Source organism: Chiloscyllium plagiosum, unplaced genomic scaffold (genome assembly GCF_037043375.1).
Source record: "Chiloscyllium plagiosum isolate Xiang-an unplaced genomic scaffold, Cpla_swu_hap1 HiC_scaffold_8, whole genome shotgun sequence".
NCBI classification, from domain to species: Eukaryota; Metazoa; Chordata; class Chondrichthyes; order Orectolobiformes; family Hemiscylliidae; genus Chiloscyllium; species Chiloscyllium plagiosum.
In genome coordinates, this window is record NW_028270146.1 from 48,312,694 (window position 1) to 48,456,872 (window position 144,179).

The following is a 144,179-nucleotide window of genomic DNA, read 5'->3' on the forward strand; positions in this document are numbered from 1 at the left end:
GAGGGGAAAAATTTAAAAGGGATCTAATTGTCAACTTGTTCACACAGAAGGTGGTGCGTGTATGGAATGAACTGTCGGAGGAAGTGGTGGAGGCTGGTATAATTACAGCATTTAAAAGGCATCTGGATAGGCACATAAAAACGGATGGTTCAGAGGGATATGGGCTATGGGCTGGCAAATGGGACTAGATTAGGTTAGGATATCTGGTTGGCATGGACAAGTTGGACTGAAGAGTCTGTTTCCATGCTGCACATCTCTATGACTCTACTTAATTGAAATTATTCAAGAAATTAAGAAGAATAGGTAAAATGAATTGGGAGAAAACATTTGTTCATTGAGAGACCATGACTAGGGGGCATAGTTTACAAATTAGAGTCAGACATTTGATAGCTGCAATTAGGAAACAACTATCCAAACAAGAGGTAATTGAAAACTTGAGTTTAACCTTTTATTTCTGCTTAAACCAGATGAGACTCAAGTTTCTTTGTTTAAAAAAGTTTATTCATATTTGCATGGGAGATCTAAATATCCAAAAATGACTTAGAGCTCATATCTCTATTGATAGAACAAAGATTTTACACATAACAAGTTGCCAATCAAATATCCCTACACATAATAATTTCCAAAAGGATACACATTTACTCACCCTAACTCCACCAATCATATTTGAATAGTTCACATTTCAAGTTATTATACATAACTATAATCATCCAATCACATTAAAACTAATACACATGACAATATTATTCAATCATACTCAAACTTCAACGGGGGCAGTGATGACTTAATGGTATCATTACTGTACTATTAATCTAGAGACCCAGGTAATGCTCTGGGGATCTGGGTTCAAATCCCACCATAGCACATGGTAGAATATGAATTCAATAAGAAAACTCTGGAATTAACAGTCTAATGAATATTGTACATGTACCATTGTACATTGTTGGGGAAAAAACCCATCTGGTTTGCTAATGTCCTTTAGGGGCGTAAATCTGCCATCCTTACCTCACCTGGCCTATATGTGACTCCAGACCATGGCAATGTGTTTGACTCTTAACAATTAGGGATGGGTAATAAATACTAGCCAGCCAGCGTTGCCCACATCTCATGAATGAATTTTTAAAATGCTATTATTACCCAGTCATATCATTTCATGGCCACATCTCCAACTGTTAGTAAATACTCTGTAATTATAGAAGACCTATATTATTTATTATTCCACCGACCAGTCCCTCCTGTTGCCTATACTGTCTATTTTTCCCTTTCGGTAATGTATAGGAACATAGGATTTCAGAGGAGGAGTAGGCCCTTTATTCCTTCAAGCCTATTTGGCTTTTTCAATAAAATTATGGCCAATCTAATTGCAGTCTCAACTCTTTCCTGTTTGCCTGCCCACCCACCTTAATCCTAGGCTACTTTGTCTATCAGCAATCTATACAGAAATAAGATAGAAATTTGGAACACTCTTTAGCAAATGGCAATTGATGCTAGACCAGTTGTTAACATTAAAATTGTGATTGAAAGCCAGTATTAGTAAGGGATAAATAGCAAGGGCAATATATACAATTCAATCACAGATCAGCCATTTAGTTTAATTTAATCTAATTTAATGGCAGAACATGCTTGAATGGTTAAATGGTCTCCTGTCCCTTTGTACCAAATGGAAAATATGCACATAAAAAACAAATATTGATATTTAGCATGAAGTACATTTTTAACTGAAGACTAATAGTTCTACACGTTCTTACAGTTACCGATTCACAGGAAATGTTATAATTTACCAAATATGAATCAATATCACATCAATGAATTGCAATTAAAATTTTCGTGAAGGCTTCAGAGCTCTGACAAATATGTCATATTTACTGGATCTGATCATTGCCTGTAAAATCACAACATTGTTAAGCTTTCTCCCCTAGTCATTGCGCCTTCTGGTAAAGACATTTTGTTGCTGTCCCTTGATTCAAGCGATTTTTAACGTGGATATGTCTTTTTGCAGCAACTATACTTTTATCAAAATACACTTCATGCTCTCATGACTTGAAAATGTCCAAAGGGTCACAACCTGTGATAGCTAGTTCAATAATCAAATATTCTCACAGAAACTTGACGTCAATCATGACGGACATTTGAAAAGATAGAAAGGTGATGAATTAGTGTCTAAAGTATAAACTGAAATATTTGCACTTTCTGGTGTAAATGTCATCATTCAGTTAACAACGTAAGGGTCAATCCAACTGACAAGTAAATGTGCAGCTCATTCAAAACTGCTGTCAATCAATACTTATTATTCTCACTGGTTCTCTGATTATGCTATACAGCAAAACATACAACAATGATTCTTCCTCCATCGGAATTTAGAGACACTTATTCCTTGAAATAATTGATTGTCTGATGAAATGTCATTGTTTAATTTCATCATGTCATTTGCTTGTTTGAGGATGCTCCGTCTTTCTTTTCTGGTCATCATTCCTCTAATATCCAGAATAGCATTGATGTGTTCCTTCCTTTAAAATATAAATTATAGTATTTTACAACTAATGCAACAGTCACTGGTCCTGATTGCCTTAATTCTGTTAGTCTGAAGTTGCCAAACCTTTGCCTGTCCTATGTTATTTTTGCAGATTCATTGCCTATTCATCTTGTCTTTTCCTTGAAAATATTCTTATTTGATCCTGCACCAACAACCCTTCCGATGCTTAATATCTCCCCATTATATTTTTAATGATCTTATGAAAGTTAAAGAAGTTGTTTTTAACCATTAACTTATAATTTCAATATTTAATTACCGGTATCATTTTGGTACTGTCTTTCTGGCTTGAATCTTTACTGAGTCGGGATAACTTAGGAGCCTTTTAAACATGGAGGATAGGTCCCAACTCCTGACCACATTCCTAAAGTTTCCAATCTGTAGAAGTGCCTTAAAATGTGTGGACTGGCTCATATTATGAGTTTGCACCTAGTATTCCTGACCTGGTTGGCACCAAAGTGGGGACAGGCATGTCCTAGTCTTATGCAACTTTTATAGAGTTAGACCAGGTTTCAAAAAACTCACGGTTCACAAAGGGTCAGAAGCTTAAACCATAGTCTGAGGGGACCTTTTGAAAGATATGTTTAAACATTCTCCTCAGAACTCCATCCATTCCCATGGCCCCTCATATCTTCTGACAAATTATGGCACTTCTATATCCGTTCACCCATGATATATTTCATATAAGCAATTAAGCCTACAGTGACAATAGGATGACATGTTGTAAAAGGAGATTTTGAAGAAAGTTGGAAATAATGATAAACTTAAAGTCATTTTTTTGTTTCTTCCCATTTTCTTAAAAATACCTTTTACAATATACCAAAAGAAGTATCAACTATCCCGACTCTTTAAATATCAATAGTGGGAATTGTAAGCACTTAAAACTGCCTAATCTTGTATAAATAAATATTGTGCAATTGACAGAACAGACCAGAGAACCAGAGCTGACAATCAAAAAAAAGTTTTCATTGGTGCTCCGGTAATTCAATTCACTAATGGATTTTTGGGCTCTCAGTCAAGTATGCATTAAGGATTGGAATTTATTGTTTTAACGATTCTATCAAATGTTACCTTATCTTGAAAAATGCTGTACTGATAACATTTGTAATATGTAAGAACTTGGATACAGTCAATCAACTTGTGCTGAGATATACTATGTGTGTCCCAATAAACTATTATTTTGCATTTACTTCTTGCAGACCTGAACATTTCTCAGCACTGCTCCCATGTCATGGATAAATCTCAAAACTGAACACAGTTTAGCTCAGTTGGCTGGATGGTTGGTTTGCGAAGCAGAGCAATGCCAACAGTGTGGGTTCAATTCCCATCACTGTCTAAGACTACCATGAAGGAGTGTCCTTCTCAACTTCTCCCCTCACCTGAAGTATGGTGGTCCTCAGGTTAAATCACCACCAGTCATCTCTCTCTAATGAGCGAACAACCCTTTAGTCTGGTAAGACTATGGCAACCCAACAACTTTCAATTTAATTACAAATGTTTGAAAATTGTGTTTATAAATTGCCAACTCTTTTTGAATCTGTCAACATTTTCAAGTTGGCAGCTTAAGATCTCCTCAGAAAAGAATGCTGATAAACATTGAGTTTCACATGATCACCTACCTTACATCAGGGTAGTTACAAACAAGTGCAGCAACTTCTGTCTTCAATGCATTAATATCATTGATTTGAATGATTTCAGCCACATCTAGGATAGGTTGGTTTAGGCAAGTGGCACTAGACTGCTGAAAATATTAAAAACAAACAAATATTTTTCATTACCACGATGTTGACAACTCGATGAATATGAAGTTGTTTAAGGATTTACAAAATCAAATGTTTCTAAATGAAAATATGAGGTCCTAACAATAAGTTAACAATACACTTAAGCTATATTAAGCAACACATATACGTATTAACTTTGACTTTGTAGGCAAATTGTTATCCCTGAAAATCATTAAGTGCTATATTTTGGATCTATTCAACACCCAATTTATGACCCTATCAAAGCTTATTGTGCAGTAGAAAACCTCTACAATTGCTACCATGGTTGAAGTTTAAGCATAAGGAGGATACCTACATTACTTCCCTATGTCACAAATCCAATAAATCCAGTGGAGCTGGCTCGTTGATGGGGGCAAGCTGAATCCCTAGCTTGTTCCTATATTTACCTGTTAATAAGTCCATATCTGTCCATAAGTCCACATGGCCATATCTGTGGCCAATCTTGTACAGAGTTTTTAGCGAAGACCTGAGGTGAAGTAACTGGAATACTAAGTGTCTCTGCATCTGATCTCACCCATTTTCTTTTAATAGATATTTATATTAGAAATTTAACATTTTTACAAGTTTACAAAAATAAACAAAACTCTCAGATATAAACATTGATATACAATTAGCTCAAATATACAATAGCCAAAATTTGACAAAAAAAAAACAAAACAACAAAAAAAAAACCGAAAAGAAAAAAAAACAAACAAACAAAACTCAACTATCTACTAATCTAACCTACAACTAACCAGGGTGTATATTTAAGTCTCTTACATGCTCGGGATGTGTTAGCATCAGATATAATAAAACCCGTATTCGTGCGGGATTCCTCCCCCGAGGGGCCGCGGACCAGCCAGGTTTGTAATCTCAATTAAATAAAAGCCCTTGTTAGGATAGCCGAAATATCTGTATTTATATAATTCAAAAAGGGCTGCCATATTTTATAAAATAATTCGGTCTTTCAGTGCACCATGTTTGTAAGGAAGTCAAGGGGAATACATTCCATAATTAGTCTGTGCCAATTTGAAAGTCCAGGGGGGCCCTCCGCCGCCCAGTTCACCAAAATATTTTTCCTTGCACAGAAAGAAAGAATAGAAAATAGTCTCTTCCCGTACGTGTCCAGGGAGGGAAAGTTCGAAAAGCCCAAGAGGAGAGATACGGGGTCCACTTTTATTTCCGTTCCTAAAATTTCTGTCAGGGTACTTGCTACTTTAGTCCAATATCTACGGATCTTATGACAGGTCCATAAGCAATGTACAAGAGTGCCCACCTCTATTTTGCATTTAGGACACATTGGAGATGCTCCTGCCTTAGATTTTGCCAATCGAACCGGTGCTATATGGGCCCTATGAAGTATCTTCAGCTGGATAGCCTGAGTTCTGTTACAAATAGTAATTCTTCTAGCATTTTCCCAGATATCATTCCACGTTTCTGTGGAGATTTCTAGTCCCAGATCCTGATCCCATGTTTTAAGCAGATTATCCATATCTCCCGATACTTCATCATGTAGTAAATGATAAATATTACTGACGGAAGATACCCCCACTGGTCGTAGGACACTACATTCTCTATCGGATTTATAAAGACTATCTAATAACGTAGTCTTCTTCTGTATATAATCTCGAATTTGGAAATATCGAAAGAGGTCTCCATTGGGTAATCCGAATTTCTGACGCAGCTGTCCGAAAGACATCAGGACCCCATCTTTAAATAAATCCCCGAGACATGAGATACCCCTGGATCTCCAGAGTTTAAAAGTGGCATCTGTAAACCCCGGTTGGAATCCCCATGCTCCCACTATCGGTGCATAGGGGGATGTTTTATGTGAATTACCCTCATTTTGCCGCATTATATTCCAAGCCTTGATTGTATTTAGTATTATAGGGTTTTTACAGTGATCTGTAATGATTTTCCTCTTGTCTGAGAATAAAAGGTTAATAAGTGGGTATTTTACTTGAGAAGCCTCGATGTCCAACCAGATTGATTGTGGATCAGACAAGACCCAATCAGCTATGTAACTTAATAGGGAACTTAATTGATATTTCCTAAAATCTGGGAAGTCCAATCCACCACTTGCCTGTGGAAGCTGTAGCTTCTTCAGCTTAATGAGGGGCCGCCTATAATTCCAGATAAAGGAACTCAGCCAGCCGTATAATTTACATAAAGCCGTCCTCGGCAGCATCACCGGAAGCATTCTCATAGGATATAGGAGACGGGGCAGGATATTCATTTTGATTAATGCTATTCTACCCAACCAGGAAATTGGCAGGTCTCCCCATCGCTGGAGGTCCTGCCTTATCCTTTCCAATAAATACACAAAATTAGCCTTATACAACTGACCAAATACTGGAGTAATAAAAATGCCTAAATATAAGAAACCCTCCAGGGACCAGCGAAAGGGAAAAAGGGAACCGTCCGCTAAGCGGGGTATCACAGCAAGGCCACCCATTGGCATAGCCTCCGATTTTGAAAAATTAATTTTATAGCCTGAGAATGCACTAAATGTATTAATAACTTGGATTAAGCGAGGTATGGACATCAAAGGGTTACTGAGGAATAGAAGAACATCATCTGCATAAAGGGTAATTTTATGTTTACCTGTACCAATCCTTGGGGCCACTATATTAGGATCAGCTCGTATAGCTTCTGCTAGTGGTTCAATTATTAGCGTGAATAACAATGGCGAGAGGGGACATCCCTGACGGCAGCCCCTACCCACACTGAAGCTATCCGAGCCTAATCCATTGGTAACCACAACTGCTTTGGGATCACTATACAATGTTGAGATCCATTTGGTAAACACCTGTCCAACACCAAACCTCTCCAATGTGTAAAACAAATATGACCATTCGACCCTATCAAATGCCTTTTCCGCGTCTAATGAAACCACTACTCCTGGTATCTTTCCCTGATGACAAGCTTGAATCATATTCAGAGCCCTTCTAACATTATTGGATGATCTACGGCCCTTAATAAACCCCGTCTGATCCTCCTTTATAATATGTGGCAGTATCCTTTCTAGTCTCAGTGCTAACGTTTTAGAGAGGATTTTAAAATCTACATTTAGCAAGGATATTGGTCTGTATGATGTACAATCTTCTGGGTCCTTTCCTTTTTTAAGGATAAGAGAGATATTTGCCTCTTTCAGCCAAGGCGGGAGACAGCCCTGACTATATGCATAGTTATACATGTCCATAAGTGGACCAGCCAGTATTTCTGTAAATTCTTTATAGAATTCAGCTTGAAAGCCATCTGGGCCCGGCGCCTTACCATTTTGAAGGTGCCTAATTGCATCAACTATATCTTGGGGTGTAAGAGGAGCATTTAGGACCGATACTTGTTCCGGAGTTAGGTCTGGAAAAGTCAAATTTTTAAAAAATGACTGCATCCTCTTCGTCCTATCTTCACAATCCTGTGATTTATATAACTCAGAATAGAATTCTCTAAAGGTCGCATTAATCTTTTTATGATCATGAGTCAAAATACCCGTACTTTCCTTGATAGACATAATAGTCTGAGGGGCCTTTTTTTTCTTTGCAAGAAATGCTAAGTATCTACCCGGTTTGTCGCCATATTCATATAACCTTTGCTTTGCAAATAATATTTCCCTCTTAGCCGTTTGAGTAAGTGTAGTGTTTAGAGCTGTCCTAAGAGCTGTAATCCTTTGCAATTTAATAATAGAAGGTCTATCAGTGTATGCTGTTTCAGCCGCTTTTAAGCGGGCTTCAAGCAGACGCTGTTGTTCTCCCTTTAATTTCTTCTGGGTCGCTGACTAGGAGATGATCAAGCCTCGTGTGTAAGCTTTGATGGTCTCCCACATCATTGACGGGTTGCTAGCTGTACCTGAATTAATTTCTAAAAAAGTTTTAAATTCTTGAGAGAAGTACTTTACAAATTTACTATCTTTCATTAAGAAGGGGTCCATACGCCAATGCCGAGGGGATGTCCCACTGTTCCTCGCCTTAGTTTCCATATATACAGCAGCGTGGTCAGAAATTGCTATATTACCTATTTTACAGGATGATATGGAATTTAAAAAAATCGAGGGGGCAAAAAACATATCAATTCTGGTATGACATTTATGTGGATTAGAGTAGAAAGAAAAATCTCTACCCTGTGGATGAAGACATCTCCATACATCTACCAATCCTAATTCTTTGTTCAGATCCATCAATTGTCTAGATCTGGGAGATACTCCTGCAGTACTCTTGGGAATCCTGTCTATTTCCGGATCCATAATACAATTAAAGTCTCCCCCTATAATTATATGACGGGCATCAAAAGCCATCAATTTTGAAAAGGCTTCCGTTATAAATTTAAAGGGGTGTGCCGGGGGGCAGTACAAATTTAAAATCCCATATTCCTCTCCATTTATGAGGGCTTTAATCAAGATATATCGTCCAGATTCGTCTTTTATCTGCTTTAGGATTTTGAAAGGGAAATTCTTCCGAATAAGAATAACAACTCCCCTGCTTTTTGAGCTAAAAGAAGAAAAAAAGGCCTGATCAAATCCGCCCTGTCGTAATTTCAAGTGTTCTTTATCTGACAGGTGTGTCTCCTGTAGGAGAGCTATATCAACTCTTTCCTTCTTAAGATTTGATAATATTTTCTTCCTTTTGAGTGGCGAATTACTCCCCTTGACATTCCAGGTGCACCACTTAACCGACTGATCAACCATAATCCTCTGGGCCAGTCCGAGACCCCTCGGGAGGGGGAACCCTATCCAGAACATCCCGAGCATGGAACATGTAAAATTTACAAAAATAAAGCCTCTTTAATACACCCACAACAATACAGTAAAAAACTATTTCTAAATAAAAAAAATATAAAACGTATCTAAGTGGAGACTTTCCCCCTTGTTCCCAGGGGGCGTCACTTCCTCTCCAAAAGTCCCTCATATCCTCTCCCAACCAATGCCCCACCCTTGACCCAGGCACTCCTCAATAAAATGAGGAGAATTCAAATATAATACAAAGCTAGAGTTAACAGTGAGCACCCTACCCGCACCCATACCAACACCTGGGTATATTTGGTAATGTTAATACCATATATAAACATATAACTATAAAATTACCACTTCAACAAATAATAATTAAATATGATAATACAAAATAACGAAGGGAAAACAACCCCGCTCCTAAAGACAGAGGTAAAATCGAATAAGGTAACCACCTCCCCCCACCAACATTAACCAAATCCCCCAGCTTATATATATATACATATATATACATACACATACACACACATATATATATATATATATACATACATACATACACATACACACACATATACATACATCCCTCATATATACATAAAATAATAACAGAAAACAACTCCAAGGGGGGGGGAGAAAATCAAATCCCTCTCCCCACCCCCCATGATAATATTAAGCAGTAAGGTAAGAAAAAAAAAGGGAGGGGATATAAACCAAAGCGGGGGGGGGGGGAAAGGCAGACCAACATCCATTATGTCCTACAGTTTATCTAAGAGAGTCCAAGAATTCCTTAGCCTTTTCTGGTGATCCAAAGTTATATACGGATCCTTCATGGTTAAAGCGTAACATCGCTGGGTAGCGTAAGGAGTACTGAACATTTAAGTCCCTTAAACGCTTCTTCACCTCGTCGAATGCCTTCCTCTTTCGAACTAGAGCCGGGGAAAAGTCCTGAAATAGCATGATCTTGGATTCTTTGTAGATCATAGCTTGGGGGTCTTTTCCGAGATTTCTAGAGGCTTCTAGGAGTATCTGCCTCTCCCTATAGCTCTGCAGCCGGAACAGGACCGGGCGTGGGCGCTGGTTCGAGCCGGGCCCGCGTATTGCTACCCGGTAGGCCCATTCCACCCTTACCTGGCCTGATCCAGCTTGCAGATTTAAAAGTTGTGGCAGCCACTGCTCCAGGAATGCTGTAAGCTGGCCTTCCTCTTCCCGTTCGGGAAGGCCCAGCAAACGAATATTTTTTCGGCGAGCTCGATTATCGAGGTCGTCAATATGATTTTCCAAGGTCCGGACTCGCTGCTCGAGAGTCCGGACCTGATCCACGGCCGATTGAGCGGTTGTCTCGGAGGTCGCAGCCTTTAGCTCCGCCCCTCCGACTCGGCGTTGAATTTCTTCAATCTCACGGTCGTGCTTCTGCAGCGCGGCCGAGAGCGACTCCCAACGGTTTCTGGATTCGACAATAAAAGCATCGATCTTCGAGTCAAGCTTGGAAAGCATTTCTGCAAGGCTTGTTACTGTTGTAAGTCCCCCGGTGTGGCTGTGGACGCCTCTGCTGCAGCTGGAGAGTGTGGGGGAGGGGTTCCTGCATGCTGAGAGCTGCGGGCTCCCTTCCCTTTAGTCATTTTAACTTAGGATTAAGTTGTTTAAATGTAATATTACACAACTAATTGAATTACAAAACTATTATAAATGATTTGGTGAGCTTGGTAGGGGGTAGGTGACCCACTGTGCCCAAGTCTTGGGAGGAGCACTATAGACTCAGTCTTACTGGGTCGCCGCCATCTTGGATCCCCCTCACCCATTTTTAAATCAGTATTTGTGTTTAGAAAGGGCAGAGGCCCTGTCGATGACAATCCATATCAGCTCAAAATCAGCAATAAACTAGGGCCAGCATTTATGTCAGTGTAATCTTGTTGAAGTTACTTCAAGAGGGTACATGAATTCTCAAGACCATGATTTATTTTAAAAAAATTAGTGTGATCTTAAATACATTGGTTTCTCCTGTTTACTTTTTATTTCTCATTGTACATAACTCTCATTTCCGAGCAGTTTGAATGGAATATGGTATTGTTCTTAGTTTGCATGGAACATCACATTTCTTTAAGACTTTGAAAAATCACATCTCCAGGCACCGAACATCTTAGGAAGAAAATGTGCGCATTCTGTACCTTAATCAGCGCTAATTTGGAAAGCCACAAATTTGTGCCAGAGTATAGTTGGAAATAAAGTATTGCTGCAGTAAATTCCTGATAGGCTTTCTGGATAGGAGGGGAAGGGGGAAAAATAAAATCACAGGGCAATTCAATTCAAACCATTTTTAATATTCTGAGTAACTTGTTAGGCCATAGAGCAACTTGCATTTTCACAGTTTAATAAGGTAATAGTGGATGATAACTAGGGGCACTTAAAAGAAAATGACAAGGAAAACCACTTCAAATCAGAGGGAAAGCCAAGTAACTTATGGAAAGAGCTAACCTTTATGAAATAAGCAAGTTCAGGTATGGCCTACTCCTGCTCCTATATTTCTGCTTATATTCTTAAATAATGAATAGGATAGTTAAAAAATGAATAGGATAGTTAGTGAAACCTTCTTACCAGATTTGCAAAGACCTGTTGCAGCTGTTTGGAGTCCTGAATAATTTTTCTAGATATCTGACTCCGGTTATTTGATGTACATCTCAGAGAACTGTTAATAATGACTCTTAAGTATTCCTGAATAATTACAGATTGTGCCCTCGCTACCAAAGCCTGCAAAGAAAATTCAAAATACAACTTCATTTTCCAAAAAAATGAATTTTGAATGATATGTGCCATATGTGTACAAATTAAAGCTTACATTACCTTGTAGAAGCCTGTTGTGCTCATATCAGAAAATTGAGCAAAATAGTCTATTATTGAAGAACTTGCTTTATTTAAGTTATTTGAATCCAAATCCTTTTTCAAATGGTTTGAAAAGCAAATCTTAAAAACAAAACAAAAAATAGTTACACTGGGGACAATAAACCTCATCAATATTCAGTACACCCTCTCCATAAAATAATGTACCTGCCTAAGACATTTATATTTAGTTCTCACATCCACAATGGGACGAGCATTTGGGTATTGTTTACATGCTGATGACATTTCAACTATCTTAGGACTGACTTTCCAATAGCTAATGTCATTTTACAGCAGAACAAAACAGAAATACGGAGAAAAAAACCCAATTCATAACCTTGCCACACAGCGCAGACCTAAGGGTGGGAATGGATGAAGTAGAAGGCATCTTTAATCCCAGATCCTTTTTTTTCCTCTCCATTTACTCATTTGCTCGTGGTCTGAGACATTTCAAGCATAAAATTATTTCAACAGCATTTTGACACATAAGCAATATTTGAAAGGGTACCAGTGGTTAACATTCAAACATATCTTCTGTTGCTCTTTCACTTCTACGAATGTCATCAAAGAGCCAGTGACAGGTCTGAAGTAGCTCCCATGAAGCCAAAATTGCACCTGAATCATTTAATCCACCAATTGTATTCAGCTACCATTAAAAATGTGCCGGATAAGATTCAAAAGGGAGCACCAGGTGAATCTTAAAGTGCATGCATGCAAGCTTGATGGTCATGGCAGGAGGAGAAGTAGGAACTTGCTGGACATTGACCAGTGTGAATCCTTCCCTAACTACATAGCCCAATGGATTTCCACCTCTTCACACTGCCATACAACAGAAGTCTGCTATCAATAATTTATGTAGTGTTGGACTCTGGCTCAATCTACCAATTTAAAGTTACTTTCTCCTATGTGTGAGCCAAGTCCTGCGTGTTCTTTTAAATGAAGCAATAGGAGAAGATATTCGGTCTCACACTCTTAATTTATTTTACACAGTAAGTGAACAAAGCATTCAGAGCTCTGGGTCTAAACCTCTTTGTCCCTGACAAACTACAAAAGTGTGCCAGTTCAAAAAGAAAGACCTCGTTTTGTCCCTGCCCCAGTCTTTTATACCATAAAAAACGTCATATAAACACTGAGGTAGAATTATCTTCTGATTGGGTGTTGCTCTGACTCCATTCCCCGCCTCCTCGCATTCCTAGATGTCCGACCCCACGTGACCTTCTTTTGCCTGCGAAACGGAGCATCACGTGACCTCCTCGACCCATCTCCGAGGCGCGAAACGGAACATCACGTGACCGACCGCCCTCTTCCGGGGGCGCGAAACGGGACGTCACGTGACCGCCCCCTGCTTGTGTTACAGAGTCACCACAGGGTTTTGAGTGCTGAATCCATCCAGAGTCACAGCCAGCCTTCCGTTTTTAAAGTAAGGAATATATTTACAGTAGCCATTTGAGTTTAAGCAGAGTATCCAACATGGTCTGTCAGCAATTGTAATCTCCAAGCCACATTTATATAGCCTTCTTAGTTAAGAAGATTGTTTCAACTAAGTGAAGGAATCTGATGAATAAAATTGTGACGCAGGGGTTCAATGCCTTAATACCTACCTGAAAGTGTGGACCCAAAAGCTCAGCGGATACAGAACAATCCTCAACAGCACAAGTGTAGCTGCACCAGTCATTGTGACATAGCTGAATGAACGTAGAAGGCCATCTCACTCAAAAGTGTTGCCCACTAATAACCAACACTGAGTTATCTCATTTACTGTTGGTGCGGAGGAGCCAGTATTGAAGGAGCAGCACTCTGAAAGCTAGTGCTTTCAAATAACCTGGTGTTGTGTGATTTTTGGCTTAATTTACTGTTGTCACTGGGAATGCAGCACCAGATTCACTCTTTAAATGTATTACAATTAACGCCCTGATTTTCTTTTGCAGATAATTTGTTCAAATGCACAGTAACCTGAAGGGGCACTCTTGTGTGTGGTCTCCGCAGGAACCTTTGGGTTGCTGTAATGCCGTCTGGACACTCAGCAATGACTACCACTGAAAAATGCACTTAATATAGAAAACTGTTACAAGGTGCTTCACAGTCGCTTAATCGAAAAAGTAAACGCTAAGTTAAAATACAGATAAGTAGGAGGGATGGCCAAATTAGTACAGATTTATCGGAATGTTCTTCAAGTGGGAGTGGGAGATGGAGAGCCAGAGGAATTTATGGAGGGAATTCCAGAGCATTGGACTTAAAATGCTGAAGATATTGTCCACAATAAAAGGGGCAAACAACAAGGGAGCACAAGACTGGTGAGAGAGGAATGGAGTGTTTGGCACCAGGCAACAGTAGGATATAGAGCTGAGCAAGGTTTTATGGATAAGAAGGAGCAAGTTCATGAGGAATGAAAACATTCAGATGAGAAATATATATATCAAGGCACAGTGAACTGGAACATTAGTCGGTAACGAAAAATACAAACTGATGTTATTGAAAGTAGACAGTGGCAATATTCCGACCCATTTGTTCAGTATGTCTGTCTGTTCATAAAGAACTTATCTCAAAACCTAATGGATGGGTTTCAACAAAAGGTTAGACACACATAGGTAATGCTCAACAAAGAACATATTAGACTTTGGTGATGATATGGATCTGGATCCAGATCTTGGACAATTTTTTTTTAAAATGGTCCATTAACATTAGGAAAAAGGACAAACTTACTTCAAACAATTATTTAGTTTGTTCATGGGATTTGTCACTGACTAGGTCAGCATTTATTGTCCTATTCTAATTGCCCTGGAGAAGGTGAGCTATCTTCCTTGAACCACTGCAGGGCCACTCAACTGTCATTAGGAAGGGAGTTCCAGGATTTTGACCCAATGACAGTGAAGGAGCATGATATAGTTCCAAGTCAAGATGCTGTGTGGTTTGGAGGAGAACATGTAGGTAGTGCTGTTCCCATGTGTCTGCTGTCCTCGTTCTTCTAGACGACAGACATCACATGTTTGGAAGGTGCTGACAAAGGAAGCTTGCTACGTTACTGCAGTGTACTGTCAGTGGTGAAGGGAATGAATGTTCAAGGTGGCGGATGGGTGCAATAAAAAAGGATGCTTTGTCCTGGATGGTTGACCCTCGTGTGTGTTGTTGGAGCTGTACACATCTAGGCAGTATTTCATCATACTCCTACTTGTGACTTATAGATAATGTATAGGCATTGAGGAGATAGGAGGAGACTTACGCGCTGCAGGATTCTGAGCTTCTGACCTGCTCTTGTAGCCACAGTATTCATATAGCTGTTCTAGTTCAGTTTCTAATCATGGTAACTCCCATGGTAGTGAGTTATTAGATGATAGTAATGCTATTGAATGTAAGTGGATGACAATTATATTCCCTCTTTTGGAAATTGTCATTGCCTGACACTTGTGTGGTGCAAAAGGGAGTTGGCTGAATGTTGTCCAGGTCTTGCTACATATGGACATACATTGCTTTAGTATCTGAAGAGTTGCAAAATTTGTTAAACATTATGAAACAATCACTGAATGTCTTCAGTTCTGGCATTCTGATGGAGGGAAGGACATTTATGAAGCACCTGAAGACCCATTTTCCTTTGAGTCATGTATGTTTCCATCCAGAGGAGGCTTTTGTCCAATTCCCATTGACTCTAGTTTTGTTCTGCCTTCTTGTTGATGCGATACTCAGTCATATTCGACCCTGCTGTCAAGAGCAGTCAACCTCCCATCACCTTGGGAATTCAACTTTTACTTGTGTTTGATCCAAAGCTGCAAGGAGGTCAGGTACTGACTGGTTATGGCAGAACCCAAACTGAGTATCAGTGAGCATGTTATTCCTTTGCAAGTTCCAATGAATAACACTGTCAATGGACCATTCAGCCACTTTGCCAATGATTGAGAACGGATCATTAGGGCTATAATTGGTCAGGCTGAGTTTTGCATATAGAATATACCTTTAGATGAAAGTTTTGTAGCTGCACTGGAACAACTTGGCTAAGGACATGGCTAGGAGGAGAAAGTGAGGTCTGCAGATGCTGGAGATCAGAGCTGAAAATGTGTTGCTGGAACAGTGCAGCAGGTCAGGCAGCATCCAGGGAACAGGAGAATCGACGTTTCGGGCACATGGCTAGGTCTGGAGGACAAGTCTTCAATAATATTGTCAGAGTGTTGTGGGCCCGTGGCCATTGTGGTATCCAGTGTCTTCAGCTGTTTATTGACATGACATGGAGTTAATCAAATTGGCTCAAAATTAGTATCTGCAAATGTTGAGGATCTCAGGAGAATAACAAAATGAATCATCTGTTCAGCCCGTCATGGCTGAGGATAGATGAAAATGTTTCAGCCTTCTTTGCACAAATGTGCTAGAATCCCCCATTGTTAAAGATGGGAATAATTATCGAGCCTCTTCTTCCTCTTGTTGGTCATTTTATTGTTCACTACCATTCATAATTGGTCATGGCCAGACTGGAGAACTTACACCTGATCCGTTAATTGTTGGATCACTTACACTATTGTATACTGCTTTCACAGCTTGGTCAGCAAGTTGACCTAAGTTATGGGTTGATAGTTAGTTTATTTAGAAAGTTGTTGATTATTTTAGAATGTTATGAATTGTCTCAACTGCTGTGGTGCAGCTGTCAAAATATGAGCATCATTTTCAGAGCAGATTGTTGGATGACAATTGTCCTGAAGCTTCCTTAGAGATGGAAACTCCTAACAGATTATTTTTTAGTTTTGTAGTTGCAAACCTCAAGGAAGAACTGTGTAATTGTAATAATGTTAACATAGCATGGCCAAGTTATTCTGAGTGCCCTATTCAAGTATAATTGTTGACAGGGGTTATTATCAAGGAGAAGCACCTCGCTAAAAATAGATTGCTCACATGCACCTATCAAGCAATACATTGAGATTGCTTGATTACCCTTTGAGCCACAGAGTTCCTTATGGTTGATGCAAAGTTAAGTATGAAGAAATGTTTTTTTAAACACACATTGCAGTGTTTTACATGAAGTAAGTGTATTCGATGAAGCCATTTCCATGGTGTGGTTAGCTTGGTCTTCAGGCAGTATGCAGAATATAATGTCCTGCATCTCTCTGGAACTAATTGCTGCTATGATGGGGCCAGACAAGCAACCAATCAACACCTGAGGTGCCCCCACAAATACGCTCCACAGTATTTGTCAACTTGGGATAAATGGTAGTGTCAGGTGATCTGCTTCATTGTATTGTAAATCTAAATCAAATAACTTTCCTTTATATGTTTTTTCATTCTTGCTATCCATTGTTTAGGGATTAGTCATATCTTTCATGTGACCTATTTAGGTATTGTTTTCTGCTGCTCCGGCATTGTCATGTTCACCTCCTTTTGCATTTAAAATGTGGAATATTTTCATGTGGAAGTATATGTATTGCAATTCCCAAAACATTTTCTTGTTGAAAGGCACTGAACTGTCACTTGATCTGGTACCCCAAAAGTGGAAGTCATTATTGCAGAGACTGCTTTACCGACCCTTTTTTCAGATTCTTTCTAACAATACTTTGTTATTGTCCACTTCTCTCTTTTATCTGAATTGCTTCTCGAGATGTGAGCACCCCTGCTAAGGTCAGAACCTGTTTACCTTTAAATGCCTTTAAGAATGTTGGAAACAATGTAACAATGCAAAAAATTCTACATTCTGACCAAAATATAAGCAAAAGGTTTTGAAAATCCAAACAATGAACCTCATTAAAATGCTTGAGTCCCTTTAAATACTCCTTTAACATAACGCTTGCTATTATCATCTTTTGGGAGTGGCACTAGATGATTTTGTTTTGAGATTTTTAGGATTTGAAAGGAATTAATAAAGGAAACAAGAAATCTTTTATGCTGTTGAGAGTGCCTTCAACAATGGGACATAACATTAAATAACAGTGGTCAATCACAACTCTAATTAGGAAACACTTCTTCACAAGAAGTGTGGAACATTTCTCCCCCCATAAAATGTAGCAGTGGAACTTCTTTTTAAGCTACATTCAACCGACTGTGGCATCAAGAAAAACCATAGCAAAACTGGAATCAAACGGTATCAGGGGGCAAACTCTCCAGTGGCTGACATGTAGGAAGATTGTTGTGGTTGTTAGAGGTCAGTCATCTCAGCTGCAAGACATCTCTGCAGGAGTTCCTTTGGGTAATGTCCTCAACCCAACCATCTTCAGTTGCTTCACCAATGACCTTCCTTCACCATAAGGTCAGAAGTGAGGATGTTCACCAATGATTGCATAATGTTCACCATTCGTAACTCCTCAGAAGCAATCCATGTTCAAATGCAACAAGATCTGGACAATATCCAGGCTTGGGCTAACAAGTGGCAAGTAACGTTTGTGCCACATAAATGTCAGGTCATGACCATCACAATTAAGAGCTAATATAACCACCACCCCATGGTATTTAACAGTGTTACCATCACTGAATCCTCCATTATCAACATGCTGGAGGTTATCATTCAGCAGAAACTCAACTAGACTCATCACATAAACACAGTGGCGACAACAGCAGGTCAGAGGCTAAGAATACTGTGGAGAGCAACTCACCTCCTGACTCCCCAAAGTTTGCCCACCATCTACAATGCACAAATCAGGAATGTGATGGAATACTCCCCACTTGCCTGGATGAGTGGAGCCCCAACAACACTCAAGAAACCTGACACTGTCCAGGACAAAGCAGTCTGCACAACTGGCACTATACCCACAAGCATCCACTCCCTCCATCACTGATGCTGAGTAGCAGCAATGTGAACTATCTACAATATACACTGCAGAAATTCACCAAAGATACTCAGACAGCACCATCCAAACCCTCGACCACTTCCATCTAAAAGAAAAAGAGCAGCAGATATATGAGAACACCACCACTTTCAAGTTCTCCTCCAATCCACTCATCATCCTGACTTGGAAATGTATTGTCATTTCTTCACTGTCACTGGGTCAAAATCCTGGAATTCCCTCCCTAATGGCATTGTAGGTCAACCCACAGCAGATGGACTGCAGCAATTCAAGAAGATAGCTCACCACCACCTGCTTAAGGGCAACTACGAATGGGCAAGAAATGCTGGCCAGCCAGCCATCAACGCCTACACCCTACAAAATGAATCAATTTTAAAAATACCTCCTTATCAATTTTAAAACCCTTTCAGTGACTGAGATTCCTCCTCTATCTCAATGGCCAGGGCAGCATCTCCTTCATTAGTTTAAACAGATGCAAAGTATTAATTTAACACCACAACCATGCCTCCTGCCTCTCTGCAGGTGTGAAATTCCTTTTTAGTCACTCCTCCTTTTGGCATTCTTTTACTCTATAAGGTACCTCTACAATACTTTGGGATTCCATTTATGTTAACTTTTATTATAAACCCACCCTGTTCTTCTAATTTGCTTTTTAATCTCCCTTTTAAACCTTCTTCATAACACTTATTCAGCTTGGCTCACAATTGCAATTTCTATATAACGCCTTTCATAAAACAATTTTTTCTTATTATCTTAATTTCTATCACCTTTTTCATCTACAGAACACTGACCTTTTGTCTTAAAGTCAATGTAAGGGAATATATCTCAAACATACCAACACATCTCTTCTTTGAAGGCCATCTCTTTTTCAGTTATAATTTTTCTTCAGTTCCAATCTAACCTGTTCGTGCTCCATTGAAATCAGCTCTCCTCAAATTAACTATTCTTACTTTGGATGGTCTTTTGTCCTTTCTACTGTTATTCTAAGTATTACGATAACTATTCCCTAAATACTCTGGCATTGACACAGTCTCTGCTTGTCCCACCCCCAATCCTAAGAACCAGGTCCATTAGTGCCTCCTTTTTCATTCAACCTGACAAGTATTCAGTAGAATATTCTACTGAATATAATCTAAGAATGCATGCCCCTCGCGGTTCCTTATATTATCCTAGTCAATATGGGTTAATTAAATTTCCTCATTATTTCTGATTCTATCTAATGATGTTTACACCTCTCTAAGTTCCTTGCAGTTTTATTCCTCTAGTTCGTGATCTATAAATGATACCAAGCAATATAATTGTAGCCTTTTAGCTCTTTAACGCGAGCCAAATCGATTCTGTCCTTGAACTCTCTAGAATATGACTTTTCTGTTGAATCTTTCCTTAACCAACATAACCAACCCTCCTAATTTTTTCCTTTTTCTATCTCATCGGAACAGTTATAATTGGGAATAATTAACACCCAGTCCTGGCTTTCCTTGAGCAATGTCTCTGTTATAGTTATCATAACGTCATAATCCCGCATTGGTTGGTGATCTGCACATCTCATTGGCTGTGCTCCGTGCATTCAAATGCAGTGCAATGCTGATATACAGTCTACTCATTTCTTTCTTCAGTTCTGCAACTCTACTTATTGACATACTTTTTTCTATTCTAACATTATCGATCTCTCTCAATGTTTTGTGCAGCCTGGTATTACTTCTAACATACTCCCTTGGTTCCCATACTGCTTCCAAGCTGGCTTAGAGCTCCGCAACAACAGTCTCTAAAAACCTGAAAATAACTCAGTCCCAGCTCCGTTAAGGTGCACCCTGTCTAACTTATACAGTTGCTTCCCCAGAGCCAGAGTCACATTCCTCCAAGGACTTCATCAGTATCAAAACAGGACCTCAGGCGACTCTTGCTTCACCTACCTGGCTCTCTTTGCCTCACTATCACCTATTCCCTATTCGCCTACATGCCCCTATGCTGCAGTGTGACTACCTGTCTGAGCATGTATCCCTTTAGTTCTCTTCCATGTAGATACATTACTGAGACTCCAGGCACAGTTCAAGCTCTAAATCCACAGCCAATAAAACCTTCTGCAAAAGTACGCACCTAGGTCATGTCATGCAGTCTTCCCACTTGCTTAGGATAGATTAGATATGGCAAGGCATCTCAGCCAAGCCTTAAATCTTACTTTTGTGCTATTTACTAAGAACTTACTTTTCTTGAACTAGGTTGTTTTGTAAAATTACATTTTCAAAATTTTCCAAGTTTGTGAGACAGTCCCAAACAGCAGCAGCAGCTTATAAAGGAATTTCTCCTTCGTTCTAAATCACTAAACTTCCAATTCAGCAAGTTTAGCTTTTGGAATAAACTGTACATAGAGTGCTTCGTTCCCCCTTTGCATTGAATTCCCACTTTGAATCTATTTCCTCAAGTACTCACTGTGCCTCACGTCACTCCTTTACATATGAAAGAATTTACACATGTAAGAACTGAAACCAACATGTTCATTCTAAAAGATGAGAGACTTAACAAACAATCCAGATCTTTTTCAATATATAATTTCAGTTACATCACACTATAAACTTTTGTTATAAATTCTATGTCCTACGATCTTATATTCCACAACCATCTGATGAAGGAGCAGTGCTCCGAAAGCTAGTGCTTCCAAATAAATCTGTTGGACGATAACCTGGTATTGTGTGATTTTTATCTCATGTCACTCCAGCATAGTCTGAACATGCACCCTTACTGACCAGGTAGCTTTTTTTAAAAAACTCTTACACGGAGATGCTGCAAAGTCACCTGACCACTCAGCTTAGTTTCCTGCTTCAGTGATTAACACCAATTCATCAATCATTTTAAATTTAAGACTAATGGGTTTCGAGTTTAGGCTTTCCAAGGGTATAGAATGATGTGGTGCCAAGGCAAGGGAGAGGAGTTCAAATAGGGATTAGCTTTGATCTCAGTGAATTTCAAAACAAGCTTAAAAGGAGTGAATAGATTGCTCCTGCAGGGACAAAGAATGAGAAACCAGAATATAAATCTTGTATCTTTTAACAAAATCTTAATGCTTGGACATAAGTATATCCATGACATTTTCTTGATTATGAAACTTTATTGCTGGTACAGCACAGCAGGTCAGGCAGCATCCAGGGAACAGGAGATTCGACGTTTCGGGCACAGGCCCTTCTTCAGGATTCCTGAAGAAGGGCCTGTGCCCGAAACGTCGAATCTCCTGTTCCCTGGATGCTGCCTGACCTGCTGTGCTGTACCAGCAATAAAGTTTCAACTTTGATCTCCAGCATCTGCAGACCTCACTTTCTCCCCATTTTCTTGATTATATCAAATACTAAACAAATGGACATTAAATACAGAAATACTACAACTGTAATGCAATTTTTTAAATGCTTTTTCAGGTTGACAGGATTGTTTTGAGTTCCAAGGTTTCCAAGTTTCTGACTCAACACTCCTCTTACTGTAACTGCTGTAGGATTAACTGTAGTGGAGGGCATTGCTCACTGTTTTTGTTCAAGTGAAATGATCTCACTTTCATTCAGTATATGAGTCAGCTTCATCCAAATATACACTTCAGTGATTTACACTTTAAATTCAATGACTGAAAAATCTGTTTTTGTACCTCTGATTCTCACATAGCCAGTGGTGATTAACTTGAAACTGCCAGATTTTTAGGTCAAAGAGATGTGCTATTTGACTTGGAGATTATATTGCTTATTAGCATATAGGCAATTTTTTAAATGCTTTTTTTCAGGTTGACAGGACTGTTTTGAGTTCCAAGGTTTCCAAGTTTCTGACTCAACACTCCTTTTACTGTAACTGCTGTAGGATTAACTGTAATGGAGGGCATTGCTCACTGTATTTGTTCAAGTGAAATGATCTCACTTTCATTCAGTATGTGAGTCAGCTTCATCCAAATATACACTTCAGTGATTTACACTTTAAATTCAATGACTGAAAAATCTGTTTTTGTACCTCTAATTCTCACATAACCAGTGGTGATTAACTTGAAACTGCCAGATTTTTAGGTCAAAGAGATGTGCTATTTGACTTGGAGATTATATTGCTTATTAGCATATAGGCTCTTCCGTGAATACTTACAGGCCTTGCATTCTCTGCCTTGCATTGCTCTTTTGCACTGAGACTGAGGTAGGGAGTTTATCACTATGCAAGCACTGAAGAGTAAAGGGGTGGAATGTCTCTGCATGGCAATGTCACACCTCCAGCACATGCCAATAGTTTATGAGGCAAACACAATGCATGTGCTTCAACCAAAATGACATGCCTGAAAGTCAAAAGGAGTCCTTCGTAAGGTGAAAGGAGACATTGGTCAGTTGGGGTATCACCACATTCAGTTAAAAGACTCAGCTGATTCTAGTCAAGGACGTTGGTGATATTCAGTCAGGTACTTGATTGGGCCAATGTCTGGGGACCTACGTCCTTCGAATCCAGGGATTGAGCCACAGTCAGTCCAGTAGATCAACTGCAACCACTCTGGGGGTCACCAATGCATCAGGTGGGGAGCTGTGGAGATATCAGCCGGGGAGTAAGCCGTATTCAGTTCAGGGTGTCATCAAAATCAGACGGCTTATGGCCCATGATTAATTCTGGGGATTAAATGACCTCATTCCTGATGAAGGGCTTTTGCCTGAAATGTCAATTTCCCTGCACCTTGGATGCTGGCTGACCTGCTGTCCTTTTCCAGCACCACCCTAATCTTGACTCATTTATTTAAAGCACCATTCATGACCAGCAGCAGTAGCAGAGAAAGAACAGCAGCACCAACAAATTGGGCCTAATGTTTGAGGTTTGATGTTGGTGAACAAGTACAATTTCTGTCAAACTCATTTTTGAAGCAAATTGTTAACATAACATTAGGGGATTTGCATAGTAGGAGCAATAAATAAGACCACTGCTTTTGGAGCAGCTGGAGAGAGTCTTTCTTCTTACCTTCAAGAATATAAATCAAATACACAAAGAGATTTCCTGGGTAATGACACTAGCCTTACAAAATCAAACTTGAAACTTTACTACTGTTTAAATCTCAGTCATGACTCAAATGGCAGCACTTTCATCTGAGTCAAATGATTGTGGAATGCAGCCCGCACCAGGAACTTCACAACAGAACAATACAAACTCCACCTTATGAAGTGCAACGTTTGTTAGAGCCTTCATTGAATTTTCATTCTTCTTAATTTATACTTTTATCAATTTTGGTTTTGAACTGTAAACTGGGAACTGTGAGCTAAAGATGATTTTTGGACTGTGGATAGTAGCTTGTGTTAAAAGGAAAACAGACAAAACAAATTTTTCTTTATTTGAGAGACCAGCCTGAAGTTAATTGCAGGTTGGTTCCTGATAATAAGGTTCTGCTGACACTTTGTCACCAGTGAAGAGCATTATGTTTAAACAGATAACAGAAGCTGGCTATTAACAAGGTCAGTACCTAAGATTTGGATCCAGCAAGTCTGGAAAAGACCTTATATTCAAGCAGATGGCAGATGTTGAATGGTAACTGGGACCTCGTACAGGAGGTGCTCAGCCGGTCAGGCAGCACCCAGAGTTTGAATTGGGTTTTCAACAAGCGTTCTTTGTTAAAAAGGAATCTGGCTGTTGAGGCTACAGTTTGAAGGTATGTATTACTGCTTTTATCTGAGTGCTGAAAAGGTGATCCTGATTGACATCTTCAGAAAATCAACAAAAGTCCATGAAAACCATTTAAGTAATCAAGCCAGTTTTATTATTTCCTTTTATTTGTCTCTTAACTATGTTTGTTTGTCTGTCTGTCTTGTGTGAAACAAACATTCTTGCGTTTAAAGCATGGACAAATTAGTTTAGTTTATTGTTTATTTTTTGCTGTACTAAAGTTGCCGTATTGCTAATTTTGGGGGTCAGTTAGCTCAGTTGGCTGGACAGTTGGGTTGTGATACAGAGCGGCGCCAGTGATGTGGATGCAATTCCAGCTGAAGTTACCATGAAGAACATTCCTACTCAGCATCTCCCTTTGCCCGAGATGCGGTAACCTTCAGGTTAAATCACCCCCCCCCCATACTCCACATGTCTTTCTCTAATGGAACAGAAACCCTATGATGTGGAAACACTATAGTGATTTTACCTTTGATATTGTTAATAAATTGCTAAGGTCTTTTTTTTTTTAAATACAAACCAGGATCTGGAATTCGCAGAATCTGGGATAGGTTATTCAAAAGGTCTGCTTAAGAACACTGGGTCAACTTTGAGGGTCTATGAGGTTTTAATTTTATGGTGTTATAAATACAGAGTTGAGTTGGTTTAGCTGTCTGTGTGTCAAAAAGTGTGGCACTGAAAAAGCACAGCAGGTCGGGCAGCATCCGAGGAGCAGGACATTTGACGTTTCGGGTATAAGCCTTTCATCAGGAATGTGGAGGGGGAAAGGGGATGAGCGATAAATAGAGGGGTGGGGATGGGGATGGGGCTGGGGGAAGGTAGCTGGGAAGGCAATAAGTGGATGCAGGTTGGGGGGTAATTGTGATAGGTTGGTGGGGAGGGTGGAGCAGATAGGTGGGAAGGAAGGTGGACAGATAGGACAGTGCAAGAGGGCTGTGCCAAGTTGAAAGGTTGGATCTGGGATGAGGTGAGGGAAGGGGAGATTTGGAAACTGGTGAAGTCTAATGTTGATGCCGTGTGGTTGAAGGGTCCCAAGGTGGAAGATGAGGTGTTCTTCGTCCAGTTGTCAGATGACTTGGACTTGGCAGTGGCGGTGGCCCAGGACTTCATGTCCTTGGGGGAGTGGGGGACAGAGTTGAAGTGGTCGGCCACAGGATGGTGGAGTTGTTTGTGTCTGTCTCTGTGGCCTAACACATCAATGGCATCTGACTCTATCACCTCCAGTTAAAAATTACTGGACAGTGGTGATATATATTCAAGCTTCTCCAATGGTTCTATTTTAGCTAACCCCATAACTAAAAGTAACTAAAGTAACTCACCCCCCCATATCATTTAAGTGTAAAAATTCACCACCAAATCAGACCATGCCACTGATCTAACTATCAAAATACTTCATTCTTCTAGCACTGTGAAATAAAAGGACAATTCATAGAACACCTCCATAATTTTATATACTCAAAGTTTATTAATGTGTTGTCTAGTAAGGAAGGGAGGATTTGTCGCTATAATTGAATATATTTTACTAAAGAGTTATATAGAATTTGTATGAAAAGCATTTTACACAGGTGACTGTGTGTGGAGCTGGCCAAAGCTCCCATGTCTGTGTGGGTTTCCACTGGGTGCTCCGCTTCCTCCCACAGCCCAAGGATGTGCAAGGTAGGTGGATTGGCCATGCTAAGTCACCCATAATGTCAGGGACGTGCAGGCTAGGTGGATTAACCATTGTTAATGTGTGGTTATGGGAATAGGGTGAGGGAGTAGATCTGGGTGGGATGATCTTTGGAGGGTCAGTGCAGACCCGATGGGCCGAATGGCCTCTTTCCACACTGTACGGATTCTATAAGACTGTAGAATATTATGGATTTTATTAAAATGTACAATAAACTATATTTGTGTTTACAATCTAAATAATTTGTATATCCACAAAAAAATGTAGAACATTTTTCCAAAACTAATAAATTTGGCAGTGTTACACAGGGTAATTAAGCTCTAATGTAGTCTTTGTGAAAAGTAGTATATGCTTCTATATGCTGAGTGGGCAGAGTAGGGGATGGTAACAGGAAATTGAATCAGTGAACTTAATAATTCACTAGCCATTATAAAGTCCAATATTCTTATCCTTATTTTGAATAATACTTTAGTTTTTTTTCTTACTAATAAAATATGCGGCAGTTTAAAAATGAAAAAGAGAGTTGGTTGATGCAGGGGACTTCCACTGAAATCCATGTCCAGGAGTTGAGTGAGATATAACTCAACAACCAGGTGCTCCGGTTTCCTCCCACAATCCAAAAACGTGAAGGTTAGGTGAATTGGCTATGCTAAATTGCCCGTAGTGTTAAGTGAAGGGGTAAATGTAGGGGAATGGGTCTGGGTGGGTTGCGCTTTGGCCGGTCGGTGTGGACTTGTTGGGACGAAGGGCCTGTTTCCACACTAAGTAATCTAAAAAAAAAACCCATCACTGACGGAAGTGAGTAATTGCAATTTGACAAGTAGTGTTGGGGGTGGGTGGTAGTGCAGTTGGATATTACCACGCATTTTTGCCACCAAAGAATTAAGTTACAGACATACTGAAATATTGTTAAACTGTCCAAGATTTCCTCCTAGTGGTTTGATGCAAAATTGGCTGACATCAAAACATAGTCAATAATGGATTAGAGGTAATCAGATCTATTATAATCAGAAACAACTAATGTAACCACTATTATTTTAAAAATCCATTATTTCAAAGGTATACCTATAAAATCAATCTGACAATGTTAAAAAATATTTGTACCATACCTTGACATGGTAGAACATTTTTTCTATTAGCTCATCACATTCCTTGGTTCGCACTTTCCTAAGTACAGCCAAACATTTTCTAAAATCATCAGTATCATTGTGTGATAGTTCTGTCAGAAAACATCTGAAGTGAATGCAACTTTGTACAATCTCCATTCTTTCTCTGCAGGATAAATCTTTGGACTTCTTGATATGTTCTTGATAACTTCAAGGACAAAAAAAAACAAGAATATAGCATTTTATTCTAAGAATATGAACATTAAAAGCACCATTATTCAAACAAAATATTGTTTGAGTGATAAATATGTTCCAAAATTTCTCATTATACTTGAAGAATCATGCCCTTGTGTGCATGAATTTCTGCTGTCATTGGCAGGAAGAACTCCATAATATTATTTTCCAAACATTTGAGAATGAGTTGTTGGTAAGAAGCAGACGATTTGATGTGATAATGGAATATTTCTTACTGTAGAGTTAAATTGGAACTTAAAACTAATGGAAATTATTGAAAATTAAATTGAAATTCAGCATAGTAATAGTTTTGTACAATTGTACATTTCAGGAAAATAAAATAAATTTAGCCTTGCAAAAGTTCTTTTGTGAGTTTTAGAGATTGTTTTAAACTTTATTTTTGTCCCAAGTTGTTTTCCAGTTCCCTCTGCCTGCAATGTTTTTGCCTGCTCTTGTTGATCTGTTTATCTGTAAACAATATATCTCAAAAACTAATGGATAGATTTCAACAAAATCTTTGCACACAGATAGAAGAAGAACTGATTTGTTTTTTTTTGGTGAAACAGCAAATCCAGATCCTTGAATTTTTGAAAGTAATCATTATCATTCAGCAATAGAACAAATTTACTGTTATTTAGAATGCTATGGATTGTTTTATTTATAATTGTTGAGACTATCGCTTTTTTAAAATTTCTCTTTTTTTTGGTTTGGAATTGAGAGTTGAGGTTACGTGTTGAACTTCAAACACCTGCTTATTTTAAAGGAGAAGCACACAAACGCAGGTGTTTGCTGTTGGGAACAAGCTTTGAAGATAATGCAAATTATTTTTCTAAGGATGCTGCAGGCAAATTGGCACTAAGCTGCTGCTTTGCTCAGGGATGGCAGTTGGATGGATGTTGAATTCAGTGCTAACCATCCAACAGCATAGAATGCTGGTTTTAAAAAAGGCTCTAATTGTGTTTTTTGCAGGAGATGGAGTGATTTTGGAAAGCTTCCACATTAGTTGCATTGTTTTGCTCTCTATTGTTTGTCTTCAGTTATCACATTGTTGAATGTTCTGAGAAAAGAATCCCAGTCTGTAAGAATGAAATATTTCTAGGAGTCTGTTGAAACTGTTTGTACTAACCAGTGACTTTTGAATTTGAGCAAGATAACCTTCTATATGCTGAGAATAATTCAAAGACCAAGGATTTTGAGAAGCCTGGTATTCATTATATGAAACTATTTAGTTAAACTGAAAAATTACAATTTTTAAAAAATATATCCCTTAACTGGATCTGTCTGTCTGTCTGCCTATATGCAAGTTGGTGTTATGATCAAACAAGATTGGGTTTATATTATAGATATTAAGTTGTAACCTTGGTGTACAAGATGTGTTAGTCTGGGTTAGGAACAATTGGCTAATGTTGAGGATGATTTAATGTCTTTATTTCACTTTATTTTACGAATTCAGTGATAGTGGGGCTGATTTAGTTTGACTGGCTGTTTCTGTTATAACACAATGTTATTGATTGGTTTAGAATATTGTGGATTGCCTCAGTTGCTATGATGTAATTTGTCACAGCTATCAAAATGTGAGCAGAGTTGTCACAGCAAGTTGCAGGATGTGGATTGACCTGAAGCCTCCTCACTCAGATGGAATCTCTTTAATAAAAATAATTTTTTGTCTTCAGTTTTGTCAAGAAAGACCTGAATTATCATAACAACATTGAGTTAGCACAGTGTGAGAGAGGCATGTGTTTGGCTGATTGTCTTCCTCATATTATTTGATGAATTAAGTGTGACAAAACCAAATTTAAAAAGGATAGTGGGCAGAAATTTACAGGGGTGTGGACTTGTAGGCAAGTCAACTGATATACACTCTAAGTTTATTTTCTTCTGTACAAACCCCCAAGTTCAGTCTGTGGCAGGGATCTCTGAATTTGGAAGTCAATGCTGGAAACCATGTGGGCACACTGATTGGCATATGTAGATGCTCAGTGTGGCTGCACGGCCAGACTAATTAGTGCAGAACAGAATGCTTATTCCAACCAGATAATACTGGAGTCAGTTGAGCTTTTAACAAGCATAACTGACCCTTAATTATTTAGATATGGACAGATTTTGGCAGGTGTCCATCCTCCCTATTAGGGAGTAAACTCAATTTTGGATGAGAAAAGAGTGGGCTGGTAACTGTCCTAGTTAAGTGTCTTTCCCCCAGCTACTGAAATCCCACTACACAGGGGCATGTAATATCCATACTATGGTTTCAGACAGAGCAATGATCTTACCTCAGTAAGAAATCAAGCAGTTGAGCAGCACAAACACTTTTAATTCTCAATGCTATTGCTTCACTGATGTGTTCAGCTTTTTTTATGAAATAGTTCATGTCCTGTGTGTGCAACAAAAAGGGTTTATAAAACCAAAAACCTTTGAGCAAATCTTTTTAATAACTAAACAAAGTTTTTCCTGGCATATTGATGAATACAGTGAATAAAAGTAATTGAAAGGTAAATAAAATTGGATGGCTATGTTAACAACAAAAGAAAATGTATTAATATCTCCCTGGATACAACATTTCCCTCTCTGGAGGTCACAATGGAGATGGCCAGAAAGGAAAATAATTGGCTGAGCTAGCCCTGGAGAAAAAACTCCTCTCCTTCTTGCTGTCTTAACAAATAAGTGCATGACAGGGCCATAATGCCTTTCTGATTGCCAGCTATTAAGGCTATCACACAATCAAGTAATGTCCATTTAAGGGCCTCAACTTGCCACCTCGTTAGTGGGTGAGAAAGGTAATTTATTTCTCAACTGGGAAATCATGGTGACCTGCCTGCCAAATTGAGGTGGACTACCTCTAACTGTCTAATCTGGAGGCAATCAGAGGCATGAATGTCTCTCAGAAAGCCACATGTCCTTATCTGACTCCTCCTGACCATGTTCCTTTCCTGCACCCTACTTTATGACAAGGAGATAAAAATGACAACTTCTTGCTGCTGATTTCTCCCAGGAAGTATGCCTTGACCAGTGAACATCATGTTGCTGATTGACCAACAGCTTCTGGAGATTCGTGTTGAGGCCTTTGATAGGGTGAGAAACTGACCCTTACTCAGCTGTGAGCTTTTAATGGGCTGACTGGCAGGCAATACTGTGACTTACCTCACACATAAGGCTGGCATGTTAGTCACCATTTAATACTTTTCTATGAATTAGACAAATGTTTTAACTGTCCTACATACTTGGGTAACTCATCTCTGTTCACTGCAAAGTGTTCATTAAAATATTACTTGCCAAATGGATTTAGTAACAATTCATGAATGTTTCCATTTATGAAAATATAGGAGTAGAATTCAGATAGAGAGTTAGCAAATACACTGAAATTTAGGCAGAAGCCAAATCCATCACATTCCAATTCTGTTGATTAGGGGATACAATTCTGTCAATGGTGAAACACCACACTTTTACCCACACCCTTACAGCAATTTGAAGTGTATCCAGAGTGGCAGGAAATCTGCCACATATACTTTCAATGTGGCTAGTGGGACCTATTCTGCAGAAAGTATGCACAAAAGTCAAAGTTTTAGACCACATAAAAGAATAAAATGAAAATGCAGAATAAAATGCAGTCGAATTGGTGTCCTTTTGACTCAAGGCACACCAACATTGGACAAAAAGTACCTTCCACCTTCACTTCAATTGTCTTGTTGAAACCTTTCAGATTGGGAGGGTGCTTTTTGATACCACATTAAGGACTTTGAATCTGATAAGCCACTGCTTATCCTTTAGGATTTGGAATGAAGTTAAACAGGTCAACATTAAGCAATGAACAAGAGTTTTACTCCACCAGTTTTCCTCATGGTTCAATGAATGTGTCACAATTTCTACCGTATAATTCTTACCTTTCATGAACTATATATTTTAGTGGAGATCCTGTATTTCCATACCATTAGGGCTGTTTTTAATCTCTTTGCCCAGCAGAAACATACAATCTGAGTTAAAATGCTAGTCAGAGGTAGTGTGCTACATTCCCACTCCAATCAACATTAACAACTTTTCATTGAAAGTTTAACGAGAATTTGGGTACTGAAGACTTAAGTTTTGCGTACATGAATATGCACAATTACATATTCATATCAGTGCAAAGTTAATCACTCATCTTTTAATGCAGACTTAGCATATCATTTATGCTAAAAAAAAGACCAGCATTTACTACCCTTAGTTACTGAGGAGGTGTAGTGAATTCTTCTCAAACCACAGAAAGCAGTTTGATATAACCAGTTGGCTGGTTAGGCTACTTCAGAGGGCAGGTAAGAGGCAACCTATGTTTCAGTCTAATCAAATTGTGTGATTTTTAACTATTTTAATATAGATATTCAATGTAAATCAGTGGAAATGGATGTTGAACATTAGGATTTTATGCTTGAACCAGATAATGTTTACATTACAAATCCAGTTAGAATTAACATGATTCGAGCACTTATGAAAATGTACAAAATATAGAATAACATTTCTTGGTAGACACAATTATTGTATATAATTGAATAAATACCTACCTGTTTGATTTTAGCTGGCAGCTGTGACCATGTCACGTCTTCCATTTTAAGACTTCTTGATAGCCTTACATTGATTTCTGACTGAAAATAAATGAGTCATTCTTTCAGCCAGGCTAAAAAAGGATAGTTCCGAAATTTAAATAGTCTATACATTTAAGTTTCAAAATTAATACAGCAAACTTCAGGAAGCACATTTCATCTAGTATTCATACTTGGTGACAAAACATAGTGGTAAAAATTATAAAATAACTAAAGAAAATGAGTTGCTTCTTTGTGGATTCAGAGAAATTTCTCCAACACATGTATCAAGATGAAAGAGCATCCTGTTGAGATGATTGTTTACAGCAAAATGCCCAAGCAGGATTTCCACCACAGCCTAGTCTACAGCATTAGAGTGGTTCATGGCTCACTCATTATTCAACTCCAATCCCATATTGAAATTTCCAGGATTAACTTTGCTCAATGTATCCTCAGTCATATTTCTATTTACGTATGCAAACACTCATTACTGGATAAGAAGAGGGAAAGAGAATAGAATGTCTTCAGCTGCTTAATGGCCTAAGTGTCATTGCCAAAGTTTTCAAATTAGTAATTAGAGGCCTAACATAGCTGCAGTTATAACATTTACTTCAATCCTACTTCTACTAATAAAATGACAATTGTGTCAAAAATCTCTATTTCTCCAAGTTCTGTTACTGAATCATGCTACATAGCTGTTGACTGCTGTCTTATTACCAGCAGTGCTGAACTAATAATGACAGAAACTGCTGCCAATTGATCATTAAAGTACCTTCAGAAGAATGGGAAATTATTGCCTCTTGTATTAATTGTTGTCTTAGCCAATAGTTAATTGGATAAAAAACAAACTAATTGCAGGCCTTAAAGGAACGGATCTATTATTGCACAACTTCCACTCAAAGCCTAAGCATTAATAAATCCATTCATTTATAGTGACCAGTGTCACAGGGATCCTCAAAGTTGAAGACATTCTTATTTCTTCCCTTTACTCTGTTTCCTAATTAATTGAAAATCCCTTTTCTATGCTGGTTTGCGAGTTATAAAAAGCTTAATGAGTTCAGAGTGCAAACATTCCATTTCCAAATTTTCAAACTATGTTTAAGATGTGTGGTGTTGCAGGTTTATTAACTATATCTTTTAAGAACATAAGGACATCAGAAATAGGAGCAGGAGTAGGCAATCCAGCCCCTGATTTAGTCTCAGCTTCAACTCCACTGTCCTTACCGCTCACCATATCTTTTTACCAGTTACTAATTAAAAATCTGTCCAGCTCCTCTTTAACGTTATCCAGTTTCCTGGCATGCACCAAATTCTGGGGTAGGGAATTCCCCAGATTCATGATCATTTGAACAAAAGGATTTTTCCTTATCTCTATTTTAAATCTGCCACTGCTTCGCCTAAAACTATGATCTCTTGTTCTTGGTTGTCCGACCAGGAGAAACATATGTTGTATGTCTTTTATTGGTCTGTTTTTAAAAAGGGAAATATTTTCTGATGCAGTGCATAAGGTTCAACAACATTTAAATGTAAGGATTTACTTAATTGTTAATGCAAGAGCATCATTTCTAGGTTCTTAATACAGAAGAATTATATGACTTATTTCTAAAATAATTCAAGTAGCTTCATGCACTCTGATACCACTTTCGACTGTTAGTGTTGATCACATGTCAAAAAGAAAAAACAAATGGATACAGTGTGAACTTTTTAAATCATGAATAATGAATATTTGGCTCATAATGCTTTCAAACTATAAGGGGGATACACTCATTTAAATGTGGAAAATAAATATGGCAATTCCACACAGCAGAGAGTGCTAAGATAATACATTCTGCATTGAGAAGAATAGTTATTATACAGTGATGTCTCCAACTAGATTTCTTTCTTTTGGCTTTACCTGTACTGTGCTGATCAACTTCTCTGAAGCACTATACACACATCTGGCATCTAAAAAGGGATCTAACATTGATGCTTTCAGAGTTATATCTTTAATTTCAGGATGGCCCATGAATTCTTCACTGAAAGACAAAAATGTATAGGTGGCATTATGCATAAATAAGGGCTTTTCCTCATTCCATACCTTCAAGAAAAATTTTTGAAATATTTTCACTTGTTATTTTGGGGAGGATTTCTCACTGTTCTCAAGTCCCAAGTTACTCATCATTTCCTGACTGGGAATAGGAGCAGACAATCTGTCCCTACAACTGTTCTAGAAAGTTCACTAATGCAGTTTTTGTGGTGTCAAATTGAATGAAAACTCAACCTACTAAATTACAATTATACACCTTGCATCTAAAGTTGTTTTCTTCTATTCCCTATAATGCTCATCATTGAACTGTTACATTTTGGTTGATAAGGTTCCTGTGATACTGCTTCTTGGCATATATTGCTAAGCTAACAATGATGGAGATACCGGTGTTGGACTGGGATGGACAAAGTTTAAAAAACTACACAACACCAGGTTATAATCCAACAGTGCTTCCAAATAAACCTATTACAGTATAACCTGGTGTTGTGTATTTTTTAACTATGCTAAAGATGTTATAAGTGTTGTTGGTGGTGTGTTCAGTTGGAAAGGATAAAGAAAATAAAAGGAAGATTTAAACCAGAGCACCCAGAGGAAACCCATGCAGACACAGGGACAATATGCAAACTCCACGCAGATGGAATTGTAGCTCTTCACAAAATATTTGCCACATTTGGTCTTCTATATCTCTATTTATTCTTCACTTTCTATGTTAATTATGACTCGAGTATATACCGTATACACTCGAGTAATAGTTGAATTTTTTTTGACTGCCTTTTAAGGTTAAATTTATAGGGTCAGCTATTACATGGATATTTTTGAGGGGCTGAAATTCATGCCCATCAAAATTCATACCGCACTGTTGGAATATTGCGTGCAATTCTGGTCTCCTTCCTATCGCAAAGATGTTGTGAAACTTGAAAGGGTTCAGAAAAGATCTATGAGGATGTTGCCACGATTGGAGGATTTGAGCTACAGGCTAGAGCTGTTTTCCCTGGAGCGTCGGAGTTTGAGGGGTGACCTTATAGAGGTTTACAAAATTATGAGGGGTATGGATAGGATAAATAGACAAAGTCTTTTCCCTGGGGTCGGGGAATCCAGAACTAGAGGGCATAGGTTTAGGGTGAGAGGGGCAACAGTTTCACACAAAGCGTGGTACATGCTTGGAATGAGCTGCCAGAGGAAGTGGGGAGGCTGGTACAATTGCAACATTTAAGAGGCATTTGGATGGGTATATGAATAGGAAGGGTTTGGAGAGATGGGGGCCGGGTACTGGCAGATGGGAATAGATTGGGTTGGGATATCTGGTCGGCATGGACAGGTTGGACCGAAGGGTCTGTTTTCATGCTGTACATCTCTATAACTGTCTATTCAGAAAGGAGTGTGGATGCATGAAATTCATTAACTGCTTTACTTCTTACACATTCCACAAACCTGCTGAGCCAAAAAGGAAAAAAATGTCTATAAAAACAATAAAACTGGGAAGTGAACATACCAGTTTTCAGGTACACAAGCTGAAAACACCGAGTCAGACCACTGTTATTTCCAAGTTTTATAATTTTTTGCTTCAGTGAAGCATTCAATTAAATGCAAGAAACCAAGCCAATGTTCCAGATTGCAACCCAAAACGTTGAAATATGGTGAAGGGAAAAGACTTAGTGTTGCTCAGGCACGACCCGTATATATCAGCTGATCCTTAATAGTTTCTCATCAGAAAATCAGAAATCGCTTTCTTTATATGGGCTACATAAAAGGAAGAGAACGTCAATCACTCCAAATATTTCTGTAGATGTGGTAATCTCGGGGTCAAATGGCTGAAATGCTTGCCCTCAATAATATTCATTGATATTGATTGTCGTTCTACCTTGTCGTTTAGTCCTCTGATACTTAATAAAGTAACTATAAATCAATTTGAGAATTAATTATGTGATCCAGCAGCAATTTGTGCTCATAATGAGCAAGTTTCAGACAATGCTATATTGGTATAATCCTGAATCTTTGGCCAAATGATCCAAATGTAGTCTCCTGCTGCAAGAAAAGTATCAGACAGACAATTAAATCTTAGCTTTGTTGATAATTTCTGCCCAAAATAGTACTGTGATTGGCAATGTTTGCAGATCTAGTTAGCTGTGTACCAATAGAGAAAAGCTACTAATTAACAGATTTATGCTAAACATATTTTAATGTCAGTTCTTGCTCCTATAGCCATAGGGTACAAGCTGATCGCTAGTGTAGAAAGTTCATCAAAAGTAAATAAGAATACGAATATCAATGTTATATTCTTTAAATTTTTAGTTTGAACAAGACTCTAAAGCTCATGAAAGGGGAGGCTTACCTTTTATATTTATGAGTGATCCAGGATAAAACATTGAATAAATCTTCGATGTCCAGGTCTGCTTGGAAAACTTGATTTAGGTGATGAAAAATACATGCATGGTAAGCTTTTGCAAATATTTTAAAGATCTCATTTTGGTTCGAAAAAGACAATATATTGGTTAACACAATCTTCTGCAGCTTTGTTACATATTTCTCGACATCATTTTCGGCACCATTTTTCAGGAATAGCGGAATTTGATTTTGCACAAACAATTCCACTATTTCAGTAAACTGTTGTTTCCATTCCTTTGTTCTTTCAGATTCTAAGCTGTCTGTTTCCAGTTCCTCTTTCAACTGAGCCACCCTGTTATCTTCCAGCTCAACTACACGATACACCAATAATATAAATTCCTGCTGCTCTGGTGGCAATGTCTCACGAAATGATGAAATATTGCTTTTCAATTCTTTCAAAAGACTGTCCACATCCAATATAGTGTGCTGTTTTGGATTTGTTTGCATGTTATTTACTATAGGTTTCTTCAGCGAACTGTATCTGTCTTTGTGCTGATCAAGCCAAGAATTCACTTCCTTGAACCTTCGATCTTGCATTAATTTTTGTACTTCTATAACTTAGGAAAGAAAGTTAAATAAAATCAAACAGGTTATTTTCAGAAGATGTAACAAATACAGTCTGATTCAATTATTTAGAGATCTAGTACTCCTATCTTTAATTCTATTTGACAACTAGATTCAGTAAATATTAATAACATTTGGAACAATGAAATTCAATTTAAAAAAAAACTGCCAATTTTCTTTCCTACACTTCTAAAGACATTTACTTAGGGCTGCCAGACACACTTCCACCCTCCTATTTATCTCTCAGCCCCCTGCTCACCCCCACCCCCATCACATTCCTGATGAAGGGCTTATGCCCGAAACATCAACTCTCCCGCTCTTTGGATGCTGTTTGACCTGCTGTGCTTTTCCAGCGACACACTTTGATTGTGACTCTCCTGCCTCTGTAGTCCTCACTTTCTCCTAGATGTCTTGTTTTGTCAGGAGCAACTTTTTTTTCCACAATGCGTTCTGGTGATCAAATAGCTTTCTCCAGATTGCTCAAATGAATGGATTTTCACTGACTGAATCCCCTTTACCAATTCCCTTTGCAACCGCATCACCTCCCTCACTTTATGCAATTACATTAAAACAATCTCATTATATAATTGCACCCTACAATTATAACACCTAAAATGAGCAAAACGTAATGTAAGCAGAAACAATTATGCCAGTTTACTCTCATGTTTTCCACTCTTTGAACTATTACATGTAAATTATAATGTCAGCACATGACCTCCCACCTCCAACCGTCCCTCCTCCTTTTGCCATTAGTTGTGCTACATAATCAATTCTCAAGGCTTTTCAATGTGCATCAGTTTGGTTTTTGAACATCTGGTCATCCTATATTTACTCTGACAGTGAGAAGATCCCAAAGGTATCTATAATAAACTCTACACCACTTAAGTAGCCATTATTCAAAAATGGGCCTGGGCAACATACCTTAGATGCTATTTAGCATGCTATTTGTCACACCTGAATAAGGTCCACTTTCTGCTGAACATCATGGGTGACAATCAGGAGCAGAATTCTTGACGTTTCTCCCCTTTCCATCACAATTCAAGATTGCTAACAGCCAATTTTCAATCAATCAGATTTAGAGTAGCTAACTCAGATCAGACAATGGGTGAAAAATTCTCCTTCCTTGGTGCATCATGAGCAACAACGAGTAATGCAGAAAAATATGATGAGAACAAAAACAAGATTTCTGTGACAACTAATGTTTTTTCTAATTTTTTCCCCACTTAAGCCTTAAATAACAATTCAGAATATTGAGCAGCAATTACCTTATTTCCAAATATTTACATCTCATTAAAGCCACAACTCCCCTTATCTCTACACCACTTCTAATTGTCCTCTCCCCAACAATAAAATACATGGTGCAAATTGCTGATGTGTAAATCAGAACAGGTAAATAAATGGCAGCTGCAGCTCACCAAAATGGGTGGCACAGTGGTTAGCACTGCTGCCTCACAGCGCCAGTGACCCGGGATCGATTCCAGCCTTGAGTGACTGCATGGAGTTTGCACATTCTCCCTGTGTCTGTGTGGGTTTCTTCCAGGTGCTCTGGTTTCCTCCCACAGTCCAAAGATGTGCAATTCAGGTGAAATGGCCAAGCTAAATTGCCCCATAGTGATAGGTGCATTAGTGGGGAGTAGGGGAATGGGTCTGGGTGGGTTACTCTTCAGAGGGTCAGTGTGGACTTGTTGGGCCGAAGGGCCTGTTTCTGCACTGTAGGGAATCTAATCTAACCTAAAAGCTTGTCCTACCCATCATGCAAAACTTTCTTCCCACAATTCCTCTGCATGTTCCTTGGCCACCATCCTCCTCAGCCCTTGGACCAAATTAAGCAACCCTTCAACCCTTAAGAGCTCAGACACCTATAACTTGCATGTTAATGCCAGCTCACTTTATAAAGGACACACATGCAAATTCATGCATTTTCAGAGTGTACTGAGGTCAGCCAGGTGGATTTCATTGAATATGAGTTCTCGGATTGGGGCAGTTAATCTTCGAAGACTGTACTCAGTATGTGGAAACAATTAATATTTTCTGGGCAAATGACATTGGGGCAGATGAAAGGAAATGTGTAATTCTTCTGACAACTTGTGAACCCACAGCTGTTTGGGTTATTAGGAGTCTAACTTTCCCTAAGGCAGAAGATGAGGCATTCTCCCTCCAGGTGCGGGTGGTGAGGGAGCAGTGGTGGAGAAGGCCCAGGACCTGCATGTCCTCGGCAGAGTGGGAGGGGGAGTTGAAATGTTGGGCCATGGGGCAGTGGGGTTGATTGGTGCAGCTGTCCCGGAGATATTCCCTGAAGCGTTCTGTGAGGAGGCGTCCAGTCTCCCCAATGTAGAGGAGACCACAGCGGGAGCAACGGATACAATAAATGATATTGGTGGATGGGGCGAAACTTTAATGGATGTGGAAGGCTCCTTTGGGGCCTTGGATGGAGGTGAGGGAGGAGGCACAGGTTTTGCAATTCCTGCGGTGGCAGGACAAGAGGGTGGGTTGTTGGGGGGGCTTGGACCTGATCAGGTAGTCACCAATGATACGAAGTTAGGTGGACAGGCAGGTAGTACTGAGGAAGTGGGGAGGCTACAGAAGGATCTCGACAGGTTGGGAGAGTGGTCCAGGAAATGGCTGATGGAATTTAACGTGAGCAAGTGCGAGGTCTTGCACTTTGGCAAAAAGAATAAAAGCATAGACTACTTTCTAAATGGTGAGAAAATTAATAAAGCCAAAGCACAAAGGGATCTGGGAGTGCTAGTCGAGGATTCTCTAAAGGTAAACATGCAGGTTGAGTCCGTGATTAAGAAAGCGAATGCAATGTTGTCTCTTATCTGAAGAGGGTTGGAATATAAAAGCAGAGATGTACTACTAAGACTTTATAAAGCTCTGGTTAGGCCCCATTTGGAGTACTGTGTCCAGTTTTGGTCCCCACACCTCAGGAAGGACATACTGGCACTGGAACGTGTCCAGCGGAGATTCACACGGATGATCCCTGGAATGACAGGTCTAACATATGAGGAACGGCTGAGGATACTGGGATTGTATTCTTTGGAGTTTAGAAGATTAAGGGGAGACTTAATAGAGGCGTACAAAATAATACATGGCTTGGAAAAGGTGGATGCTAGGAAATTGTTTCAGTTAAACGAGGAGACTAGGACCCGTGGACACAGCCTTAGAATTAGAGGGGGTCATTTCAGAACAGAAATGCGGAGACATTTCTTCAGCCAGAGAGTGGTGGGCCTGTGGAATTCATTGCCACGGAGTGCAGTGGAAGCCAGGACGCTAAATGTCTTCAAGGCCGAGATTGATAGATTCTTGTTGTCTAGAGGAATTAAGGGCTACGGGGAGAACGCTGGTAAGTGGAGCTGAAATGCGCATCAGCCATGATTGAATGGCGGAGTGGACTCGATGGGCCGAATGGCCTTACTTCCACTCCTATGTCTTATGGTCTTATCGTCTTATGGTCTTATGGTCACGGAGGGAACAGTCTTTGCGGAAAATGGAAAGGGGTGGGGAGGGAAATATATCTCTGGTGGTGGGGTCTGTTTGGAGGTGGCGGAAATGTCCACCTATTGTACTCTTTGCTACCTTCTCCTCAGCTCCCCCCCCCACCCCCCCATTTATCTCTCCACCCTGGAGGATCCCTGCCTCTATTCCTGATGAAGGGCTTTTGCCCGAAACGTCGATTTTCCTGCTCCTTGGATGCTGCCTGACCTGATTTGGACACAAATATCTGGTCCTGGCAAAACTGAAACAGCTGGTGATGATGCAGGAAACCAAAGGGCCATCGCAACCAGAAGTGAAACCTTTTTGGACCCGGGGAGACCAGATCCCAATTGCAGATGGCATATTATTGCAGGGAGCAAGAGTGAGTGTCTTGAGCAAAGGTCACTAACAGATAATGGCTGAACTCCTCCAGGGTCTTTCAGAGCTTTCCAAAATGAAGAGGTGTTTGAGAAGTTATGTCTGGTGGCCAGAAATGGATTCAGACACAGCTGTGTAGGTGGGGCAGTGCCCAGAGTTCCAACAAGGAGAAAAATTACAACTGCAACACTCTCTCAATCATGCAAGTGGCCAGGTAAACCCTGGACTCAGAAAGGTCTATGCAGTTCTCTTCATGGGCTCAATGTTCATACTCATTGTGAATGTCCACTCAAAGTGGCTGGACTTGCATAGAATTAATTCATCAAACACTGAGATGACAACAGAAAAACTGCACACGTCTTTTGCAATACATGGACTCTTAGAAGTGTTGGTAACAGATAATAAGCCACTGCTTATCAGCATGGAATTTAGATATTTCCTAAAGTTGAATGTTATTCAACATGCAAGGACAGCTCTATAGCATCCATTACCCAATGGCCTGGCAGAAAGAGCAGTCCAAACTTTGAAAGCAAGTTTAAAGAAATAGCCTACAGCTTCATAAGATAACAAATTGTTCCTGTACTTATTTGATTATAGGATCCCTATATGCAACTATAGAGGTAGTTTCAGCAGAGTTGTTCATAGGGAGAAGACTCCCCACACCCAGGTTAAATCTGATCTTCCTGGACCTGGGTGATGGTGGTGGAGTGGGCAGGATGGAACTGCATCAGGAATGCCAATGTCAGGCACAAGACTCCATTAAGCGAGAGAGACAGTTTACTTCAGGGAAAAAAAGTTGTTGTAGGAACTACTCGAATGGCCCTGCATGGGTAAGTGTCATGGTCAATGCAAAGTCAGGTCCAGTAATGTTTTAAAGTTAAGGTAGGTGCGATGGTCCTAAACAAGTGTGTAGACCATATGAAAGCTGCAAACCCACAAACAGTGCAGGAGAAAAACGTGTCTGGTTCCTTGACAGCCTTTAACTGTTCCAGAACCTGTGGAGTCCCCCTCTCTGTCAAGCGTTTAAAGATACTTTGGAACCTGAAATAGATACAGTGGATCTCACCATCCCATTGTAGCCTGAAGAGAACACATTCTTTCAAGATGCTCTGAGAACAAGAGGCGAGCTACTGTGCATTTACACGCTGCACATATTAGGGTTGGACGAACCTGTCCAGATGCTAAAATGCTCTGGGAGAAGACACACACACACACAAAAAAAAAGCCTATATCCTCAGACTCAAAGGGGGAGAGATTTAGTGATTGTAACAAGGTCAGCCAGGTGTACCTCATAGATGACAGATAAATACAGGAGTGTCAGACATCCTGCTCACTCAGAGCTGGCTCTGAGGGAGCTAGATCAGTGACAAGGGCTCCCCATGTGTAAAGAAAGGGTGACTTGGTGACAGGCTACTGGCCTCTGTGTAATTATTTCATACAGGATGTATCTTTATGGCTTTTAGGTTGCTATTTTAGCAATGAGAGACTTTGTGGCAAATTTCAGAATGATAAGGTGCAATATTACCAGTTAGTCTGACTCTCACCAATTACTAGTGAGGACCTCATCTCGATGTCCTGGATTTGTCCAGGATGTGGCATTTTGGTCTTTATGTTGAGAAGGGCCTCACGGGTCATCTCATAGAAATTTGGGAAAATTCTAACACTGCAACATATGCTTGCAGCTTACATAACAGGTACACTGCATGTGATTCAAGAAGTTGAGGTCATGTTGAAACTGTCCACTGTGGGATGAAGGAAGACTACAGTCAGTCAGGGGGACTGCCACAATTGGTCAAGGGGTTTGCCTGATTCCAGTCCAGGGGCTTGGTCCTACCAAGGTCCAAGGATCCTTGTTCTTGCAGAGGATTGGACCACAGTCAGTGCTGCAGGTCAAGTATAAGCAGTCCAGGGAATACATTAGGTCAATCAGGGTTTCGCAAAGACATCAATCTGTAAGGGGTGTGGTTGCAATGAGACAAAGAAAGAGATTGAATATGATGGAGGTGGATGCCACAGACTAACTGCAGAATATGTGATTGCTAAGATAGCAACCTAAAAGTCATGAGATACATCCTATGTGAAATAACTCCACAGGCGCCAAAGCCCATCACCAAGCCACCCTATTCTTACACATGGAGAGTCCTTGACACTGATCCAGCTCATCCATAGCCAGCACTCAGTGAGCATGAGGTCTGACATGCCTGTTTTTATTAGCGATGAGGTAGGAGAGATGGTGAGGCGTTCCTAGTGAGTTCATAGGAAGTCTAAAGGGTAGGGATGGTTAGCTTGCGGTGGGCAAGAGCCATTGAGCGGACATGATGCATGTAATGGAGTTATAGCCCATAAGTCTTGATGAGGGAGGGGTGCAGTGGCAGAGTAAGAGTGAGTGGTGACTCTGAGTGTGAGGTAGCAGAGGAAAGATGGTGATATTTACCTTTGCACTGCACAGCAGTTTGTTGACCTTCTTGCACTATTGCTGGGTATCCCACTTTACTTGAGGCCAAGTTGTAACCTGTATCCAGGCTGGCTTCATCTAGTGGCATGGCCTCCGGTTGCAGAAAGCTGGAAAAAGATTGCCCTCTTCACCACCACCCTGTCCACCACCACCATCAGGTCCCTATCCATGAAGCAGGAAGCGAGTTTTCCTTTTGTCGATATCATGTCATGAAGGTAGAGTTTCGAGTACCACAGGTGTGCAGTAGCTCCTAGTTTGCAGTGTCTGAAGTGTCTGCAGTCCCTATCCATGAAGCAGCAAGTGAGTTTTCCTTTTGTCGATATGATGTCATGAAGGTAGAGTTTCAAGTATCACAGTGTGCAGTAGCTCCTAGTTTGCAGTGTTTGAAGTGGGCTTTAAATATGGACCAGGTGTGTGAAGGCCAGAAGGCCCTGGCAGTGGTGAGTATTCCTGCCTGTGATTCCCCGTTAAGGCAATCAAGAACGTGGTTGTATAAGTAATGAAGTGAAGAGTGGAAAACTGCATGAGAAATGTCAATGCACGCTATGGCAGGCCACGTGGAATAAATCACACTAGACAAAACACTAACTGAAAATGGGAACATTTCACCATGAATTGAACCAGCTAACGTTTAGCAGTCTGGATGACTTGACAAAATGCAATGGCCCTGAAACTTAACAAGTCACCAATCCTGGCACTAACACCAAAATCACACCAGGAGGAGCTGCTGCTCACCTTAACAGACTGATGTGAGACTCTTACTAAAAATTGACAATTGTCCACATTGTATAATGTGAATGATACAATTTCCATTGCATTGTATTGTACCTCAACCTGACCCACATAAGGCCTGCAGTGGGTATGGTCAGTGGTAGGGGCAGAGTCCCAGGTCAGGTAGAACTTTGCAATTTGGTCTGCTGAATGAATATAGTCATAGAAGTGAAGTCCACTTCATTCTAGACTAAGATTGCTTTAAAAAAAAAAACAAATGGCACATCTAGTATCCTTCAGACAGAATGCCAGTTACCTCCTTCAGGTACAACTTACCATTTAGTGATTCCTCTATTGCAGTTACGCACCCAAATATGGTCTAGAAGTGTACATGCCCATGGCTATTTTTAAATCAGGTGATTGGTAGGATCAATAGCAGAGATAACCAGCAGATGGGAGTCTAGCATTTACACTAGGACTAAAGAACCAATGCACTGGCTGGCATAACAAAATATCTTTGACTCTATGCTTGGCCTCCACGCCCACCCAAACTGTCTCAAATTTTAACCCAGAGAGTCTAATTTCTCATTGCATTGTAAAAGACTTGAAAGAAAATGTGCTTGGGCAAACTCAATTCACAATGCGATAGGTTTTGTCTTAGTTGGCCATGGCCAAACAGCCTGCTAGCCATTAAGTTCAAACTCCAAACTGAAAAATATTGCTTAAAGAATCAATGGCTGTGCAAATAGTAAAAATACCTAGCAAGTTTTCCAACCTTCAGTGAAGAAAGAACTATAACTGAAAAGCGAAAAACAGAAGCCCTTTAGTGTATGCATGGGTAGATTAGTGCAGGCAGAATCGTGACATACAAATTAGGAAATTTCTCTATATCAATTTATCAATACAGCAGACTTGCATTACAACTCCTGGATAAGGAGTGGAAAACGTCAGTCAACATTCTAATTCCTGTCAGCAAACCAATGGCCTCTCAATCAGAGTATCTGCATGAGAACTGCAATAACTGTTATTATCAAATATCACAGTATTCCCCATCCTACTTCATACATGAAGTATTGTCACTTGATTGAACACCCAACGACAGCTTTGATGAACCCGGATTTCAGTACGAGTATTATGAGTGAAGATGTATTTGGAGAAACTCCCATCTTCCCACTTGGTTTATTGTGGGAAAAGAATAATAGTGAGTGTTTTTGTACAGTTTGCTTTCATTATGAGTACCGTTCCTATCCGCAGCACTTGAAAGATATTAAGACTGTTTGTTTGGTATGAATAATCTCAAAAAATGAAACAAAAGAATACTTTCAGAAAAGCCTAGCACAATTTATAAAAATGACAAAAAATCTTTAAAAATTTCAGAATAGAACAATACTAAACATATTTACCTTTACAATCATCAGGTCCATCAGAAAAATAAAGCTTGTCTTCTTTCTCATGTGAACATTTTTGCAATTTTTCAGCTTTCTCTGATTTAAATTCATCAGCATTTTCCCTAGTGATTAAACGATCTTCTTCAGAACTACTGATCTTGCTTCCCCATTTAGATTTCCACATTTTCCTCCTATATTAAAAAGGAATTTATCATAATTATCATTATTCTAAACTGTTCATGATAGTCCTCTGATTTGAGAGCAAAATCATTCTTAATCCAAATGCATCAAAACATATATGTTAGTGCTTCTTTTTGCATGATTTACAATCAGATTTCAACATCAAATTCAAATTTTGTACAGGTAAAAGGATAATTTGAGTAAATCACAATTATAATTTTATAATCTAGTAAATTGTCCATTATTCAAAAACTATGTGTGCACAATTAGAGATCTAATTGATATAAGATCCCACATGCATCAATAGTTCTCAAAATTACAATGTGTGATATTTTCCTAAAAGTATTGATTTTTATTGCAAAGAAAGTAACTGTACATTTCACAATCGTTTGACAAGGTACATCACAAAAAGGTTGTATATTGGCATTTTGGCAAAACAGAATTAGCTAATGGCAGGAAACAGCAAGCTCTTTTTCAGGTTGGCAATCTGTTCCTAGTGGATAATTGTTGAGACTGCAACTGTTTACAATATACATTATGACTTGGAGGAAGGAAGTGAATGTACTGTAGCTAAATGTGTAGATGACACAAATTGGTGGAAAGACAGGTTGTGATAGGGATACAAATAACAGAGATAGTGATAGATTAAGTAAATTGCCAAATGGGGTATGTGAAATTATTCATTTTGGAATGAAGAACAAAAGAGCTACATGCTATTCAACTAGAGAATAACTTTAGAATGCTGCAACACAAAGCGACTTCAGGGTAACTGCAGAGATTAGAGTCGAGAGTGTTGTGCTGGAAAAGCACAGCAGGTCAGGCAGCAGAGGAGCAGGAAAATCAGTGTTTCGGGCAAAAGCCCTTCATCATGAATGAAGCTGGGAGCCTTGGGGGTGGATGGATAAATCTCTCCACCACTGAGGCTCCCAGCCTCATTCCTGATAATGGACTTTTACCCAAAACATCGTTTTTCCAGCTCCTCGGATGCTGCCTGACCTACTGTGCTTTTCCAGCACCACACTCAATTAAAGCAGGCCCTTATTCAAATGGGTTTGGAGCATATGAGTGGGGAAGTCTTAGTGTGACTTACAAGGTGCTACTGAGTCCACGTCTTGAGAATTATGGGCAGTTTTGGTCGCCTTATTTAAAGGAAAGATATCATTTCATTGGAGACCGTTCAGAAATTCCCTCCTATGGAGAGATTGTCTGGAGCAAAGACTAAACAGGTTGGGACTCTACTCACTGGAGTTTAGAAAAATGGGAGGTGATCTTGTTGAAACATATAGTATGCTTAAGGGGCTTGACAGGGTAAATGCTGACAGGATGTTTCCCTCGTGGGAGAATCTAGGACCCAGAGGGCATAGTCTCAGAATAAAAGGGTGCCAATTTAAGACAGATGAAGAGGAATTTCTTCTCTCAGATGCTTGAGAGTCTTTGGAATTCACCACAGAGAGGTGTCTGTGGATAGAGTCCTTGTGTATATTTAAGGCTGAGATAAATAAATTCTTGGGGAATCAAGGGTTACAGGGAAAAGGCAGAAAAGTGGATGTGAGGACTGTTGGATCAGCCATGATCCTAATGGTGGAGCTGGCTCAAGGCAGTAAACGGTCAACTCCTGTTCCTATTTCTTATGGTCTAATCAAATCAATTATAAGTACCAATGAAACTAAGGTAATTACACCTGGCTGGGTCTGCTGCTGAAAAATGAGTTGACCCAAGTGGACCTGTGAAGGTACGACTGATCATATCACAAAGTTTAGATTAGAAAAGAAGGGCATGGATCTCAAATATAACTTCTAAATTAGAAGATAGTTAACTTCCATTGGAATGGTTTCATAAACACTTATTGGGTAAACAGCCTTTTCTTTTTTGCATCTCCGTCTAAATCTCTTGTTTAAAACCTTAAATCTCCGTAATCTAATCTTTGTACCACTAGCTAATGTGAACATATTTGTTTTTGACTACCTTGTAGGCTCCTGCTGATTCACATTTATGCATTTGTCTTTATGGATAACTTTCATTAATTGGGAATTAAACTGGCAAATTATCTAGCTTGGAAAACGTTGAGTCCAGAAATGAAAATACAAGAATGAGCTGCATTTCAAACAGCTGCTTTGGTGGAGCAGCAGAGAGAAAAATTGATCTGAAAGAAACTGTTTACTCTCTTTGTTGTTCTCAGTCTCTCTTGCAGAACCAAAGCTCATTAGTCAACCAAATCAAAGAAATATCTGATCATGTGGATCTTAAAGATATCTACAGTATTCACAGTTGCTGCTGACCAAGGATATCCCTAAACAACCATCATTTCAGATGAGGTATAGCTATGTACTAAAAGTAAATAAGACCTTAGTTGCAGCTAACCAAAAAGAGATTATAAAAAGCAGAGCAAAGTCAACTCTCCTCACCTGGTCAGAAAATATTAAAGAAACTTGTTAGTGTTACAAGGATAGAGCACAGCTTTGATTGGATTTTACTGGAGTATTTTAGAGACTGACTGACTGAAAAGCAGGCGGTGGCAAGATATCCGATTAGTCAATTATTGTGGTTCTGTTCGCCAAGCTGGGAATTTGTGTTGCAGACGTTTTGTCCCATCTAGGTGACATCCTCCGAGCTTGGGAGCCTGCTGTGAAGCGCTTCTGTGATGTTTGCTCCAGCATCTGAGGATGTCACCTAGACAGGTGACGAAACGTCTGCAACACAAATTCCCAGCTTGGCGAACAGAACCACAACAACGAGCACCCGAACTATAAATCTTCTCACAAACTTTGAATTAGTCAATTAAATGGCGTATTATCAGCCATCTCTCCCAGTGGCCTCCCTCAGGATTCCAGTGTGGTTGGGTATGGTCAGGTGTGAGGCATACTCCTTTATCACTGCTCATGAGCCAAAGAGTCCTTCCCTGTCAAAGTGGATAAAGCCCTACAGGAAGGTATACCCACATTAATCCTCCGTACTTCAAACTAGGATTTTTTTTTAATTGCAGAAATAAATAAATGCAGGCAAATTATTTAACAATATTCCCTTCCAATAATTATCAAGAACTAGTCACCCACAGAAATGGAACTAGTGACCTCAGTTTGTTTTTTCTTCCTCCCTACAGGGGAGCATTTTACTCAGAGTCACAACATTCAGAGTTATTGTGAAACTGGATAGATAATTACAGATTTGAACTTATTTCAGATCACTGGGTTTAAAAGCACAATGTGCCACTATTCTAACTAAGCATCATATTATTTTTAAAAATGATCAAATAAAAAGTATACCTACCAAACATATATTTTGGAATGTTGAATATATTATAGAAAATATCGCGAATCCAAATGAAGAGTGATATACCCTAATTGCCAGAAGCATAAGTTATGATTTGTTTGTTTTGTTTTTGAAAATATCTGTTAAAATCTGTTAATATATCGCTTAATACAAGCAGTTTGACAATATAGAGATAATTTGCCAAATACTGCTTGACTGATATTACAAGCTGCAGTACGGTGGTAATTTTTATTCATTTCGAAGCAGCAGGGTTTGTGTTAAGGTCTCCCAGCTGTGCTGTAAGATTTGCTGCTCGCGAAACACATTCTTCAAATGTTTGGATGGAAAATGGCTGATGGGGGCTGTTCAAATAATCTGCAGTATCAGTTCAGTGTCAGCACTGTATGTTCCAGAAATGGAATATAGTTTATTCAAAGCTTTGCTCCCCTCCCCTTTCACATTGTGTGCCTAACATTCCATCTATTTCTCTGCAGTAAAACAATTCAAATTATGCATGAACAATAGAGGTTCATTCTTTCTGCAAGTAAACACATAGTGGCAGATTATTCTTTTACTTTAAAAAGACAATATAAGAGCAGCCTAATACTAACATATACTTCCCAGTGAATTACAGAGCTGTGTGTCTGTTAGTTGAGTCTGTAACATTTATGATGAGAGAGTCAGAGTCATACAGCATGGAAAGACCCTCCAGTTCAACGTATCCAGGCCAACTAAATTAGTCCCATTTGCCTGCGGTCGGCTCATATCCCTCTAAACTTCTCCTATTCATGGAGAAAGTGAGGACTGCAGATGCTGGAGATCAGAGCTGAAAATGTGTTGCTGGAAAAGCACAGCAGGTCAGGCAGCATCCAAGGAGCAGTAGAATCGACGTATCAGCCTGAAGAAGGGCTTATGCCCGAAACGTCGATTCTTCTTTTCCTATTCGTGTACCTGTCCAAATGTCTTAAATGTTGTAACTGTACCTGCAGCCACCACTTCCTCTGGCAGTTCCTTCTATAAATGAACCACGCAATGTGTGAAAAGGTTGCCCCTCTGGTCCCTTTTAAATCTTTCTCCTCTCACCTTGAAATTGAACTCCCCTATCCTAGGGAAAAGAACTTTACTATTCACATTATCTATGCACCTCATGATTTCATAAACTCCATGAGGTCATTCCTCAGCCTCCAACGCTCCAGGGAAAAAAGTACCAGCCTTTCCTTATAACCTTAAACCCTCCAGTCCCAATAGCATCCTTGTAAATCTTTTCTGCACCCTCTCCAATTTAATAATATCTGTCCTATAACAGGGTGACCAGAACTGTACACAGTATTCCAAAAATGGCCTCACCAATGTCCCTGCTCATATACTCAATGGTCTAAGCAATGAAGGCAAGCCAAACACCTTCTTTACCACCCTGTCTACCTACGAGGCAACTTTCAAAAAACTATATACCTGAACATCTAGATCTGTCTGTTCAACAACACTCCCAGGGCCCTATCATTGGGGCGGCATGGCGGCTCAGTGGTTAGCACTGCTTCCTCACAGCGCCAGGGATCCAGGTTCGATTCCAGCCTTGGGTGACTGTGGAGTTTGCACATTCTCCCTGTGTCTGCGTGGGTTTCCTCCAGGTGCTCTGGCTTCCTCCCACAGTCCAAAGATGTGCAGATCAGGTGAATTAGCCATTCGAAATTGCCCATAGTGTCAGGTGCATTAGTCAGATGGAAATGGGTCTGGGTGGGTTACTCTTCGGAGGGTCAGTGTGGACTTGTTGGGCCGAAGGACCTGTTTCCACACTGTAGGGAATCGAATCTAATCTAAATCATTAACTGTGTAAGTCATGCCCTTGTTTGTCTTGCATTTATCTAAATTAAGCTCCATTTCATAAAAATGATTTGAGGAAATGGAGTATTCTACTGAAACGAATAGGGTGTAGGAAGGGAAGATCTTTCACAATGTTCATTCCATATCACATTTGATTAGGTTTGATTACATTACAGCGTGGAAACAGGCCCTTCGGCCCAACAAGTCCACACCGACCCGCCGAAGCACAACCCACCCATGCCCCTACATTTACCCCTTACCTAACACTACGGGCAATTTAGCACGGCCAATTCACCTGACCTGCACATCTTTGGACTGTGGGAGGAAACCGGAGCACCTGGAGGAAACCCATGCAGACACTGGGAGAACGTGCAAACTCCACACAGTCAGTTGCCTGAGGCGGGAATTGAACCCGGGTCTCAGGCGCTGTGAGGCAGCAGTGCTAACCAATGTGCCACCGTGCCGCCCAGCTTCTTTATAGCTGAAGATGATTTTTAAGTACTAATTTATTTTCCGCCCAATGTTGCCATTTTCTTCTTTCCCTTCATATTCCAAGTAAATAAATCATCGACTTGCAGAGTAGACATGAAATATTTTCCTTTGCCTCTGCCAACTGCCACTTGCAATAATATCCATGATGCCAGGGAGTACATAAAAACATGTCCCACACTTCGGTTCAACGTCTCACAGGATAGTATAGGAGTCTCAAACACTAGTCCCTGAATTTAATGTAATTGTATAAAGAGAAAGATTTGTTAAACATGAGATAATTTGATTTTGAAAGAACAACACTGGGTACATTCACAGTGTAAAATTTGTTGTTACACTTCTAGTTGGGAATATGAGTTCAATAAAGAAGGGAATACCTTAATTGATGAACAGATTATTTGGAAAGAAAGGAGAAAACCTGAAGAAAGATTTGTTCCTCTTTACATTATTCTGTTCTGCCTCATCAAAAAAAACAAAAAAATTAATACCAGTTGGGGGTAACAGCTATTAATTCCATATCCTTGTTAATGGAAATGACAACATATAGGGAAAGGAAAAGGTAAGTGGGATAATGTAATCACAATGTGGGACAAAGTATACAAGGAATATCAGGTGTTTGTGATAAAGGCACAGCAATAGCCATGGTGACTTTAATTTATATATAAACTGGAAAAGTCACATTGGCAGTGGAAGCCCGGATGAGGATTTCAAAGAATGCCTTTGAGATAGTTTCTTGGAGCAGTACATTCTGGAATTGACCAGAGAGCATGTCATATTAGACTTTATATTGTGTATTGTGACATGATTGATTAATGAGTAAAGGAGAGTAGCAGTAATCATAATTTAATTGAATTTTGCACGAAAGTGGAGTTAGCTGAAGTGAACAGTCATATCAGGCTAGGGGATAAATCAATAAACATGCAATCATCTATTTAAGATGATAATTCAAATACTCAGAATGACAATATTCTTGCTGTAAAAAATAAACATTCCAAATGGAAGACACAATATCTGGTTAACTAAAGAAGTTAGGAAAAGCATCAAACTTGAAAGAAAGCAGAACTGAAAATTAATGGCAGGTCAGATGATTGGTCAGGATATAAAGAACAGCAGAGAATGACTAAAAGGTTAATCAGGAGGAAAATATTAGATTTTGAGGGGAAGGAATGTGAAAACAGACTTTCTACAAGTATTTTAAAAGGAAAATAATAAGATAGAGTCATAGAGATGTACAGCATGGAAACAGACCTTTCGGTCCAACCCATCCATGCCGACCAGATATCCCAACCCAATCTCATCCCACCTGCCAGCACCCGGCCCATATCCCTCCAAACCCTTCCTATTCATATACCCATCCAAATGCCTTTTAAATGTTGCAATTGTACCAGCCTCCACCACTTCCTCTGGCAGCTCATTCCATACATGTACCACCCTCTGTGTGAAAACGTTGCCCCTTAGGTCTCTTTTATTTCGTTCCCCTCTCACCCTAAACCTATGCCCTCTAGTTCTGGACTCCCCGACCCCAGGGAAAAGACTTTGCCTATTTATCCTATCCATGCCCCTCATAATTTTGTAAACCTTTACAAGGTCACCCCTCAGCCTTCGACGCTCCAGGGAAAACAGACCCAGCCTGTTCAGCCTCTCCCTATAGCTCAAATCCTCCAACCCTGGCAACATCCTTGTAAATCTTTTCTGAACCCTTTCAAGTTTCGCAACAACTTTCCAATAGGAGACCAGAATTGCACGCAATATTCCAACAGTGGCCCAACCAATGTCCTGTACAGCCGCAACATGACCTCCCAACTCCTGTACTCAATACTCTGACCAATAAAGGAAAGCATACCAAATGCCTTCTTCACTATCCTATCTACCTGTGACTCCACTTTCTATGAGCCTGCACTCCAAGGTCTCTTTGTTCAGCAACACTACCTAGGACCTTACCATTAAGTGTATAAGTCCTGCTAAGATTTACTTTCCCAAAATGCAGCACCTCGCGTTTGTCGGAATTAAACTCCATCTGCCACTTCTCAGCCCATTGGCCCATCTGGTCCAGATCCTGTTGTAATCTGAGGTAACCCTCTTCGCTGTCCACTACAATTCCAATTTTGGTGTCATCTACAAACTTACTAACTGTACCTCTTATGCTTGCATCCAAATCATTTATGTAAATGACAAAAAGTAGAGGACCCAGCACAGATCCTTGTGGCACTCCACTGGTCACAGGCCTCCAGTCTGAAAAACAACCCTCCACCAACACCCTCTGTCTTCTACCTTTGAACCAACTCTGTATCCAAATGGCTAGTTCTCTTTGTATTCCATGAGATCTAACATTGCTAATCAGTCTCCCATGGGGAACCTTGTCGAACGCCTTACTGAAGTCCATATGGATCATATCTACTGCTCTGCCCTCATCAATCCTCTTTGTTACTCCTTCAAAAAACACAATCAAGTTTGAGAGACAGGATTTCCCACGCACAAAGCCATGTTGACTATCCCTAATCAGTCCTTGCCTTTCCAAATACATGTACATTCTGTCCCTCAGGATTCCCTCCAACAACATGCCCTCCACCGAGGTCAGGCTCACTGGTCTATAGTTCCCTGGTTTGTCTTTACCACCCTTCCTAAACAGTGGCACCACGTTTGCCAACCTCCAGTCTTCCGGCACCTCGCCTGTGACTATCGATGATACAAATATCGCAGCAAGAGGCCCAGCAATCACTTCTCTGGCTTCCCAGTGTTCTCAGGTACACCTGATCAGGTCCTGGGGATTTATCCACCTTTACCCTTCTCAAGACACCCAGCACTTCCTCCTCTGTAATCTAGATATTTTGCAAGATGTCACCATCTATTTCCCTACAGTCTATATCTTCCATATCCTTTTCCACAGTAAATACTGATGCAAGATATTCATTTAGTATCTCCCCCATTTTCTGTGGCTCCACACCATAGCCACCTGATCTTTGAGGGGCCCTATTCTCTCCCTAATTTCCCTTTTGTCCTTAATATATTTGTAAAAACTCTTTGGATTCTCCTTAATTCTGTTTGCCAAAGCTATCTCATGTCCCATTTTTTCCCTCCTGATTTCCCTCTTAAGTATACTCCTACTTCCTTTATACTCTAAGGATTCACTCGATCTATCCTGTCTATACCTGACATATGCTTCCTTCTTTTTCTTAACCAAACCCTCAATTTCTTTAGTCATCCAGCATTCCCTATACCTACCAGCCTTTCCTTTCACCCTGACAGGAATATACTTTCTCTGGAGATCTGCAAGTCTTTACAGAACACTTAGCTTGGAGCAGCAGCAGCTGGGAGGTGGGGACAGTAACCGGTAAGCCTTTAAATCTGAGAGGGACTCAGTAATCGGTAGGCCTATAAATCTAAAATGGCGCGGATTTGGACCTAGTCTTTACAGGGCACTTAGCTTGGAGAAACAGCAGCTGGGAGAGACACAGTAACCAGAAAATTGCAGTAGGAATACTGAGAATCTTCAGTGTGGCTCTTGCTGACATCATAGAACTTCAGGCTACGGATCGGCGAGTACTGGGCACCTGACAATTATTGGTTAACTGTTTCTTATTCTACAACTTTAGAGCAGTGGGAACTTAGTTACAGTTAACCTTTTCAAAACCTTAGTCATAGAGTGGGAAGTTGAACAAAATCAGACAAATAATTCTAGTCTAAGGCATTAATTGCAAGTTTAAGAGATGTCAGGACAGGCCTCCCGAGTGGAATGTGCAGCTTGTCATATGTGGGGAGTCCTGGATGCTACCTGTGTCCTAGATGACCACATAGGGATCTTGATGAAATGGGTCAATGGGCTGAAAAATGGTAGATGGAGTTCAACCTGAATAAACGTGAAGTATTGCATTTTGGTACAACAAACAAGGGTCAAGCTTATATGGTTAATGGTAGGGCCTTGGATAGTGTTGTAGAACAGAGGGACCTAGGAGTGCAGGTACATAATTTTAAAATTTGCATCACATATAGGCAGGGAGATTAAAAAGGTATTTGGCACACTTGCCTTCATTACTCAGTCCTTTTGAATACAGGAGTTGGGAAGTCATGTTGAGGTTGTGTAGGATAGTGCGGAGGCCTCTTCTGGAATACAGTTTAGTTTGGTAAAGAAAGGCTGGGACTTATTCTCACTGAAGAGTAGGAGATTGAGAAGCGATCTTATAGAAGTTTATTAAATAATGAGCGGTATAGATAGGGTTAATGGTAGTTGTCTTTTTCCTAGGATAGGGGATTTCAAAACCAAAGGGAGACAATATTAAGGTGAGTGGAGAGAGATTTTAAAAACATTATGCGAGTAATTTTTTTTATACAGAGGGTGGTTAGTGTGTGGAATGAACTCCCAGAAGAAGTGATAGATGTGGGTACAATTACGACATTTAAAAGATATTTGGATAAGTACATGAATAGGAAAGGTTTGGAGGGATATGGCCCAGAATCAGGCAGGTAGGACTGGATTAGTTTGGGATTATGGACTAGTTGGACTGAAGAGTCAGTTTCCATGCTTTGTGACTGTATGTACAGAAAGTGCTACCAGCTGCCGAAGCTGAAGCTCCAGGTCTTTGAGCTTGAGCAGCTTCTGGAAACACTGTGGCACATCTGCAAGGCTGAGAATCACATGGCCAGCACGCTTAGAGAGGTGGTCTCAGTACCGCTCAAGGCACTAGAGGAAAAAAGGGAATGGGTGACTACTAGACAGTCCAGAAAGAACAAGCAGGTAATGCAGGAGTCCCCTGTCGTCCCACTCACTAACCGGTATTCCATTTTGGAAGCTGATGGGAGTGCTGATACCTCAGAGGAATACAGTCATGGTCAAGCCTCTGGCACCGTTAGCAGCTTGACTGTACAGTAGGAGAAGAAGAAAGGAAGAGCAATAGTGATAGGTGATTCTTTAGTGGGGGGAGTAAACAGGCATTTATGTGGCAGAAGACGTGAACTCCAGGATGGTGTCTTGCTGCCCTGATGGGAGGGATGTCACGTATCTCACTGAACAGCAGCCTGAGAGGGCAGGGTCATGAGTTAGAGGTCCTGGTAGATGTTGGTACCAATGATATAGGCAAAGTGAGGAATGAAGTCTTGCATCAAGAGTTCAGGGAGCTAGGCAGCAGATATAAAAAAGACCTCAATGGTTGTAATCTCTGGATTACTCCCAATGCCATGTATTTACTAGCTGAGAAATAGGAAAATAGGACAGACAAATGCATGGCTCAAGAGTTGGTGCAAGAGGGAGGGTTTTAGATTCCTGGATCACTGGTCCCACTTTTTCAAAAATAGTTCATGTCAAATGGGATGGTCTACACCTGAACCACGTTGGGATCAACATCCTTGCAGGTAGGTTGGCCAGTGGTGTTGGGAGGACTTAAACCAGTCTGGGAGGGGAGGGGACACAGGCTATCAATGAAACAGTCACACAGGCTAAAGCAAAGGAAGCAACTCACAGTGAGTTCAGCTATGTTGGGTCCTGAAGAAGGGCCTGTGCCCGAAACGTCGAATCTCCTGTTCCCTGGATGCTGCCTGACCTGCTGTGCTGTTCCAGCAATAAAGTTTCAGCTGTCAAGAGAGTAAGACAAGGCTGGATGGTCTTTAATGCTAGGAATGTAATGGGCAAGACTGACGAGTTAATGGTGTGGATTGATACATGGAAATATGACATTGTTACCATTACAGAAACACAGTTGAGGGAAGGGCTGGACAGGAAACTCAACATTCTGGAATATTGGATCTTTAGGCTGGACAGAAGAGGTGTGTAAAAAAGGTGGTGGTGTAACACTATTAATTAAGGAGTCAATTGCAATAAGGAGGGATGATACCTTGGAAGGATCCTCAAATGAGGCTTTGTGGTTAGAACTTAGGAACAAGGAAAAAGATGATCTGAAAAGATAGCTTTAGACTGGGGAAAGGCAAGTTTTAGTAAAATAAAGTAGGATTCGGCCACATTAAACTGGGAACAGCTCCTTGGAAGTAAGCTTCACTTAGGTGGATCATTGGGATCCCTTCCAGGGAAGGTGGGACCTGTACAAGGAGGAAGGGTTGCACCTAACCTGGACAGGCACCAACATCCCAGTAGGGAGGTTCTATAGTGCCCCTTGGGAGGGTTTAAACTAGTATGGCAGAGGGGTGGGATCTGGAGCAGCAGGTCAGAAAGTTGAGACTGGGGAAGAGCTTGAATCCAAGGCAAATATAGCTAAGAGGAAGAGCAGTCAGGGAAAGTTTGCTGAGCTCAGCAGAACTGGAGGCGTGGACTGTATTTGCTTCAATGCAAGAAGTATAACAGGATGAACAGCCTGCAATTACAATGTTGCCAAATTAAGAGACATGGTTGAAAGAGGGACAGGATTGTTAGCTTTACATTCCAGGATTTCAATGTTTTAGATGAGATATAGAAGGAGGCAAGAGAGATGGGGTAGTTGCATTACTGGTTAGGAAGCATATCAGAGCTGTGTAGAGGGAGGTCACCCTGGAAGAATCTTGCAGCAAGGCATTGTGGATAGAACTCAGGAATAGGAAGCATGCAATCATAATGCTGGCAATGTACTCCAGACCACCCAGCTGCCAGCGGAAGATGGAGAAAGAAATATGTTGTCAGATTCTAGAAAGATGTGAAAATAACAGGATAGTTGTGGTGAGTGATTTAAACATCCCCCATATTGACTGGGACTCCCTTAGTGCCGGGGGTGTTTAGATGGGGAGCAATTTGTTCAGTGTCCAGGAGGTTTGTTTTTGAAACAGCATGTGGATAGTCCAATGAGGGCCATTACTGGACCTGGTATCAAAATTTCAGTGGGGGAACATTTTGGGAATAATGACCTTATTTCCATAAGTTTTCAGATACATATGGATAAAGACAAGAGTGGACCTCAGATGAAGGTGTTAAATTGGGGAAAGTCCAACTCTAAGTGAATTAGGTAAGAATTGGAGAATGTTGAATGGGAGTAGTTGTTTGAAGGTAAATCCAGATCTGATATGTGGAGGTCTATTCATAGAATCCCTACAGTGTGGAAGCAGGCCATTTGGCCCATTGAGTCCATACCAACTCTCCGAAGAGCACCTCAACTAGACCCATCTACCTACTCTGTCCCTGTAATCCAGTGTTTCCCACCTAGATAGCCCACATGGATAGCCCACCTAGTCTGCATATCATGTCCATTATGGTTAACTTAGCACGGCCAATCCACCTAACCTGCATATCTTTGGACTGTGCAAGGAAACCAGAGCAACCCGCAGAAACCCATGCATACATAGGGAAAATGTGCAAACTCCACACAGACAGTCACCCAAGAGTGGAATCGAACCCAGGTCCCTGGAGCGATGAGGCAGCAATGCTAACCATTGTGCCACCCTGTAAATTCTCATTCCTTGACCAGGAATCGAACTTGGGCCAAGGTGGTGAAAGTGCCAAGGCCTAACCACTAGACCACCAGGCAAAGTAAAAGATCAGTTGAGACAGGCAATGTTCCTGTGAAAATGAAAGTCAGGAATAACAAGATTCAAGAACCATGGATGACAGGGGAAATTATCAGCTTTGTCAAAAAAAAAAGGAAGCATACTTAAGGTCTAGGCAACTGAAACCAGACAAAGTCCTATTTCAGAATATAGAGAAAGTAGGAAGCAGCTCAAATGTAGAGTTAGGAGGACTGAAAAGGGCTAGGGAATGCCCTTGGCCTGAAGGATTAAGGAAAATTCCAAGGCATTTTATACATGTATTTAGGAGCAACAGAGTAACTAGAAAGAATAGGTCCACTCAAGGATAAAGGAGGGATGTTAAGTGTAGAGCCAGAGGAAATGGGTGAGATCCTTAATGAGTATATCTGTATTAACCAAACAGCAGGAACTGAGGGATGTTGAGGTTAATAATCTTGAGCACATCAACATTATGAAGGAGGAAGTATTGGTGTCTTGAAATATATTAGGGTACACAGGTCCCCAGGACCAAAGATCTAGGCAAAAGTGAGGACTGCAGATGCTGGAAACCAGAGTTTAGATCAGAGTGGTGCTGGAAAAGCACAGCAGGTCAGGCAGCATCCGAGGAGCAGGAAAATCAATGTTTCGGGCAAAAGCCCTTCATCAGGATGAAGGGCTTTTGCCCGAAACATCAATTTTCCTGCTCCTCATGCTGCCTGACCTGCTGTGCTTTTCCAGCACCACTCTGATCTAAACCCCAGACAAGATCTATCCCAGAAGACTGTGATGCAAGGGAGGAAATAGCTGAGACGTTAACTGGATATCTTTGCAACCTCTTTGGCCTCAGGCAAGGTTCTAGAGGCCTGGAGAATGGCCAAAACTGTTCCTTTGTTTAAGAAGGGAAATAGTGATAATCCAGGTAACTACAGGCTGATGAGCCTGGCGTCAGTGGTGGGGAAGCTGTTAAGAAGACAATGAGAGACAGGACTTTTTCACATCTGGAAACAAATGGACTTGATAGGGATAGGCAGCATGGATTTGTGCAGGGAAGGTTATGTCTCACCAACTTGATTGAGGTTTTTGTGGAGGTAACAAGAATGATTGATGAAGGAAGGGCAGTAGATGTTGTCTACATGGACTTTAATAAGGTATTTGAAAAGATACCTCATAACAGGCTAGTACAGAAAATAGAGGCTCATGGGATCTGGAGTGAGCTGGCTAGATCGATACAAAACTGGCTCAATCATTGAAGACAATAGCGGTGGAAGGGTGCTTTTTGGAAAGGAGATCAGTAATTAATGTTGTGCTGCAGGGATTAGTGCTGGGATCTTTGTTTATAGTATATATATTATATGTAGGAAAATGTGGGTGGTCTCATTAGTAAGGTTGTGATGATACCAAAATTGGCAGGTTGCAGAGAGGCAGATTGTCAAGGGATACAGTGGGATATGGATAGATTGCAGATTTGGGCAGAGAAAGGCAGGAGGAGTTGAATATGGACAAATGCTGACTGGTGCATTTTGATAGGTCAAATTCAGATGTGAATTATACAATAAATGGCAGAACCCTTAAAGCATTAACATCTGGGTGTAAATATCCACATATTCCTGAAAGTGGCAACACAGATGGATAAGATGGTAGATAAGGTTTATAGAAGGTGCATACACCTCGCACACCTTCATTGACTGTGGCATCGAATATTAAAGTTGGCAAATTATGTTAGAACTATATAAAACTTTAATTAGGCCACATTTAGAAAACAGCATGCAGTTCTATTCGCCAAACTACCAGAAGGAGATGGATGCTTTGTAGAGGGTGTAGAGATGGTTTACCAGCATGTTCCTAGTCTGGAGAGTTTTAGGGATGAGGAGAAGTTGGGTAAACTCAGATTTCTTTCATCAGAAAGACAGAGGCTGAGGGGCAACAAGTGATCAAAATTGAGAGACGTAGATAGGATGGATAATCTGAGGCTTTTCCCCAGGGTGGGAAAGTCAACTGCAAAAGGGCACACGTTCTTACCTTAAGAGGGGGTAAAGGTTAGGGGAGAAATGCAGGCAAAACTTTTCAGAGGGTGATGGGTGCCTGGAAGGCACTGCCTTGGATTTGGTGGAAGCAGGCATGTTAACAACATTTACGGCATATCTTGATAGACAGATGAACAGGAGATGAACAGAAGGATGCAAACCATGTAAGGGCAATGTGTAGCTGGTCTAAGTAAGAATTAGAATTAGAATTGGTGTACCAAAGGGCCTGTGCCTGTGCTGTATTGTATAAGTCTACAGTGGACCAAATGGGAGGAGGGGGGAGACATTCAAAAAGAAGCCGGGGAGAGTACAGGTCCAACATAGTACGTTTAAAGGGAAATGAAGGAGCAATAAGTTCACAGGGCTTATTGGGCGTCGAGGACAATTAGGACTGCACAGAGAAAGTAGGGCATTTAGCAAGTTTGAAGGGAGCAATTCAGCTGTGGCCCTAAGGGAATATAGGAAGTGTAGGAGGGAACTTAAGAAGAGCAAAAAGGGGCATGAAAAATGACTTACGAACAGGATTAGGAAGAATCCTAAGATATTTTATAAATACACTAAAAGGAAGAAGTTCCCAGGGAAACAGTAGGACCCATTAGGGACCAAGGGGGCAACCTGTGAGTGAAGCCACAGGATATTGGAAGGTGGTTGAATAAATACTACTTCTCTTCGGTCTTCACTCTGGAAAAGGAGAATATAGGTACGAATTCAGGAAAAAGGGACTGGGAGGAACTTGCACAGGTGACATAGAAAATGGGAAGGTATTGGAGGCTGGTAGGCTTAAAGCCAGACAAGAACACTGGCCCAGCTGAAGTGCACCTGCGAGGCGAGGCAGAAAATCGCAGGGGATCTGACACATTTTTATTTTCTCTCTGGCCACAGGGAAGTGCCAGAGGACTGGAGGACAGGTAATGTCATTCCACATTTTAAGAGGGATAGTAGAGGTGAGCCAGGAAATTACAGACTGATGATTGTCACGTCAGTGGTAGGGAAATTATTGGAGAAAATTCTGAAGAAGGGAATTAATACCCACTTGGACAGACATGGGCTAATTAGGGATAGTCAGTGTGGCTTCATCAGAGGGAGATGATGCCTAACAATTTTTTTGAAAATGTAATCAAGCATGTGGATGACAGAAATTTAGTTAATGTAATTTATATTGATTTTAACAAAGCTTTTGACAAGGTCCCAAACAGGGCACTGATTGAGAAGGTTAAAGCACATGAACTGAGGGAAACTTGATGAAATGGATCAGAAATTAGCTTAGCAATAGGACACAAAAGATAATGGAAGAAGGCTGTTTGAGTGACTAATGACCACTGTCCATTGGTGTACCACAAGGATCAACATTGGGACCCTTATTGTTTGTTATAGATGAAAATATGAGAGGAATGTTAAGCAAATTTGCAAGATTGTTAGAGTGGTTAATAGCAAAGAAGTTAATTATAGTTTACAGGAATATATAAATGGGTTGGTCAGATGGGCTGACCAGTGGCAGATGGAATTTCACAGAATGATTGAAATCCTACAGCGTGGAAACAGGCCATTCAGCCCATTGAGTCCATACTGACCCTCTGAAGAACATCCCATCCAGATCCAACCCTCTACCCTACATTTCCCATGGCTAATCCACCTAACCTACATATCCCTAGTCTTTATGGGCAATTTTGCATGGCCAAAGCACCTAACCTGCACATCTTTGGACTGTGGGACGAAACTGGAGCACACGGAGGGAGCCAATGCAGACATGGGAAGCATGTGCAAATTCCAGTCACCCAAGGTGGAATTGAATCTGGTGCTGAGAGGCAGAGTGCTAACTAGTGAACCACCGTGCCACCCTCAGAAGTGGGAGGTGATGCATTTTTGAAGAAACAAGATGAGGGAGTATTTTATGAATGGCAGGACACTGGGTAGTTTAGAGAAACAGAATGATCTTAGGGTAATTATTCACAGAGCCCTGAAGGTGGCAGAGCATTGAATAGGATAGTTAAGAATGCACATGGGCACTTGCTTTCATCAGTGGTAGCACAGAGTATAAGAGCAAGGAGTTGTACAGAGTGTTGGTCAGGCAATAACTGGAGTACTGTGTGTAGTTCTGGTCACTTCACTACAGGAAGTATGTGACAGCACTAGAGGGGGTCCAGAGTATGGTCACCAGGATACTTCCTAGAAATGGAGAAATTGAGCTGTAAGAAGAGATTAGATAGGCTTGGATTGTTTTCTTTAGAGCAGAGAAGACTGAGGAGGGGGGCATGATTGAGGTGTGTAAGATTGAGGGGTAGGGACAGGGTGAATAGAGAACAGCTGTTCCCCTTGGTTGAGTGATCAATCATAGTTTTAGTGTAAGGGGCAGGAGGTTCAGAGAAGATTTTGAAAAAAAATGATCAGTCAGTGGGTGGTGGGAATCTGGAATGTATTGCCTGAAAAGGCAATGGAGGCTGGAAATTGTATAACCTTTAAAAAATATTTGGATGAGTGCTTCAAATATCCTAACAATCAAGGATATGGGCCGAGTGCAGGAAATTGGGATTAGCACACTTTTAGTTATGTTAGTGCAGGCTCAATGGGCTGAAAGGTGTTTGCTGCACTGTATGACTCTAGGAATCCGTGAGTATTCGTCTTCTAGAGAGTGAGAATGCAGGGGTAATGTAGATAATAAGGAAATGGTGGATGAAACAAATAATTTGCTTGTCTCTTCACTAAAGAGGATACAAAAAAGAATATTTCAGTAATATCTGTAAATCAGAAAGAAGAGAGAGAGGAAATTAATGAAATTATCATTAGGAAAGTGGCTAAAAACAAACTTGCTGAAATGACAACCACAAGGGAAGTTGTACTAAGCAAACTGATGGAGTTGTATGTTAGAAGATACCAGGTCCCAGTAGACTAAAAGAGGTGACTAATGAGTGAGTAGATGCATTGGTGTTAACTTTCTAACATTTCCTTGATTCAGAAAACATTCCATCAGACTGGAATGTTGCAAATATAACCTCTTTATTCAAGAAGGGGAGAGAGGCAGAAAGTAGGAAACTATAGGCCTGTTGTTTTGACATCTATCATGAGAAACATGTCAGAATTGATCATGACAGAAATTATAGGAGTGCATGTAGAAGTACTAAAGGTAATCAGGAAGAGACTGTGTGGTTTTGTCAAGAAGGAATTGTTAATTAATTTATTGGAATTATTTGAAGGAATAACATTTGCTATAGATAAAAGGGAGTCTGTAGACACGCTGCAGTTGAATAGTTGAATTTCCAGAAAGTGTTTGATAAGCAATACAAAAGGTTACTGCAGAAAATAAAAAGCTGAGTGTAGGGGTAACATATTAGCATTGGATAGAAGATTGGCTGGCAGAAAACAGAGTATGCAGACCTGGGTCTTCACCTGATTGGCAGGTTGAGGAGTATGGCTCTGCTAGGTTCTGTGCTGGGTCCTCAACCTTTTATAATTTATGTTCATGACTGAGATAAGAGGAGTGAAAGCATGGTAGCTAAGTTCACAGATCACACCAGGAACTGTAGAAAAGTTAAGTTCTGCAGATGACATAGGAGGTTACTGATTGATTGATTGATTGATTAAGTGTGAGTGGGCAAAAATCTGCCAGATGAAGTCCATATTTTTAATATTCAGACATGTTATTAATAACCTCTGAAGCAGATGGGACATGAACGCAGACCTTCTAGCTCAGAGGTAGGGATATCACCACAGCACCACAAGAGCCCCCCAAATAGAGTATAATGTGGCAGAAGTAAAATATTCACTTTGTCAGAAAGAATTTTTAAAAAGTGAAGTATTATTTAAATGGAGAATGACTGTTGAAATTGAAGTGCAGAGAGATTTAGTTGTTCTAGGGCATGAGCTCGAGAGTGTGGTGCTGAAAAGGCACAGCAAGCCAGGCAGCATCTGAGGAGCAGGAGAATTAACGTTTCGGACATAAGCTTTTCATTAGGAATGAGCCTGATGAAGGGCTTATGTCCGAAATGTCAATTCTCCTGCTCCTCTGATGCTGCCTGGTCTGCTGTGCCTTTCTATTCTAGACCCTGATCTCCAGCATCTGCAGTCCTCACTTACTCCTAGTGCACGAGCTGCAAAGGGTTGGTATGCAGGGACAACACTTGATCCTCTCCTTTATGCAAAATTAATTGAATTTAAATGTAAGGTTGTTATACCACAGTTATACAGGATACTGGTAGGTCACATCACAAACAATTTCAGTCTCCTTTTTGAAATAAGGATGTAAATGCATTGGAGGTAGTTCAGAGGAGGTTTACCAGATTCATAGCTGGAGTGAGTTGGCTGTCTTCTGAAGAGAGGCTGGACAGACTGGGCTTGTTTCCATTAGACCTTAGAACAGTGAGGCGTGACTTAATTGAAATGTATAATATCCTGAATGGTCTTGAAAAGATGGAAATGGAAAGGATGTTTTCCTGTGTGTTAGTCCAGAACTAGGGACCATTGTCATAAAATGCCAAAAGGTAATAGTAAAACAGTAGAAGGGATTTCTTTTTGTCTCAATAGTTTGTGAGACTTTGAAACTCTGCCTCAGAAGGCTGTGAGGTGGGATCATTAAATATCTTTAAGGCAGAAGAAGGTAGATTCTTGTTGGACAAAGAAATCAAATGTTATTTGGGGAAGGTGAGAGTTTGGAATGCGGAACAAATAGTTCAGCCATCTTTTTGAATGTGGAGCAGAATCAAGGGGCTGAATAGTCTACTTCTGTTCCTATTTTGTATGTTCATGTAGAAAAGAAAGTTGGAAAATACAACATTTTTAAAAAACTGTTCATTCCAAAAGGCATTTAAAAATTAAGATAAGCAAGTGAAATTATTGAAATAGCAATATATTGAATGAGAATGAAATGCAATTTTACAATTTCTGGACATGAGAGTCTGAACACTGGTGAACTCTTGGTTTTATTATTTTATTAGGTTTAAAAATCAGAAGTGAATGTAGGTTAAAGTTATCAATACTAAACTACTTTTTTTGCTATACTTAAAACTATGTTGCGGATACCTATAAAAAGGAACAGGAGTACGCTATTTGTTCCTTCAAGCTTGCTCTGTCATTCAACATGCTCTATGATCATGGCTGATTATCCCACTTGGTGTCCTGTTCCTACTTTCCCTCTATACCCTTTGATTCTTTTATCTCAAAGAACTATGTTTAACTCCTTCTTGAAAGCCACCTCAACTCCTTTCTATGACAGAATTCCACAGTCTCCCTATTTTTTGGGTGAAGAAATCTCATCTCAATCCTAAATAGCTTACCCTATATCCTTAAACTGTGACACCTGAAAAATTGCACTTGGTGACAGCGGTGTTTTTATTTATACTAAAGCTGGTAATGTATTCTCATGAAACTTGATGAAAAATAATAAAGCTTTTCATGCTCATCATCTTATATCTATGCCCTCTCCCTCTGGACACATTCATCAGCAGAAATAGTCTATTCCTATGTGCATTCTATTAGTTATAAATACTTTCATCAAATTACCCCTTAATCATAGAATGGCAATGTACAACATAAAGTTGTTCAGTTATGTAAATCTATGCTGATTCTCTAACAGCAATCTAGTTAGTTCCACTTGCTGCTTTTTCTTATAACCCAAAATGTTTTTTCTCTTTGAAATATTTATCCAATTCCCTTTTGAAGCTACTATTGAATCAATAACCATCGAACTATAAGGCAGTACATTTCAAATCTTATTCTCATTGCGTGAAACTATTTTTCACGTCACCTTTAGTGATTTTGCTGCACATTTTAAAACATTTTTCTCTCATTATCAATGCTTCAACCATGAGAAATAATTTGTTTACTTATTTAATAAAATATTTCATTACTTTAAACATCTATCAAGAAATTAATTTCCTCAGTTCAATGAAAACAGTTCCAATTTTCATATTTCTTATGCAGCAACAACCTACAAATCTGCACGGTGCCTCCATCTGCTGCCTCACCACTGTAATGCCCAAAGCGGCAGTACTCCAACTGTAACATCACTATAATTGTTACAAAGATTCACCCTGTATTTCAACTTTTATATTCTCAACCTCATGCCATGAACTCAGTGTTCCATTTGTGGTTTTATATTTTTGAGATTCTGCTTTTAATAGCAATGTGAATTCTCAAACTTCTTGTGCTTCCAAATCAGCCAGCTTTTCCCCATTCAAAATAAAAGTAATTTAAAATACACCATGTCACATTTATGGACACTTTATTCCTTGCTATTTTTCTATACCCATTCCACTAGTTTATCAATAAAACTTTGCAACTCCCATTGGTTTTCAGTCATTAACTCTGCCATCTATATTTCCATTTTTGCAAATTTGAACACTACCCCTTTTGCCTCTATCTAAACTAACGTGTATACTGTACAGTTGATACCACATCTATTATTTTTACATTTTCTATTAAATATTACTGTAAAACATTTATTATTTCACATACCTATATTAGTGCTGCCTGTGCTTCACAGTTCCAATTCTGAACAAGTGGAAGTGAGAAGTTTGAAGATATTATCTATGAATTTCCTGTAACTTACCTAATCAGGATATGTGCATATTGCAATTTCTGAAAACTACCTGGGGATTCCCTGTGGTAGGTCTATACACGCTGATGGAATGTGACATAGCTGAAACTGCCTTGTTACAGATAACAAAGCACACCTTTATTCTCCTATTATATAATGTTTGTTTGATGACATGTTCTCCTGAGGGTTGTTGAGCAGGTTCCCATTCTGCACACTATTGTTTTAAACAAAACATTTTAACTGGTAAGCACAAAATTTATTTTAAGCTACTAAGTCTTTATGATCATGTTAATTTGCATGATCTGACATATTATAGTTGTACAGATCTATATTTGGAATGTCTCTTGCCTATCACTGCTGGATTACAAACAAACTTATAGATAATATTTTAAATTTGTGCATGATGAATAAGCTGAGAATTTGGGGGAAGGAGTTGGCAATGAAACTGTTTTTGTCATCATTGCTAAAAGAGCTCATGGCAAATTGGATCTTAGTTTCTTACAATAAACGAGTTACTTTTCCATTATGCCTACTTTAATTTAATGTTGTATTCAGGATTTTCTAAACGATTTACTAGTTAATTTACCTTGATAAGATCACCCATTCATATTTTTTCCTCCTAAATGAGGCCTCTGACAACAAGCATCAACTTGTGACTTTTCTCTGCATTCCTGCCAGTACTTAAATGGCTACCATGTTTCTTTGCAACCAGAAACGGAAAGAGGAGACAAGGTATTCTGTGATCAGGGTACAGCATAGTTTCTGCTATTTTGCTTATGTCCAGTGGCAGTGTTGATTGGCTGATCTGCATCTACGAGACATATTGAACATTGAGTTATTTAAGACTTCTAAACTTCCTTTCAATTTCTTCCCTGGTTATTCTGTTATTTATAAAAGGTACACAGTGCCCATTTTCCTTCCTTTGCAGTGTCTAATATTTTTGTGTTAAAGTTTGTTGGTCATTATTTACCCCATTCACATTTTGCTAAACTCATTCTGTACTTTTTAGACAAGTTCCTTCCTTTCTACTGCTTTTGCAAGTTCAGTATGAAGTACAAATGTCAGCAAATTTTATATATTTTAAAAATTAATATAACTATGCAAACTGGAAACAGGAACTGTGCTCCCAGGCACTCCATTTAATTCTAAACCCAATACGGTCTGACATTATTTTCTTTTAATTTTGGGCCAATTCCCAATCAATCACTTTTTGACCCAAGCTCTTAAAGCCACGGGTAGAATTTTAAGCTTCCTTAGACAGCATGTGCAATGGCAAGCAAGTTAGAGAACTTCAGTGAAAATAGAAAAATCAGATTCTAGATATGAAGTAAAATATTTCCGATTTCCCTTTGGAATGTAACCAATGAGTTTTGAATCTTGTTAATGAGTAGTAATGCCCTTATTTCAGGCACTTACATCTCATTATTACATAATATCAACTCATTTTTATCAATTCCCAAATCAGCCCTCCTTCCCCAAGATATTACATTGCGACAATTCCCAACATGAAGGTAGATCACTTTTGACGAGTGCTGAAAATGTGTCTTTACATCTCTACATGGTACATTATCATTCTTCTTTGGTTGGATGTAATATGTGATGTTTGTATAGAGTTTATGTTAGAATTTGGAGTTTGAACTAACAACATGTGGGTTTTGATCTGTTTGCAAGAGAGATTTTAATGGTTATCTTGTCAATATTTCTGGAGCCATGATTTTTTAAAAGCAGTATGATACAGTCTCTGGGTGATAATGGAAATTTGTTTGCATTGGGACAGTTTTACAAGTGCAGACAGTAAACAATGAGAAGTATTAGCTTGCTTTCAGTTTAAAAGGATCAGAGTTTTTATTTTGCTTAGGGGAAAATCCCATGGTATAGAAAGCTTTTGTTTTAAATGTGCAGCAGTCCTTGTTGAAGTTAGATGTGTGAAATAGATTCTCCTAGAGAAATTAGTTAGTCCAGAAAAGTTAGGAAATGGGTTACCTGAGTTTTATTTGAAATCTCCAGACCAGAAGTGTTTGTTTAGAACCAGGAGGGATTATTTGAAGGTGGGAAAGTCTAGGTGCAGATATGATTAATAAAGATTAGATTAGATTAGATTACTTAGTGTGGAAACAGGCCCTTCGGCCCAACAAGTCCACACCGACCCACCGAAGCGCACCCAACCAGACCCTACATTTACCCCTGCACCTAGCACTATAGGCAATTTAGCATGGTCAATCCACCTATCCTGCACATTTTTGGACTGTGGGAGGAAACCGGAGCACCCGGAGGAAACCCACGCAGACACGGGGAGAGTGTGCAAACTCCACACAGTCAGTCGCCTGAGGCGGGAATTGAACCCGGGTCTCTGGCACCGTGAGGCAGCAGTGCTAACCACTGTGCCATCGTGCTGCCCATAAAAGCTACACAACTTTCAAGGAATGGAAAGAAACAGGCCTAATAATGTAAGAGAATGGATTCTCTCTATTGTTTGCGTACTGTAACATAATGGTGTTGAGCGAGATGAGATTGTATTTACTGTTTCTCAAAATCCTTAGATGTAAATAGAGTTATAGAGATGTACAGCAAGGAAACAGACCCTGTGGTCCAACTCATCCATGCCGACCAGATATCCTAAATTAATCCATTTGCCAGCATATCCCTCTAAAACCTTCCTATTCATATACCCATCCAGATGCTTTTTAAATGTTGTAATTGTACCAGCCTCTGCCACTTCCTCTGGCAGCTCATTACATACACACAACCATCCTCTCTGTGAAAGAGTTGTCCCGTAGGTTGCTTTTAATTTTTTCCCCTCACATTAAACCTATGCCCTCTAGTTTTGGACTCCCCTACCTCAGGAAAAAGTCCTTGGCTATTCATCTTATCTATGCTCCTCACAGAAACATAGAAAATAGGTGCATGAGTAGGCCATTCAGCCCTTCATGCCATCATTCAATACAATTATGGCTGATCATGCAATCTTAGTATCTCATTCCTGCCCTTTCCCTATATCCCTTGATCCCAAAGCCACAAAGGCCACACCCAGTTCCCTCTTGAATATATCCAATGAACTGGCCCCAACAGCACCATGTGGGAGAGAATTCCACAAGTTCACAACTCTGAATGAAGAAATTCATCCTCATCTCAGTCCTGAATGTCTTACTACTTATTCTTAGACTATGATACTTTGTTCAGGACTTCCTCAACATTGGGAACATACTTCCTGCACCCAGCCTGTCCAGTCCCATCAGGATTTTGTATGTTTCTATGTGATCTCCTCTCAATCTTCTGAATTCTAGCGAATACAAACCCAGTCGATCCAGTCTTTCATCATGTGTCAGTCCCACCATCCTGGGAATCAGTCTGGTGAACCTTTGCTGGACTCACTCAACAGCAAGAATGTCCTTCCTCAAACTGGAAGACTCAAAACTGCACACAATACTTAAGGTGTGGCCTCACCTAGGCCCTGTATAACTGCAGCAAGACATCCTTACTCCGATACTCAAATCCTCTCACTATGAAGGACAGCATGCCATTAGCTTTTCCCATTGCCTGCTGCACCTGCATACCAACCTTCAGCGACTGTTCCACCATGATACCAAGGTCTCATTGTACCTCACCTTCTCCAAAACTGCCATCATTCAGAAAATAATCCACCTGCCTGTTTGTGACTCAAGTGGATAATCTCGCATTTATACACATTATATTGCATTTGCCAAGTATTTGCCCACTCGGCCAACCTGTCCAAGCACCTTCCAACTTCTTAGCATCCTCCTTACAGCGCACACTGCCACCCATTTTAGTGTCATTTGCAAATTTGGAGATATGGCATTCAATTCCTTTATCCAAATCCTTAACATATATTGTGAATAGCTGAGGTCCCAGCACTGAACCCTGGAGCACCCTACTCATCACTGCCTGCTACTTTGAAAAGGATCCATTTATTCCAACTCCTTGCTTCCTGTCGGTCAGCCAGTTCGCTATCCATATCAATACACTACCTCCAACACCATGAATTTTAATTTTCATGACTAATTTCTTGTGTGGGATCTTGTTAAAAACCTTTTGAAAGTCCATATTATCAACATCTACTGATTTACCATTGTCTATTCCATGTCAAGCATGATATCCCTTTAGTGAATCCATGCTGACTAGGACTGATTCAGTCACCACTTTTCAAATGATCAGTTATTATATCCTTAATGATTTGACTCCAGTATTTTCCCCACCACCAATGTCAGGCTAACCAGCCTATAATTCCCCATTATCTCTCTCCCTCTTTTTTCACAGAGTGGAGTTACATTAGCTACCCTCCAGTCAATTGGAACTCTTCTAGAGACTACAGAATGCTGGAAAATGATCATCAATGCATCCGCTATTTCTCAGGCCGCTTCCTTAAATACTCTGGGATGCAAAGCATCAGGCCCTGAGGACTTATCGTTTTAATCCATCAATTTCTCCCAATACCATTTCCTGACTAATAAGGATTCCTTCCAGTTCCTCCTTCACGCTTGATCCTCCATCCCTTGGCATTTACTGAAGGTTATTTATGTCCTCCTTAGTGAAGACAGATCTAAAATATTTGTTCAACTGGTCTGCCATTTCTTTGTTGTCCATTATGAATTCACCTTATTCTAACAGCAAGGGACCTACATTTGTCTTTACCAGTCTTTCTCTTCACATATCTGTAGAAGCTTTTGCAGTCAGATTTAATGCTTTCCACAAGCTTACTTTCATATTTTATTTTCTCTTTCTGAATTAAACCATTTGTCCTCCTCTGCTGAATTTTAAATTTCTCCCAGTCCTCAGGTTTGCTGGCCAAATTATATGCTTCTTCTTTGGTCTAACACTGCTCCTGATTTGCCTTGTTAGCCATGGTTAAGCCACCTTCCCTGATTTACTGTTACACCTGACAGGGATGTACAATTATTGAAGTTCATCCATGTGTTCTTTAAGTGTGTGCCATTGCCTCTTAAGTATCCTTGGCAAGTTTATCCTAACCAATATATGCCTCAAAATATCAAAGTTAGCTTTCTTTAAGTTCAGGACCCTAGTTTCAGATTTAATTGTGTCACTCTGCATCTTAATGAAGAATTCTACCATACTACAGTCATTCTTCCCCAAAGGATCTCGCACCACAATGTTGCTAACTAATTCTCCTTCATTACATAATACCGTGTCTAGGATGGCTTGCTCTCCAATTGGTTCCACAAAAAATTGGTCAAGGAAACCATCCTTAATACATTCCAGGAAATCCTCCTCCATCGGATTGCTATCAGTTTGGTCGTCTAATCAATACGTAGATTGAAGTCGCCCATAATAACTACCCTTACTGCAGGCATCTCTAATTTCCTGTTTGATACAGTCCCCAATATTACAGCTACTGTTTGGTGGTCTGTACACTGCTCCTACTAACATCTTTTTTCCTTTGGTGTTGCGCAGCGCCACCCATACAGATTCCACATCATCCAGGCTAATGTCCTCCCTTAATATTATGTTAATCTCCTCCTTAACCAGGAATGCTACCCCACCTCCCTTTCCTGTCTGTATGTCTTTCCTGAAAAATCGAACAACCCTGGATGTTGAGTTCCCATCCTTGGTCACCTTGGAGCCAGGTCTCTGTGATCCCAATTACATCATATCCATTAATAACAGTTTGCGCAGTTAATTCATCCACTTTATTACAACTGGTCCTCACATTGAGACACAGAGCCTTTGGGGTCATTTTTTTGATATTTATTGTTATTTAGGAGTCATTGTGAAATATGGCCCTTTTTGATTTTTGTCTTTAGTTTCTCTGCCTTCAGTTTCACTTCCCCTTACTGTCCTTTGTTTCTGTTCCCATTTTACTTCCTTCTGTGGTTTCCTTGGCCCTGTCATATTAGTTTAAACCTTTCCCAACAACACTAACAAACACTTCCCCCAGGACATTGGTTCCAGTCCTGCCAAGAAGAAGACTGTCCTGTCTGTACTGGTCCCACTTCTCCAGAGCCGTTTCCAATGTCCCAAGAATTTGAATCCCCCCCTCTTGCACCATCCTTCAAGTCATATATTCATCTTCGCTATCTTGCCATTCCACCTCTGGCTAGCATGTGGCATTGGTAGCAACCCCGAGATTACTACCTATTGAGGTCCTACTTTTTGGGTTAACTCCGAACTCCTTAAATTCAGCTTGTAGGACATCATCCTGCTTTTTTCCTCGCATATGTACTTAGTGACCACAACAGCTGGCTGTTCTCCTACCACCTCCACATTCTCAACATCCACTTTCGTCCACAACCCCCAGGATGTCCTGCAGCTGGTCTGAGAAATCCTTGACCCTTGCACAAGGGTGGCAATATACCATCCTGCACTCTTATTTGGGGACACGGAAAACCTATCCATATAGCTCTTTTTCCTGCCCTCCTGTGCATTCAGCCACAGTGCCATGAACCTGGCTGCTACCACCCTCCCCTGGTGAACCATTCTACCCAACAGTATCTAAAACACTGCCTTCTTAACCTTTCGCTGTCTGTTGGTCACCCATTCCCTACATTGTTCAGTCATTTTTATCTGTGGTGTGACCAAGTTACTGAACATGCTATCCATGATTCCCTCAGCCTCGCGCATACTCCAAAGTTAATCGAAGCTGCAGCTGCAGCTCCAGATCTGTCAAGTGATCTGACAGGAGCTGCAGCTGGACTCACTTCCGGCACGTGAAGGAGTCAGAGACATCAGAACAGTCCCTGAATTCCCATATCACACAGGTGGAGCATGACTCTCGTGCCATGACTTAACCCTTAAGTTAACAACAGTAGCAAAAATGAGAGAAAATAAGAGAAGGAAAACTACTCACCAGTCACTCACTTATCTGCTGCCTGTGACTTCACAGTTAAACGTCCTTCTACTTCTCCCTTACCTTTTGTCACCGAAGCCAGGTATTCTCTTAAGCCTACCTTTAAACCTCTAGCAGCACTCCAACCACAAAGCTGCCCTTCTGAAAATGGCTGCTCCAAAAATAGCCATCTACTATAGGTTGCCTTACTTTTATTCACTCCTGGACAGTGACTGAGGTGACTCTTCCCAGAATAGTTTTCAGCAGCACCCTCTTTGTTGGAAGCCCTTGCATGGTTCACTAAGACCAGCTCTTCACTCACCTCCCCAGTCGCAGTGACTGAGATGCATCATAAAGTCATAGAGATGTTTGGCACAGAGTCCTTCCAGAATCCTTCTCAGAAGTGCCCTCATGATTTTATAAACTTCTATATGGTCACCCCTCAGCCTCAATCTCCAGGAAAGATAGCCCCAGCCTATTCAGCCTCTTCCTATAGCTCAAACCCTTCAACCCTGCCAACATCTTTGTAAATCTTTTCTGAACCCTTTCAAATTTCACAATATCCTTTCTATAGCAGGGAAACCAAAATTGAACACACTATTCCAAAAGTGGCCTAACGAATGCCCTGTATAGCCTCAACATGACCTCCCAACTCAATCAATACACTGACCAATAAAGACAAACACTTTTCCACTATCCTGTCTAGTTGCAACTATACTTTCAAGGAACTATGAACCTGCACTGCAAGATCTCTCTCTTCAGCAACATTCCCCAGTATCTTACCATTAAGTGTATAAATCCTGCCCTGATTTGCCTTTCCAAAATGCAGCACCTCACATTTATCTAAACTAAACCCCATCTACCACTCCTCAACCCATTGGCCCATTTGATCAAGGGCCCATTGCATTCTGAAGTAATCTTCTTCACTGCTCACTACACCTCCAATTTTGGTGTCCGCTGCAAACTTACTAACCATACCTCATATGTTCGCAACCAAAACATTCATATAAATGACAAAAAGCAGTGGACCCAGCACCGATCCTTGTGGCAACTGCTGGTCATAGGTCCCCAGGCTGAAAAGCAAGTCTCCACCAAACCCTCTGAACTCCTACCTTTGAGACAGTTCTGTATCCAAATGGCTGGTTCTCCCTGTATTCCATGTGATTTAACCTACCAACCAGTCTACCATGAGGAACCTTTTGTAGAACACCTTACTGAAGTCCATGTAGATCATGCCCACTGCTCTGCCTTAAAACCTAATCATTACTTCTTCAAAAACCCAATGTTCCCATTGAACCAACAGATCCATGTCAGATGCCACATCACTTGCCCTTCACTCTTCCCTAGAACATCTTGACACCAAGAACAGCTACGCAAGAATCCTACCCATTGACTACAGTTCAGGCTTCAAAACTATTATCCCCTCCAGACTGATTACTAAACTTAGTGATCTCAGACTAAGCACACTTTCTGCAACTAGATCCTCAGTTTTCTGACCCACAGGCCACAATCAGTGAAGATATATCTTCACTAACACTCAACACTGGAGTCCCCCAGGGGTGCATACTCAGCCCCCTACTGTACTCACTGTATATCCATGATTGCGTCGCCAAATACCAGACTAATGCCATTTACAAAAATTCGCTGATGACACCACCATAGTCAGTTGAATCTCAGATAGCAACGATACAGACTACCATCGGGAGATGGAAGACCTGGAAAAATGGTGCACTGAAACAACCTAGCTCTCAATTCGAGTAAAACCAAGGCACTCATTATTGACTTTCGGCCGGATGTTACTCATACCCCTCTACACATTAACAGCACAGAGGTAAAACGAGTGCAGAGTATCAAGCTCCTGGGTGTGGCCATCAACAACAAACTTTCTTGGACTCTTCATGTGGATGCACTGGTTACAAAGGCCCAACAACGTCTCTTCTTCCTCAGGCAGCTGAGAAAATTTGGCATGATGGCGAATACGCTTGCCAACTTTCACAGTTGCGCCATCGAGAGCATTCTATCTCAATGTATCGGTACCTGGTACGGCAACTCAACCATTCAAGATCGGAGACGGTTACAGGGAGTGGTGAACTCGGCCCAGACAATCACAAAAGTCAACCTCCCATCTATAGAATCCACCTACCAGGCCCGCTGTCAAGAAAAGGCCGCCAGCATTCTCAAAGATACATCCCAACCTGGCAATGCTTTTCTACAACCTCTACCATTGGGGAGAAGATAGAGAAGCTTGAACACACCCATCAGCTGGTTTTGTAACAGTTTCAACCCTACTGTTGTTAGAATACTGAATGGACTCAAATTCTTAACATGCGCCTGTACCTATGTTTTGGTTTTTGCCACTGTTTACCTATTATTTGCTTACTTATGCAATTTAACTATGTGATCTGCCTGTATTGCTTACAAGTACACATGACAATAAATTCAATTCAATCAAGTTAGTGAAACATGATTTCCCACATACAAAGCCATGTTGACTATCTCTCATCAGTCTTCATTTCTTTTGTGTGATAAGCTTCTGTTTAATTTTTGAAGTTAGATCTGCAACATTCCATACTTGTGTATCAATGTGAAACCACCTCCCTTAATTTGAAAAGAGAGCTATCAAGCCACATTTCAGTTTGGGATCAAAACTGCCCAGTAACAACATCAGCTGGGATTGTAACCATTGTACCTTTCGTTGTGATCATTGTTTGGATTCCTTACAAGTGTCATCCACCACTTGAGAGGGTAGTCTTGATCTGCTGCACTGTAGGATTCTATGATTCAAGGAGACATTCACTGGTTTTGTTTTGAGGAATGAGAATCTCAGGAAGTTGACCAGTACAGAACAAAAGTATAATGGCAGCTACCTGGTGGTCTTTTGGTGGTTACAGGCAAGTTAGAATTGATTCCATTTTCATTAATGAAGGCTCTAGGGGATCTCGAGGCATGGTAAGATGTGGAGTGTTCACTTTAACCTTAATTATAGAAGGATCTTTTAGCTCTGACTAGTTACAAAATCACCTTGGCATATACTTTCACATTTTACAGAAGTCATCAAGTTTATCATGCTAGATACGGAAGAATTATACTTAATAAACCCTGTGGAACTATTTGGTCCACTTAGAGAGCACCAGCTCGTGACACCTGGCTCCTTGTCGCTTCTTGTTTTCTGTTGATTGAAGTCTGTTTTTCTTCTTTACTTCTTGTTTTGCACCTAGCTGCTAAATGTTACTGCATATTAATCCTTGCTAGTCACTACCTCTGATTGGCTTGCAGTTGCATGAACAGCATATGATTAGTCTCAGTTTGGCAAGGCAGTCTATGACCAATAACTCATTTTTTCCACCAAACTCACATAATTTCGTGTTATTTTCTGCCAAGTTCCCTAAGGTGTTACTAACCTTTTAAAAGGACAGTACTATCTCTTTTACAGATTATATTTTTCCAGAAATAGATGGGGGCACAGGCTTTAGGAGAATTCTTATTGGACCGTATTAGATATGTTCCAAGAATCAAATTTATTGCACTGAATTTGTACAGCCTAGATTGTCTAAAAAGAAATCGCTATATAGCTAACTGAGGCAATAATGTAAGAAAAACATGGTGGTAGTATCCTTACCTCTGAGCCAGAATTTGGTTTCAAATCCCTCCTGGGAGAAAGTGAGGACTGCAGATGCTGGAGATCAGAGTCGAAAGTATGGTGCTAGAAGTCAGGCAGCATCCAAGGAGCAGGAGAATCGATGTTTCTGGCATAAGCCCATCATCAGGAATGTGGGCTGGGGGCTGAGAGATAAATGGGAGAGGGTGGGGCAGGGGGGAAGGTAGCTGAGAATGGGATAGGTAGATGAAGATTGGGAAGAAGGTGATAGGTCAGAAAGAAGAGTGGAGTGGATAGATGGGAAAGTTGATGGACAGGTTAAGAGGGTGGTGCCGAGCTGGAGGTTTGGGACTGGGATAATGTGGGGGGAGGGGAAATGTGGAAACTGATGGAATCCACAATGATCTCGTGTGGTTGCAGGGTCTCGAGGCAGAATATGAGTCATTCTTCCTCCAGACGTCGGGTGGTAAGTGTTTAGTGATGGAGGAAGCCCAGGACCTGCATAGCCTTGGCGGAATAGGAGGGGAAATTGAAGTGTTCAGCCACGGGGTGGTGGGGTTGGTTGGTGCAGGTGTCCCAGAGGTGTTCTCTGAAATGATCCACAAGTTGGTGTCTTGCCTCCTCGATGTAGAGGAGACCACATCAGATGCAAAGGACATAGTAGATGACATTGGTGGAGGTTAAAGCAAATGTCGTGTCAGATATGGAAGGATCCTTGGGGGCCTTGGACGGAGGTGACGGGGGAGGTGTGGCACAGGTTTTGCACTTCCTGCGGTGGAAGGGGAAGGTGCTGGGAGTGGGATTGATCTTGGAGGGAGAGTGTGGAGTTGCCGAGGGAGTTGCGGGGAGATTGGTCTCTCTGGAATGATAACAGGGATGCAGAGGTAAATATATCTCTGATGGTGGGGTCCATTTGTAGGTGGCAGAAGTGGCGGAGGATGATGTGATGTATACAGAGGTTGTGGGGTGGAAGGTGAGGAAGAGGGGCGTTCTGTCCTTGTTGTGTTGGGAGGGATGGGGTTTGAGGGCGGAAGTGTGAGAAGTGGAGGATATGCGCTGGAGGGCATCATCGACCACGTGGGGGTGAAATTGCGGTCTTTGAAGAAGGTTATCTAGAATTTTCTAAGGTAGAAGTGGTCATCCTGGGAACACATGCGACGGAGGCAGAGGAATTGAGAATAAGAGATGGCGTTTGTACAGGAGGTAGAGTGGGAGAAGATGTAGTCCAGGTAGCCGTAGGAGTCGATGGACTTGTCCGTAGTTGGTCGATTGCTGGAAATGGAGATGGAGAGGTCCAGGAAGGGGAGGGAGGTGTCCAGGAGAATTTGAGGTCAGGATGAAAGGTCTTAATGAAGTTGATGAACTGTTCAACCTCCTCGTGGGACCACAAGGTGGCACCAATACAGTCGTCGATGTAGCGGAGTAACAGGTTGGGAGTGGTGCCTGTGTAGCTGTGGAAGATGGAATGTTCCATGTAGCTAACAAAGAGGCAGGATTATCTGTTTGGTTTGATGGAAGTGGGAGGATTGGAAGCAGAAGTTGTTAAGGTGAGGACCAGTTCAGCCAGGCGGATGAAGGTGTCATTGGAAGATTACTGGTTGGGACGGCGTGACAGGAAGAAACGGAGGGCTTGGAGGCCTTCGTCGTGGCAAATGGATATGTACAGGGACTGGATGTCCATGGTGAAGATGAGGCATTGGAGCCAGGGAAATGAAAGTCTTGGAGGTGGTGAAGGGCGTGGGTGGTGTCCCATCTGTTCCACAGGTGTATAATAGCCTTTTTGAACTGAAAAAAAGGAAGGTATCATTGCAAAGTATTTAGGAAACACAAGTCACAAGAACTACATTCAAAACTATATTACAAAACCTAATTTCAAAAGAGGTTTGTAACATATTTTAAAGAATGTGGCTGTTGCTCTTTTAAGCACTTTAAGTTAAAAAGCGAAGCCAATTCAGGCCAAGAACTGTGACCTCAAACAAAGCTGTTTACTTGCCACAATTTACATTGACTTTTTTAAAAAATCCTATTTTCGTAATCAACCTGCTCAGATCTGGAGCAAGTGGGACTTAAACTGGGCCTCCCAATCCAGGGGTAGGGACACTACCATCATGCCACAAGAGCCCACCTCCCCCCGGGAAGATGTCATCCCTGAGTGGTCTCATATCACCAAATTTTCAGCTGAACATTAAACTACAAAATGGCCTCACATTCATCCCAACATCAAACAATAAACTCATGACTTTACTTTTAACTGGAAACCATACGTTGATTCCCTCTTGACAGCAGAAACATAGCTACCAAGGTCTCTGTAGTGTGATAGAGTCATAGAATCATAGAGATGTACAGCATGGAAACCCATCCATGCCGACCAGATATCCCAACCCAATCTAGTCCCACCTGCCAGCACCCGGCCCATATCCCTCCAAACCCTTCCTATTCTTAAATGTTGCAATTGTACCAGCCTCCACCACATCCTCTGGCATCTCATTCCATACACGTACCACCCTCTATGTGAAAATGTTGCCCCTTAGGTCTCTTTTATATCTTTCCCCTCTCACCCTAAACCTATGCCCTCTAGTTCTGGACTCCCCGACCCCAACGAAAAGACTTTGTCTATTTATCCAATCCATGCCCCTCATAATTTTGTAAACCTCTATAAGGTCACCCCTCAGCCTCCGATGCTCCAGGGAAAACAGCCCCAGCATGTTCAGCCTCTCCCTGTAGCTCAAATCCTTCAACCCTGGCAACATCCTTGTAAATCTTTTTTGAACCCTTTCAAGTTTCACAACATCTTTCCAATAAGAAGGAGACCAGAACTGCACGCAATATTCCAACAGTGGCCTAATGTCCTGGACAGCCGCAACATGACCTCCCAACTCCTGTACTCAATACTCTGACCAATAAAGCATACCAAACGCCTTCTTCATTATCCTGTCTACCTGTGACTCCACTTTCAAGGAGCTATGAACCTGCACTCCAAGGTTTCTTTGTTCAACAACACTATCTAGGACCTTACCATTAAGTGTATAGGTCCTGCTAAGTTTGTTTTCCCAAAATGCAGCACCTCGCATTTATCTGAATTAAACTCCATCTGCCACTTCTCAGCCAATTGGCCCATCTGGTCCAGATCCTGTTGTAATCTGAGGTAACCCTCTTCGCTGTCCACTACACTTCCAATTTTGGTGTCATCTGAAAACTTACTAACTGTACCTCTTATGCTCGCATCCAAATCATTTATGTAAATGACAAAAAATAGAAGACCCAGCACGGATTCTTGTGGCATTCCACTGGTCATAGGCCTCCAGTCTGAAAAACAGTCCTCTACCAGCACCTTCTGTCTTCTACCTTTCAGCCAGTTCTGTATCCAAATGGCTAGTTCTCCCTGTATTCCATGAGATCTAACCTTGCTAATCAGTCTCCCATGGGGAACCTTATTGAACGCCTTACTGAAGTCCATATAGATCACATCTACTGCTCTGCCCTCATCAATCTTCTTTGTTACTTCTTCAAAAAACTCAATTAAGTTTGTGAGACATGATTTCCCACGCACAAAGCCATGTTGACTATCCCGAATCAGTCCTTGCCTTTCCTAATACATGTACATTCTGTCCCTCAGGATTCCCTCCAACAACTTGCCCACCACCCGACGTCAGGCTCACCGGTCTATAGTTCCCTGGCTTGTCTTTACTACCCTTCCTAAACAGTGGCACCACGCTTGCCAACCTCCAGTCTTCCGGCACCTCACCTATGACTATCGATGATACAAATATCTCAGCAAGAGGCCCAGGAATTACTTCTCTGGCTTGCCACAGAATTCCAGTTACACCTGATCAGGTCCTGGGGATTTATCCACCTTTAACCGTTTCAAGACATCCTGCACTTCCTCCTCTGTAATCTGGACATTTTGCAAGATGTCACCATCTATTTCCCTACAGTCTATATCTTCCATATCCTTTTCCACAGTAAATACTGATGCAAAATATTCATTTAGTATCTCCCCCATTTTCTGTGGCTCCACACCAAGGCCACCTTGCTGTTCTTTGAGGGGTCCTATTCTCTCCCTAATTACCCTTTTGTCCTTAATATATTTGTAAAAACTCTTTGGATTCTCCTTAATTCTATTTACCAAAGCTATCTCATGTCCCCTTTTTGCCCTCCTGATTTCCCTCTTAAGTATACTCCTACTTCCTTTATACTCTTCTAAGGATCTTCACTCCATCTATCCTGTCTATACCAGACATATGCTTCCTTCTTTTTCTTAACCAAACTCTCAATTTCTTTAGTCATCCAGCATTCCCTATACCTACCAGCCTTCCCTTTCACTCTGACAGGAATATACTTTCTCTGGATTCTTGTCATCTCATTTCTGAAGGCTTCCCATTTTCCAGCCATCCCTTTACCTGCGAACATCTGCCTCCAATCAGCTTTTGAAAGTTCTTGCCTAATACCATCAAAATTGGCCTTTCTCCAACTTAGAACTTCAACTTTTAGATCTGGTCTATCCTTTTCCACACTATTTTAAAATGAATAGAATTATGGTCGCTGGTCCCAAAGTGCTCCCCCACTGACACCTCAGTCACCTGCCCTGCCTTATTTCCCAAGAATAGGTCAAGTTTTGCACCTTCTCTAGTAGGTACATACACATAGTGAATCAAAAAATTGTCTTGTACACACTTAAGAAATTCCTCTCTATCTAAACCTTTAACACTATGGCAGTTCCAGTCGATGTTTGGAAAGTTAAAATCCCCTACCATAACTACCCTATTATTCTTACAGATAGCTGAGATCTCCTTACAAGTTTGTTTCTCAATTTCCCTCCGACTATTGGGGGGTCTATAATATAATCCCAATAAGGTGATCATCCCATTCTTATTTCTCAGTTCCACCCAAATAACTTCCCTGGATATATTTCCAGGAATATCCTCCCTCAGCACAGCTGTAATGCTATCCCTTATCAAAAATGCCACTCCCCTCCCTCTCTTGCCTCCCTTTCTATTCTTCCTGTAGCATTTGTATCCTGGAACATTAAGCTGCCAGTCCTGCCCATCCCTGAGCCATGTTTCTGTAATTGCTATGATATCCCAGTCCCATGTTCCTAACCATGCCCTGAGTTCATCTGCCTTCTTCCCTGTAAGGCCCCTTGCATTGAAATAAATGCAGTTTAATTTATTAGTCCTACCTTGTTCCTCCCTGCCCTGACTCACTTCTGTTCTCAGCTGTACCCATCTCAGATTTCTCTCTTTCCTCACTATCTCCCTGGGTCTCTCCACCCCCCCCCCCCACAACCACCTTGCTAGTTTAAATCCTCCCAAGCAGTTCTAGCAAATTTCCCTGCCAGTATATTAGTCCCCTTTCAACTTAGATGCAATCCGTCCTTCTTGTAGAGGTCACTTCTACCCCAAAAGAGATTCCAATGATCCAAAAACGTGAACCCTTCTCCCATACACCAACTCCTCAGCCATGCATTCATCTGCTCTATCCTCCTATTCCTTCCCTCACTAGCTCGTAGCACTGGGAGTAATCCAGTACAAATGTCTTACATTGACCACGATTAAATAAAATACAATAATAATACCTTACTTGGTTGATCATTACATACAACAAAATGATAATTAATTGTTGAAAAATAAACTCAAACTTGCAGCATGTCAATTACCACGGGTCAACAGTTGATGGTTTGCTGGACTTATAGGAGGCCAACTGAATAAGAAAGGTCGAGGTCTTTATGGTTGGTCTCATCTGTTGAGGTCCCAGCGTTTATATGACATTGTTAACTTGTTTATGGCCAACAGATTGAGATTCTGCATAATATCTGCAGATCCTTGGAAGGAAACAGAGTCAAAGAAATTGAGAACTGTGGTGAATTTGACAACCATAGGCAATGCATAGCAACCTGCTTAAGTTGGTAGACGTTCTTCCTTCAGGAGTACTAATGTTAGCAACCACCTGGTGGGAAATACTGATCATCCTAAGGCAGTCAGTCCTATCCATGAAGCTTAATCCCTACCTGTAATCCCGATATTAGGGATATCAACTCCTGCAAGCTGGAGCCTTTTGTTCATCCTCTCTCTCTCTCTCATAGGTGAACAGTAGGTGATTGAAGAGAAACTGCTGCTCCTGTTGTTACTCTTCATTTGAAGACTAACGGCTCCCATGCTGATCTGAAAGCCAACAACTGCAAAATGTAGATGAAAGGCAAAAGAACTCCAACCACTGAAAGAACTCCAAATTAAGTCAAAGAGCAGTGAAAGCATATTCTCAAAGCATGATCTACTGCAAAAAGTTTCACTGAGGCAACGAAGCACATATGAGATCTCAGTGTTTAAAGGATTTCTTGCCTGCCACCTGATCAGCTACTTCAAATCACATTGTCTTTCTCATTGCTTTAGCAGGGATCTCAGAAAACTCCACGCTCACACAATTAAAATCAATTCAAAGTTAAAGAAGCAAATAAATTATCAATTGAGATAGCTAGCATACTTATTTCCCAAAGGTTTTGCAAATGTTGTATATTTCATTCAGGTTAAAGGCAAAGATTGGCTGAGTCCTACCACTTTCCCAGCACCCCAAAAATTTCAGTGTTTTTAACCTGTCATCAGCTTCCAAACCCACCTACTCTATCAGCTTAATAGTTCCCCATATCTCTGTGCTCTTGATTACCAAGACAATTTAATCAACAGACAGTTATGATTAATTAATTTAAAACTACTGCATAATAAGAGCCCCAAACTTTAACTTTTGCTCTCGGTCTGATTGTTTCAGGTGTTATTTACTGCTCAATGCTTTGTTATTGCTATTTGCATAGTGTAAACTGAAATTACTTTCATACACAGCAATTCAAATATAATATATTAAAATAGTTGCTAAATGAGAAATTGGGGTAATTTTCAGCAAAAATGCAAGTTTATTTTCCATAAGATATTGTCCTGGCAGCACTGAGATGGAAATTCCACCTTATATTTCAAAGAAGAGGATTTTGCTTGGGTAAATTCCAAAGAAAAAGACACTAATGGAAAATTTATCATCTTGTTCTTAGCAGAGTTTGTCTCCTGTTTTCTGTTCCTGTCAATCTCCTAATGACTATCACCATGTTACTAACAACTTCTGAAAGCTCCCTGTGGAGAGCAACCTGGCACTTCAAAATTATTTTCTTCGATTCGCTTCAACTTTGAAGTTGGAAAATAAAATTGTGATTTGACTTTTTTTTCCTTTCTCAAAACACAAAGTAATTAGTAAGTTTGTAAATGACACCAGTGAAGAAGGTTATCTAAGATCACAAAGATATCTTGATCAGTTGTGTAAATAGGCTAAAGAGTGGCAGATGGAGTTTAATTTGGATAAATGCCCAGGTATTTCATTTTGGTAAAAGAAACAAAGGCAAGACTTATGTAATTAAAAATAGGGCTTTGGGTACTGTGAGGGTACTGAGAGATAGTGAGGACTGCAGATGCTGGAGATCACAGTTGAAACATGCGTCACACGAAATGCACAGCAGGTCAGCCAGCATCCGAGGAGCAAGAGAGTTGACATTTCGGGCATAAGCCCTTAATCAGGAAGGGCTTCTGCCCGAAACATCGACTCTCCTGCTCCTTAGATGCTGCCTGACCTGCTGTGCTTTTCCAGCACCACATTTTTTGACTTTGGGTATTGTTGTAGAACAAAGAGACCTAGAGCTTCACACATCTAATTTTTTTGAAGTTTGCATCACATATAGGTTGGTGAAAAGGCATTTAGCATGCTTGCCTTCATTGTTCAGATCTTTAGTATAGACGTTGGGGGATTTCAAGACTAGGGCACTTATCTTTAGGGTGAGGAGAGAAAGATTTTAAGGACTTGAGGGACAATTTTTGTTTTTTTTACACAGTCGTTCATGTGTAGAATGAACTTCTGGTGTAAGTGGTAGCTGCAGCTATAGTTACCACATTTAAAAGACATTTAGATAAGGACATGAATAAGAAATATTTGAAGGGATATAGGCCAAGTGAAGGCAGGTGGGACTAATTTAGTATGGGATTATGGTTGGTATGTACTGGTTGGACCCAAAGGTCTGTTCAGAGCTGTGTGTACCTAGGTATGGGAACAACCATGCTCTAGGTCAGCTTGTAAGTACCCACTTCTGCAAATATAAGAATAAACAGGAAATGGTAAAGGATTTACTGTAATATACTTTGGCTTTTCTCAGAAATATCAGATGTAACTGATTATGTACTGTAACCGCAAATGGTTCATTTGGTAAAGCTAAATCATATTGATAGTTCCATACTGGATTCCCTGTTTGTGCTGAGTAAACTATTTAGAACATAGCAGCAGGAGTAGTTCATTTGAGTTTGCCATTTAATGAGTTTGTGGTTCAGCTGATGGTGGTTATGACTCCACATTCCTGCCTGCTCCCTTAACCCTTCATTCCATTGTCTGTCAAAATCTAACTCTACCATGAATAAATTCAATGATGTTGCCTCCACTGTGTTGTTGTCAGAAAGATGTTTCTCAACTCCATCTTAAAACGGAGACCTTTTATTCTTGAGCTGTGTTACCTATCTCCTGTCTCTTTTAAAAGTCAAATATACTTTCAGAATCCTGTCAATTCCTTTCACAATATGATGTGTTTCAACAAGATCACTTTGCATCCTTCTAACTCCAAAGAATAAAAGGCTCAACATGTTCAAACTTCCTTCTTAAGATAACCCCTTTACCCCAAAAATGAGCCAAGCGAACTTCCTCTTAACGCTCCTAAAGCAATTATATCCTTCTTCACATAAGGAGATCAAAACTATACAGTGTCAAGATGTGTTCTTACCAATGCCCTGTACAATTATAGGAAAACTTACTGACTTTTAGAATCCAGTCCTCTTGCAATAAGCAACAACATTCTATTTCCCTTCCAAATCACTTGTTGCAACTGCAAACTATCTTTTTTGTGATTCATATATCAGCACATCCACATCCTTCTGTACCTCCATGCTCTGCAGTCTCTCTTTTATTTAAATAGTGTACTGTTTCCTAATGTTCCTGCCATAGTGGATATAGTTCTACTTTTCCATGTGCCAATTTATTCCCCCATTCACATAACCTTCTGTAACCTTTTTAAGACTCTCTATCTTCTCTTGACAACCTACTTCGCTCCCTTAAAAAAATCAAAGAACTGCAGATGCTGAAAATCAGAAACAAAAACAGAAATTGCTGAAAAAACTCAGCAGATCTGACCGCATCTGTGGAGAAAAAGTAGAGTTTATGCTTCGGGCCCAGTTGTGAAGAATAAAGGAACTCAATATTGTTTAAATGAAGAAGGATGGCGGAAAGTTGCAGCACAGAGAGATTTAGGAGTCCTCCTCCATGAATCATAAATAACTAGCGTCCAAAAGCATCAAATAACGTGAGCATAACCAATCTTGATATTATTGTAGCATTTAGTCAAGGGCACCAAAATTTCCTAACAAAGTGAACTCAATGAGAATTGGGAGAAACTCTCTCTTTGTTAGAACTACACTTAACACAAGTACCCCTCCAAGACACCATCCTGACATGGAAAATATTGATGTGGAGGTGCCGATGCTGGAGTGGGGTGAGCAAAGTTAAAAATCACACAACACTAGGTTCTAGACCAACAGGTTTATTTGGAAGTACTAGCTTTCGGAGCATTGCTCCTTCATCGGGTAGCTAGTGGGGGAGAATCATAAGACACAGAATTTATACCACAAGATCATTAATTCAAACAACTGATATGATATATTGAACAAACCTAGATTGTTGTTAGGTCTTTCATCTTTCAGAAAGGGTTGCAGGTTTTGATTCATTAATATGTAAATCCCAAAAAGTCTTTCAAGTCACATTCCCAATAAACCTAAGGTTTTATTTTTTAAAAAGTGACATCTCAGCTTAGACAATGCATTAAAGGTGTGAGGTTAGAGTCTGTCTGTATTCCAATCTTGAGTCAGATTGGTTCTATTTCCAAAGTAGGAATTTATAAAATGTCACATGGATTGACTGCCAGCAGACTGTGTGCTTTTGAGCAAAATAGAATGTATCTGCAAATACAATTCTGCAAATGCAAATTCACTCCATAGACTTATGTGTGTGTGAGTGTGTGTGTGAGAGAGAGAGAGAGAGAGAGAGGAGGAGAATGTGATGAAGTATAAGCCTGTGAGAGGGTGTGCATGTGGGTGACAGTGTGGGGGGTGTATGTCTGAGACATTGTGTTTATGACAGAGGGTCTGCATGAGTGTATGTGTGCTTGTGTGTGAGTCTATGTGACAGTGTATAGTGTAGTGGGGTCACCTGTAGTGTGACATGAACCCCAGATCCCAGTTGAGGCCATCCTCATGGATTGGAATACAGACAGAGTCTAACCTCACACCTTTAATGCATTGACTAAGCTGAGATGTTACCTTATTTTTAATAAAACCTTAAGTTGTCTTGAGAATGCGACTTGAAACAAATTCTGGGATTTACATATTAATGAATCGAAACCTGCAACCCATTCTAAAAGGTGAATACTTTAACTCAGTTAAACCAGATCTCATCCCATAAGATACTGCTTTCCATGCAGGCTCAGGTGTACTGCCTACTGATTTGGTTCGCCACACACCATTTTGTGGTCCATTACTAATTACTTGTAAAGCATGATTTATGATTGGACCTCCTAAACAAAAAAATCACAGGAGGGTGGGAAGGAACCCCAGGGCTGAACCAGGTCAGCTTAAGAAATATCTATTTTACCAATGTATGCCTTCAAAATTCCTGAAATTAAATTATATTCCAGTGAGCATGCACTGATTTGAAAATATTTTTACTTGAATGGGATGGGACAGAAACTAGACAAAACAGTCAAAACATATGAGACACCATATATACTCCACTCATGAACTGTAACTGCCGCACGATAGCTCAGTGGTTAGCACTGCTGCATCACAGTGCAAGAGACCCAGTGTCGATTCCACTCTCTGGTGACTGTGTGGATTTGGCACATTATCCCCATGTTGGCGTGGGTGTCACCCTGGATGCTCTGGTATCTGCCCACAGTCCAAGGATGTGCAGGTTAGGTGAATTGCCATGCTAAATTGCCCATCGTTTCCAGGATTAGCCATGGGAAATGTAGGGTAACATGGATAGGTAGTGGGTGGGTTTGGGTAAAATACTCTTTGGAGGGTCAGTGTGGACTCAATTGGCCGAATGGCCTGCTTCCATGCTGTAGGAATTCCATGATTCTATGGAAGGTTTAACAGCAATCTATGTTTGTTCGATATATATGGACTTTAGTAAGGCGTTCGGCAAGGTTCCCCATGGCAGACTGGTTGGCAAGGTTAGGTCTCATGAATACAGGCAGAACTAGCTATTTGGATACAAAATTGGCTCAAAGATAGAAGACAGAGGGTGGTGGTGGAGGGTTGTTTTTCAGACTGGAGGCCTGTGACCAGTGGTGTGCCACAAAGACCTGTGCTGGGTCCACTACTTTTCGTCATTTTTATAAATGATTTGGATGTGAGCATAAGAGGTATAGTTAGTAAGTTTGCAGGTGACACCAAAATTAGAGGTGTAGTGGACAGTGAAAAAGGTTACCTCAGACTACAACAGGATCTTGATCAGATGGGCCAATGGGCTGAGGAGTGGCAGATGGAGTTTAATTTAGGTAAATGCGAGGTGCTGCATTTTGGGAAAGCAAAGCTTAGCAGGACTTATACACTTTATGGTGAGGTCCTAGGGAGTGTTGCTGAACAAAGGAACCTTGGAGTGCAGATTCATAGCTCCTTGAAAGTAGAATCGCAGGTAGATAGGATTGTGAAGAAGGCGTTTGGTATGCTTTCCTTTACTGGTCAGAGTATTGAGTACAGGAGTTGGGAGGTCATGTTGTGGCTGTACAGGACATTGGTTCGGCCACTGTTGGAATATTGCATGCAATTCTGGTCTCCTTCCTATCGGAAAGATGTTGTGAAGCTTGGAAGGGTTCAGAAAAGATTTACAAGGTTGTTGCCAGGGTTGGAGGATTTGAGCTATAGGATTTGAGCTATTCTGAGCTATAGTTGAATAGGCTGGGGCTGTTTTTCCTGGAGCATCGGAGGCAGAGGGGTGACCTTATAGAAGTTTATAAAGTCATGAGCAGCATGGATATGATTAATAGACAAAGTATTTTTCCTGGAGTAGGGGAGTTCATAACTACAGGGAATAGGTTATGGGTGAGAGGGGAAAGATATAAGAGACCTAAGAGGCAACGTTTTCACACAGAGGATGGTACGTGTATGGAATGAGCTGCTAGAGGAATTGATGGAGGCTAGTACAATTGCAACATTTAAAAGGCATCTGGATGGATATACGAATAGGAAAGGTTTGGAGGGATATGGGCCAGGTGCTGGCAGGTAGGACTAGATTGGGTTGGGATATCTGGTTGGCATGGATGAGTTGGACCGAAGAGTCTGTTTCCGTGCTGTACATCTCTCTGACTCTATGTAATATCAGTCGTATGTCACAACGAACTTGTGCTATAAATTCTGTATCTTATGATCCTGCTCCATTAGCTACCTGATGATGGAACAGTGCTCCGAAAGTTAATACATCCAAAGAAACCTGATGGATTATAATCTGGGGCTGTGTGATTTTTAACCATGGAAAATATTACCATTCCTTTGCTATCTGTTGGTCAAAATCCTAGAGGTCTCTCCCTAAAAGTACCTATGGGTGTACTTAGATCATACAAACAGCTGCAGTTGAAGAAAGCCACTCACCACAACCTAAAAGGACCATTAAGAATACACTGGCTAGTTAGCAATGGAAGCATACTTCCTAATAATTCACAGAAAGCTCATTGTCATCTTTTCCATTAAAGCAAAGTAGTGCAGATGCTACTAACCTGAAATAAAATAAAAAAATGCTGGAAAAGGTGGACAAACGATAATTAGCGTTTCACTTGGATGAACATCTCTCAGAGAATTGACCCTAAAAAGGTGGATAGAAACCTCCCCCCAACAGATCTGCCCACTGGTGCATTTGGGAACGGTCAAAAAAAGTTCCAATATTACATTCCCACGTAAATACTTTGTTTTGTATTGGAATTTTGTGTGTTTAGCCCCTCTTTAAAAATGAATCCGCTCTTCCACTTTTTAAACTAAATTAATCTTGCGCCTTTGTAGCTTTCCCCACCAACGCAGAGCCTGGGTCTCCGTAGCTGCTTTAAGTTCACGCGATCTGCCTTTCATTTGGCATTCTCCGGTAGTCTGCGGTCGTCAGCTGGCATTGAATGCAGTAAATTCTCCTCGGAATGTGTGCTCTGTGTAGCAGTGGGAAAGGGGAGGGAACATGCTAGGACGAGGCGAGCTGTTAGCCTGGAGGAGGGAAATTCCTCAGGGGATCCAGGAATGCACTGACAGAGAGCAGGGTTTGGTGTCTGTGGGTTTTCAGAGAAAAAAAACTAGGTTGATAAGTCAATCGCAGGAAAGGAAGAGCAATTGCGTATTTCACGCAGGAAGGCGGATGTTGATGTTGCAGCTTGTCATGAGATGGGGAGGAGGCCGGCTCAGAGCATAGCGGGTTAAATCAGAAAGTTCCGGAGCCTCTAACAGATGGGAAAGAATTAAGTGAGCGAACGAAAATGATAATTAGACAGAAATTCGACTGAAAATGCCTTACAATTTAGAAGACTCATATTAGTAAGTTTATTTTCACATGATTCTTACAATCCACAATAATTTTGTCAAGCGTCAGATGGCAGAGGGACCTCTTTCAAGATGTATTCCCACTATATCTAGACCTCAAAGTGACAAAATTCTCCGATGATGCCAGACCCTGGAGAATTCTCCAAGACCAAAATAACCATTCTCTGATTTCCCCGTTTTAAACCAGTCTGCTGAGATGCTAAGCTGCCATTCCACAATATAAAGATTTGTCACTTGACTACAATGTGGGAGGGTGTGGTGCTGGAAAAGCACAGTAGGTCAGGAAGCATCCGAGGAGGGGAAGAGTCCACGTTTCTTGATGAAAGGCTTTTGCCCGAAACGTCGACTCTCCTGCTCCCCAGATTTTACCTGACCTGCTGTGTTTTTCCAGCACCACACTTCGACTCTAACCTCCAGCATCTGCAGTCCTCACTTTCGCCTACAATGTGGGAGGACTCGTGGCATAATGGTAGTGCCAGAAAGCTGGGGTGCAAGGTTTCAGAGGTGTCATAACATCTCTGACCAGGTTCATTAAAGTTGCCTGCCTGAGATGTGGGCTGCAAATTTGAACTATCCCAACGTAACATTCTCATCCTATTTCTGCCCTAGTCTTCAACTCCATCCCTCAATCTTGTTATGCAAATTCGTTCTAGAAATTACCTACAAATGTTCAACAAGAAAAACATGTCCCAACCATAGTATAAATTGATTTTGAAATATTCCCATCTAGTCTCCATCTTGTTTTTTTCCCATTTGTTCATGGGATATGGGCATTGCTGGCTAGGCTGAATGCTGTGCAATCAGTGAATTTCTTCAATTCTGACCTCAGTGGAGGACTCCTGATGCTATATTTGGTCAAATGCTGCCTTTGATGTCAAGAATGGTCAGTCTTGCCTCACCTCTGGTGTTCAACTCTTTTGTCATAACAGGGACCAAAGTTCCTGCATATTCATCACTGGATTTGTTATGGACAGACCACACACCTCAAAATATTTTAAGAATGTAGCCTAGACCCTAACTTTTTCTTATTTTAAAGGTAGATGTGAAGTGCATGTTGCGGATGTGATGCGACTGGTCAAACTACACAACATCAAGCAATTTATTTAAACACTAGTTAAAATACAAACAAGAGAAAAAGGAATTTATAACTATTGGAAAACTTAACCGAATAATAGATACAGTACCTATTATAATTAACTGTTCCAATATAATAACATTCCATAAACACACACCCCTTGGCAAAAAGGTAAGTTCAGACACAGTCTCTTATGCAGTTTTCCAATCCAGGAGGAAACAACATCAAGAAAGATTTCAGAGAAAGTAGCAGCTTGAAATCATTTACCAAGGCACGATGACTGAGTGGTTAACACTGTTGCCTTACAGAACCAGTGACCCGGGTTTGATGCTAGTCTTGGGCGACTGTCTATGTTGAGTTTGCACACTCTCCCCGTGTCTGCGTGGGTTTCCTCCGTGTGCTCTGATTTCCTCCTACAATCCAAAGATGTGCAGGTTAGGTGAATTGGCCATGCTAAATTGCCCCATAGTGTTCAAGGATGTGTGGGTCAGGTGCATTGGTCAGAGGAAATGTAGGGTAATGGGTCTGGGTGGGATACTCTTTGGAGGGGCTTTGTGGACTTGTTGGGTCAATAAAGGCCTGTTTCTACACTGTAGGGATTCCAATTCCAGTTCTAAGCTTCCAACCGTTCTGGGACCACAAATAGCTTCTAACTGCTGTAGCTGAAAATACTAGAAAGCCCAGTCTGTGAGAACTGGCCACTCCCCTTCCATTGTCACAACTGTGTTAAAAAAAACCGGAAGGGGTACAAGTTATTGGTCAGGTCACATTTTGCGAATATTGCATGCAATTCTGGTCTCCCTCCTATAGGAAGGATGTTGTGAAACTTGAAAGAGTTCAGAAAAGATTTACAAGGCTGTTGCCAGGGTTGTTGGGTTTGAGCTATAGGAAGAGGCTGAATAGGCTGGGGCTGTTTGGAGGCTGAGGGGTGACCTTATGGAGGGTTATAAAATCATGAGAGGCTTGGATAAGATAAATAGACAAGGTCTTTTCCGTGGGATGGGGGAGTCCAGAACTAGAGGGCATAGGTTTAAGATGAGAGGGAAAAGATGTAAAAGAGATTGGAGGGGCAACGTTTTCACGCAGAGGGTGTGTATGTATGGAATGAGCTGCCAGAGAAAGTGATGGAGGCTGATATAATCATAACATTTAAAAGGCATCTGATGGATACATGAATAGGAAGGGTTAAGAGGGATATGGACCAGGTGCTGGCAAATGATTAATCTCAGCATGGACGAGTTGGACCAAAGGGTCTGTTTCCATGCTGTATCTCTCTATGACTCTGTGCCTCCTAAATTGTTGATTTACATTATCTCCAGTAGCCAGTTTGATACCTCTGCCTTTACAACCTCTCTTCAGAAAAAAAACAAGGACAAAATAACATTTCTAAAGTGATAATATCGTCACAGATGTCAGAGAGGCAATCTAATAAAGACATTGGACATGCCAAGAGAGGTTATGGTGAGATGGAGCAGGGTAGTATTGACATAAAAGTGAAAACTAATGTGATATCACATGATGTCTCTGAAGACAGCTTGAAAATGAGAAATAAGAGAGTACCAATGATAAGTCCCTGGGGAGTACTAAAGTTAAAAGTATGGGAATGGAAAGACAAGCCATGGATGGCAATTCTCTATCTATAATAAGATAACTAAGAATAAAACTATGCAGATGCAGTCTTTCCTAGATGGGCCATAGTGGATTGGTGTTGGAGAAAAATGATATGATTAACTGCATCAAAGGCTGCTGATAAAATGATAAGGAGTTATGGTTCACCTTTGTTACAGACACATATGATATCATTTGCAACTTTGATAATTGCCTTTGGTGCAGTGGCACTGGCAGATTGGAGGAATTCAGTGTTCTGGGAAAAAGGGGCACAGACTAGAGAGTGATGACATATTCAACGATTTTTAAATGAGATGGTAGTTTCCGAGTCAGGACAGAACAAGAATTATTTTGTCAAGCAAAAAGAGAGACCGTATTGTTGAAGAGGAGAGTGTGAAACGGACTGGTAAGCTAGAAGAGATACTTGTTAGGAAGGAAGATGTGTTGGGCATTTTGAACAACTTGAGGATAGACAAATCCCTCGGGCCTGACGGGATATATCCTAGGATTATGTGGGATGCAAGAGAGGAAATTGCAGAGCCGTTGGCAATGATCTTTTCGTCTTCACTATCAACGGGGGTGGTACCAGGGGACTGGAGAGTGGCGAATGTTGTGCCCCTGTTCAAAAAAGGGAATAGGGATAACCCCGGGAATTACAGGCCAGTTAGTCTTACTTCGGTGGTAGGCAAAGTAATGGAAAGAGTACTGAGGGATAGGATTCATGAGTATCTGGAAAGCCACTGCTTGATTAGGGACAGCCAGCACGGATTTGTGAAGGGTAGGTCTTGCCTTACAAGTCTTATTGAATTCTTTGAGGAGGTGACCAAGCATGTGGATGAGGGTAGAGCAGTGGATGTAGTGTACATGGATTTTAGTAAGGCATTTGATAAGGTTCCCCCTGGTAGGCTTATGCGGAAAGTCAGGAGGCATGGGATAGAGGGAAATTTGGCCAGTTGGATAGAAAACTGGCTAACCGGTCGAAGTCAGAGAGTGGTGGTAGATGGTAAATATTCAGCCTGGAGCCCAGTTACAAGTGGAGTTCCGCAGGGATCAGTTCTGGGTCCTCTGCTGTTTGTAATTTTTATTAATGACTTGGAAGAGGGAGTCGAAGGGTGGATCAGTAAATTTGCAGATGATACGAAGATTGGTGGAGTTGTGGATAGTGAGGAGGGCTGTTGTCGGCTGCAAAGGGACTTAGATATGATACGGAGCTGGGCTGAGGAGTGGCAGATGGAGTTCAACCCTGTCAAGTGTGAGGTTGTCCATTTTGGAAGGACAAATAAGAATGCGGAATACAGGGTTAACGGTAGGGTTCTTAGTAAGGTGGAGGAGCAGAGGGATATTGGGGTCTATGTTCATAGATCTTTGAAAGTTGCCACTCAGGTGGATAGAGCTTGTAAGAAGGCCTATGGTGTATTAGCGTTCATTAGCAGAGGGATTGAATTCAAGAGTCGTGAAGTGATGTTGCAGCTGTACAGGACCTTGGTTAGGCCACATTTGGAGTACTATGTGCAGTTCTGGTCGCCTCACTTTAGGAAAGATGTGGAAGCTTTGGAGAGGGTGCAGAGAAGATTTACCAGGATGTTGCCTGGAATGGAGAATAGGTCGTACGAGGATAGGTTGAGAGTGTTAGGCCTTTTCTCATTGGAACAGCGAAGGATGAGGGGTGACTTGATAGAGGTTTATAAGATAATCAGGGGAATAGATAGAGTAGACAGTCAGAGACTTTTTCCCCGGGTACAACAGAGTGTTACAAGGGGACATAAATTTAAGGTGAAGGATGGAAGGTATAGGGGGGATGTCAGGGGTAGGTTCTTTACCCAGAGAGTGGTGGGGGCATGGAATGCGCTGCCTGTGGGAGTGGCAGAGTCAGAATCATTGGCGACCTTTAAGCGGCAATTGGATAGGTACATGGATGGGTGCTTAAGCTAGGACAAATATTCGGCACAACATCGTGGGCCGAAAGGCCTGTTCTGTGCTGTATTGTTCTATGTTCTATGTTCTATAATGACATCACTTTTGAAGGTGGCAGGGAAAATACTTGTGGAGTGAAAACTGTTAACTGACAGCATGGGAGTCAGGAAGGGATGTAAGTTGGCTGATCAATAGTTTAGTAAAAGTAGCATTGACAGTAGGAGATTTAAAGTTTTTGTGAAGATCTGTAGCTCGGAGCTAGCTGGATTCATTGTTGGTATGTTCACTGACCGGGCAGACATTTTGTCCCCTTTCTAGTTGACATCATCAGTGCTGTGTTGCCTCCTGTGAAGTGTTGCTGAACTGTTCCGCTTTGAATTGATGTGGTTCTGTTTGAGCTGTTTCCAGTTAGTGTTGGTTCCGGTTTTGTATTGCAGCGGTTTGTATATTGGGTCCAGGTCAACGTGTTTGTTGATGGAGTCTGAGGAGTACAACCATGCTTCCAGAAGTTCTCTTGCTGTTCTTTATTTAGCCTGTCCTAGTAATAGTTGTGTTGTTCCAGTCGAACTCATGGTTCCTGATGTCCATGTATATGGATATACATGGTATAGCCACTATACCAACTAGCAACCGATTGACACGACCAACTCTCCCTGATATCCATACACACGGACATCAAGAAGCTCGAGTTTGACTGGGACTTCACAATTATATGAGGACAGGCTAAACAAAAAACAACAAGAGAATTCCTGGAAGCATGGTGGTACTCCTCGGACTTCATCAACAAACAAGATGACCTGGACCCAATATACAAACTGCTACAATGGAAAACTGGAATTGGCACTGACTGGAAAGAGCTCAAACAGAACCACATAAATTTAAAGCAGAACAGTACAGCAGCACTTCACAGGAGGCAACTGATGATGTCACCTAGAAAGTAGGAGATGGATTGCTAAAACAAAATTAGCTTGGAGAAGATGTGAGGAGAGATAAGAAATAAACCAAAATAAGCTACAAAAAAAGGAGGCTCCTTATAAGCAGTTTGATCTGGAGTTCTAGGGAATGAACAGAATTTCAGAGATAACAGAGCATCATTAGGATTGAGATCAACCAAAGATGAGTTTCTCATATTTTGTTTGGAATTAGGGTGTGTCAGGAATTAGGGAACAGTTTAAAGAAGATGATTTACAGAAATGAAATGTCAACGGTTTACCTTTCCATTCCAGAATGATCCACTTTCTATAGCATTGTGCATTGAATGGAAAATCATGGCATTCTTCAATGTTACAAGTACACTAAAAAGTTAAAAATGATGTGTTAGAAATAGCATACTTAATTGAATTTTTCCTATCATTTAATAAGGTATATATCATTTTAAATTTTTAAAAAGCTTCACTTTTGATCCTGGAACAGTAGGGAATTTTCACAGATGAAAGCATGATTCAATATTCCTTATGTGGTCCAGCCAGTTTTGGTCGTGAATAGTTAAATCACTTCTCCATGAGAATCATTGAAATCTGTGTCCTTTAAACTCAAGGAGTGGGAATGGCAGCTGTATTCTCCTCAGCTCCTCTCCCCTCACCATTTCTTTCACCAGATAGCTTGGAGAGAAATTATGTTTTTCCAAGCTTAAGATTTAGCACATCATTAGACTAGCAAAGAGGGAACTCTGTGTTGCATTTAGCCATGATACACCTAATGTAGGATGCTTTCCAGAGCATTGGGTGTGTTGAATGAGAAATCATGTCATTCTTCAGTAAGTGACTTTATAGAGGTTTATGAAATTATGATGGACATGGATAGGGTAAATAGACAAGGTCCCTGATGTGGGGGAGCCCAGAACTAGAGGGCATAATTTTAGGGAGAGGGAAAAGATTTAAAAGGGTCCTAAGGGACAACTTTTTCACACAAAGGGTGGTATGTGTCTGAAATGAGCTGCCAGAGGAAGTGGTGGAGGCTGATACAATTGCAACATTTAAAAGGTATCTGGATGGGTATGTGAATAGGAAGTGTTGAGAGAGATATGGGCCAAGTGCTGGCAAATGGGAATAAATTAATTTAGGATATCTGGTCGGCATGGACAAGTTAGACCAAAGGTCCTGTTTCTGTGCTGTACATCTCTATGACTCTATAAGTCTTAAAAATAATAGTTAGAAATAGCAGATTTAATTCAATCTTCACCCTTATTAAAGTATATATAATTTTAGATAGTTTAAAATAAATCCAGGTTCCAGTAAATAAGAAGGCACAGGAATATTGTAGATCCAAATTTAGATAGATGAACCTTTTTAAAATTCATTCACAGGATGTGGATGTCACTGATGACACCAGCATTTATTGCCCATCCCTAATTATCCCGAGGGCAGTCAAGAGTTTACCACATTGCTGGAAGTCTGGAGTACAGGCCAGACAAATAACGATGGCAGATTTCCATCCCTAAAGGACATTAATGAACCGGATGGATTTTTATGAAAATCAACAGTGGTCACATGGGTACCATTAGACTACCTTTTATTAAGTTCAAATTCCTTATGCCTTGTCTCCAGAGCACAGGCCTGAGCTTCTAGATTGCTTATCCAGTGACTTTACCTCTAGACCACTAGCTTCCCTGGATTACAGATCACAATGTAATTTTAAACTAAAATAAGTCGTTTAGTTTTTTTGTCTGTTTTTATATCCTTTTTTAAAAAATCTTTTTGAAATGCAGAACATATTTGCATAATAAATTGGAAGATTTTATTCATACACTATTGATAATATTATCAAATCTTGAGAAAAGTTGACCTAAATTTATATTATGTGATACCAGTTCCTGAAATGAATAAATTTGAAATTGTTATCTGCTAAAAATGGTTAAACTACATGCTTAAAAATAAATGAGCTATTGCTGACACAAATAGTGGAGAGAGTAATTTTAGACATTAAGTACTCACACTAAAATACCACAGCATATTTTTCAGGGTTATTATGCTTAACATTGTAATCAACCAGGATTAATAATCTAATGAAACATCTGAACATTGCAAACACTAATTTAGAATAGGATCTTCCTTCAGTATTTTTGGTCCACCTTAATACTTCTTTACAAAGAATGTGACAACATCTGAAAACTTGCTTTGTCAATGTATGCCTGAAAATCGAATTTCAATCCATATTATTAAAATTCCTATTGACCTTGTTATATAACATTCTTGAAATCAAGAAGAATGAAAATTACTGTGATCCAATGAAAATTACTGTCAGTTTTGATGCATTGGAAGAATTAGGATAAACCACATCACACTCTGTCTTAATTATCAATTTAATTTTATATCATGGAGATTTGCAATACAACTTTGTTCTGATCAAAATTTAAAGATTTTGAAAGCAAAAGCTTTACAAGTTTCATTAGTGTTCAGAAGTATTAGTTGTCCTATTATAGCTACATTAGTTACATTGACATTCAGAGCATTTATTTCACAGTTGAAACAAATGCAGTGTTTAGCTGCTGAAGAAATTTATTGGAAGATAGACGCTTAATTCACAGCTACTTGGCTTTTCGAAAAAAATTAAGCATTAAACATTCTGCGTGATGAGATTTCTCACTGTGACCACAGCAGCCATATTCATAATGTAGATGGAACATTTGCTGTTCTCAGAAGGCAGCTTATTGTCAATGGATGATAAGTATAATTAAGTGTACGAAATAAGGTAGGTGCAGTTGCAGCGTGGGTTGGTACCTGGGATTTCGATGTTGTGGCTATTAAGGAGACATGGGTAGAACAGGGACAGGATTGGCTGTTGCAGGTTCCAGGGTTTAAATGTTTTAGTAGAGTCAGAGGTGGGGGTAAAAGAGGGGGAGGTGTGGCATTGCTTGTCAAAGATAGTATTACAGCGGTGGAAAGGACGACGGATGAAGACTCACCATCTGAGGTAGTTTGGGCTGAGGTTAGGAATAGGAAAGGTGAGGTCACCCTGTTAGGAGTTTTCTACAGGCCTCCTAATAGTCCTAGAGATGTAGAAGAAAGGATTGCGAGGATGATTCAGGAGAAGAGTGAAAGTAATAGGATGGTTGTTATGGGGGACTTTAACTTTCCAGATATTGACTGGGAAAGCTATAGCTCGAGTTTGTTAGATGGGTCAGTGTTTGTCCAATGTGTGCAGGAGGGTTTCCTGACACAATATATAGACAGGCCAACAAGAGGTGAGGCCATACTGGATTTGGTTCTGGGTAATGAACCAGGCCAGGTGTTAGAATTGGAGGTAGGTGAGCACTTTGGGGACAGTGACCACAATTCGGTGACTTTTACTCTAGTGATGGAGAGGGATAAGTGTGCACTGCAGGGCAAGAGTTATAGCTGGGGACAGGGAAATTATGATACGGTGAGGCACGACCTAGGATGCGTGGCTTGGAAAAGTAGGCTTCAAGGCATGGGCACAATTGATATGTGGAGCTTGTTCAAGGAGCAACTATTGAGTGTCCTTGATAAGTATGTACCTGTCAGGCAGGGAGGAAAGGGTCGTGTGAGGGAGCCGTGGTTTAATAAGGAATTGGAATCCCTTGTTAAATGGAAGAGGGCGGCCTATGTAAAGATGAGGCATGAAGGTTCAATTGGGGCGATTGAGAGTTATAAGGTAGCCAGGAAGGATCTGAAGAGAGAGCTAAGAGCAGCAAGGAGGGGACATGAAAAGTCCTTAGTTGGTAGGATTAGGGAAAACCCTAAGGCTTTCTATAGGTATGTCAGGAATAAAAGAATGACTAGGGTAGGAATAGGTCCAGTCAAGGATAGTAGTGGGAAGTTGCGTGTGGAGGCTGAAGAGATTGGGGAGACACTGAATGAATACTTTTCGTCAGTATTCACTCAGGAACAGGACATTGTTGCCGATGTGAATTCTGAGTCACAATTAATTAGAATGGACGGCTTTGAGGTATGTAGGGAAGAGGTGTTAGAAATTCTGGAAAGGGTGAAAATAGATAAGTCCCCTGGGCCTGATAGCATTTATCCTAGGATTCTCTGGGAAGCAAGGGAGGAGATTGCAGAGCCATTGGCCTTGATTTTTATGTCCTCGTTGTCTACAGGAATAGTGCCAGAAGACTGGAGGATAGCAAATGTGGTTCCTTGTTCAAGAAGGGGAGTAGGGATAACCCTAGTAACTATAGGCCAGTGAGTCTCACTTCTGTTGTGGGCAAAGTCTTAGAGAGAATTGTAAGGGATAGGATTTATGAACATCTGGATAGGAATAATGTGATCAAGGATAGTCAGCATGGTTTTGTGAAGGGCAGGTCGTGCCTCACAAACCTTACTGAATTCTTTGAGAAGGTGACTAAGGAGGTAGACGAGGGTAAAGCGGTAGATGTGGTGTATATGGATTTTAGTAAGGCGTTTGATAAGGTTCCCCATGGTAGGCTACTGCAAAAAATACGGAGGTATGGCATTGAGGGTGAGTTGGAGGTTTGGATTAGGAATTGGATGGCTGGAAGAAGACAGAGGGTAGTAGTTGATGGTAAAGGTTCATCTTGGAGTGCAGTTACTAGCGGTGTTCTGCAAGGATCTGGTTTGGGACTATTGCTATTTGTCATTTTTATAAATGACCTGGAGGAGGGGCTAGAAGGTTGGGTGAGCAAGTTTGCGGATGATACGAAAGTCGGTGGAGTTGTTGACAGTGAGGAAGGATGTGTCAGGTTACAGCGGGATATAGATAAGTTGCAGAGCTGGGCAGAAAGGTGGCAAATGGGGTTCAATGTAGGTAAGTGTGAGGTGATTCACTTTGGTAAGAGTAACAAAAAGAGGGGGTACTGGGCTAATGGTCGGATACTTGGTAGTGTGGATGAGCAGAGGGATCTTGGTGTCCATGTACACAGATCTCTGAAAGTTGCCACCCAGGTAAATAGTGTGGTAAAGAAGGCATATGGCGTACTGGCTTTTATTGGTAGAGGAATTGAGTTCCGGAGCCCTGAGGTCATGTTACAGTTGTATAAGACTCTGATGCGGCCGCATCTGGAGTATTGCGTGCAGTTTTGGTCGCCATACTGTAGGAAGGATGTGGAGGCACTGGAACGGGTGCAGAGGAGGTTTACCAGGATGTTGCCTGGTATGGTCGGAAGATCGTATGAGGAAAGGCTGAGGCACTTGGGGCTGTTTTCATTGGAGAAAAGAAGGTTTAGGGGTGACTTGATAGAGGTGTACAAGATTATTAGGAGTTTAGATAGGGTTGACCATGAGAACCTTTTTCCACGCATGGAGTCAGCTATTACGAGGGGGCATAGCTTTAAATTAAGGGGTGGTAGGTATAGGACAGATGTTAGGGGTAGATTCTTTACTCAGCGAGTCGTGTGTTCACGGAATGCCCTGCCAGTAGCAGTGGTGGACTCTCCCTCTTTATGGGCATTTAAACGGGCATTGGATAGGCATATGGAGGATAGTGGGCTAGTGTAGGTTAGGTGGGCTTGGATCGGCGCAACATCGAGGGCCAAAGGGCCTGTACTGCGCTGTATTCTTCTATGTTCTATGATGCATGACACATTTTATTCTTGTTCTTTTCATCGTGCAGTAAAAGAAAAGAGTGCCTCAGTATCCACATGAAAAGCTCAATAAAATTGTAAGACTTGAATGAGCTGCCAGAGGATGTGGTGGAGGCTGGTACAATTGCAACATTTAAGAGGCATTTGGATGGGTATATGAATAGGAAGGGTTTGGAGGGATATGGGCCAGGTGCTGGCAGGTGGGACTAGATTGGGTTGGACATCTCTATAACTCTATTCTCTGTAAGAATTTTGTTTCCTTTTTCCAAGTAGCATGCCAAAAATGAACCATTTAGTCATGAAAAGTACTTCAAGTACAGCCTTGCATCACTGTGTTCCTCTCGTAACATAAAGCTTTGTGTGGTCAGCAAAAAAGTAGCAAAAATTATTGGAAGACTGAAATACCATTGACTTGAAGTGATTGGAATCTAGAAAATGGCAATATAACTGATTAGAAGATGGGAAAAATGTTATACTTAGAGTAATTCATCATTCAACTGAATGGATTCAAGAGAATAGGAAGTTGTCACTATCATGTTGTCGGCCTTGTCCTGGGGTTAAAAGGAAATACCATACTTTTAAACATAATACTAAAAACTTAAACAATGATTACAACTATGTTCAATGAAAGTAAACAAAAAGCTATTTATAAATCATTAAATATAAACACCAAAGCATTTGAAGCTGAAGTTTATATCTTCTAAACATTTTGACTTGTTTGTGCAAATTTGACATAACCTTTTTCATATTATAATTACTTATCTAGAATCCATTTATTTGGTGAGTATATGTGCTATTCAGACTAGGAAATCCCATATCCAAACTCAGGTCTGTACCGAATTATCTAATCTCCATTTGGGCATTAGTTACGGTACTATAGTTGACTCCATATAATTGGTTAAGGTTCATGCTCCTGATCTCCATAAAACAAGAATAGCTGTTTAGTGAGGACAGGATTTGGTTTCATTATAATAGCATCATATCATAGATGATTCATGCATAAACAGCAGCATCTAAAATTGAAATGCCATGGATGTCACAATTCTGAAATTAATCACAAAAAACGCTGGATATACTCAGCAGAGCTTGCAGCAACTACGGGGAGAGAAACTGGGCTAGCATTTCAGCTCCATTTCATTAGAATATCAGAATGACAGTATGGGTGTAAGGTACTGAAACATGCCTGTGCCAACTGTTTCTCAGTAGGTGTTAATTATCTTTGGAGCAATGACAGAGAGAATTCCTAACTTTAGAGGAAAAAAGGACCCATAATAAAATTATTGCTTTTATCAGTTTTGCGCAGAATTGTTATGGTGTAGCAGTTAATTGGCCCATCATGGCTGTACTAGCTGTCTGTGTAGTATTATGACTTGGTACCATTGTCTCACACTTTCCCCAGAATCCTCATATTTAATCAAATACCTTTTGAATGCCTTGATTGAACCTGTCTCCACCATAATTCGAGGCAGTGCACTCCTGACAAAAGAAATCACTCACTGTGTAAAAAGGTTTCTTCTTACTTTACATTTTATTTCTTTTGCAGATTATTTTAAGTCTGTGACCTTCATCCTTGATCTGCTTGAGTGGAAACAGTTTCTCTCTATGTCCACCTTTCTTGAATTTGCAATTTTAAAAAATTAAAATAACCTCTTGATCTTCTCCTCTACTCGAAAACAGTTATAACTTCTCCAATCTATCTTCATAGTTGAAGTTTCTCATTTCTAGAACCATTCTTGTAAACTTCTTCTGCATGCTATCCAGTGCATTCACATCTTCCTAAAATGTGGCAACCAGAACTGTACTCAATACTCCAGCTGTGGTCAAACAGCATAACCTCCCTATACTTATACTCAGATACTGTATGCTTTATTAACCATTCTCTCTATTTGTTCTGCAATCTTTAATAACATACAAACGTATACATCGAGGCTGTTCTTCTCTCACACACCTTTTAGAACAGTACTCTTTATACTGTCCCTCCTTTGTCCTCATACCAAAACATGTCATCTCACAATTTTCCACACTGAATTTCATCTGCACCAATCCAACTGCTTGAAATGCTACACCATGCTCCTCACTGTGTAAAATGCTTCTAACTTTTGTGTCACCTACAAACTTGGAAATTGTCTCTGCACTCCCAAGATCTAGATGATATAGATCATGAAAAGTAAGGGTCCCATTTCCGACCCATTGGGAACTCATTACCTTCTTCTCGGCTGAAAAATATCCATTAGCCATGACACTGTTTCTGTTCACTTGGCCATTTTCAAAATCTATGTTCCTGCAGGCCTTTTTATTCCATAAGCTTTAGCTTTTTTTTGTAAAGCTGATGTGTGGTTCTGTATTGAATGCCTTTTAAAACTCATGTCAACCACATCAACAGCATTACCTTCATCAAATCTGTGAACTCTTCAAAGAATTCTAATAAGTTAGTTCAACAGGATTTTCCATCAAAAAATCCATAATGGGTCTCCCTAATTAACTATTTTTTTCTGTCAGCCTATTAATTCCAAACTATTTCTACAAATTTCACCATGTCCAAAAATAAACTTACCCATAATTACTGAGATAAAAACAGAAATTGCTGGAAAAACTCAGCAGATCTTACAGCACCTGCGGAAAGAAAGTAGAGTTAACATTTCAGGTCCAGTAACTGAGCTTTTCCTTACAATTTCTTTTTGAATAAGGACACCAGGTTTGTAATTCCATAGTCCTCTTGCACTATCCGTAGGTTCAGGATAGATTATAGCCAGTATCTGTAATTTCCAGTTCCATTCCCTTCAAAATTCTTGGTCGAAGTTCATCTACCCTACATGTCTTGTCAATTCTAAGTACCAACTATTTATCTGATAACTCAACTTTGGACCCTTTTCATGATTGAATTTCCTATTGTCACCATGGCCTGGGTAACATCTGATTCCCTTTGAAAGACAGACAAAATATTCATTTAATACCTTGCCCATATCCCACACTCATTTAAATTTCCATTTTGGTCCCAAATTGGCCCTACTCCTCCTTTTGCTATTTATGCATTTATAGGCCATAAGATGGTGGAGCAGAAGTAGGCTTTCAGCTCATCGAGTCAGTTCAGTCATTCAATGAGATCATAGCTAATTTAATTTCAATTCCACTTTTGTGCCTTTTCCCTGTAACTCTTGATTCCCTTACTGACTAAATATTTGTCTAACTCAGCCTTGAATATAAATGACCCAGTGTCAACAGATTCACAAATTCTCTGTGAGAAGTTAAAAATCACACAACACCAGGTTATAGTCCAACAGGTTCAATTGGAAGCACGAATTTTCGAAGCGCTGCTCCTTCATCAGGTGTGAGAAGAAATTCTTCCTCATCTTGGTCTTAAATGGGATTATGCCCTCTGGTCCTAGACACTCCCACAAGAGGAAACCTTTCTGCATCCACTCTGTCAGCTCCCCTAAGAATCGTGTATGTTTCAATAAAGTCACCTCTCATTTTCTAAATTCCAATGAGTACTGTCCCAAAAAATTCTCTTTAGTCGGTACCATGGACTGCCTCCATTGTCAGTATATATTTTCTTAGATAAGGGGCCCAAAATAGTTCATGGTATTTTCCAGCTGTGGTTTGACAAGAGCCTTGTATAGTTTTATCAAAATCTCCTTGCTTTTATACTGCATTCCCTTTGAAATAAAGACCAACATTTCATTTACCTTACTTGCTGAACCTGGATGCTCACTTTTTGTGATTCATGGTTGAAAATCCCCAAATCTCTCCATTCTATAGATTTCTGCAGTCTTTCTCCCTTTAAATAGCATTCAGCTCCTTTATTCTTCCTGCCAAAGTGCATCAGCCTCACATTTTCCCACGTTCTATTCCATCTGCCAAGTTTTTGCCCACTCACTTAACCTGTCTATATCCTGTTGCAGACTGTGTCATCCTCACCACTTGCCTTGCCACTATATTAGAAGTAATTGTGTCATCCTGAAATTGCCCAGCCCTTTATCCCAACTCTCTATCTTCTGTTGCTTAGCAAATCCTCTGTTCATGCTAATACACTACCTCCAGCACTGTAGGTTCTTAGCATATTAAGTAACCTAGTTTGCTACATCTATTTATATGTTCTCTTTGCTTTTCTTATTTGCATTTTCACTTCCTTTCTAATCATTTTGTACTTTGCTTGGTTCTCATTTGCATTTTTACTTGACACCTGCAAAAAAGAACACTTCTGGGCCACCCTGATTTCTATTTTCTTCTTCATCCATAGTCCTCTGAAGTTGTTTGCCAAAGCTTTCCATTTTGAGGGAACATACATGGACTGTATCAGAACCATCACTTCTTTGAAGACAGTCCATTGCTCAGTTACAGTCTTTCCCACAAATCTTTGGCTCCATTTGATCTGCAAGGCCTGACATTGCCATGACATTATAATTCTACATGGCAGTCTGCACTTGTAACATACTCTATACAGTTACATACATATAGTGTGACCCTGATTTAGAACATTTTTATTTCTCCCTTATCCAACTCCAGCTATTAGCCTTGTAATAAAGATGTAGTGATTGGATCCAACTGGATCTTGTTGACATTGAGATCCTTGATTATGGTTGTTAACCCAGGCCAATCCGGAAAATCCTGGCTGACCAACACAAGCAGAAGAATCCTCATGATTTTCAGGGAAGGTGGGCACCACGGAGTGGAGTGTATTACTTTCCCCCTCCAACTCTATTGTGATTTACTCCCTCCTCTCCCCTGCCCCCCCCCCACCCCTCTTTTGATCACACAGCATTGTGAAGGGTACTGCATGTCACTGGCCACTTGGGTGTTTCTTTTCTTCCTGGTGGTGGAAATAGAATAAAGATCTGTACATCTTGTGTTTTTCACTGTGTATCACACCTGCACACACACAATATGGGTGCGGGGGAAAAATAAGCACTACCGCAGTTAGGTGGTAGTGTGGGGGTAATGAAAGGAAAAAAAGACAAAAAAAGATATAAGCAGAAGAACCCTCGAGATTTTCAGGAAAAGGTGAGCACCACGGGGAGTGGAGTGTATTACTTTCCCCTCCAACTCTATTGTGATTTACTCCCTCCCCTCCCCCTTTTTGATCATGCAGCATTGCCCTTTGATGAGAAGGCACTGCTTGTCACTGCCCTCTTGGGTGTTTTCTTTTTTCCTGGTGGTAGAAATTGAAGAAAGATTGGTACACCTGTTGTCTTTCACTGTGTCTCACACCTGCACACACACACAACATGGGTGCTGGGGAAAATATCAGCAGTAACGTAATTAGACAGTAGTGTGGGGGTAAAGAAAAAAAATTTTTAAAATACAACCAGGAGATTCAGAATCTCCTCAGTAAAAAAGAAATAAAAATCAAAAAAATATATAAGCAGAAGATCCAACACTCTCGAGGTTTTCAGGGAGAGGGAGGCACTGTTGGGTGTGGATTGTTTTATTTCCCCATCCAATTCTATTTTGATTTAATTCTTACTCACCCCCCACCTTAACCTTTTCAATCACTTAGGCATTGTCCTCTGATGAGCAGGGCACTGCTTGAAACTGGCCACCCGCAGGTGTTTCCTTTCCTCCTTGTGATGGAATATGAATAAAGTTTTCTTCCCTTGCTGTTTTTCAGTGTCCTACACATGACACGGGTGGTAGTGTGGGTGTTTACTTATATAACCAGGACAATAGAATCTCCTCAGTTAAAAAAAAACACAGAACAAATATAAGCAGGCGACCCAACACTCTTGGTGTTTTCAGGAAGAGGTGGGCACTGTGGGGAATGGTTTGTTTTATTTCCCCTTCCGCTTCTATTTTGATTTAATCCCTATCCTCTCCTTCACTTTTTCATTCACTTAGGCATTGTCCTTGATAAGCAGGGCACTGCTAGTCACTGGCTATTTTGGTGTTTTTTCTTCCTGGTGGTGGAATATGAATAAAGTTTTCTGCACTCGCTGTTTCTTCACTGTGTCCTATACCAAAATGAATGGGTGTTGGGGAGAAACGAGAAAAAAAATCTGAGTAGGAGATTTATGATCTCCTCAGTTCAGAGGATTGACTCTGAGCTGGCTGGTCACAAGTAAATAAAGGGTGACTTGGTGACAGAATACAGGCCTTGGTGCGGTTGTTTCAAATGAGTTTCTAAATATTCTGCTATTACTTTTTATAATTGATTTCAATACTTTTTCAATAATAGATGTTTGGCTAATCAGCTTATAGTTTCCTCCTTTTTGAATAGGAGTGTCACATTTGCAATTCTCCAATCTTCTGGTTCTCCTCCAGAATCCAATAATTCTTGGAAAATTACAAACAGTGCATCTACTATATCTGTAACTACCTCTTTTAGCATCCGAGGATGCAAGCCATCAGGGCCAGGGAATTAATCTGCCTTTTTGAAGTACTAATGGTGATGGTACTTAATTCCTCCCCATTTTCTTTAACATTAATGGAATTTTTGAAATATATTCCACCATAAATGTCTGCTGTGGAAAATGTGGTGGGTCAGCACTGTTAATAAGAAATGAAATGAAGATAGTTGGAGCGGCATGATGGCACAGTGGTTAGCACTGCAGCCTCACAGCGCCAGGGTCCCAGGTTCAATTCCAGCCCCGGGCATTCTCCTCGTGTCTGCATGGGTCCCCTCTGGGTGCTCCGGTTTCCTCCCACAGTCCAAAGATGTGCAGGTCAGGTGAATTGGCCGTGCTAAATTGCCCATAGTGTTAGATACATTAGTCAGAGGGAAATGGGTCTGGGTGGGTTACTCTTCGGAGGGTCGGTGTGGACTGGTTGGGTTGAAGGGCCTGTTTCCACACTGTAGGGAATCTAATCTAATCATAGTTGTGAGAGATGATCTAGGCTTAGATGATATAGAGTCCTTTGGGTGGAGGTGAAGAAAACAACAAGGGAGAGAAGTCATTTGTTGGAGTAGTATACAGATCCCCAAACAGTAGCCAATCTGGGAAAGGCTGTAAATGAACAAATAATAGGAGAATATAAAAAGAATAGAGTAATAATTTTGGGTGACTTTACTCATCTGATTGGTGTCATTCCTGCTAATCTATCTGCCCAGTTCATTTTAGCTAACATTCCTCATTTCATTGTATTTCCTTTTATTTAAATTAAGCAAAATTGTTTCCAACACAAGTTTCTCACTCTCAACTGAATTGTAAATTCTATCATGTTATGATCATTAGAAGGTTTCTTACTCAGAGGTTACTTAGTAAACCTGTCTCATTACCACTACCAGCTCCAAAATAGCCTGCTTTCTGATTGGGCCTATGACATATTGCTCTGGGAAACTACCGCTAATGCACTCTATGAATTTATTGTCATAGCTATCCTGTCCAATTTGATTAAACCAAATAGTCCCTTAGTACAATATGACATTCACAATTCTATCCCTTCATTTTATTTACTGGTAAAAATCAAACCCATCACTACAATCCTACCTTCTCCTTTACCTTTGATTTTTTAAGTATCCATGCAGCTTAATCAACTCTCGCATTATTTATTTCAAAATCTTATCTACAGCTCTGGTTATGTGATTCACCAAGACTTTGATCTCAGTATAATTCAGATGCCTATCCCATCAGAAATGTTCCCTCCTCCCAAGTACTGTGTCAATGCCCTATGAATTTGAACTTATTTCTCCCACACCAATTTTTGAATCACACAGTTATCTCTTGAAGCTTGTTGATCTTGTGCCAATTAGCTCATTTTCAAGTAGCAATCCAGAGGTTTTCATCTTTTTAGCTCAGAATTCTAATTTAATGCCGAGCTGCTCATATTCCTCTGCAGAAGCTCTTTCCTCTTTCTACCTATAAATCACTTTCTACCTACATATCCATGAGAACTGGATCTTTCCTTTCCCACACCAAGTTCTTCTACAGCCAAATGCGATATCCTGAACCCAGGCACCAGGCAGGCAATGGAGTCTTTCCTCTTCCCCTCCTCCCCCCCACACTAAATGATTCCTTGTGGCATGGTGCTATGGTCAGGTTTGCTCATCACCCCAACTACAGCCTTTGCTCATGTCCACACAGGGACACAATCTCAAACCTGTGAGACAAGCTCAAGGGCTGAGGCTCTTTCAGCACAACCTCCTGAATCCCTCTATCTCACTTGCTCAGTCACATCATCTTGTCCCTGACCACTGACCAACTTGGAGATAGTCAGAAGTCACACGATACCAGGTTATAGTCCAACAGGTTTACTTAAAGTCACAAGTTTTCATAGCACTTCTCCTTCATCAGCTGGAGACTGCAGATTAAATAAAACTGTTGGACTATAACATGACGTTGTGCGACTACTGACTTCGTCCACCCCAGTCCAACATCAGCATCTTCACAAATTGGACATAGTTAATCTAAGGGGTGTGACTGCCTCCTAAAAAAAAGTAACCCTCCTCGTGTTGCAGTGTCTGAAGCTCAAATTCCAGCTCATCAACTCTGAGTGACATATTGGTCCAACAGCTCCCACATCATGCAGGTACAATACATCACCTGGCCCTACATCTGTTTTATTTACATAGTTCTTAATTTGTTTTTTTAAATTCTTACTGGTCTTTCAGTTTGTGATCTGTAAATATTTCTCCTATTTACTTGCAATCAGAAAGTAATCTTTAATAAATAGTCAAATTAGCTGCTTTTGAGCTTATGGTTTTCCTATAATGTCACTCTTTACTCTGTGCTAGGGCCCCGATCCTGGCCTTCAACTTATCCTGTTAAAAAGACCTTATAAAGTATAAGCCAAACAAAGCAAACAAAAAGCTTCCTCCTTCAGCAAATTCCCACACTGCTTCTGAAGTTCCCAAGCTATATACTAACTCTGGCTTTGTCTCAGTCCAAATGTTCTCTCTCCTTCCTGACCATGTAAAGCTTACTGATTGTGAACTTTCATCAGGCCCTCTCTTAAATAGAGATGAAACGGTCACTCTCTATTTTATCAGTTGGGGGAGCTGCCAGTGTTCTTGCCTACTGGGCACAGAGTTAATCTCAGCAATGGAATGTGGTCATTAATTGACATAAGGGTTTCAATTGGTGGTGGGGCAAGGAGGCCTTTATGACCAGAATTTAAGCCTGTACTGGCAGGAAGGTTGTGGGTACCTTCCTGATGCAAAGCCATGTGATGAATTTCATCTCCCATCACATCCTCCACCACTTCTCAGGATGGGAAGATTCTGTCCCATTTCTGTATTTTGGAAACTTGATAAAAGTTTAAGTGACAAAAAGTAGTGTTTAGGCAGGCTGGCAGCCATACACTGAAGCAGATCTAACAAACATCCATTTTCAAGGCTTGTCTTCTTCACTGAATCTTATCTTCACCTTCAACCTATTGTACAAACTCTGCTCCCAACAGTTCTCATAAGAAGTCAATATGAACATTAATTTTTGCAGATACTGTCTACCCTGCTGAGTACTTCCAACATTTCTTCTTTCTGTCTTTTCTACCACAATGCAACATTGTCTCAGGCTAAAAAAACTCATTGTCCTTGTAGATCTCAGTTGGGTTTGTGAGTCATAACCTCTCAATCACAAATACTTCCACAGAAAAGTATCAGTCATTTCTGCCACCTTAAGATATTTATCATTAAAGCCCTCATACGTCTATATCATTTCAAGATTAGAATATTTTAATGCGAAGTTCCATCCTCCAGTTTTCAGAAATGACAACAAATCCAAATTGATTTGTGCCATACCCCACTTTTGCAAGACCCAAATTTCATTGACATCATTAGCTCCTGAAGATTCCACTGTCTCATGTTTTCACTGAAATTAAATGATTGATCAATATTCTTCGGTATCTGTTCATTTGATAAACCAGTTGTTAAGCTACGTAATATTTTTAAAAAGGGCACATGGATGGCTTCATACAGAGACCAATGAATGTGGAAATTGCAATATCTTTAGAAGGTTATTCCCAATGTTTCACCAAGCCCTTGTGCAATTTACTTTGGAACTTGTTTTAATATCTACTGTATTAGTCTTTTGTATGGGAGTTAAGCATTAATGGCATGGCCGGCGTTTGTTCTCCATTCTTAATTATTCTTGAACACAGTAGCTTGTAAGTCATTTCAGGGGGCAGTTAAGAGTCAACCACATTGTTGTGGGACAAGAGTCTCACATACATAGTCCAGAGGAGGTAAGGATAGTTAAGTCCTATAACACAGAAACAGGGCCTTTCGCCCAAACTGGTCCATGCTGACCAGTCCATCCACACTAACCCCATTTCCCTGCACTTGGCCCATATCTTTCTAAACCTTTCCTATCCATGTATTTCTCCAAATACCTTTTAAATATTGTTAATGTACACCTCAACAACTTCCACTAACAGTGCATTCTACATGTGTACCACCCTCTATGTAAAAACATTGCCCCTCAGGATCCCTTTTATTTTTTCACCCCAATCTTAAACTGATGCCCTTTAGTTCTTGATTCCTCAACCCTGGGAAAATGGCCGAGTTCATTCACCCTATCTATGCCTCTTGTACAATTCTCTAAGATCCCTTCTCAATATCTTACAAACTAAAGAAAAAATCCTAGCTTGTCCAACCTCTCCTTATAACTCAGAACGTTGAGTCCTGGCAACTTCCTTGTAAATTTCTTCTGCATTCTTTTCAGTTTAGTAGCATCTTTCCTATAGCAAGGTGACCAAAACTGAACACAATACTCCAAGTGCAGCCTCACCAACGTCCTTCACAATCGCAACATAACTTCCCAACTTGTATACTCAATGTCCTGACTAATGAAGGCCAGTGTGCCAAAAACCTTCTTCACGGCCTGGGAATCCACTTTCAGAGAATCTTGCACCTGAAGGTCCCTCTGTTCCACTACATTCCTTAAGGACCTACAATCACCATGAAATTTCTACCTTGATTTGACTTTCCAAAATGCAAGACCTCACACCTATCTATATTAAACTCCACGTGCCATTTCTTGGCCCACTTCCCTAGCTGATCAAGGTCCTGCTGCAATTTCTGATAACCCTCCTCACTGTCCACAAAACTGCCTATTTTAGTGTCATCTGCAAATATACTAATCATGCCATGTACATTCTCATCCAAATCAATGATATAGATGACAAACAGCAATGGGCCCAGCACCAAACCCCTGACGCATGCCACTAGTCACAAACCTCCAGTCTGACAAGCATCCTTCTACTATTACCCTCTGCTTCCTACCATCAATCCAACTGTATCCAATTTACCAGCACCCCCTGGATTCCATGCAACCTTCCAGAGCAGCCTACCATGTGGAACCTTATTAAAGGCAATACTGAAATCCATATAGACTACATCTACCACCCTGTGCTCATCAACCTTCCTGGTCACTTCATCAAAGAACTCTTAACAAATTTGTGAGGCATGATCTCTCACATCCAAAGCCATGCTGACTGTTCTGAATCAAACACTGTCTTCCAAATGTACATATATCTTACTTCTCAGAATCTTCTCAAGAAACTTACCTACCAGCGATGTTAGGCTTACTGGTCTATAGTTCCCAGGTTTTTCTTTGCAGCCCTTCTCGACTGAGGGCACAACATTTGCTACCCTCCAGTCTTCCAGGACCTCATCCTTGGCTAACAATAATGCAAACAATATCAGCAATTTCTTCTCTAGCCTCTTGCAGTGTTCTTGGATATTTCTGGTCAGGACCAGGAGATTTATGTACTTTGATACATTCCAAAACATTCAACAGTTCCTCTACTGTGATATGGACTGTTCCCAAGATATCACCACTAACCTTCCCAAATTCCCAAGTCTTCATATCTTTCTCCATGGTAAATATGGAGGAGAAATATTCTTTAAAGACATCACCCATCTCTTGTGGTTCTGCATATACATGTCCACTTTGGTTCATGAGGGGCTCTGTTCTCTCTCTAGTTATTCTTTTTCCTTTAATATACTTAAAGAATCTCTTTGGATTCACCCTAATCCTCTCAGCCAAGGCTATCTCGTGCCTCCTTTTTGCCCTCCTTATTTCCTTCTTCAGTAAACTCCTGTATCCCATATATACCTCCAGGGATTCCCTTGATCCCAGTTGCCTGTACCTGAGCCATATCTCCTCTTTTTCCTGATCAAAGCCTCAATATCTTATCATCTAGGATTCCCTATTCCTTGCCTTTCATCCTCACAGGTAGACCTTGAACTCCAGCTACCTCACTTTTAAAAGCCTCCCACTTGGCAGAGATCCCTTTGCCTGCAAATAAACTACTCCAATCAACTCCTGCAAGTTACTGTCTTATTCCATTGAAATTTGCCTTGCCCCAACTTAGAACTTGAACCTGTGGACCAATTTTGTCCCTCTCCATAACTATTTTAAAATTAATAGAACTATAGTCCCAAAGTGCTCCCCCACTGTCACCTGTCCTGGCTATTTTCCAAGAGTAGGTTGGGTTTTGCCTCTTCCCGAGTAGGACCCTCTATATACTGTATGAGGAAACTTTCCTGAATGCACTTAACTAATTGCACCCCATCTAAGCCCTTACGCTATGGCAGTCCCAGTCTATGTTAGGAAACTTAAAATTCTCTACAACTACCCTATTGATCCTGCAAGTCTCCCCAGTGTCCCTGCATATTTGTTCCTCTAATTCCCGCTGACTATTTGGGGGCCTGCAGTAAAACTCCAGTAAGGTCACTATCCCCTTCTTATTTCTTAACTCAACCCACAAGCCTCACCAAATGATTCTTCAGTTATTTCATCTCTGATTACTCAGTGATACCCACCATAAGCAAAAATGCAACTCCATCCCTCTTCAAAACGTTCTGCAGTCACTCCAATGCATTCTGGACCCTGGCGTCCAGGAGGCAAAACATAATCCTGGATTCCCATTTGCGGCCACAGATTCTCCTGTCTGTTTCCAACCCCCCACCTATCACTAAGGTCCTCTTTAACTTTACCCTTTCCTGCTGTGCCCCAGAGCCACCTACCTGGCTACTGCTTCTTTCTCCTGAACAGTGAAAACCCCAAAACAGTACACTTGTTTTCAAGGTGAATGGCCACAGTTGATTCCTGCACCCTCTGCCTACTCCCTTTGCCTTTCCTGGTAGTCAGCCAGCTACTCTCTGCCTACACCTTAGGTGTGATCACCTCACTAAAATTCTTACCTATGAAGCGCTCAGCATCTCGGATGATCCCGAGTGCATCCAGCTCCAACAGCCTCCCAGGAGCTGCAACTGGGTGCCCTTCCCACAGGTGTAGTCATCAAGAATGATGGAAATCTCTCAGAGCTCGTGAGCCTGCCCTCATTGCCACATAAACTGGTGTACGACTAAAGGGAAAAGTTAAAAGGACTTTATCTGAGCCTACTTGTACTTTTTGCTGAGCCTCTGCTCTCCAAAGCCTTATTATTTTTGAGGGCGGCACGGTGGCACAGTGGTTAGCATTGCTGCCTCACAGCACCAGAGACCCGGGTTCAATTCCTGCCTCAGGCAACTGTTTGTGTGGAGTTTGCACATTCTCCCAGTGTCTACGTGGGTTTCCTCCGGGTGCTCCGGTTTCGTCCCACAGTCCAAAAATATGCAGGTCAGGTGAATTGGCCATGCTAAATTTCCCGTAGTGTTAGGTGAAGGGGTAAATGTAGGGGTATGGGTGGGTTGCTCTTCGGAGGGTGGGTGTGGACTTGTTGGGCCGATGGGTAAGTAATCTAATCTACTACCAACACATTTAGCAATAGGAGTCTTCCTATCCCTACCTTTTATTATTTTGGTTAGAGAATTTTTTTTTTATTTCAAAAATATAATTTATTCATAAAATACTTTGATGATCTGTACGATTGGACATGCCATACATATGTAAACATTCCATTTGTTTGCATACCGAAAACAGAGTAATCATTCCTATTTACAGGTCTGTACAATTACATTTTTACCTGAGACGTCAGCAGAGCCCAAATGACAGCGCGTCCCTCAACGAAGTCCTGGACCTTGGAATGTGCCAGTCTGCAGCACTCAGTCGGGGTCAACTCCTTCAGCTGGAAGATCAACAGGTTTCGGACCGCCCAGAGAGCGTCCTTCACCGAGTTGATGATCCTCCAGGCACAGTTGATGTTCGTCTCGGTGTGCGTCCCGGGGAACAGGCCGTAGAGCACGGAGTCCCGCGTCACGGCGCTGCTCGTAACGAACCTCGACAAACACCACTGCATTCCTCTCCAGACTTCTTCTGCGTAGGCACATTCCAGAAGGAGGTGTGTGACAGTCTCGTCCCCCCCGCAGCCGCTTTGAGGGCAGCGTGCGGTGCGGCTGAGAGTCCGGGCGTGCATAAAGGATCTCACAGGCAGAGCCCTTCTCACCACCAGCCAAGCCATGTCTTGGTGCTTGTTGGAAAGTTCTGGCGATGAGGCATTCTGCCAAATGGCTTTGACAGTCTGCTCAGGGAACCGCTCGACAGGATCTGCCCTCGCCTTTTCCCGAAGGGTCTCAAGGACACTACGTGCTGACCACTTCCTGATGGACTTGTGGTCAAAGGTGTTTTTCTTGATAAATTTCTCCACGAAGGACAGGTGGTACGGAACGGTCCAACTGCTCGGAGCGTTCCGCGGCAGCGAGGCCAGGCCCATCCTTCGCAAACACCGGGGACAGGTAGAACCTCAGTACGTAGTGACACTTGGTGTTTGCGTACCGGGGATCCACGCACAGCTTGATGCAGCCACACACAAAGGTGGCCATCAGGGTGAGGGTTGCATTGGGTGTGTTTTTTCCCCTATTGCACCGGTCTTTGTACATTACATCTCTTCGGACCCGGTCCATCTTTGATCTCCACACGAAGTGGAAGATGGCCCGGGTGAGTGCGGCGGCACAGGTTCTGGGGTTAGGCCAGACCTGTGCCACGTATAACAATACTGAGAGTACCTCACACCTGATGACCAGGTTTTTACCCGCGATGGAGAGCGACCGTTGCTCCCATCTGCCCAGTTTCTGTCTCACCTTCCTGATCCGCTCCTCCCAGGTCTTGGCGCACACCCCAGCCCCCCCGAACCAAATACCCAGCACCTTCAGGTGGTCAGTCCTGACGGTGAAGGGGATAGAGGATTGGTCGGCCCAGTTCCCGAAGAGCATGGCTTCGCTCTTGCCTCGGTTTACCTTGGCCCCCGAGGCCCGTACGAACTGGTCACAGATGCACATGAGTCTGTGCATGGACAGCGGATCCGAGCAGAAAACGGCGACGTCGTCCATGTACAGGGAGGCCTTAACCTGCAGACCCCCGCTGCCAGGAATAGTCACCCCTCTCAGGCTCGCATCCTTCCTGATGGACTCGGCAAATGGCTCCATGCAACACACAAACAAGGCAGGAGAGAGAGGGCAGCCCTGCCTGACTCCAGATCTGACTGGGAAGCTATCTGATTCCCACCCATTGATTGAGACTGCACTGACAATGTTGGTGTAGAGCAGTCTGATCCAATTAGCGATTCCCTCCCCGAAGCCCATTTTGGAGAGGACATCCCTCATATATGTATGCGATATCCTGTCAAAGGTTTTCTCCTGGTCCAGGCTGATGAGGCAGGTGTCCACCCCTCTGTCCTGCACGTAGGCGATCGTATCTCTGAGGAGTGCGAGACTCTCAGCGATCTTCCTGCCCGGTACAGCACAGGTTTAGTCAGGGTGAATCACCGATCCCAGAGCAGACATGACCCGGTTGGCGATGACCTTTGACAAGATTTTGTAGTCTGTGTTTAACAGTGAGATCGGTCTCCAATTTCTAATTTCTTCCCTCTCCCCCTTCCGCTTGTAGATGGGGGTGATGATGCCTTTCCTCATGGATTCACTCATGGTACCTGCCCGAAGCATACTGACATACACCTCCAGCAGGTCCCGACCAATCAAGTCCCAAAGAGCAGAATAGAGCTCGACTGGTAAGCCGTCGCTTCCGGGAGTTTTATTCTTTTCGAAGGACTCGAGGGCCTTGGTCAGCTCATCCAGAGATAGCGGCTGGTCCAGCCTCTCTCGTGTTCCGTCGTCTAGGACCTCCGTGATAGAGGACAGGAACGACTGGGAGGCCGCGCTGTCGGTTGGCTTCGAGTCATACAGACTGGCATAGAAGGATTTACTGATCCTCATGACGTCAGCCTGAGATGACGTTATCGAGCCATCGTCTTCCTTCAGGCTGCTGAGCATGGAGCTCTTTGTGCACCTTCTGGAAGAAGAAACGTGAGCACGTCTTGCCCTGCGCCACTGAGTGGACCCTGGACCGGAAGATTATCTTGGAGGCCTCCGAGGCAAAGAGCGAGGCTTGCTGGCCCTTCACCTCCTTGAGGTCCTCCGTGACATCGACCCCCAACGTCTGCAGCAGGAGCAGGTTCTGCATACTTTCCTGGAGCTGGGACAGTTTTCCCCGTCTCTCTCTTGTCTCCTGAACACCTTTGAGGATGAAGAACCTCTTGATGTTCCCTTTTACTGTTTCCCACCAGTCCGCTGGAGACTCAAAGAGGGGCTTCACGGTTCTCCAAACTGCGTAATCCCTCTTGAGCTCCTCGATGTTTCCTGGGGTCAACAGCTTGGTGTTCAGTTTCCACGTTCCCTTACCAGCCCGCTGCTCGTCCTGTAGGTGACAGTCGGCCAGCAGGAGGCAATGGTCAGAGAAAAACACCGGCTTGACGTCGGTGGATCTGACCGAGAGCGTTCGGGACACAAACAGGTAATCTATCCTTGAGCGGATAGACCCGTCTGCCCGTGACCATGTATATCTACGCTGCGCTCCTTCTGCAGGGGTGCTGAAGACGTCGTGCAGCTTGGCGTCTTTGACCGTGTCCATCAGGGCTCTGGACGTGGCGTCCAGTTTACTGTCCCCCCCGCCGGATCGTCCATCTGCATCGATGATACAGTTGAAGTCTCCGGCCAGAATGACCGGCCTGGACGTAGCCAGCAACAAGTGGAAGCTGTTGCAGGAGGGCCAACCGTTCACTCTTACCCGCTGGGGCGTACACGTTGATTAGTCTCACGGGAGCGTTTCTGTATGTAACATCAGCAACGAGGAGGCGCCCGCCCACCACCTCCTTAACCTCGGAGATGGTGAAGTTGCCTCCCCGCAACAGAATACCCAGGCCCGAGGAGCGGTTATCGTTACCTCCCGACCACACTGACGGCCCATGGGCCCACAAGCTCGACCATCTCCTGTAACTGCTGAGGTGCGGTATCCCACACTCCTGCAGAAACAGGACATCGGCTTTCACGTTGGCCAGGAAGGCCAGTGTTGAAACACATCGCGCAGCAGATTTTATGCTGCGCACATTGATATTTGCAATTTTAAACCCCATTTTGTTAAGAGGTTGTAAAGTTACCCATGTCCGATTGTCGCTGGTCCTGCCCCTCTGGGGTAGCTGTCTGCATCCCCGTGCAGTACGCAAACTGCTGGACCCTCGCTGGGCTGAGGTAGCTGTCCAGTTCCTCACTCGGCCCATTTGGCCGCTTCGATGTCATCGGGCCGAGACCAGGGTCCACGCTGTCTGTTTCTATATCTGACAGGGGGGCTGTCAGAGGGTCGCTGCTGCCAGTGACCTGGAGCTGTGTGGCGGTGGGGCCCTCCTGGCTTTCACCTGGTGGGCGGTGGTGGTTTCCCATTTCCTCAGGAGGCTCGTCCCTTGGTTGGCAGTTGCTGCTCTCCTTTCTCCTCGCAGCGCTCTGCCTTTTCTTTTGGTGACGACCCTCCTTACGTTCGTCCTCACCCTCCAAAGAGCTGTCCGTGTCTTCCACCTGCAGCTGCCTTTTCCCCTTTTTCTGGGAGGTCTTGGTGACCGGGTGGGTTTTCCTCTTCCTGTTTTTCACCACGGTCCATTCCTCTGCCTCCTTCTTTCCCTTCTCCGCCTTCTCCTCCTCCTCCTGTCCTGTCGGAGCTTCGCTCGGCAGCTGTACCTCTCCGGTAACTGTCATCTGCTCTGCTCCGGCCTGTCCTTCCTGTTGCATGCCTCCTGACACCATTCCCTTGCCGGTTTGCGGTGCCTTGCCGTCCTTTTGTGGCCCGCCTCCGGCCATCTGCGCGTAGGTGGCGGCCCCTCATCTTGGGCAGGCCCTGTACACGTGGCCCGCCTCCCCGCACAGATTGCAGTTCTTTTCCTCCTTGCACTCTTTGGTCGGGTGGCCCTCCTTCTTGCAATTGCGACAGATCGTGACCTTGCAGTCCGCCGCCATGTGGCCTGACCTCCCACAGGTTCGGCACACTTTCGGCTGCCCTGCATAAGTCAGGTACCCTCTGCTCCCTCCTATAGCAAAGCTGGACGGTGGGTGGAGGATATTCCCGCTGGCATCCACCCTCAGGGTTACCTTGACCTGTCGTTTGCTGGTCCAGATCCCGAAAGGGTCAACCACATCGGTGCTTTGACCCTCGACCTGCACATATCTTCCCAGGAACGTCAGGACATCAGTTGCTGGCACGTAGGGGTTGTACATGTGGATTGTAACAACCCGGCTCCTCTGTGCAGGAAGCACACACAACGGGACCGCTGACAAGATGGAGAACAGCGGCTCCCCTTCCTTTTCTTTGAAGACCTTCAGGAGCTGCTCACATTGCTTCACGCTCCTGAAGGTGACATCGAAGTAGCCTGCCCCAGGGAAATCCTGCAGGCAGTACACGTCTGCTGCGGCGAATCCACAGCACTCGAACAACACCTTCTTGACGAACACCGTCCCATCGACTGGTGTACGCTCCTCCACCTTCTTGACAGACACCCGGACGGTGTTTCGAACCCCCTGCCCAGGGCTGCGCGCAGCTGTTGAGGCCATAGCTCTGAGGTTGGCTGGTCCCTGAATTGGCGTTAGGCCGAAGCCAGCATGAAGATCCACCAATAGCAGGTCAGCACAAGCAAACGATCCTCCAATGTCCAATCACAATCCAGCGATGATCTCCACTAGCTCTGATGACTCGCAACTCGACCCCTGTCCTGATAAGAACAGACACTTGATCTTAGCCAAAAGGCCGAGAAGCGATTCCCTCAGAGGGATTTTTTTTTTTAATTTCAAAAATATACTTTATTCATATATATTTAATCTATACAATTGGACACGTCATCATTCTGTAAACATTCCATTTCTTTACGTATCAAAACAGGGTGATCATTCATATTCACAGGTTAGTGCGATTACATTGAGCTCAGACGCCAGCGGAGCCCAAATGACTGCGTGGGCCCCCTGTTCTTCTTAGGCAGGCAGATGTTAGACGGTGGTCTTCCCCCACCGCGCCTTGGCGGCAGCTGCCCAAAGCTTCAGCGCGTCCCTCAACACGTAGTCCTGGACCTTGGAATGTGCCAGTCTGCAACACTCAGTCGGGGTCAACTCCTTCAGCTGGAAGATCAACAGGTTTCGGACTGCCCAGAGAGCGTCCTTCACCGAGTTGATGATCCTCCAGGCACAGTTGATGTTCGTCTCGGTCTGCGTCCCGGGGAACAGGCCGTAGAGCACGGAGTCCCGCGTCACGGCGCTGCTCGGGACGAACCTCGACAGACACCACTGCATTCCTCTCCAGACTTCCTCTGCATAGGCACATTCCAGAAGGAGGTGTGTGACAGTCTCGTCCCCCCCGCAGCTGCTTCGAGGGCAGCGTGCGGTGCGGCAGACAGTCCGGGCATGCATAAATGATCTCACAGGCAGAGCCCTTCTCACCACCAGCCAAGTCATGTCTTGGTGCTTGTTGGAAAGTTCTGGCGATGAGGCATTCTGCCAAATGGCTTTGACAGTCTGCTCAGGGAACCGCTCGACAGGATCTGCCCTCTCCTGTTCCCGAAGGGTCTCAAGGACACTACGTGCTGACCACTTCCTGATGGACTTGTGGTCAAAGGTGTTTTTCTTGATAAATTTCTCCACGAAGGACAGGTGGTACGGAACGGTCCAACTGCTCGGAGCGTTCTACGGCAGCGAGGCCAGGCCCATCCTTCGCAACACCGGGGACAGGTAGAACCTCAGTACGTAGTGACACTTGGTGTTTGCGTACCGGGAATCCACACACAGCTTGATGCAGCCACACACAAAGGTGGCCATCAGGGTGAGGGTTGCATTGGGTGTGTTTTTTCCCCTATTGCACCGGTCTTTGTACATTACATCTCTTCGGACCCGGTCCATCTTTGATCTCCACACGAAGTGGAAGATGGCCCAGGTGACTGCGGCGGCACAGGTTCTGGGGTTAGGCCAGACCTGTGCCACGTATAACAATACTGAGAGTACCTCACACCTGATGACCAGGTTCTTACCCGCGATGGAGAGCGACCGTTGCTCCCATCTGCCCAGTTTCTGTCTCACCTTCCTGATCCGCTCCTCCCAGGTCTTGGCGCACGCCCCAGCCCCCCCGAACCAAATACCCAGCACCTTCAGGTGGTCAGTCCTGACGGTGAAGGGGATAGAGGATTGGTCGGCCCAGTTCCCAAAGAGCATGGCTTCGCTCTTGCCTCGGTTTACCTTGGCCCCTGAGGCCCGTTCGAACTGGTCACAAATGCACATGAGTCTGTGCACGGACAGCGGATCCGAGCAGAAAACGGCGACGTCATCCATGTACAGGGAGGCCTTAACCTGCAGACCCCCGCTGCCAGGAATAGTCACCCCTCTCAGGCTCGCATCCTTCCTGATGGACTCGGCAAATGGCTCCATGCAACACACAAACAAGGCAGGAGAGAGAGGGCAGCCCTGCCTGACTCCAGATCTGACTGGGAAGCTATCTGATTCCCACCCATTGATTGAGACTGCACTGACAATGTTGGTGTAGAGCAGTCTGATCCAATTAGCGATTCCCTCCCCGAAGCCCATTTTGGAGAGGACATCCCTCATATATGTATGCGATATCCTGTCAAAGGTTTTCTCCTGGTCCAGGCTGATGAGGCAGGTGTCCACCCCTCTGTCCTGCATGTAGGCGATCGTATCTCTGAGGAGTGCGAGACTCTCAGCGATCTTCCTGCCCGGTACAGCACAGGTTTAGTCAGGGTGAATCACCGATCCCAGAGCAGACATGACCCGGTTGGCGATGACCTTTGACAAGATTTTGTAGTCTGTGTTTAACAGTGAGATCGGTCTCCAATTTCTAATTTCTTCCCTCTCCCCCTTCCGCTTGTAGATGGGGGTGATGATGCCTTTCCTCATGGATTCACTCATGGTACCTGCCCGAAGCATACTGACATACACCTCCAGCAGGTCCCGGCCAATCAAGTCCCAAAGAGCGGAATAGAGCTCGACCGGTAAGCCGTCGCTTCCGGGAGTTTTATTCTTTTCGAAGGACTCGAGGGCCTTGGTCAGCTCATCCAGAGATAGCGGCTGGTCCAGCCTCTCTCGTGTTCCGTCGTCTAGGACCTCCGTGATAGAGGACAGGAACGACTTGGTGGCCGCGCTGTCGGTTGGCTTCGAGTCATACAGACTGGCATAGAAGGATTTGCTGATCCTCATGATGTCAGCCTGAGATGACGTTACCGAGCCATCTTCTTCCTTCAGGCTGCTGAGCACGGAGCTCTCTTTGTGCACCTTCTGGAGAAAGAAACGTGAGCAAGTCTCGTCCTGCTCCACCGAGCGGACCCTGGACCGGAAGATTATCTTGGAGACCTCCGAGGCAAAGAGCAAGGCTTGCTGGCCCTTCACCTCCTTGAGGTCCTCCGTGACATCGACCCCCAACGTCTGCAGCAGGAGCAGGTTCTGCATACTTTCCTGGAGCTGGGACAGTTTTCCCCGTCTCTCTCTTGCCTCCTGAACACCTTTGAGGATGAAGAACCTCTTGATGTTCCCTTTTACTGTTTCCCACCAGTCCGCTGGAGACTCAAAGAGGGGCTTCACGGTTCTCCAACCTGCGTAATCCCTCTTGAGCTCCTCGATGTTTCCTGGGGTCAACAGCTTGGTGTTCAGTTTCCACATTCCCTTACCAGCCCGCTGCTCATCCTGTAGGTGACAGTCGGCCAGCAGGAGGCAGTGGTCGGAGAAGAACACCGGCTTGACGTCGGTGGATCTGACCGAGAACGTTCGGGACACAAACAGGTAATCTATCCTTGAGCGGATAGACCCGTCTGCCCGTGACCAGGTGTATCTGCGCTGCGCTCCGTCTGCAGGGGTGCTGAAGACGTCGTGCAGCTTGGCGTCTTTGACCATGTCCATCAGGGCTCTGGTCGTGGCGTCCAGTTTACTGTCCCCCCCGCCGGATCGTCCATCTGCATCGATGATACAGTTGAAGTCTCCGGCCAGAATGACTGGCCTGGACGTAGCCAGCAACAGTGGAAGCTGCTGCAGGAGGGCCAACCGTTCACTCTTACCCGCTGGGGCGTACACGTTGATTAGTCTCTCGGGAGCGTTTCTGTATGTAACATCAGCAACGAGGAGGCGCCCGCCCACCACCTCCTTAACCTCGGAGATGGTGAAGTTGCCTCCCCGCAACAGAATACCCAGGCCCGAGGAGCGGTTATCGTTACCTCCCGACCACACTGACGGCCCATGGGCCCACAAGCTCGACCATCTCCTGTAACTGCTGAGGTGCGGTATCCCACACTCCTGCAGAAACAGGACATCAGCTTTCACGTTGGCCAGGAAGGCCAGTGTTGAAACACATCGCGCAGCAGATTTTATGCTGCGCACATTGATAGTTGCAATTTTAAACCCCATTTTGTTAACAGGTTGTAAGGTTACCCATGTCCGATTGTCGCTGGTCTTGCCCCTCTGGGGTAGCTGTCTGCATCCCCGTGCAGTACGCAAACTGCTGGACCCTCGCTGGGCTGAGGTAGCTGTCCAGTTCCTCACTCGGCCCATTTGGCCGCTTCGGTGTCATCGGGCCGAGACCAGGGTCCACGCTGTCTGTTTCTATATCTGACAGCGGGGCTGTCAGAGGGTCGCTGCTCACAGTGACCTGGAGCTGTGGGGCGGTGGGGCCCTCCTGGCTTTCACCTGGTGGGGGGTGGTGGTTTCCCATTTCCTCAGAAGGCTCGTCCCTTGGTTGGCAGTTGCTGCTCTCCTTTCTCCTCGCAGCGCTCTGCCTCTTCTTTTGGTGACGACCCTCCTTTCTTCCGTCCTCACTCTCCGAAGAGCTGTCCGTGTCTTCCACCTGCAGCTGCCTTTTCCCCTTTTTCTGGGAGGTCTTGGTGACCGGGTGGGTTTTCCTCTTCCTGTTTTTCACCTTCTTTCCCTTCTTTCCCTTCTCCGCCTTCTCCTCCTCCTCCTGTCCTGTCGGAGCTTCGCTCGGCAGCTGTACCTCTCCGGTAACTGTCATCTGCTCTGCTCCGGCCTGTCCTTCCTGTTGCATGCCTCCTGACACCATTCCCTTGCCGGTTTGCGGTGCCTTGCCGTCCTTTTGTGGCCCTCCTTGCACTCTTTGGTCGGGTGGCCCTCCTTCTTGCAATTGCGACAGATCGTGACCTTGCAGTCCGCCGCCATGTGGCCTGACCTCCCACAGGTTCGGCACACTTTCGGCTGCCCTGCATAAGTCAGGTACCCTCTGCTCCCTCCTATAGCAAAGCTGGACGGTGGGTGGAGGATATTCCCGCTGGCATCCACCCTCAGGGTTACCTTGACCTGTCGTTTGCTGGTCCAGATCCCGAAAGGGTCAACCACATCGGTGCTTTGACCCTCGACCTGCACATATCTTCCCAGGAACGTCAGGACATCAGTTGCTGGCACGTAGGGGTTGTACATGTGGATTGTAACAACCCGGCTCCTCTGTGCAGGAAGCACACACAACGGGACCGCCGACAAGATGGAGAACAGCGGCTCCCCTTCCTTTTCTTTGAAGACCTTCAGGAGCTGCTCACATTGCTTCACGCTCCTGAAGGTGACATCGAAGTAGCCTGCCCCAGGGAAATCCTGCAGGCAGTACACGTCTGCTGCGGCAGAGGGATTGTCTTAGAGAAGGAGGGAAACACTGCTGTGATGTAGCGTTTGGACTTCAAGCGACCCTTGATACCAGGCCCATGCCATTCCGCTCTAGAGTGCGGGTGACTGCTTCCAGTCTGTAATGTAAGCGCTGAAGTGATGCCTTTCCCTCTTGGACGCCCTCTGCTGGATGTTCTTGTTGTGAATCCAATGGATATTTACAACAATGTGGCATGAATTCAGGGACTAGCTTTCAATTCCAGATTTATTGACTGAATTTGAATTCCACCAGCTACTGTGGTGTGATTTGAATCCATGGTTATAATTTGGAAAGGATCACTGGACCGAAACATTAACTGATTTCTCTCCACTGATGCTGCCAGACCTACTGAGCTTTTCTAACAATTTCTGTTTTTGTCCCAGAATATTATTATAGAACTCTGGATTACTCGTCAAGTGACATTACCGCTACATCACTGTCTCCCTGTCAGAATTCAAGATGTCTGTTGTTTCAAAGTGCATCCTTCCACTATTGTCATCAAGCACCCAATCTATTTTCAAAAATGCAATAGATAGAGCAGCAAGAAATACTATGATTACATTTGCATTGAAAGTCATTTCTTTTCAACAAATGTTTTTAGAAGTTGCAGACAGAGGCACCATTCATGTCACAGTCCACTTTAATTACAGCTGTTATTCTAAGTCCAGTGTAACAATTCCCTTTAGGAAAACTTCAGTTTTGAATATACAATGATTAGAACCATAGAAATAGGAATGATACACAAAAGATGACCATTCAGTTAGCTTTAGAAAATTTCCAGCTTTTGCCATACCAGCACATCGAGATAATTTTTCAAAGGTCTGAGTAGTGTGGGCTATGGTGACATGTGTGGCATAACTGGGCAACAAATGTGGCAATGTCCATCTCAATGACATGATCAATTCGCTCCAGCTGTGAGATGCCAGTTGACAATCATTATTGCTTGTTAAACATCTTAAAGCCACTAAATCACCTCATTAATATTCAGACTTCCATTCCACTAAATTCACAAAACAAGCTAGACCTGGGGCAAAACTCAACAAGGTAATCAGAATGTGTAGCTGGCAGATCCAGCTTGCTGCTTGCTCCAAATTACCTTCATGTTCGACAGCTAGAAACAACATCTTGGCCCAATCTATCACACCAGCCAACTGTACTCCTCCTCGATTGAAATTGACATCTGAACTAGCCAGGAGAAAGTGAGGTCTGCAGATGCTGGAGATCAGAGATGGAAATGTGTTGCTGGAAAAGCGCAGCAGGTCAGGCAGCATCTAGGGAACAGGAGAATCGACGTTTTGGGCATTAGCCCTTCTTCAGGAAGAAGGGCTAATGCCCGAAACGTCGATTCTCCTGTTCCCTAGATGCTGCCTGACCTGCTGCGCTTTTCCAGCAACACATTTCCATCTCTGAACTAGCCAACCCATGTGACATTCCTCGCACTTCTACTCTATACTGTCAGTGCAAATGCTTCAATGGAGACACTTTGCACACAGAGAAGCACCCAACCCTCAAAGTGGATTAGGCTGCATCTTAGGGATGCTCATTTGCTCTCTTAGCACTTGGTCACTGAGTGCCTACCTGCATTATCACAGCATTCTTGCCTTGCCTTGCTATTCCAATTAGCACTCACACAACCAAGTTGCTTGCCTTGCATCTAAGCAATCTTCAATCTAGTGGGTGCACATCTTGCTCTGCACATCAATCTCATACCTGCTACAACCAACAGGTTACACAGCAAACACAGTGGATCTGTAGCAGACAGCCACATACAGTCAGTTCTGCTAAAACGCAGTAGTTCCATTCCTGTGCAATCCCGTGTTATAAGAAAATTGCATAAAAGCAGCATTATTTAAACTAATGGGTCTGAATCATGTTATAACCTGTACACGCTTTAAAAGTTTGCTCTATAGCGTCCCCAATTTGTCACTATTATAGCAAATTAACATTAACAAAACCCTTATTATAGCAGAATGACTTGTATTCAACTCTGAGGAGAGCAGTCCTCACTGAGGTCCACGGATGCAAAAGCCAGTCAGAGGATTTCAGCATAATAACTCAAGGACAGCCTCCAATACCAGAGAAGGGCATTGGTTGCAGTCAAACATACATTTATGTGTCGGTGGGTTGGGGTGTCCGTGGTCAGGGTGCCCTTAGTATTAGGCCTACTTCCAATACTATCAGGGAGATATTTGGCATTCACTCATTAGATGAGGGCATTGCTGTTTGGGCCAATATTTATTGTCTGTACATGGCTGCCTTTGATCAGCTTCCTTGAACCTCAGCTGGCCATTTACTGTAGGTGGATCCACAGTGCCATTACAGAAGGAATTCCAGGATCTTAACATAACAGAAGAAATGGTGATATATTTCCAAGTCAGTATGGTAAGTGAGTTGGAGAGCAGCTTGCAAGTGGTGGTGTTCCCATGTAGCTATCAGACCATAAGAAAGAGGAGCAGGGTTAGACCATTTAGCCCCATTGTCCTGCTCTACCATTCAATATGATCATGGCTCATGTCAACTTTCCTGCCCTTTCCCTATAACCCATGAGCCCCCAACTGATCAAGAATCTATCTCAGCCTTAAATATATACAAGGACTCCACCCCATAACTCTTAGTAGCAAGGAGCTCCAAAGACACTCAACCAGCTGAGAAGAAATTTCTCATCTCAGTCTTAAATTAATACCTCTTTATAGGCCACCTGGTTCTAGACTCTCCCATGAGGGGAAACATCCTGTCAGCATTTACCCTTTCAAACCTTTTAAAAATTCTAAAGGTTTCAATCAGATCACCCCTCATTCTTCTAAATTCTGGTAAATAGAGTCATAGTCTGTTTACTGAAAAGACAATCCCTCCATCTTTATCGGATGCCCTTGTCCTTCTAGACAGTAGTGAGCTTGGGTTTGGAAACTGATGTCAAAAATACCTTGGTGAATTTCTGCACTGCATCTTGTCGACAGTACACATTACTGCTGCTGAGCATTGGTGGAGGAAGCAGAATGTTTGTGGATGTAATGCCGATCAAGTGGGCTACTTTTTCTGGATTGTGTCAAGCTTCTTGAATATTTTTAATACTGCACTCATCTAGGCAAATGGACAGTATCCATCACCTGGGCTGTAGGGAGGAAGGAGAGATGCATTACAGTGGTGGGGTGTAGCTGTTTACATTGCAGCTTTTCAAAGTAAAAACAACTACAATTTTACTGTTAATTTTACTGGTCTCAAAGATTGGCCATTTAAGCCGTGCCCACGCTTAAAAGCAATTCAGGTATTTAAAGGGAACTCACATCTGTAAGTGTTTGGTGATCTACAAGACCCATTGACGCCAAAGTTTCTGCTCGTAAGCCCACTGATGAATATGACCTGCACTTTGCAAAGCTCTTGGGTAGGTGCTGAGAAGATACTTTCCCTTTCTAGAGAGAAAGTAATCTTTCACATTTCCTGCCCAAGAGCTATATGGTTGAGCTATTGATTACACTTTAGGTTAAGGTACACAGATTATTAAATTGTACAGGAAGAGATTAATAGGGAGTCAAGAAGGTAACGTTAAAGCCAAGATAGATCAGCCAATATCTTACTGAATGGAAGAGAAAGCTTTAGCAAAATGGCCAAATCCACCTAGTCGAGGTATTGCACTTAAGTGTATGACAGAATTTTTACAAAGCATGAAGAGGCCATTTTGGCCATCATGGTTCTGTAAATGGGAAATGGCACTGGGTGAATTGCCCATTCTCACCAATTAACCATGCACATTTTAAGTTAGATCCTTTTGACTGCTTGGATTGAATCTGCCTGCCTACATCTCAAACAGTGCAGTCCAGAGCTTAATTACTGGCTGAATTTTAAAAAAAATTCACGTCACTTTTGCAACTTATGCAAATTACTATAAATCTTTTCCCTCTCATTCTCACTCCTTTCATGAGTGGGAAGAGTTTCTCTATAATTTATTATGTCCAGTTTTAAAATATTTTAATGACACAAACTGCAATAGGGCTCTTTCATTCAAAACATATTGTTTTATATAATTGTTAAAAGGGACTATGGTATTACAGCATTATATTCACAGAGAAAGAGAAATATAAAACATTTCTCTCACATCGATTGGCTCCTTCAATTCCATAGGCAAAAGTGAGGACTGCAGATGCTGGAAATCAGAGTCTAGATTAGAGTGGTGCTGGAAAAGCACAGCAGGTCAGGCAGTATCCGAGGAGCAGGAAAATCAATTCCATGTTATGTCTTTTTCATTAGAATATTGAAACACCAAGAGTGGAGGGAGGGGTGAGCTATTTTTGTTAAAATAGTGGAAAATCATTCAAATTACTCATTTTAATCCTTTCTATTCAGTCATAGATATACATGATGTGGAAGTGTCAGTGTTGGACTTGGGTGAACAAAGTTAAAAATCCCACAAAACCAAGTCATAGTCCAATAGGTCTACTTGGAGGTACAAGCTTTTGGAGCGTTGCTCCTTCCCCAGCTATGCTTGCATCTTTGTTGGCTATGTCGAATAGTCCCTCTTTGGTACCTACACAGGTACCGTGCCCTAACTCTTCCACCATTGCATCGATGACTGCATCAGTGCTGCATCCTGCACCCAGGCTGAACTGGAGCAATTCATCAATTTCGTCTTCAACTTCCGCCCTGCCCTTAAATTCACTTGGTCTATCTCAGACAGCTCCCTCCCCTTTCTTGACCTCTTTGTTTCCATTTTCGTCAACAGTCTACAGTTGGGCATTTACTATAAACCCACAGACTCCCTCAACTACCTGGACTACTCCTCTCATCCACTATCCTGCAAGAACTCCATCCCATTTTCCCAATTCCTCAGCCTCTGTCGCATTTGCTCAGACGAGACATTCCACTCCCAAACATCCCAGATGTCCACCTATTTTGAAAATGCTTCTTTCCCCTCCCCCATCATGTAGACAACCCTTCACTGCACCTCCTCCATTCTCCACTCCACTACTCTAAACCACCCTCCACCTCACCCTTGTCCTCTCCCACCACCCCACCATTCTCCACATCCAATGTATCATTCTTAAGCACTTCCGCCAACTCCAGTTAGACCCAACCACCAAGAACATGTTTCCCTCCCACCCAACGCAACGGTTCCCTTTGCTAATCTTTGGTTTGTGTTACTCTTCCCACTAACCAACACCACCCCTGCTCCACTCCCCCTCCCCCCACCAAAATCCCTGGTACCTTCCCCGGCAACCGGAAAAGATGCAAAACATGCTGGCACACACTACCCCTTATCTCCATTCAGGGCCCCAAATAGTTCTTCCAGATGAGACAGAGGTTCACCTGCTTCTCCTTCAATCTAGTTTTCTGTATCCGGTGCTCCCGAAGTGGTATTCTGTACATTAGGGAGACCAAACATAAACTCAGGCCATGTTTCGTCAAGCATCTCAGCCAGGCCCACAGGGGCCAGCCTGGCCTCCTGGTCACCACCCATTTTAATTCGCCCTCCCACTCCCTTTCTGACATGACCATCCTCAGCCTCTTCCATTGCCACAGTGAATCAGATCGCAAATTGGAGGAAAAACACTTCATCTTCTGCCTGGGCAGCCTATAGCTCAGAGGATTCAACATTGAGTTCTCCAATTTGAAATAACCGTCCTTCCTATCCCCCAACTCCCTTTCTAGCCCTTGCCCTTGCCCCTGCCCCTACCCCTCCCTTCCATTGTTCTGACCAACCCTTCCTTCCAGCTACCAACTGGATTAATTCCTTTCATTAACCAATCAGGTCATACTCACTATCTGTGTTCACACATCCCTACCTCACCACTCCACCCCTCTCTGCACCCAGTACCCTTCCCACCCACTCAGTCCTGAAAAAGGGTCGCACCCGAAACGTTGACTTTTTCACCTCCTGATGCTGCCTGCTGAGTTCTTCCAGCCTCCTGCTTGTTAATACTATACATTTTTCAACTATATAACATATAATTCAGGGGACATGGGAGCATATGGCACTAGTACTCCAGATGCCTAGCTAATACAGATGTGTTCAACTCCAACAATAGCAACTGAACTTAATTACTAAACCTGGAATCTAAAGGTTGGTCTCAAATTACTGTAACCATTTTTAAGTATTGACAAGTATTGTAAAAACCTGGTTCACTTGAAGTACTTTCAGGAAGGAAATCTACCATCCTTATCTGCTCTGGCTACAAGTGACTACAAGTGGCTACAGTCTCTTAACTGCACTCTGATATGGCCTAGCAAGCAAGTCAGTTCAAGTGCAGTTAGGGATGTGCAACAAATAATGGCCTTGCCAGTGAAACCCACATCCTGGGAAAGAATAAAAGGTTCAAAATCTTTAGTACCTAACCAGGTCCAACCTGATAGTATTTACAGTCACAGAGATGTACAGCACAGAAAACAGACCCTTAGGTCCAACTTGTTCATGCTGAGCAGATATCCTAACCTAATCTTGTTCTATTTGCCAGCATTTGGCCCGTATCCCTCTAAATTCTTCATAATCATGTACCCATAAAGTCGCTTCTTAAATGCTATAATTGTACTAGCCTCCACCACTTCCTCTGGCAGCTCATTTTGTTGAAAAATACTCAGTCATAGAGTTGTACAGCACGGAAACAGATCTTTCGGTCCAACTCATCCATGCTGACCAGATATCCCAACCCAATCTAGTCCCACCTGCCAGCTCCCGGCACACATCCCTCCAAACCACCCCCCTCCACCGACTCATATACCCATCAAGTTGCCCTCCAAATGTTGCAACTGCACCAGCCACCACCACCTCCTCCGGCAGCCCATTCCACACAGGCATCATCCTCCGAGTGAAAAAGCTGCCCCCCATGTCTCCCCACATCTTTCCCATCTCACCCCAAACCCATGCCTTCCAGTTCTGGACTCCCCAACCCCAGGGAAAAGACTCTGTCATCCATCCCATCCATGCCCCCTACAATTTCACAAACCTCCATAAGGTCACCCCTCAGCCCCCTACATTCCAGAGAAAACAGCCCCAGCCCATTCAACCCCTCCCAATAGCCCAAATTCTCCAATCCTGGCAACATCCCTACAAACCCCCTCCAAGCTTCACAACAACCCCCGATAGGAAGGAGACCAGAACCACACGCAATACTCCAACAGTGGCCCAACCAATGCCCTGCACAGCCGCAACACCACCCCCAAACACCGCACTCAATACTCTGACCAACAAAGGAAAGTATACCAAACGCCTTCTTCACTATCCCATCCACCCACAACTCCACCTCCAAGTAGCCATAAACCTGCACTCCAAGGTCTCTTTGTTCAGCAACACTCCCTAGTACCTTACCATTAAGTGTATAAGTCCTGCTAAGATTTGCTTTCCCAAAATGCAGCACCTTATATTTATTTAAATTAAGCTCCATCTGCCACTTCTCAGCACATTGGCCCATCTGATCAAGATCCTGTTGTAATCTGAGGTAACCTTCTTCGCTGTCCACTACATCTCCAATTTTGGTGTCACCAGCAAACTTACTAACTTTACCTCTTATTCTCACTTCCAGATCATTTATACAAATGATGAAAAGTAGTGGACCCAGCACAGATCCTTGTGGCACTCCACTGGTCACAGGCCTCCAGTCTGAAAAACAACTCTCTACCACTACCTCTGCCTTCTACCTTTGAGCCAATTCTGTATCCAAATAGCGAGTTCTACCTGTATTCCATGAGATCTAAAATGTGTTGCTGGAAAAGCGCAGCAGGTCAGGCAGCATCCAGGGAACAGGAGAATCGACGTTTCGGGCATAAGCCCTTCTTCCTGAAGAAGGGCTTATGCCCGAAACGTCGATTCTCTTGTTCCCTGGATGCTGCCTGACCTGCTGCGCTTTTCCAGCAACACATTTTCATCTCTGATCTCCAGCATCTGCAGACCTCACTTTCTCCTTCCATGAGATCTAACCTTGCCAATCAGTCTCCCATGGGGAACCTTGTCAAACGCCTTACTGAAGTCTATATAGATCACATCCACTGCTCTACTCTCATCAATCCTCTTTGTTACTTCCTTAAAAAGCTCAATCAAGTTTGTTAGACATGATTTCCCACGCACAAAGCCATTTTGACTATCCGTAATCAATCTTTGCCTTTCCAAATACATGTACATCCTGTCCCTCAGGATTCCCTCCAACAACTTTCCCACCGCTGACATCAGGCTTACTGGTCTGCAGTTCTCTGGCTTGTCCTTACCACCTTTCTTAAACAGTGGCACCACGTTAGCCAACCTCCAGTCTTCCAGCACCTCACCTGTGACTATCCAGGATACAAATATCTCAGCAAGAAGCCCAGCAATCACTTCCCTAGATACCCACAGAGTTCTAGGGTACACCACATCAGGTCCTGGGAATTTATCCACTTTTATGCGTTTCGAGACATCCAACATTTCCTCCTCTGTACTCTGCACTCCACAAATTCATTGGAGTCCATTGCCAAAACACGGAATTTCAGTCAGTGTTATTTGTGATTAGACAGAACCCCGCTCGAGTACATAATCTATACGGTTTGTTGCTACACTGTCAAACGTGTTCAGCTTTTTTTAAATCTGAAAATGAGCCCATTTGCTTTCATAAATGCATGTGAAAGATCGCATGGTGTATTATTTAGAGGACGAGAGTTCTTTATTTATTATTTATCGCCGCATAACTGGTCGTGAACTATTTGTTCACTAATATGTTTCTATATATAACTGCAGAAACTTCATTTCAAACGGACTTCATCATCTGTCAAGTCTCTTTGAGATTGTGAAAGTCGCTATATAAATGCAGATATCAATCCCTATCGTTTTTCTCCCGCAATTATTAACATATACTGTGATCGATACACAATCTCAAGCAGACGAAATAAAAATTGATGCGCACTCTGCATCTTTACTGTTTATATAACTGCTGGAAACACGACCACGCTGCAGCCGATTCTTCTAGAAACTTAAACTGACCCGTTTCACCCAGCAGCAGAGACAATGGCTCTCAATTTCACAACCTCTCTCATGATGCAATCAGCCTCAACCCTGCCAACTGCTCAGCCAACCGACACACCAGTCCGCTCTCGCGAGATCACCAACGCCTACACGCGTTCACCTCAACCAAACTTCACAACCTTGCGCGTTGGCGTCACACTAAATGACTAGCCGCTGAAACACGTACAACAAAAGCCGCAGCCACGGCTTTCCAATGAGCAAACCAGTAGCTGAGCAACAGCCAATCGTAGCACGGGCTGGAGGCGGGTTTAGCATGCTATCAAGCTAGGTTGCACCGTCACGAACTGGCGTCGATATAGAAAGGCGTTTTTTTTTGTGGGTGGTGGGGCAAACGTCGTGGAGGTGAGCGTGGTGGAGGGATTAGAGCGGGAGGGCGAGCTTGTTAAAATAATTTAGTCGGGCCAAATTGCAAGAATTAAGGCGGCAATTGGGAACGTTTGGGATTCACGTTGACTTTGTGATTTTTCTCGCTCACAGATTGCCGCAAACGAGGGCGTCTCGCTCCACCGACGGGCTTTTTTTATTTGTTGCGCACAGAAGGAGTTCGGCGTCTCGGCACCGTTACGTGCCGTCCAGTAGTTCACCTATATCCAAGAGTGATTAGGCTTGTGTTTATGTCTTTGTTTTGTGAAAACGGTAAGGTTCTCCGTATAAGGTAGCTAATTTAACTTGGGGTGCGGTTAGGTGGATGGGTGATAGCTGAAACGTGTTGGGAAAACTGGATGAGGGGTTTCTCAAAATGGCGCCGTGCGGCCCGGCTGGAACTGAGTGATCCCTCCCTCCCTCCCTCCATGACCGTGTGACGCAGTCTGCGCCACTTGGTCGGATGGTCCTGGCTTGTACTGATATACTATGGTGGGCCCCTCCCGAGTGTTGCAATCTCGCAACCTTGTTTCTCCTTGAATGCCCGTCGATGGGTAGTCGCTCAGAAGTGCTCCACTGAGGTGAGTGGAATATTTTTTTCGCTGCCCTGCAAAGTGTGCATTGCGCATGGTAGTGCTGGGCAGTGACTCACGTGTTGCGGACGCTGGGTTGCTGCATCAGGCGATGACTCAGCGCTTGGCTGCCGCCTCCTTCTCAATAAACCCCCTTGTCACCAAAATGCCACCTGGCTGATCGTTTATTACTCTCGTTAGTGTTGGTTCGTGCCATTGGCTCAAGTGCATTTTTTTTTCATCTATACAACTATAGATGAGTACTTTGTATTTGTCACAAACTTTGAATATGTGACTGAGGTGAACACTTATGTATTAAATCCATCTGTGTTAGGAGAGGTGCTTGTATTTTTAACTCTTCTTTTCCTTTCTCCTGTTTTAAGGAAACAAAGCTACATAATTTTTATTGATCTAATGTAATGATTGTAGAACACTTTATAAACTATAACTTCCAATCTGCAGTCCAAAGATGTCCCTATGCAGAGTATGAGAGAAGTAATATACCTTGTTTAATTTCTCACCCTTTATTTCTCTCTTGCACCACAGAGCTGTTGCGCAGCCATTGGTACCTGTGTCGGGGAAACCTAACCAACAAACGGGGGACTTGCAGCCTGAGTGGCGCAAACTTTTTCATGTCAGAGACCGAGTACACTTGCAATTGTTTATGTCATCCATTCTTCTTCAGACAGAAGATACCAAAAAATTCCATTCAAAGATCTTTTCACTTTACTCATAAATCTAATAGTAAACCAGAATGGCTGTCAACGTCAACCGCAGTGTGTCTGACCAATTCTATCGGTACAAAATGCCCCGTCTGATTGCTAAGGTAAGAGTGATTGGAAATGTTTGAATTGGTTTCAACTTGGAACTTGACTGTCAAAAGCTAAAATGTAATCTTCCTTAGGTCGAGGGCAAAGGGAATGGTATAAAGACAGTAATAGTCAACATGGTTGATGTTGCCAAGGCGCTTAATCGGCCTCCAACGTGTAAGTATTAATTCTAGCTTCATATGCCAGAGGTTATGCCATTGTCTAGCTCTAACTAGAAATTTTATTACAGTTCACTTTCTTAACTGTTCTACACCGATGCAAAAGCTTTAGCTATTAAAATCTCTCTCATTCTATTTTAGAAATAGGTAGCTAGTCTGACCACTTGTGCCATCTGGTTATTTTAATGAAAAATTCCAACAGTTGACAATAGTGTTGGAGAGTGTAATGTAGATATGTGCAGCATGGGAAAGGGCCCTTTGGTCCAACTTGTCCATGTCAGCCAGATATCTTGACCTAATCAACTGGCATTTGTCACCATTTGGCCCATATCCCTCTAAATCTTTCCTGATCATACACCCATCCAGATGTATTTTTAATGCTATAATTGTACCAGCCTCCAACACTTCCTCTGGCAGCTCATTTCATACAGGTACCACCCTCTGTGAAAAAGTTGTCTCTTAGATCCCTTTTATATCTTTCACCTCACCCTAAACCTATGCCCTCTAGTTCTGGACTCTTCCAACCCAGAGAAATGATCGTGTCTCTTCATCTTATCCATGCCCCTTGTGATTTTATAAACTTCTATAAGGTCATCCCTTAGCATCCATTCCAGGAAAAAAAACTGTCCCAGCCTATTCAACCTCTCCCTATAGCTCAAATCTTCCAACCCTGGCAGCCTCCTTGTAAATCTTTTCTGAACCATTTCAGGTTTCACAACATTCTTTTTGGTTGAAGCCCACCACATAACAATGGCTTATTAAATCTGCATTTTCTGTAGAATTTCCCATTGAGCTGTTCTGAATCAGCCTTTTAAAACAAAAACATTGAATTTCAATATCTGTCTTGGAGCTTATTCCACCCTGAAGGGAGGTGATGAATAAGGGCATATTTTCCCAAAATAATGAAGGGATTTAATGAAATCTGCTTTATTCTTTACATGGTGAAATAACTAGATATTTGGCTGTCGGTTATAAATATAAGAATTGAGGTTATCTTCGGCTGTATGTACTATGGAGCACATCTGTACAGCTTTCTCAAACCATAAATCCATTGCACCCTTTTTAAATAAACAATCCCAGCACTACATGTACTTATATCTAGGTTTTAATAGCTGAATTGCTGAGGCATAAAGTCACTTTGTCCACTTCAATTTTTTTTTAGATTATGTAATTTGGGGAAAATGAGGTCTGCTGCAAAAAAATTGAGGTACTTTTGATTGCAGTTAGTCCTTTCATCTAATGCCAAACCCTAGTCGTCGGACTGTCCTGGTGCAGAAAATAAGATCACTGAATTAAATCTGTGATTTGCAGGTGGTAAATGCTGGTTGCTGAAACAATGCAAAAGTCAGCTGTACTATCTTATTTTGGCTGAGCTTGATGATCACTGGATATTAAAAGTTGAAAATTTTACTAATTCTGTAATGTTTTGATTTGAACATTTTTGTTTAAAATCTTAGATCCCACCAAGTTTTTTGGTTGTGAGCTGGGAGCTCAGACCCAGTTTGATTCAAAGAATGACCGTTATATTGTGAATGGATCTCATGAGGCGAATAAGCTGCAAGACATGCTGGATGGATTCATTAGGAAATTTGTCCTTTGTAATGAGTGTGAGAATCCTGAAACTGACCTGGTGAGTGTTCAGTAAGTATGAAATACTGTTGGTCAGTACAGAACACTTTTTTTTTCTAGCTTTACATGGAGCATGATTAAAACCATTTTGAGGGTAGGGGTCTCTTGAAAAGCTTGGTGCAGTTTGTCACTTTGTCTGTAGGTTTGAATGTTTTCAATTTGCCAGTGTCTATCACAAGCTCCACAAACCTGTGCATTTTATTCATTCAGTTCTTCTGTCTTTGCAGCCTGCCATGCTGCTCGTCTCCATTTGAGGATTTCTGCCTAATGTTGGCAGGCCACTATCATGTCTAATAGACTTCATGTACTGACACCTTCAAGGCCCTCTTCAATCTTCTGCCAATTTGTTCCTCACCAGCCACAGCATGATGCCACAGCCATGTCCTCCAGTATTTCAAAAGGGCTTTTGTCATTTTTGGGAGAAGGAAGACTAACCTTTTTCCTCCCAAGTGACAGTTTGTACTTTTTAAGCATACAGTTACTGCTGTTCAATGATCCAGTTAACAGACTAGTCACTGCACCATATCCCTGTTGAGGCCACAGGCATGGACCCAAGTTTTTTACTTTTTTTAATCTTCTACTTTAGTGCTTGCTATTGTGACCTGAAGCTTTCCAATGAAAGCTTGAAGCAAACTTGAGAAACAGATCTTCTAACTACTTTTGGCTCTGCACTGATTTTCAAACTCAACATGAGTATAATTTTCATTGCCTCCTGTGCCCACAAAACCTAAAAAGTACATTTGCTGAATTCAGGTGGTTGCTGTTCAGGTGTTTACACCTCATGTAGCTGCCAGCATTACTCCTGTACTGAGTTTACTGTGGCGTTAGTATAAGTTATTTTAGACTTCAATTTTCTTCTCTCCCCTCTAGTTTGATGGGGGGGGGGGGGGGAGTTGTTACTGAGCTGATGTAAATAGGTAGCAGGCAGAGAATTATAATACTTCTATTAGACTTGCAGAATATCCAACATTAAACCTTTAGACATAGACTTGAACCCAGTTACTTTTTTCTCCTTGGTTTAAATGGAGTTTTGTAAACTGTACATGACCTGCAGTTTTTCAAATTTAACAAAGATGTGATCTTAATTTTTCAGCATGTCAATCCAAAGAAACAAACTATTGGTATTTCCTGTAAAGCCTGTGGATACAGAGGCATGCTTGACACACGCCACAAACTCTGCACGTTCATTCTTAAAAATCCACCTGGTAAGTGTAGTGTTTGTTTTTCTTTACCATTTGAGTTGCAAAGCTGAAATCCAGCAGTAATTAAGATATTTACATAATGTGTTCCAGAAAATGGAGATGGTGGCTCAGCCAAGAAAGAGAAGAAAACCAAAAAGGGCAAAGACAAGGAGAATGGATCAGTACCTAATTCAGAATCATCCACCCACAATGAGTTTGATGCACCAGAAGCAGTGGTAAATCTTCACCTTGTACATAAGAATTTGCAGAACATCCCAGACAGGCTATTTCAGCTGCTAGTTCTTGACAATTTAACAAGTTACACTCCTTATTGTTCTCCTTTCTCCTTTACTGGCTTGTTTTTTTTTCCAAATGTTTTATCCAATTTTTTTTTGGAAGCTGATTTGAATATGCTGCTTGTGAGCAATACAGTCTGGATCCTAAACACTTCCTCAACCAGACCTACCACTTTGGCTTGGCTTGCACACAATTTTAGTTAAACTGCTTGATGTTCATAGAGTCTCTGGAGGGGGAAAAGTTAATCTATTAACCCACTTCTCCGTTAGGATGGTGAAGATGATGACGATGATTGGTGTGAAGAAACTACAGAGGAAGCCCAGAGGCGTCGAATGGGTGAAATCAGTGAGCATGCCAAAAACTTGACACTCAGTGATGATCTGGGAAAAACATTAGAGGAAAGAGTGAACTTATTCTACAACTTTGTCAAGGTATTCATTATGTCCTGCATCTTCAAATATATTGGCCCCTGAGTTTATGGCTTTGCTTCTGAAATTCAAAGTCTAACTTTCTCATGGTTTCCATTTAGAGACTTAAGTAGAGTCTATGCAGCAGAGAAACTGGCTTTTCATCCCCACTCATCCATGCTAACCAGGTTTCCTAAACTGAACTATCCCTTTTTGCCTATGTTTTGGCCCATATCCCTCAATGTTTCCTATCCATGTACCTGTCCAAATGTTTTTTAAATGCTGTGTTGTACCTGTCTCTACTATTTCCTTTATCATTCCAAATAAGCCTCGCCTTAACTCAAATACTCCAGTCTTGGCAACATAGTAAAAAAAATTTTGCTCCGTTTTGCAGTTTAATAACATCCTGTAGCAGGTTGACCAGAACTGTATGCAGTATTCAAATTATGGCTTTGTATAGCTGTATCATAATGACATCCCAACTCCAGGACTTGATGCTCTGACTAAAGGCAAGCATGAACAATAAGTATTTATATAGGCTGTACAGAAGTTGGGTTTAGAATCACTCTGATCTAATACCAATTATGGAAATTTGCCTTTAAGTTTGGTTCCTCTTCTCCCATGTGTGGGTGCATTAGCTATAACAAGCTTTATTGACTTCACTTGATTTCTGAACAGAGATTATTGAAAGTCTGAAATCTTATCAACTTGCTAACTTTTGCTGTGATATCTAAAATGCAGAAAAAGAAGGAAGAGGGCATTATTGATTCTGCTGATAAAGATCTTCGATCAGAAGCTGAAAGACTGGATGTAATAGCTATGGGCCCTCTCATACTAAGTGAGCTGCTTTTTGATGAGAACATACGAGATCAGATCAAGAAATATAAACGGCACTTTCTACGTGTAAGTAGTTTTTCCCTCCAACTGAACAAATCTTCAGATGCTAGAAATCTGACATGGCTGGAGAAACTCCACCAGTCTGGCAGCATCCATGGAGAGAAGGCAGATGGTGGGTCTGAAAGTTCCCTGGAATCAACCCTAACTGCTTTTGCTTCATAGGTGTTGCTGGAATGGAGTATCTCCAGAAATTCGTTTTTAAAAAACTTTAGATTAACATTGCCTTACAAACTGTTCACTTGACAGTTCTGCCATGGTAATAAAAAGGCTCAGAAGTATTTACTCGGTGGCTTTGAGTGTCTGGTGAAAATACATCGGGACCAACTGCTGCCCAGAGTTCCACATGTATTGAAGCAGCTTTATGATGCTGATCTCTTGGAAGAAGAGGTTATTCTTGCCTGGGCTGAGAAAGTAAGTTGAACAAATGTGAAAACTATTTTTGGCTGAATGTTGATATGTATTGGGTTTTTGTAAAAATTGATGGAAAAAGTTGGGGTGGATGTACTACTATGCACTGGCAATTAATGGATTGTTTATCAGTATTCTGTATTTGAAATTAAGAGCCATTGAGAATTTGGCTGAATGACATCCGTTCAATTTCAAGGGTAGTTGAGTGAAAATCTCAATTTTAAAGTTTGAGAATTCCTAGTCTGACTTTTTTGAGTTAGAGGTGACTAATTCTATGCACCTTGTTTGTTCTTAGTCAAGGTTCTGCAATCTGAAGTCTAATACTTAAAAAAAAAACTAGTAGCTTAACATTGTGTATGGGTTTCAGTATTGATGTTTAGTTCTGATTTAACTAGAATTTTTATTGTATGCAAGGTATCCAAGAAGTATGTCCCCAAAGAACTTGCCAAAGAGATACATGCAAAGGCAGATCCATTTATTAAGTGGCTAAAAGAAGCTGAAGAGGAATCTGAAGAGGAAGAGGAGGAATCTGAAGAGGAGAAAGATGTGGAGGTAAATATTTAAATTATAACTATCTTAGTTCCCTTCTAACTTATGAAGTTAGAACACTAGTGCTCCAATGTGTACTAAGTGTTGATTTCAGTTGTCAATGTACCCTTTGATCTAGTACATCTATCCAATTTTTTTTTTGGTTTTGGCAGCTCTAATTTGTAGAAATCTGGGATTTTATGCATAATGTGGGTGTGTTGCATTCATTAAACAAATCCTGTTTATTTTACAGGTGGTTTACGATAGCTCTGCAAGAGAACTGAAAGTGGAAACTCTGAAACCCATTAAGACAAAAGAGGAAGAGGATATAGATATTGATGCTATTTGATGTATTCTTGCAGGGGACAAAATCAACCCATAAATCTTGCAGCAGAGCAGTCAGTAACGAAGAAATTCCTGTGTTTAAACGGCAGTTGCTGAATTCGGACTCTGCTAGTCAAATTCTCCAATATGACTCTAGTAACACTTCACCATCGCCTCCCTACCAGTTAGGAACTGACAGCATGTCCAAAGTCTAAATGGTAGACTGGTCCTGCAAATTTTTTTTTATTTGTCTATACATTTTCTCTTGTTGCTATTGGGTAACACTTCAGCATTTACTATGCATTTCTACAGGGATGTAAATTACAAATTAAAGGGGTTTGTGTTCTGCATACCAGCACCTGGGTTTTTATTCAGTATATAAATATAACTTGTCAAACAAGTTTCAGGTTTTAATTCCCTATTAAAATCTGAACTGCTTCACTGGATGTGGAGGCTATTGCTTCAACTGCCTAACTATATGTAAGAGTATACTGCTATTGAGTGCTTCATGATTTAAGCAGTTTGTAGTGAGGTAAGAAACAGTCCATTTAATTACACATTTCCTGTGCAATATATTTGTCTTTTGGATGATGGGTGAACTTTTTTGCAGAGTCTGAGTGCTCTCACCCACTTAACTTACCTGTGTATGTGTGTTTAACAGTCCTGTTTAGTCATCGAAACTCAGAATTTGCTGCTTTTTCTTTTTGTGGGTGCAATAGCTGGTATTGATGCACATGGTATGACAATGGAATTACTTATTGCTTGGTAGAAGTGAAGGTTTTTCACTTACACTTACAATTTAAATGCATGTTTATTTTGGCAGTTTTTCTAATGTTTGGTAGTTCAATTACTTAGTCTTGAAAGTATAAAAATTGGAGATTTAAAATCTTGGATACTTTGAATCTTGGCCACTGTGGATTTCATTTTGAGTAAAGCTTCTCCTGATCCAGAACAACTTTGAATTTCCCTCTAGTTTTGTTGACCTTCTCTACTTGAATCAGGTCTGAGATTTGGCTTTTGGGGTCTAGCATTCCTATAACATAACATGATAGCAAAAACTGCAAGGGGAAGATGGTAAATTTATCCTGATCTGGGGTATGCTTCACATGTGCCTTTTGATCTTCAAAGTTTGTGTACAGACTTTAAGGAAAAAAAATCTAGATTAGGCACCCAATTGTGAAAGGTAGCCATTGATTTGAGAATATGTACATAACTGCAAAATTGACTTTAAATTTGCTCAGTCTACTAGCAACCGTTGCACATCACTTGTTCACGCATCATTCTAGTTGTAATTGACCTACATTGAAAAAATCTTTAAATATTTGCTACTTAAAAGTATTAACTAGTCACAATAGTGCCAGTGTTCTCTTTTAAAGTCTGAGATCTTCAGTTAGGATGTGACAGACCAAATTTTTATCAGTTTTCAATTTTGTGGTTTGCATTAAAGCATGGTATGTCAATTTATCTAGCTGAACAAAAGATAACAACTGAAATTTACATCTCTTGGATGCAGGACTGCTACTGTTTCATATATTTGCACCCTGCTGATAAGGAATAACACTTTGAGCCATACCACTTTCTTTTGATTTCTGGGCTGTGAATAAATCCTCACTTACTGAGAGCCTCTGATTTCAATTAGTTTTTCTTACTGCTTTTTTCCCCTCCTTCACTGGACCAGGCCAGCAACAAAAGATTTTTTTTTTCCTGAATATTATCCGTATAAGGTCAATGCCTTTCCAAGAGAATGAATCCTTTA

General features: G+C 41.8%; 2 protein-coding genes across 5 annotated transcripts in view; one reads left to right on the forward strand and one right to left on the reverse strand.

Moving 5' to 3' along the window:
• Positions 1-461: 461 nt before the first annotated feature.
• Positions 462-78,593, reverse strand: LOC122553540 (exocyst complex component 3-like). 3 transcript variants are annotated; one of them, XM_087989794.1, is made up of 11 exons: positions 77,367-78,593; positions 45,256-45,431; positions 36,215-36,824; positions 33,751-33,871; positions 31,839-31,919; positions 29,577-29,677; positions 27,076-27,280; positions 11,855-11,974; positions 11,609-11,761; positions 4,150-4,271; positions 462-2,507 (listed from the first exon to the last, which is right to left on the reverse strand). In XM_087989794.1, the coding sequence occupies exons 2-11, from the start codon at positions 45,422-45,424 to the stop codon at positions 2,309-2,311; spliced, it is 1,881 nt and encodes a 626-aa protein (XP_087845920.1). In that variant the 5' UTR covers positions 45,425-45,431; positions 77,367-78,593; the 3' UTR covers positions 462-2,308. The 3 variants fall into 3 exon arrangements, with proteins under 3 accessions (XP_087845920.1, XP_043553416.2, XP_043553417.2); XM_043697481.2 differs by lacking the exon at positions 77,367-78,593 and adding an exon at positions 76,437-76,472; XM_043697482.2 differs by lacking the exon at positions 77,367-78,593 and adding an exon at positions 66,867-66,927.
• Positions 78,594-135,219: 56,626 nt separating this feature from the next.
• The window catches only part of eif5 (eukaryotic translation initiation factor 5), a 9,226-nt gene continuing 266 nt past the window's right edge, over positions 135,220-144,179 (forward strand). The window contains exons 1-11 of one of the 2 annotated variants that reach the window (XM_043697485.2): positions 135,220-135,773; positions 136,311-136,590; positions 136,669-136,750; positions 138,210-138,382; positions 139,475-139,586; positions 139,674-139,798; positions 140,129-140,290; positions 141,008-141,169; positions 141,410-141,574; positions 141,986-142,123; positions 142,353-144,179. The exon at positions 142,353-144,179 is cut by the window's right edge and continues 266 nt beyond it. In XM_043697485.2, the coding sequence (XP_043553420.1) occupies positions 136,519-136,590; positions 136,669-136,750; positions 138,210-138,382; positions 139,475-139,586; positions 139,674-139,798; positions 140,129-140,290; positions 141,008-141,169; positions 141,410-141,574; positions 141,986-142,123; positions 142,353-142,448 (1,287 nt within the window). In that variant the 5' untranslated portion in view covers positions 135,220-135,773; positions 136,311-136,518 and the 3' untranslated portion in view covers positions 142,449-144,179. The remainder of the gene's footprint in view (positions 135,774-136,310; positions 136,591-136,668; positions 136,751-138,209; positions 138,383-139,474; positions 139,587-139,673; positions 139,799-140,128; positions 140,291-141,007; positions 141,170-141,409; positions 141,575-141,985; positions 142,124-142,352) is intronic. The other variant, XM_043697483.2, reaches the window with a different exon arrangement.

Bases quoted from the DNA above. Each gene is read 5' to 3' on its own strand.
- LOC122553540 (XM_087989794.1), bottom strand. From the start codon at position 45,424: ATGTGGAAATCTAAATGGGGAAGCAAGATCAGTAGTTCTGAAGAAGAT. The intron at 31,920-33,750 runs GTAAAGCCAAAA...ATTTATTTTCAG, and splicing joins AGTTGATCAGCACAGTACAG to TCAGAAATCAATGTAAGGCT. The intron at 11,975-27,075 runs GTATGGTACAAA...TTTGTTTTTAAG, and splicing joins AAATGTTCTACCATGTCAAG to ATTTGCTTTTCAAACCATTT.